Source organism: Schistocerca piceifrons, chromosome 1, assembly GCF_021461385.2.
Source record: "Schistocerca piceifrons isolate TAMUIC-IGC-003096 chromosome 1, iqSchPice1.1, whole genome shotgun sequence".
NCBI classification, from domain to species: domain Eukaryota; kingdom Metazoa; phylum Arthropoda; class Insecta; order Orthoptera; family Acrididae; genus Schistocerca; species Schistocerca piceifrons.
In genome coordinates, this window is record NC_060138.1 from 1,124,955,411 (window position 1) to 1,125,099,589 (window position 144,179).

Consider the following 144,179-nt stretch of genomic DNA (forward strand, 5'->3'; position numbering starts at 1 on the left):
ACGGGTGCAATCGATGTCGATGTGGCATTCTCAAAACCGACGTTTTTGAGATTCCCGTTTCTCGCGCAATTTGTCTGCTACTGATGTGCGGATTAGCCGCGACAGCAGCTAAAACACCTACTTGGGCATCATCATTTGTTGCAGGTCGTGGTTGACGTTTCACATGTGGCTGAACACTTCCTGTTTCCTTAAATAACATAACTATCCGGCGAACGGTCCGGTCACTTGGATGATGTGGTCCAGGATACCGAGCAACATACACAACGCACGCACGTTGGGCATTTTGATCACAATAGCCATACATCAACACGATATAGACCTTTTCCGCAATTGATAAACGGTCCATTTTAACGCGGGTAATGTATCACAAAGCAAATACCGTCCGCACTGACGGAATGTTACGTGATACCACGTACTTATACGATGGTGACTATTACAGCGCCATCTATCACAAAGCGAAAAAAGTGGTCCAACTAAAACATTCATATTTCTTTTCATACTGCAGGAATATGTAATAAAAAATGGGGGTTCCTATTTAAGAAAACGCAGTTGATATCCGTTTGATCTATGGCAGCGCCATCTAGCGGGCCGACCATAGCGCCATCTGGCTTCCCCCTTCAAGCTAGACGAGTTTCATTCTTTGTAGTTTTTTCGTTTGATGCTTATTTCGTGAGATATTTGGCCCGGTCACTATCAATGGACCACCCTGTATAATGAACTTCACTTATGAACTGATATAAAATTTTTCACAAATGTTCAGTATTCAAGCTCTCCTCTCCACACTCCTTATACATCACTGATCCTCTTCTCTCTGTTCATTTCGCTCTTCGTTGTCTGAGTCACAGCTTTGCTCTGAAGCAGTTTCATGTTCACTACTGTAAGAAGGGTCATTTTCATCTTCGAGATCATATTTTCCATCGCTATCTTCATCTTCTTCTTACGTCTACCTCATAAAGTCCAGAAAATTTGCATCAAGCACTGACATGCATGACGGGTAGCGGTCTAGTAGTCGTCGGCAGTTCAGACGTACGGCGAATGATGGTACCCCTTTGGGAAATGTCAGCAAGGGACTGTAAAGGATACCAAGTGCACTCGGCGTGTGCAGGGCCTCATTCAACATGTTCAAGAGGCTATTGTGGCAGCCATTGAGGGAACAGAGCCAACGAATAGCAGATTGTGGCGGACGTTGCAACAAATGATGCCTGTCGTCTGGACTCCTGAGATCATTCTTAGGTCATTCTAGCGACTGTCAGAGAAGGTTGAGAAGGCGAGCCTTGCTAGTGGAGGTCCAACGAAGCTCACAATTTACAGCACTGTCCTCAGAACTGATCGTGGCACTTTCGTTCCGAGTCGAGTGGAAGGACTGAACCAGAGACTTCGAAGTTTCTGTGACACGCTAGGCTGCGACTTACTGGACTTGCGCCAGAGGAATTGTAGTTTCCTCCTAAACAGGTCAGGTGCACACTACACATCAGAGACTACTCAGATATCTGACTGTGTGTGGGGTACACACAAGGTTTTTCTTAGATTAGGTGACTCTCCATCCAATCTAGATAACGATAGCTGTAGGAAACACAGAAGCATCAGTGTAAGGTCGAAAGAAATGCCTCCCACAGGTGAGAGTATCACAATCGTAATGGTAAACTGCTGAAGCATTCGCAACAAAATGCCAGAGTTTGAAGCGCTCATGAAATGCAGTGAAGCTCACACAACACTAGGTACAGAAAGCTGTTAGAAACCTGAAACTGTCAGCAGTGAGATTTTTGGGAAAAAATTTAAGTGGATATCGAAAGGATAGGCAAATGGGAAATGGAGGTGGTGTATTTATCGCAGTAGACAAGAATCTCAAATCAACCGAAACAGCAATTGGAGCTGCGTGTGAGATTGTTTGGACAAGACACAGTATCAGGGGTGGGCATAAAATGATAACTGGGCGTTTCTATTGCCCACGAAAACTTCAGAGAAAATCTCAGTTCACTTGTACATAAGTTCCCCAATCATACTATAATCGTCGGTGGAGACTTTAATTATCCAACAGTTAATTGGGAAATTACAGTTTTGTTTGTGATGGGTGTGATAAGATATCCTGTGAAACTTTAGTAAATGCCTTCTCTGAAAACAGTCTAGAAGAGATAGTTAGGAGCCACACTCATAATGAAAATATGTTGGATCTAATGGCAACAAATAGATCTGACGTCTTTGAGGATGTCCACACAGAAACTGCTCAAAAATGGTTCAAATGGCTCTAAGCACTATGGGACTTAACATCTGAGGTCATCAGTCCCCTAGAACTACTTAAACCTAACTAATCTAAAGACATCCCACACATCCATGCCCGAGGCAGGATTCGAACCTGCGACCATAGCAGCAGCGCGGTTCCGGACTGAAGCGCCTAGAACCGCTCGGCCACAACGGCCGGCCAGAAACTGCAATCAGTGACCATGACGCAGTTGTGGCAACAGTAATCACCAAAGTACAAAGGACAACTAAAACAAGCGGAAAGATATATATGTTCAGTAAAATAGATACAAAATCGGTAGTGTCATATCTCAGTGAGGAACCTGAAACTTTCAGCACAGGTCAAAAACATGTAGAGGAACTCTGGCTGAAGTTTAAAAGAATAGTTGACCACGCTCTAGATAGATATGTACCCAGTAGAACACTTCATAAAGGGAGGGAACCTCTTTGGTACATAGTCACTGTAAAGAAACTTCTAAAGAAACAGAGATTACATATTAGGTGTAAAACAAAGATAGAGAGACGTGGGATGCAACGCGTTTGGCTGTCAAGGGAATATTGCGTTATGCTTCAGTGACTACCGTGGCAGAATATTGTCAAGTGATCTTTCACAGAACCCAAAGAAATTCCCGTCGTATATAAAGACTGTTAGTGGCACCAAAGTTAGTGTTCTATCTCTAGCGAATGAGACAGTAACTGAGATTGAGGGTAGTAAAGCAAAAGCTGAAATGCTTAACTCCGTTTTCACATGTTTCTTTACAAAGAAAACCCAGGCGAAGTGCCCCAATTTAATCCCCCTGCCGCTGAAAAGATGAATGAAGCAAATACTAGTGTCAGTGGTGTTGAGAAACAGATGAAATTGTTAAAATTGAATAAAGCTCCAGTGCCCGATGGAATCCCTGTCAGATTCTATACTGAATTTGAGGCTGAGTTAGCCCCTCTTCTGACTATAATCTATCGTATATCCCTCGAACAAAAACCCGTGCCCAGTTTTTGGAAAAAGGAAAAGGTCATACCCGTCTACGAGAAGGGTAGTAGAAGTGATCCACGAAACTACCTTCGAATATCCTTGACATCGATTTGTTGTAGAATCTTAGATTGTATTCTGAGCTCAAACATAATAAGGTATCTTGAATAGAATGACTTCGTCAGTGCCAACTAGCATGGATTTCGAAAACATCGATTAAGTGAAACCCAGTTCACACTTTTCTCACATGATGTATTGAAAGTTTTGGATCAAGGCGACCCTGTAGATGCAGTGTTTCTAGATTTCCGAAAAGCAGTTGACTCTATACTGCACCTACTACGCTTATTGTCAAAAGTACGATCATATGGGGTATCAAGTGAAATCTGTGACTAGATTGAGGACTTTTTGGTAGGAAGGACACGACATGTTATCTTAGATGGAGAATCATCTTCAGATGTAGAAGTAGATTCGAGATTCGGGTGTGCCCCAGGGAAGTGTTTTGGGACCCACGTTGTATATTAATGACCATGCAGACAAGATAAATAGTAAAAGCACACTGTTTGAAGATGATGTAGTTATCTGTAATGAAGTACTATCTGAAGGAAGCTGCATAAATATTCAGTCAGATCTTAATAAGACTTCAGCGTAGTGCAAAGAATGGCAACTAGCTCTAAATGTTCAGAAATGTAAAATTTTGCGTTTCACAAAACGAAAAAAACCTAGTATCCTATGACTGTAAAGTCAGTGAGTCACTGTTGCAATCGGCCAACTCATACAGATACCTGGATGTAACACGTCGTAGAGATATGAATTGGAACGATCACATAGGTTCAGTCGTGTGTAAAGCAGCCGATAGACTTTGGTTTCTTGGTAGGATACTGAGGAAGTTCAATCAATCTACAAAAGTGACTGCTTACAAATCACCCGTGCGACCGGTTCTAGCATATTGCTCAAGTGTATGGGACCTATACCTAATAGGACTAACGGGGGATATTGAACGTATAGAGAGAAGGGCAGCACGAATGGTTACAGGTTTGTTTAATCCTTGAGAGTAAGTCACAGAGATACTGAAGGAAGTGAACTGTCCCGAGAAAGTCTATTAACAAAGTGTCAAGAACCGGCTTTAAGTGATTACTCTAGGGATATACACTCCTGGAAATTGAAATAAGAACACCGTGAATTCATTGTCCCAGGAAGGGGAAACTTTATTGACACATTCCTGGGGTCAGATACATCACATGATCACACTGACAGAACCACAGGCACATAGACACAGGCAACAGAGCATGCACAATGTCGGCACTAGTACAGTGTATATCCACCTTTCGCAGCAATGCAGGCTGCTATTCTCCCATGGAGACGATCGTAGAGATGCTGGATGTAGTCCTGTGGAACGGCTTGCCATGCCATTTCCACCTGGCGCCTCAGTTGGACCAGCGTTCGTGCTGGACGTGCAGACCGCGTGAGACGACGCTTCATCCAGTCCCAAACATGCTCAATGGGGGACAGATCCGGAGATCTTGCTGGCCAGGGTAGTTGACTTACACCTTCTAGAGCACGTTGGGTGGCACGGGATACATGCGGACGTGCATTGTCCTGTTGGAACAGCAAGTTCCCTTGCCGGTCTAGGAATGGTAGAACGATGGGTTCGATGACGGTTTGGATGTACCGTGCACTATTCAGTGTCCCCTCGACGATCACCAGTGGTGTACGGCCAGTGTAGGAGATCGCTCCCCACACCATGATGCCCGGTGTTGGCCCTGTGTGCCTCGGTCGTATGCAGTTCTGATTGTGGCGCTCACCTGCACGGCGCCAAACACGCATACGACCATCATTGGCACCAAGGCAGAAGCGACTCTCATCGCTGAAGACGTCACGTCTCAATTCGTCCCTCCATTCACGCCTGTCGCGACACCACTGGAGGCGGGCTGCACGATGTTGGGGCGTGAGCGGAAGACGGCCTAACGGTGTGCGGGACCGTAACCCAGCTTCATGGAGACGGTTGCGAATGGTCCTCGCCGATACCCCAGGAGCAACAGTGTCCCTAATTTGCTGGGAAGTGGCGGTGCGGTCCCCTACGGCACTGCGTAGGATCCTACGGTCTTGGCGTGCATCCGTGCGTCGCTGCGGTCCGGTCCCAGGTCGACGGGCACGTGCACCTTCCACCGACCACTGGCGACAACATCGATGTACTGTGGAGACCTCACGCCCCACGTGTTGAGCAATTCGGCGGTACGTCCACCCGGCCTCCCGCATGCCCACTATACGCCCTCGCTCAAAGTCCGTCAACTGCACATACGGTTCACGTCCACGCTGTCGCGGCATGCTACCAGTGTTAAAGACTGCGATGGAGCTCCGTATGCCACGGCAAACTGGCTGACACTGACGGCGGCGGTGCACAAATGCTGCGCAGCTAGCGCCATTCGACGGCCAACACCGCGGTTCCTGGTGTGTCCGCTGTGCCGTGCGTGTGATCATTGCTTGTACAGCCCTCTCGCAGTGTCCGGAGCAAGTATGGTGGGTCTGACACACCGGTGTCAATGTGTTCTTTTTTCCATTTCCAGGAGTGTAGTACAACCCTCTAGGAATCGCTCACATAGGGAACGCGATGATAAGATTAAAATAATTACAGAGGCAAACAACCATCCTTCTGCAACTTGCACGAAAATGCTGTGAGGCGACGCGTGCATTTGTTTGCACTTATAATAACAGTTCTTACGTCTTGACCAAACTTTTATTCCCAGAATGAAGCTATGGAGGAGAGCTTCTGCGAAGTTTGGAAGGAGACGAGGTACTGGCGGATTTAAAGCTGTGAGGACGGGTCGTGAGTCGTGTTTGGGTAGCTCAGCTCGTGGAGCACTTGACCGCGAAAGGCAAAGGTCCCGAGTTCGAGTTTCGGTCCGGCACACAGTTTTAATCTGCCAGGAAATTTCACACTTTTATTTTTCCAACACACTTGGCTTCCAAAATTTTCACTTGGTAGCAGTTTCCACTTGTCCCGTGATTGAGAATGTTGACGTGATACAGTGTATCTATTAGGTCTACAACTTCGCTTCCGCCGTTTTGCAATAGACGGCAGTAGCAGCAAGTGGGGTTCGGGTGGTTGGTCATAGGCGTAATACAAGAAGCTTAGGCAACTGTACCGAGCGAGGTGGCGCAGTGGTTAGCACACTGGACTCGCATTCGGGAGGACGACGGTTCAATCCCGTCTCCGGCCATCCTGATTTAGGTTTTCCGTGATTTCCCTAAATCGCTTCAGGCAAATGCCGGGATGGTTCCTTTGAAAGGGCACGGCCGATTTCCTTCCCCATCCTTCCCTCACCCGAGCTTGCGCTCTGTCTCTAATGACCTCGTTGTCGACGGGACGTTAAACACTAATCTCCTACTCCTCCTTAGGCAACTGTAAACATAATACCATAAAAATGTTAGTCGATTTGAGATTGCATCATAAGGTTATTCTCGATTAAGTACATCATGTACCCATTTCTCGCCATTTGCGGGAAGTTTTAATTTTATGCTTTAACATGAAGAAATCTGCGGCTGTGGCTCTTAAAATGCTGGGTAAGACCAATGGTGAGGGAACTATTAATGGAAGAACGTGCAGAGAATGTTTTCAACGCCTTAAGAACGGTGATTTTAGTCTCGTAGACCGACATGGCGGTGGAAGACAGAACGTTTTCGTAGCTACTAAAACAGATGAAGAAAGTCACAGGACATCATTATCGAAAGCAACTGATGCGTTCGAGCCCAGCACTGAAACACAAACGGCCACAATACAGCGATAGGTAAAGGTAATTTTGTAGCAGGTCAGTGCTCGACCCAATGTAGCAAACCCGTCAAAATATACATGGGAACGTTGAAATGAGAAGTCCTATCCCTCCCGCTGTATTCTCCATACGTTGCTCTCTCTGACTACCACCTTTTTCGATCAGTGGCATACAGCCTGGCTGACCAGCACTTCCGATCATATGAAAAAGTGCAAAATTGAATCGATTCATGGATCCCCACAAAAGACGCCCAGTCCTTCCACCACGGGAATCGTATGCTGTGCGAAAGATGGGAGAATGTAGTGGCCAACCACGGCAACAGTATGAATCATAATTTTCACAATAAAGCCCCGAACTTCGAGAAAAATGGCGGAAGCAAATTTGTAGACATAGTAATAAACAATTTTATATGACTGAGGTAACACTGGTAAGCTAGGAAGCCATATTCTAGTCGTTGTATTATGTCTGTTATCAGTAGTGAAATCTATCATACTTTCATATCTTCTGATACCAGTTTTGTGTTATATTTTGTAGTCTTTGAAAATGACGGAAAGTCGAGACGCCTAAGGTGTTGTTGGAAAAATAAAAGTGTGGCCAAGGCATAAGAAAAGTTATTAAAAATCATGCTTCCCGCGCCCCATATGTGAATGGAACACGAAGAAACCCTAGTAACTAGTGCGATAAGATGTACCCTCTGCCTTGCACCTCACGGTAGCTTACAGAGTATAGATGTAGATGTATAACGAGAGTCCGAAGCCATAGGAATACAGAAAAGAAATCAACTGCCGACAAGGTATGTGAAACCTCGAACACTAGAATGACCAACAGAGGAAATGGCAGGGGTGTACAGTTTCGGGCTGGTCTCGAAAAGGACCCCGTGTGAAGGTTTGCGGCCGCTTTCTCAGTCTAAGATGCTTCGCCAGAAGTCATACGTTTACTGACTACCATTTTAGCAGTTTATTTCCAGTTTATCTGTTCTCGAGAATGTCGTACTTGTTTTGAATTCTTCCGATTTCGGATTTATTCTCCAGAATTTGACGGAAACTTTCCGTAGCTCGTGTTTTCCAGTCGTCTCTTCTTCTTAACCAGGAGGCACGGATTCCAGCTGACATTGCAAGTACCGATATCCCATTAAAGCTGGCACGTCGTATCATGAAGTAATTGACGCTCAGTGCCGCCAGAGCTATTTAGCAACAAGTGGAAATCAAACTTTCTAACATGGTTCTTTACAGTTGACTAGAAAATGATACTCATATCCTTTCTTATCCACTTTTTTCTAGTACTGCTGATCCCTTTCCACTTCAGCAGTAGGTAGGTTTTTGTTTTATCTGGGGCGTTTCACATTGTAAGATAATTAGTTCTGCAAACTTTCGCCGGCCGAAGTGGCCGTGCGGTTAAAGGCGCTGCAGTCTGGAACCGCAAGACCGCTACGGTCGCAGGTTCGAATCCTGCCTCGGGCATGGATGTTTGTGATGTCCTTCGGTTAGTTAGGTTTAACTAGTTCTAAGTTCTAGGGGACTAATGACCTCAGCAGTTGAGTCCCATAGTGCTCAGAGCCATTTGAACCATTTTTTTGCAAACTTTAGCGGCCGGAATAGGATCCTGTAGTTCACTGCGTCGTATTTAAGTAGAAGACATTATTATAGATCATCAAAAGAATTACAAACGCGTCGGGAAATAATAACAGAAATATTATAATCGGCAAACAAGTAATGTCAGATGAGAGTTATCAGTTGCGTTGCGAGATTTATTGCCGAAGATAACAGGTTTCACTTTATTTTTCATCCAATTATATGGTTTGGTCTGTTTAAGTGCAAGATGTATATTTTAACATCTTACTAATCCAGTGACCTGCTGCTGAGTTGTTGTGTGTTTAAAGCTACAACAATTGCGGCTGTCGCTGCATTTTTCCCCTTCGAGTACCGGCGGAGTGCTAATGTATGGCAACAGCGCAGCCGGGGAAGAACCATTCGTTGTGCAACTGCAGGAGTGGGAAGGCTGACGGAGAGCTGGTAAGTAGTCAGTGTGTATGTTGCATTCGAAGCTTAGTTGAGCAGCGAGCTTTGTCAGTGGTGCAGGGTTTGTTGCGATTAAGTAATTGTAACCATAATGTCGCAGGTGGCTTATACAGCACTACCAATGATTGATAACTTTGTGAACATTTCAACAACATTAAATGTTAGTGATTACGAGTCTTCGGGTACGCATCTTAGGATTTGTTATCGTGTGCGCTAGTTGCAGCATATTGATGCTTGATGTGTTTAGTAATTTGGTATTTATTTATTTTTTGTAGCCACAACGAGCTCAATGTCGAGCCCGAACATGTTTTCTGCCAGTTCACCAGATACTCCTGAATCATTTTTGTCACCCATTTTCACTATAAATCAGGAAGACCTTGGTGAGTAACTGTGCTATTAAATATTAGAACTAATTATATTTGACTGACACTTGGGTATTAAGTATGTAGCCTTCTATTTTATAAAACTGTGAATAGGTTATGTGTCACAGCTGATCTGTGTCTTAGGTTAGCGGATTTATTGTGTATCCTCTGTTTGATATTCTGCTGTCGAAAACAGCTATATTCGAGATAGACAGTAAATAGCAGCAGATCTCTTCTACCAGACAAATTTCAGAACAACTAGTGCATCTAGATGCGAAACGTTTAAGTGTAGGAAGCGTCTGTCATATTCAAATAGAAATGTCTTGTGTAGAAGTGGTGGTATTTCTTTTATGAAGTGTCTTAAAAGTACGTGGAAGTCTTATTTGTTCTCTCTATTTGAGATGACTAGAATACGAAGGAATAGGTGAGACATCTTGAAGACTCGATTTAACGCCTCTCCCCGTGGCTTTGTTGTGGTACTTCCTAACACTTTGTGATTGTTACTCGAAATTAATTTTTTCCCCTAAATTTCTTTATGCTTACCCGGATTATTTAACGTGTTTGAATCATGCAAACACCTGCTAAAGGCTGTTTTATTTTCATGATCTAGCATAGAAAGTGTTAATTACGCATAAGGTGTATTTGTATTTATTTATTTATCCTGTGAATCACATATTGTACAAAGTACACATGATATAGGACAAGTCATTTTTCTTAACAAGTATGTAGTTTGGAGGAAAAAATAGGCAATGGACTGCCATTTAAAAAAATGTACATAAAATTGTTCGTTGATGAAACAAACAATTTACATGGGGAACTAAGAAACATGTAGGCAATGTAGTGCTACTTTAAATTTACACAAATAATCACTGAGATTACAGAATAGTGAAAATGTCAACTGGAAACACAACAGAAACATGTAGTCAATGTAGTGCTACTTTAAATTTACACAAATAATCACTGAGATTACGGAATAGTGAAAATGTCAACTGGAAACACAACAGAAGGACAATGTCATTTAAAAACTACATTAAACATGAAATTAACATTGAGATTTAACAGACAATTAAGTTTTAATACTAATAGAATGTGTACTTGTACATTCAAAAAGCGAGTTAAAAAATTTGGGGAAGTGAAACTGAAACATAGTTGTGTATAGTAGAAATTAGGTTATTATTTTGCCTACAGAATGTTTTACTCTAATCACAGTATTTTACAAAGGAACTTTATAATTTTTCATTTCCAGGAATTCTTGTACTGAATAGAAACAGTGCTTTGTCAGAAATGCCTTTAGTTTATTTTTAAATATTGGATCTGGAGCAGTTTTTATTTGTTCTGGAATTTTATTGTGTAATACAACACCCAGATGAGTTATATATTTTTGGTATGATGATGTCCTTTAAAAAATTTGATGGATATTAGATTGCCCTCTGGTATAATGAGCGTGTATATCATTGTTTTGGATTAATTTGCCTGTTCTTGAGAGGTATTCTCTGGTGAATAGGATTGTTTCTTGAATGAATAGGGATGGGATGCTTAGAACATAAAGTTTTATAAATTGATATTTACAGGATTCCAGCTTTTTGAGGCCACAGATTATCCCCAGTGCTCTTTTTTGTAGTTTAAATATATTTGTGCTGTGAGTTGAATTTCCCCAAAAGATGATTCCATAGCGGAGCAATGAGTGGAACTGTGCATGGTATGCTTGCATTAGTGTGGATTTACTTGTAGTAGATTTTAGTATTCTTAGTCCATAGCACAATGATGAGAGTTTCTTTGATAAGTTGTTTATATGTGTGTCGCATTTTAAATTTTGTTGCATTTACGTTTCCAATTTTATCATTATTTAACTTTACTTGGATTGTTTTTTGATTGGATGTGGGAATTAGATGGAAGTTGATACATTCAGTTTTCCCACTATTAACAATTAGGCCATTTTTGTTAAACCACTCAGAAAGATTTTTCATACAGTTATCAGATATTGTCTGAAGGGATTCAGGGCTAGATCCAGTCAACACTATGCTTGTATTATCAGCAAACAGGATAGTTTTTTGTGGGCTCATACGTTCAACAAGATCATCTATGTAAATGAGGAAAAGTAATGGCCCTAGAACAGAACCCTGGGGAACACCATATCTTATTGTTCTTTCCTCCGAGAGGAATACTGTGTTGTTTATTTTATTCTGTACATTAATATCGTATTGAAGTGATACCTTCTGTCTGCGGTTTTGTAGGTAAGGGCATAGCCAGTTGTGAGCCACACCTCTTACTCCTCTTCTTTCCAATTTAGCAAGCAGTATTTTATGATCTAGTACGTCAAAGGCTTTAGAGAGTTCTAAGAAGATACCTGCAGCTATATTATGTTGGTCAATTGATTTCAGTATGTGGTCCAACAGTTCAAAAATTGCTGTCTGGGTGGATAAAGATTTACTAAAACCATGTTGTTGAATGCTGATTGGTGCATGGTTTTTTATGAAATTTATAAGCCTGTCATAAAAAAGTTTTTCCAGGATTTTTGAAAAGATGCGTAATATGGATAATGGTCTATAATTTGATACTAAATCAGGGGAACCTTTCTTTAGTAATGGTCAGACTTTAGCTATTTTGAGAGCATCTGGAAAAATGTCAGTTTTTAATGATTGGTTGTAGATGGTTAATAATGGCTTTACTATATGGGGAGCACACACCTTTAATATGAGGTCAGATACTTCATCATAGCCACTAGAGATTTTATTGGGTAACAATTTTATTATGTTCCTAATTTCATCAGGGTTTGTTTCATAAACAAACATTAGTGCTGTTTGACGTATTGGTGGAATTGAAGAACGATACCTTGCAGTTTGCCTGAATGAGATCTTCTGCTAGTGAGGTGAAATATTCATTGAACTTGTTTACAACTGTGTATGGATCTGTGACCTTAGAGTCATTAAGTGTTAGAGAAATGTTTTCCTTTTTAGGTGTTGAACTACAAGTTTCTTTTTTAATAACTTTCCACATAGCTTTCATTTTGTTTGAAGAGTTTCTTATGAAATTGTCATTCCATAAAAGTTTTGCCTGTCTAATCACTCTAAGATAAGTTTTTTTTGTAGGCTTTACAATAGTCAGAAAATTCTTCAGTGACTATGTATTTTTTGGAGCAATATTGGAGAAATCTGTTTCTCTCACTAGAAATTTTGATTCCTTTTGTGACCCACGACTTTCTATTTTGATTGCTTGAAGTTTTTGTTTCAAAAGGAAATGCTGTATTAAAGTAATAGAGGAAGGTGTTATGGAAGCTTAAGAACATATTATCAACAGTTGTTTGCATGTAAACACTGTCGCAATTTTCCTTAGCTAATAGGAAGTTAAAAATCCTAATATTGTCATCTGAAAAGTTTCTTCTTTGAAATGCTTTTTTGGGGCTGATTTTACTATTTTCCATGTCAACGCTTAGTAGCTGAGCATCATGGTCACTGTATCCGATGCTCAGTACTTCGCCAGTGAATTTGTAACCAATATCAGTTATGAAGATTTGATCAATCAGTATGCTCTGTTGATCTTGTTGGAGAGTGTATTGTGGGGATCATATTAAAGGATTTGGTCATGTTTAACAAATCAAGTTCAGTATTACTGTTTTTTGATAAATCAATGTTTAAATCGCCACAAAGTATTATTCTCATATTTAATGAGCTGACACTATTCAGCAGAACTTCTAATTTGGTCATAAAATTTGGAATATTACTACTTGGTGCTCTGTATACATTTATAATTATATAGTTTAGTTCAGGCAGCTTAACCATAGAAAGCTCAAATTCCTTATCTTCAGATAATGCAATCTGTTCATTTAGGCCTACCTCACTGAATTTTATCTGGTCCTTTACAAATATAGCAGTACCGCCATGTGTGGAGAAATTCCTACAATAAAAGCTTATTAATGAGTACCTTGGAATAGAGGTTGACTGAATTTCTTCTTTAGACAGCCAGTGTTCGGTAATACATATTACATCTGGATTTATTTGAGACTGAAGTAACACTTCCAGCATTTGAATCTTATTTCTGAATGACTGGACATTATGGTGTAATACAAGAAATGATGGACTTTGTGACTTTTCAGTTAAGGGTTTAATTAATTTCTTTTCTAAAGGTATTTCTGACACAGCACTTGCCCTAAAAAATTGGCCGAGATTTTATTTTTGTGTGTGGCTTCTTGCACGCAATTTTCAGTAGCAGAGATGGTTTTGAGTGGTTGACACAGTTCTGTTTCTATCAAAGCTTCTGTTTTTGGCCTAAACCATTTTGTAATTTGTGGTTGCTTGGCAATCTTGATACTTGGGGCTGATTTCTTCAGGATATGATTTCGGAGTTTTTCTACTATTTGGTCTTTTCCTAACATATTTAAATGTAGTCCATGAGCTGTATGAAATCTTCTTCCTAAATTGTATGTATCAATTATCTCTATGTTATGAAATGTAAAACATATTTCTGATATCAGTTTGTTTGCAATGTAAATTTCTTGGTTGACACAGAACCAGGAAGGCAAATCATAACGAAGAGGAATGTTAACAACGAGTACATTTGTATGTAATAGGTTGTTTAAGCATTCCTTCATTTCTTTTGCAAACCCTTTTGTTTCATTCCTATATATATCGTTTGAACCACCTAGAAGCACGACAAAATCACAATTACTTAAGTGAGATACATCAGTAGAGTTTGTTAGTTTATTTACCTCACAAATCTGCGCTCCTGGCTTCACAAAACCTGTTACCATTAAATTACATTTATCTTTCAATAGTGCTGAAATTCCACGTCCATGACTGTCATCAAGCACACAAATTTTTTTGTTTATCACAGTTTTGGGGCTAGAAGGTTTTGAAACGTGTTTTTGCTGTGTAGATATAGTCTGTTTTTGCACATTCGGTAACCTTTTTTGATAACTATGAACCTGTGTTAATTTTGCGGTCTTGGGAGCAAATTTATTGTATGCAGCAGAAGTTTGTTTTTCACAATGACCATCGTTTTGTAGTAGGATATCGAATTTGTTTTTTTGAGCTATTACTGACGAAGAAACACTATTTACGATATCTGCACACTTTATTTTACACAGACTCTGTTGTGTAGGTTCCACATTTTGCTTAATAACAGGCTTTTCTTTCAAATGGTGCACGATTTGATCTTTTGTAGATAGGCCTACCGTTTTTTGGAGCACGGCAGGAGAATTTATTACTAAAGACGACGAAATGATTGCGCTATGGTTTGCGTTACTTGTACACCCAGAATGTGTTGGAAAACTTGAAATGGCGACGGAATCATCGGTTACTGTGTACACTTTATTTCTGTCGAATTCACTTACGCCCTGCTCAGCGATTTTTAGTTTTCCATGATCATTTTCAAGACATTTGAGTCTATCAGCTAACACTCTGTTTTCTGCCAAGGATCTGCGCACAATTTCTTGCAACGAATTAATAGTTTCAACTAGTTTTGCTTTGTCAGGATGGACTTCACATGTTACACACTTACATTTTGATTTGCATGATTTTTCACTGCAGGTTTTTTGCGTGGCACTAGACTTGAAACTTTGCGAAGCACTTTTGTTGATCATCTTCTTGCTGTTGATGCCAGATAACATTTGAAAATTCGAAATAACTGGAGGCACAAATTCACTAAACTTCTCAATCGCCGCCATCTTGCTCTACAGTTGGAGGAAAACAGAAATTCACTATAACACCATAATATAGGAAGCACTTTTCACGTTGCCCGCGTATAGCCTACCTTGATTTGATTAAGATATTTTGTAATGTATAAGCTGCAGAAAACTCCAAACATATGAGACAGTATAAATGTAGCCTTCGTCAGGTATTTGAGTAGATGTCTTTGTTTGTTTGAATGCCTGTGTAAGTAGTAGCGTTTTCCTCCATATTACATTCCATACACAAGATTAAAATTGTAATGTTTACAAATGAGGCAGTATTTAATACCATAAGATAACCAGCAGCCCTGCCCCAAAATACAGCCAGGCTACTGTAGGCAGTTGCATACCTTGATGTACTTAACCTGTGTAACATCAGTAATATTTGATTAGTAGCAATGATCAGTGTATGTAATGAGCAGAAAGTTTATTCAAGTTTGGTTTTTCGATATATCTTTTTGATACCTCGACACATTATGGAATGCAGTATCTTCCGTCTCAAGTAAAGTTGTTGAACTTGGGCTGGTGGATTCTGCAGGATCTATTACATTACATTAATACTTGTTACATACATTAATAATACGACATTCCATAATGATGTGGAAAGTGTCAGTTTAACGTAAGTTATCATTGCACAACTTAACATCTAAAAATTATTGAGTAGGAGTAGTTGTCATACAGAAATCCTTTTACTTTGTTTTTAAATGTTGGTTGGCTATCTGTTGGACTTTTAATGCAGTTTGACAAATGACCAATGATTTGTGTGGTAGCATAATCCACCCCTTTCTGTGCCAAAGTCAGATTTAACCCTGAATACTGAAGATCATCCTTTTTTTGTTAGTTTTATTTTTGAATCAGGATGGGCTATTGATGACGAATTTCTTAAGCGAAAATACGTATTGCGAAGGTACTGCGAGGATCCCGAGTTCCTTAAATGAATATCTGCAAGGTGATTTTGGGTTGGCTGCAGCTATTATTCTGATTACTTGTTTTTGTGCAACGAACATTTTCTCTCTTAATGATGAATTACCCCGCAATATGATGCCATATTAAAGCAGTAAATGAAAACAGGAATAGTAGGCTAATTTAGTGATAAGTTTATCACTGAAATTTGCAACAATCCTGATAGCATAAGTAACTGAATCTAACCATTTTAGCAGATCCTCAATGTGTGTCTTCCAATTCAATTTCTCATCAATGTACACGCCCAGAGATTTTGAATACTCTGCGTTAATGGTGTTCCACCATTCACTGTACAGAGTTGTGTATACTGTGTTTTCTCAAAATTTAGTGAGAGTCCATTTGCAGAGAACCGCATGTTAATTTTCTGAAAGAGATTATTTACAAATTCATCAGCTAATTCTTGTTTATGGAGTGTGATTACTTTACTTCTGTTGTCAGCAAAAAGAACTACCTTTGCATTTTTATGAATTTAGAATGGCAGGTCATTAACATATATATTGAGAACAATGTGGGACACCATTCATGATACCTCCCCAGTTAGAGGCCTGCTGATTTTTGCAGTCTGTCTGTACCATTAATTACAACCTACTACATTCTTCCAGTTAACATGAAGTAAACCATTTGTGCATTGTCCCACTCATACTACAACACTTAAGGTTGTCTAAAAGAATTTTATGACACACACAGTCAAAAGCCATTGAGAGCTCGCAAAATATCCCAACGGGTGACGTTCGGTTACTCAGGGCATTTAATATTTAATCAGTGAAAGCATATATAGCATTTTTTTGTTGAAGAGCCTTTCTGAAAACCAAATTTACATTTTGTTAGCACATTTTTACAAATAGTGTATGTTAAGCTACTCTTGAATACATTAGTGTAAAAGTGTATGCCATATTTTCCTGCTCTGCTCAACTTGTACGAACATATATATACCGTTCAGTCAAAAATTAGTAATTAATTTAGACACCAGCATCAAGAGTAGCTTTGTGGGTTTCAAATATGTTTGGTGATGGTTATCTTAACAGTTCCACTCTTAATAAACTTACCAGTAAGGTAACAGTATCTCCACTTGATTAAATCTTGGCACTCCTAGTTTTAAGTTTTCCCCCTTTTAAGATGTTGTTGGGGCGTGGGGGAGACAAATCTGTTCTAATGTGGCTACTGTTACGCCATCCACCAGCAGGTTTGTGAGTGCATTTGTGTTTTTGTTGCATCCTACGCAGATGAACCTGTGACAGATTGGATGTCTCATTGCTCAGCCCATCTAAAAACAAAGGTCCTCTTCCTTTACAGTGTGCTCCCTACAGAACACAGATCATTTCAATTGTACTTTCATCAAATATGCCCTGTAATGAAATCAACACTACTGTAAATCTTACAACAACTCCCTGGAGTATAAAACGTGCACTGAGGCTGTTGCACTTTACTTATTAAGAACACTTATTGTCCCTTAGAAGGATTCCTTGTCCTGGTTCTTACACAGTGTTAAATGTTTAACAATGTTCTATAACTACACCACTTACTGTAGTTCCATGCCTGGAAAAAACATGGACGCACAGTGTAAACTGACACTTGCGCGGTGACTGGGGGGAGCGACTTCCAAGCAATTCTAGTAAAGTTGCTCCCATCTTCACTTTCATTCGAAAATTGTTACGGAAGGAATGTCAGTTTAAATTGCTGGCGGCTGTGGGACCCCTCATGACCCTTATGTGAGTACCATACATTGGAGGGTGTAGTATATTCCTAGGTTCACCATTTGAAGCCAGACTTGACTTGGGATATTTCTGTTGATCCATTGTGGATAAGGGACAGTAGCCGGGCAAATGTTTGCCAAGGAAAATCACCAAACATCCGTATGTTTTGAGAAGTATTTTATATAGATAGCCAGTTCTGTCATCTCAGTAATGCCATATTCAGGCCCCTATGCACTCCATGTATAGACAACCTGATATTGCAGTACTTCCATAAATGGAGCCAGTCACCAGCTATGCAAGTATCAGAGGAAATAATATGTTCTCTGTCTCCTTTTGTAATGTATACACACTGAATTTTACCAGTAAGCTTCTCATTGATGCACACTGCCTGGTTTTTGTGAATTACTTGTGTGGCTGAGCTACATCAGTTATCTTTGGACAGGTACAGTACTTCTACTTTCAGGTAGGCCTATTCCAGAGTTGTGATTGTTTACAGTGTTTTGTTGGCTGTAGTTTCATTGAACATTAATGAGTTTTTGTACACATTTATGCTCAATGTGTTAATGGTTGTTTCTGTTGAGGGTTAACTGGTAAACTCTTCACCAAGTTTGTATCCTCTGAAGATCTCTATGCATTTTGCTATATTTTCTTGTGTTGCAACTATCCAATATAATGTATTATCTTGCACAAACATTGTCACTCAGTTTTTGACATTATCTGCCAGAACATAGATAATAAGACTGGATGTATTTAGCTTTATTGAGGATCTCCTAAATTTACTGTCACATATGATGAGTAATCAGCTGTTAACTTTGTTCTTTTGATGTTATCCAGCATTTGAAGTCACCCTCTTCCTTTCCCTCTATTACATGCAATATTTGCAACTCTTTATTGCAGACAGTTTCTTTGAAGCATGTTTCTCAGCCAAGCTGCCTACCGCATTCTCATCATTTCTGCTAGCTATTTTTCCCTCTTAGAAGTACAAACATATCAGTTACCAGCCTCTCTTTTTGTCATGAGAAACTCGTCATATATCCTGCTTATAAACTATCTTGGATATGCTTTTGATGACTTTTGCTTTATGATCATTAGGCCTTCGGCCGAGGCATATATCTTCACTTGGTGTCTCATCATCCAATGCTGGAAATGTGTCGTGTGGGTCCCCTGTGATTGACGTTTCACAGAAGCTGTGCTATTGATGTCTAATATCTTGTTATAATTTGGATTGATGACAAATTGGAAATGATTGACGCAGTGCTGTATCAGCTTGACACTTTTCCTTATTTATTGGGGCAGATAGTATTATGATGATCAGTTTGTCAAGGATAATTTATACAGGTAATTCACCAAATGATAGTTCAAAACTACACTGTACTTGATAGTGGTCAAAATTTTTTCTGCACGGTTCTAATGCCTACACAACATTAAAAAAAATTGTTGAACTGTTCACTACATGGTGAAGGACAGAAAATTAATCTCTGACGGACTTTTAATATGGAGATTTTCATGTGTAGGCACTGTATTGTAAATAATTTTCTATACCACCACAAGGATACCCAGTTCCCGCCAAAAATGACTAATATATGTAATTTTGTAGACAGAATGATCAGCAGACAAGCATTTTTGTGTAGTGCAAGTGCGTATTTTTGTGATAAGAAGAATTAGCCTACGTAGGCCTAACTGAATTTGGAAATAAGCTCTAGTTACAGACGGAAGAATATAGAAGACAAGAACTTTCATTATAAATAACATTCGAAAGAAATGTTTACTGAAGTGAGTAATCAAGGGCTTTCAGGTGAGTTTGCTGCTGCATTCAGAATTATGTGTCAGCTCACTTCAAATTGTGTGTCCATGTATTTGTCCAGCATCTTAAACAGCATATATAGCAACAAAAATAATAAATTTTTAAAAATAAAATTGGATAGATAAAGAATCTATTTGCAACTGTTTATAAATAGTTTTTAATGTTTGTAAACAGTTTGAATGCTAAGCCTGTATGAGCTGTTAGAGAAATATGCCTTGGACCACAGTCTATTTCCATAAAATAAATAAATTATCAAGAATATAAATACTGATGGTGTAAACCTGCATTGTGTGATTATCTTGGTTTTATTGTTGCACCTTCGCTGATCACTGATGTCCAGTGGTGCAAAAATGAAATAAATTGTTCTCAGTGGTGTATTTACTTGCTCCCTTTTCCTGTCACTCACTAAAGAACAGCATACTACCTGAAAGTGTCTTCTACCTGTGATGAACATTAGTGAATGTATCAGTTTTGCGAGATTTTTAATTGTACAGCAAATTTTGGTAATACTTCTGCTCTGTCTGTCGCTATGTTGAAGCGTGCCTCACATACTGATGTTTTATCTATTTGCAGGTTTTAATTTGCCATGTCTGGGCCAACCTCATTTGGAAATAGTGGAACAACCGGTTGATAAATTCAGATTTCGATATAAGTCAGAAATGATGGGAACTCACGGGAGCATCTTAGCGAAAAGCTCTGACAAATCCAGGAAAAGAGTTTATCCTACTGTTAGGGTAAGTGAGTAGTATTTAATTTAACATCAGTGAAATTGTGCTTTTGGAAATCTCATAATTGAAATATTTTTTTCAGCTTGGTGTCTTACAGAAACTGAAGTTCGTATTTCTGTTTGTTCCCCTCTGACAGTTTGTATATCTTTGGTTTTCTGATACAGCAACATCGGTCCAAATCTGTGACTATATCCAGTTTAGGGTAAATGGTATATATTGGACCCCACTGGCACTTTCCAGTATAATGTGGACATAGACAGTAGGCTTCACTACCGATCAGTTTGTTACCACAACCTTTATTGGCTTTCATATTTTTTGGCTTTGCCAGCTCACAACCGGATTGTCAACTTTAAGCCTGACTAAGATCTCAGGCTGCGATACAGATCAGTGTATCACCTCAATAAAGATGAGTGCATCACCACAACAAAGATGTGGGGCAGAGAGGGGGGGGGGGGGGTCGCCTCCAGTACCAAACTTTGGGGAGGGGGCCACTCCAGTACCAAACTTTAACCGTTGCTGAATGCATGATGAATGTACATACATCAAGTGTCGGTGAAGAAAGTCAATGGATCAGCTACATGTACTCGTGATTTTCCAAGAGTTTGTGTGTTCTATGGCATGAAAAAGTGCAGTAGCACAGGAGGATCAAGATTTTTTTATACTTATTGCTAAGCATATTTCATTAGTATATATAAAACATTTAATTTTATATTACTACTTTGAATATACATTGAAGCACCAAAGAAACTGGTATAGGCATGAATATTCAAATACAGAGATATGTAAACAGGCAGAGTGTGGCACTGCGGTTGGCAACTCCTGTATAAGACAACAAATGTCTGTTGCAGTTCTTAGATCAGTTACTGCTGCTACAATGGCAGATTTAAGTGAGTTTGAATGTGGTGTTAATAGTTGGTGCATGCACAAGCAATAGGACACAGGATCTCTCAGGTAGCGATGAAGTGGAGATTTTTCCGAATGACCATTTCACAAGTGTGCCGTGAATATCAGGAATCTGGTAAAGCATGAAAGCTCCAATATCGCTGCGGACAAAAAAAATCCTGCAAGAACGGGACCAACGATGACTGAAGAGAATACATAAGTGCAACCCTTCTGCAAATTGCTGCAGATTTCAATGCTGGGCCATCAATAAGTGTCAGCATGTGAACCATTCAACAAAACATTATTGACAATTGCTTTCTGAACCGAAGTCCCACTTGTGTGCCCATGATGGCTGCACAACACAAAGCTTCACACATCGGCTGGCCTGTTGAAACTGACATTGTACTGTTGACGACTGGAAACATGTTGCCTGGTCGGACAAGTCTCATTTCAAATTCTTTTGAGCAGATGGAGATTGTTGAATGGATGTGGAGACAACCTCAGAATCCATGGACCCTGCATGCCAGCAGGTGACTGTTCAAGCTGGTGGAGGCTCTGTAATGATGTGGGGTGTGGGCAGTAAGTAAGCATCCTGTCTAATGACCTGCACCCATTCATGTAGGGTCTGAATCAGAGGCTCAGGTGGTTCTGTGACCGTGTAGGCTGCAGATTCCTTTACTTGCGCCATGGGGTGGTGGGTTTCTGGGTTCTGCTTAATAGGTCAGGAGTCCACTATACACAGGAGGTGGCTACACGGGTAGCGGGGCCTGTGTGGAAGGGACTGGGCGGTTTTTTTAGGTTAGAGGGTCTCAGGGAACCACAGAAGGGGCGTCCATCAGAAAGTGGGCAGGTAAAACACAGTAAGGTAGTTGTAGAAACGATTGGTATTGTCGTTGTAAATTGTCGTAGCTGTGTTGGGAAAGAACCAGAGCTCCAAGTCCTAATAGAAAGCACTGAAGCTGAAATAGTTGTAAGTACAGAGAGCTGGCTAAAGCCGGAAATAAGTTCAGCCGAAATTTTTTCAAACGATCTAACAGTGTTCAGAAAGGATAGATTAAATACAGTTGGTGGAGGAGTATTTATTGCTGTCAGAGGTAGTTTGCCTTGTAGCGAAATTGAAGTAGATAGTTCATATGAAATAGTGTGGGTAGAGGTTATACCTGACAATTGGACTAAACTATTAATTGGATCTTTTTACCGACCCCCCGACCCAGAAGACATAGTCGCTGAAGAGTTCAAAGAAAACCTGAGTCTCATTTCAAATAAGTACCCCGCTCATACAATTATAGTCGGTGGTGACTTCAATCTACCCTCGATCTGCTGGAAACATTCTACATTTAAGGCCGGTGGCAGGCATAAAACATCATCCGAAATTGTACTGAATGCTTTCTCAGGAAATTATTTTGAACAGTTAGTTCATGAGCTCACTCAAAGTGTAAATGATTGCTAAAGCGTACTTGACCTTTTAGCAACAAATAATCGTGGACAAATAGTGAGTGTTGTGACGAATACAGGGATTAGCGACCACAAGGCAGTTGCTGCTAGGCTGAATACCGTAACACCTACAACCATCAGAAAGAAACACAAAGTATATCTGTTTAAAAAAGCTGATAAAAATGCTCTTAACGCCTTTTTAAGAGGCAGTCTTCACTCCTTCCAATCTGATGATGTAAGTGTAGAAAAGTTGTGGAATGTTTTCAAAGAGATAGTATCAACAGCAATTGAGAGATTGTGCGTCACAGGCCGCCACCCCAAAGTCATCTTTGTCGACGTGGCCTTTGCCTGAGAAGCCCTGGGAGCGTATTCATGCTGACTTTGCAGGACCGTTTTTAAGTACTTATTGGCTTCTCGTTATTGACGCCTACTCTAACTTTCCTTTCATTGTCCGTTGCACGTCGCCTACCACCGCGGCAACCACCAATGCTCTAGCTCGCATTTTCTCTTTGGAAGGCCTTCCCTCTACTCTTGTTACTGATAATGGTCTGCAATTTGCCTCTTCCAATTTTGCGGATTTTTGTGCCCGTCACGGCGTCATACATGTCACGGCCCCTCCGTTCCATCCAAAGTCAAACGGTGAGGCTGAACGACTGGGCTGCACATTTAAGGCTCAGATGAGAAAACTCCTGTCTACTTCTGCTGCTGATGATGCGATTCTCCAATTTCTGGCTTCTTACCGTTTCACCCCCATGGGCGACCACAGCCCGGCTGAGCTCTTACATGGCTGACAGCCCCGCACGCTACTTCATCTTCTGCAACCTTCCACCTCAGGGCCGCAGGTGCCTTCACTTGGCCGATTCACCACCGGCGACCTTCTATGGGTCAGGGGATATGGCAGGTGGCCAAAATGGAGTCCTGGCCGCATCTTACAACACCGTGGCCGACGCCTGTATGAAATCCAGACGGACACGGGTGTTGCAGTGCGTCATTCGGACCAGCTATGGCCTTGTGTGGTGGGAACGCCTGTTCCGGATGCCGCTACCCCACCTTCGGCGCTCCCTGACGCTCACGATCCTCGAATCTCTCATTACTCACAACGCAATCCTCTCCCCATCATATCGGTGCCAGCACAAGAACTGACACGAACAGGGGACTTGCCCATGCAGGAACCAGTCGACCATCATCTGTCGAAGCAACTCTACTTGCCTCCTTCTCCTACGGACGCGGACTCATCGCCCATGTCTCCTGTTATAACAACCTGACTTGCCGCAACGTGCGGATTGGTGTACGGGGCCCCAGAAGATTCGACCCCCACGTCTGCTGTCATCTCGACCTGTTATCATCGGGGACACTCCCGTCCGTATGGGAAACTTCCTCCTCAAGACTTTACGGCCAGTCAAACAACACCTATGGACATTAGCAATCTACAGGCCACCTCCATCAAGACCTGTGCAAAAACTTCAAAGGGGGGAAAAGTGTTGTGACGCGCCGATTTTTCAAAATGCTGCTGCGCTGTTACGCGCATCCTCTACATGCGGCGCTGTCTGCCAGCCATGTAGCAGCAGCCAGCCAGCCAGCCAGCGGCCGCTAGACTCGGACTCAGTTGTGATTTGACTGTTAAAGTGACACATGTCTTACTCTGTTAACTTGATCTGTGACTTTCAGGTATTGCGTCGCCCTTGAAATATATTTGTTCAACTTGAAGTCATAACACCATTTTCAATAAGCTACCACAAGAATTAAAAAATCTTAGCAGTAATCAAAGTGTTTTCAAATCGAAGCTGAAGAGTTTCCTTATGTTTTATTGTTGATTGTAGTTACATCAAGTTGTGGCTTGTCTTTTTTTGGGTTTGTAAACATTTTATTTTATCTGTTAATACTCTTCTGTTGTAATATCATGTACAGACATGTTCCATGACCTCGGAGATTTGCTCTTCAATTTGGTCTTATGGAACTTGCATCAGTGCTCCCTGCTACAGAAGTGGTTTGTTATTTGTTTTTTCATAGTAGTGACTTTCATAAATTAATAAGTAGGCCTAAGCATGCTTGCCCTGTGAGCGTTCATTTTTGGACAAGGCTTATGTACGTTGGTAAATTACAAAATCAGCTTAATAACCGATTAATGACTTTACAGCTCTTTTCTGTTTTCTTTAAAATGAATGAAAAATTTATGTCCAATATGATATAACCTTGTTAAAATATGGAGAGCTAGTTTAATTCCAGGATATTTTATTTTTTATTTTCTTGCATTGTCAGTTAATATGTCGGAAAAAGCTTATTTGAGGTGTCCAGAAGAAAAATGCAGTGAGTGAATTAGAACATTTTTTTTTCCCAGGGAATTCCAAAAACTTCTTACCTCCTTCGTATGACAGATTCTAGAAATTCCTTTTCTTCCCTGAAATATTTGGCTTTTCTTTTACTAGTTGTACCTTATGATAATTTGGATTTGCCGAGTTTTCCTCCGTTTCTATGCATCTACAGAGTTTTGCTTCTTTAGAGGTGGATATACATCTGTTTATCATGATGTAACAATAAAAACGCACTTCAAGCTTACCCGGCAGAAGATTTGTAATTAATCTCCACAGGTTTGGCACCGGTTGACGTGCAAATTCTGTGATAGTTTTCCGGAACAGCTGTCTTGACATTTTCATATGGTTCAACCTTGCTGGTGGCTAGGTACTTCTTATAACCCGTTAAGACTATTTACTACAATAAAAAGACACATTAGTACTGGTACAAAGGAGAAAAGAAAACATTTTGATGACTACAGTAGACTGTAATAACAAAGTATGTAACATTAAACAAAAGTTTGAAAGCTGTTAAAGTGTACGAGGCTTAAGAGTCCTTTCCTTTCCTGTCCCGTCCCTTCGAAAGTACACTGACAACTTATTATCCTCCAGGTGAATTTTAGAGCCTGTGTCCTCTCGTGCGTTGTTCACAACAATAACTTAATATTATTGTAGAAAGCTGGAGTTTTGTTTTGTTTCCAAGTCTGCCCGAAATGCGTTTCGAGCAGGAAATCAGTGTCCCTCACTTCTGATTCCTTTAAGGCCATTTCAATTCTGGTAACACTTGGCTTCCAGATCAAGTAGGCTCTGCCTTGTCTGCACATTCCTCTTCCTTAACCAGTATTCATTCTGTAGGCCACTTCACATGTTCCAGTGCGTTTCCCTGTTAACGTCTGGTGATCACATGGGGCAAATCTGAAGTGCCCAACATAGATTGTAGACAGCTATTCCTAATTGGAAAACTGTTCTATGATCCTTGAACACTTCATTTTACTTGCTTGATGAGGTAATTGTGGGCGTAGACATGAGAACCTTTTCTATTTGACCAAAAATTCTGGCCACAGAAGCAGCAGCTGTCACGCCATTCGCCAGCTGGCATCAGCCACTGCCGACGAAACAGAGGCAGGCCTTATGAATGGCCAAAAATTAACCCACAGAAGGTGTGTCCAGCTCAAGTCTGGCACACACTGTGGGTGGTGGGAGCAGGACCTACAAATATAGTCGGCTGTGCAGATGATGAGAACCAGCAGAATGCAAATGAAGCCAGCTCCTGTCCAGCACTCCCTCCCAGGCAGTCGGAACATTGGCTTCCACCCTTCATCGTGGAGGTAGAGGAGGACTACAAAGGATTATTGCAGCACCCCAAACGATTGATGACAGCAGTCTTGACTGTAAGGGCTGCAGGCGATGACAATGTGAAAGTCCAAATCTCAGATATTCAAAGACTTAAGGAAGGTCACAAGCAAGAAGTTAGAGCTCTCGTTTCCTTTGTACACATACGCTGTTTGCCAGACAATTGCATTGAGTAGTTCTTGAAGGGTTTCTCAAAGTGCACAGACACTGACCACCTAAAAGAAGCCCTGGAGGCCATAGGGTGTGGTGTGCACACAGTGACGCATATCAAATCCAATCAGAGAGAGTGATAGAGAGCCACCTTCATTTGTGGTGATCCAACAGAAACCAGGGGAACAAGAAGCTCTTTTCGGTAAAGAGGGTAGCCGACACTCGGGTCACTGTTGAACATCTACAGAACACGAAAGGCTCAGCCCTACCGTGCTTCTGCTGCTGTGGGGTGGGACATATGCCACGCCATTGTACCCTCCCAAGACATGCGTGAAAAGTGCGGGTGTACACGCATGCATAATGGGCTTGTAACCCGTGAAGCGTCCTCCCAAGTGCAAAAATTCCATTAACCTGCGCATTGTGAGCTACCGTGACCTTGAAGTATTTAAGGTCACGGTAGCCCTGCAGCGCCTAGTCCCACTCAAAAAGAATGCTGACATTCCCATCGGACAACTGTGCACAGACACCGCCCAGGCCAACTGACTCATGAAGAACCTTACATGTTAACAGCATTAATTACTGATGATCCAAGAAACCTTCATCAATAGTTTACGCCGGGAAAGCCTACAGTCACATATAGCATTAATTACTGTTTACAATTTTACTGATATTGAAGTTCTTGTTATTTCCATCCAGAAAAAAAGCATAAAAAGACATGATGATTGAATCTTACCTCATGCACATTGCTTTGTTCATCTTCCAGTCAGAAGAATAGGCTGATCTTTTATGGCCTTTATCTTTTGGAACTCATTGTACACATATTCCATCATCAACGTCCTTGATTATGGAGGAAATTATAAAGCATTCTCAATATTCTATCCAACAGAAGCACCACAAACATTCTCCATGCTGTCATGAGATAACCCAGCCAAGGTAGATACACCAATATGACTAGATAACAGTGTGGTACTGTCTTTTGTTTCACTGTAGAGTGCAGTAGGGACAACTTGGCAAAACTGGCACACACAAACTCAAAACTAATGTTAGTGGAGTAGTAAGCTACAAAAGCAGCACTAATTTGGCAAAATACAGAATTAATTCAGAGCAGTTTTTTTGCTTGGACAATGACATTTGCTAAGGTTACACAAAGTTCTGCTACTTCTTCATGCAGTGGATTCACTCAGTTTCGCTTTGCAACCAGAAGTTTGTAATGGCTCTAAGCACTATGGGACTTAACATCTGAGGTCATCAGTCCCCTAGACTTTGAACTACTTGAACCTAACTAACCTAAGGACATCACACACATTAATACCTGAGGCAGGATTCGAACCTGCGACCCTAGCAGCAGCACGGTTCCCAACCAGAAGTGGAAACACCAGTTTTTGCAGTTTCACAAGTTGTTTTGCTTGTATTTTAAAAAAGTTATTAATGGTCAGTAGCATGGAGAATAAAGTGGTGGCAACATCATTTTTTAGAAAAAGTGGATTTACTGCAGTTTGCTTCTGGATGCCTTTAGAGGATAAACATAAAATTGTACAACCGATGGCCCAAATGTGCTTTCTTCATATTATTTAACAGCTGTAGAAAATTACTTACAAAAAAGCTGTATCAATTAATACGGTTAGTAGTAAATATGTACGTCATTATTTTCAGTTGCAGAACTACAGTGGGGAGGCAATTGTTCGATGCTCGTTGTACACTGCGCACCCTACTGAATATATGCGCACTCCACATACGCACAGGCTTGTTGTGCGTGTTGGAAATGATGACAAGGATGATCCGCATGAACTGAAAGTTAATGCTGCAAATAAATATACAGCAGTGTAAGTATACAAAAATTGTATGTTAATGGATTTCAGTGACGTAGGAATTTCTTACTCTTTTCCTGGTTCATTCTGAATCTAATCAGTACATAAATGGATGGTCAACAGAAAGCAGACTGGGACACTTCTACTGACAGTTTAAAAGTGTGACTCTCTCTCTCTCTATTAGAGAAATTGGCTGATCTAATTATGCCATTATTCCAAACTATTGCGCTGTATTTATGAACTATTTGTAATGCCAGTTACCCCGAGTTTGAATCGGAGAAATTCTGTAATTCCTTAACTAGAGTTACTACAATGCCATGTGTAGACGAGAAGGTGGAGATTATACGAGACACTTGGATTTTGTTAATATTACACTTTACTTATGGTTTATGTTACGTAACATGTGCTGGAAAAATGGACACCACCCACAGTCAAACATTCTCCACACACAGAGGATCCAGGCCCTGACAATTGTCAGCCAACTCAACCATTGAACTGAAGAGAGAGTTCTCAGCTTTGATAAAATATTTGCCACTGCAAATCGCTGACGCACAAACAGTCTCACCTTTGTTTTTGGCTCCCTTTTCCTTTCTTTGTTTCCCTTCTCCTCTCGTTCCTCCATTTCGGTGTTTGAGTTTCCTCTTCTTCCACCCTGTGCGCTCCTGAAGTCTGGCCCATGCATCTGACGCATAACAACTGGGTAACGTGTAATTTCCAGCCCTGGGTCGTCAGGTGGGGTTCGCACGTACCTCCTGGTACAGGCCAGGCACAGGGAGGGGTGATTTCCTGAGCTACAACCTTCCCAAATTGCCGATTGGTCGCTCTGTCAGATGTTCGGGAGGTGTGACCAATCGCCTAAGACGGGGGCTCAAAGGAGTCCGCTAAAGGCAACTTAAAGATCCTGTTTGACGGCGTCGCCGCGTGGTACCTTAGCCCGGCCAGCCTCTTTTCTCACCAGTGTGCACCACCAACTGTTTTTCAGTGTTGGACTCCACGGACCAACTGCACGAGTAAGCCGATGCTGCTGTGGACCACATGGAGCAGAATCCTCCTGCTTATGTGCCCTTGTAGTAGCAACTCCACACCGGCTGTCACTCAGTGGCCACCGAGTTAACACCCCTACATCTCTTCATCCTCATGAGTGTCCTCCAATGGAACATTCTCGGTCTTTGGTGCCACTAAGAGGATTTACGGCTGCTTTTAGCATCGCTGCATCGCTTTGTACGCTGCCTTCAGGAAACGAAATTGCGCCCTCTGGACCACTTTGAGCTTTCACATTACTTACCGATTCGTTTTGACCTTACCCCCTGAGGTTGGAATTCCATCTAGTGGTGCGTCATGCTGCTCGTACGGGATCACCTTCATAGTCAACACATTTCCGTGACTACCCCTCTTCAAGCTGTTGCAGTTCACTTTTACCTACCCCACCTGACTTTTTCCCTCTGTACCATTTATGTACCTCTGTCATTCGATGTCATCAGAGCAGGCTTCCTTCAACTTATTGGCAGCTACCTCCCCCATTTTTGCTACTCGGAGACTTCAATGTGACATTAATGCACATAATCCCCTTTGGGGTTCTCCCAGGACCTGTTAGAGAGATGCCCTCTTGGCTGACATCTTTTCAGACTCCTCGCACACGTATTCCCATTTGGATGTATCCTTTTGCACTGCCCAGCTTTCTCATCGTCTTGAGTGGTCCGTTCTTTTTGACACCTACTCAAGCGACCATTTCCCATGTGCTATCCATTTGTTAACTCCTAACTTACATGCGTGCACACCCAAATAGCAGCTTACTAAGGCTGACTGGCAGCTTTACTCCTCCCTGACGACCTTCAAAGAACAAGATTTCCCCAGTTGTGATGACCAAGTGGACTATCTCACCGTTATCCTTACTGCTGCATAACGTTCCATTCCTCACACTTCCTCTTTGCCACATCGTGTCCCAGCCCCTTGACGGACTGAGCCATGCTGCAATGCAATTCACTTACGTCGACGAGCTCTCCTCAATTTTAACCGCCACGCTACGCTGGCCAACTGCATTCATTATAAACAGAAAGTGTCCAAAGTGTTGTCGCATTTTTCGGAATAGCAAAACAGATAGCTGGCTTTCATTCACTAGTTATTTTAACAGTTCCACACCTTCCTCTGTGTTGTGGGCCAACCTCTGACGGATTTCTGGCACCAAGATCCATTTTCCAATTTCCAGCCTGACAGTCGCTGACAATGCCATTGCTTGCTATCTCCAACACCTTGGGCCGCCACTATCACCCTGCTTTCCTGTATTTGAAACGAGCGGAGGAGGCTCGGGCGATACCCTTCTCTTGTCCGCATCACGAGTGTGACAATGCCGCCTTTACTATGAAGGAGGTAGATCATGCTCTCAGTTCATCCTCATCCTCCTCCCCAGGACCAGACGCCATCCACGTTCAGATGTTGCAGTTCTTTCTCATGCTGGTAAGCACTTTCTGCTCATCACGTACAACCGCATCTGGATGGAGGGCACATTTCCTCGATGCTGGCGTGAAGCCACCGTCATACCCATACCTAAACCCGGTAAGGACAAAAACCCTCCTTCTAGCTACCGGCCCATCTCTCTTATCAGCTGTGTTTGCAAGGTGAAGGATCGTATAATTCATGCCCGGCTGATGTGGTGGCTCTAGTCTCCCCATTTACTAATGAATCACAGTGTGGCTTTCATGCGTGGCGTTCTGCAGTTTACCATCTCGTTACTTTGTCCACCCATTTGATGAATGGTTTTCTGCGGAAATCCCAGACTGTGGCTATGTTTTTTGATTTAGAGAAGGTCTACGACAACTGCTGGAGAACTGGTATCTTCTGTACTCTTTACACATGGGGCTTCCATGGGTGCCTGCCCCATTTTCTTCAGGCTGTTTTACAAGACCGAGTTTCCAGGGTGTGTATGGGTTCTGCCTTGTCAGACACCTTTATCCAGGAAATGGTGTGTCCCAGGGTCGTCCTATTTCCTACCACCCTTAACCATATAATGACCTGTCTCCCGCCAGGCATCTCTGGCTCACTTTTTATTAATGATTTTACCATCTATTGCAGTTCTCCATGGACCTGTCTCACTGAGCAGTGTCTTCAGCGCTGTCGTGATCATCTTTACTCCTGAAGCATCGACAATGGCTTTCGCTTTTCCACTGTCAAAACCGTCTGTATGAATTTCTGCAGTGCAAATGGTTATTCCCACCATCTCTACATCTTGGGCCTGTCGCCCTTCCATTCGTTGAAACTATGACTTTTCTGGGGCTCGTGCTGGATAGGAAACTCTTTTGGTCCTCCCATGTGTGTTACCTGGCAGCCCGCTATACATGGTCCCTCCTGGGGTGCCGATCAAACCACCCTCCTTCATTTGTACCGGTCCCTTGTATGTTCGAAATTCGACTATGGGTGCTTTGCTTATGCGTCTGCATGCCCATCCCTTTTACACTGTCTCAACACTATTTGCCATCATGGCATCCATTTGGCCCCAAGCGCCTTTTACACCAGCCGGGTTGAGAGTCTGTATGCTGAAGCTGCTGAACTACCACTGTCCTACTGCCGTGACTTTCTCCTCAGCAGGTATGCATGCCATTTGTCTGCCATGCCGCCTCCTTTGATCATCAGTATGGTGCTCCTCTCTCTTCTCTGTTACCTCCCGGAGTCCACTTTTTCCTCTTACTGTGGTGGCTTAACTTCACACTACCTGCAACTTTCCCACTTGGTGTGAACCCTCACCACCTTAGCTTCGTGAAGCAGCCCATGTTAACCTTGGCCTTCATTCGCTTTCTAAGGACACTACTCCAGCCTCGGTCTATCTCCTCCAGTTTCACAATCTTCGCATGGAACTTTGCGATAGTACCTTTGTATACACGGGTCCGCCGCTCGTGGTCTTGCGGTAGCGTTCTCGCTTCCCGAGCACGGGGTCCCGGGTTCGATTCCCGGCGGGGTCAGGGATTTTCACCTGCCTCGAGGTGACTGGGTGTTTGTGTTGTCCTCATCATTTCATCATCATCCAGGAAAGTGGCGAAATTGGACTGAGCAAAGATTGGATACTTGTACGGGCGCTGATAACCATGCAGTTGAGCGCCCCACAAACCAAACATCATCATCATCATCTTTGTATACACGGATGGCTCTTGGACTGACCATGGGGTCGGGTGTGCCTTCATATTATCACCCGTGTCTGTCGATATCTGCTTCCGGCACACTCCCTTTAAAGTCTGTGTGCTGTACACAGCCCCTCCCTTAGTGCAGCGGATCCAGGAGAATTGTCACTTGCTCACTGTTGATGGAGCCAGTGTCATGTTTCTGTGGGTCCCTGGTCATGGCGGCCTGCCAGGAAATGAGGCTGCTGGCACTGCTGCCAAGGCTGCAGTCCTCGTACAACAGCCCACGAGTACCTAGATTCCCTCCGATGATCTCAGCGTTGCTGTGTCAGGAGGTGGTGTCCCTTTGGCATTGCCAATGGTCCTCCCTTCGCGGGAGTAAGCTTCGGCTTATTTAGCCTCTCCCACCGCCTTGGACGACGTCCTCTTGGCCCTCCCACTGGGAGGAGATATTTTAACTCTGCTGCATATTGGGCACTGTTTTTTTAGCCGTCGTCATTTGCTCAGTGGCATACCCCATCCCTTTCTCCACATTGGGCACAAATTTTAACTGTTCAACACTTCCTGCTGGAATGCCCCCCCCCCCTTTTTTTTTTTTTTTTTTTTTTTCTAACCATTAACATTCAGCTTGGGTTTGCCACCTGATTTATCAGCCTTTTAGCGTATGATGCTCGGGCTGTCGACTGCGTTTCTTTTTATCTGCCGCAGCAATATGGCGAAGGCAGTTTTATTTTTTATTTTTGGGCCTCCATTACTATATGATGTTTTTTTAGCCCTTTTTCCACCTGGTTGTTTTTAGCTGTCTCCTATTCTGTCCATTGGGACTGATGCATAGTCGTTTTAACTCCATTCTGTGTTCGTGTTCTCTAGTTTTGACTTGGGCTCATATGACCCCAGCTGTTTGTTGCGCCCTAAAGCAAAACAAAACAAGCTTACCAGAGATGTAGTATTTCAGTGTGAGCATAATTTGGTGTGAAAGCCCAAGTACATATTACAGACATGACCTGTTAAGGAATATGATAGAATACTGGCATCAATAATGGGAGGAATCAACAAGATGCAAAGGAGAAGACTGGCCACTGCTATGGGAGTGGTCAACAAGATGCAAATGCAAAATCTATAATCTAAGAAATAACCCAATCAGCAGTTGCTTTCCAATAGCTAGACTCATCTATAATTTGTATCTACATGTTCTTCTTCAGCTCACAATTAAGTGCCTGGCAGTGGGTACATCGAACCACTTTCAACCTACTTCTCTACAGTTCCATTCTCAAACAGTGTGCAGGAAAAACGAACACTTAAATATCTTTCCATGCAAACTCTGATTTTTCTTATTGTATTACAATGATCAGTTCTCCTTATGTAGGTTGCACCAACAAAATATTTTGACACTGTGAGGAGAAAGTTTGTGACTGAAATTCCACGAGAGGGCCTTGCTGCAGCGAAAACAACTTTCTATTTTATTTTTTTATGGTATTCTCTCCCTTATTTTACAATAATCCAAAATCAACTGGCCTTTTTTCAACTTTTTCAATGTACTTTGTGAATCCTATCGGAAGTGGATCCCATACTGCACAGCAATACTCCAGAAGGAGGGAGAATAAGTGTGGTTTAAGCAGTCTGTTTAGTAGAGCTTTTACATTTTCTATGTGTTCTGATAATAAATCAGTCTTTGTTTTGCTTTCCCCACAACATTGTAGATGTGATCCTTCCATTTAAGTTGTGTGTGATAGTAATCCACAAATTTTTAGTTGAGTTTCCAGGCTTTAGGTTTGTGTGATTTATAATGTAACTGAAATTAGCAGATTCTTTTTAGTGATTATGTGGATGAGTTCACAATTTTCATTATTTAGCCACTTTTTGCACTGTACAGAAATCTTGTGTAAATCATTTTCTACTCGATTTGGTCATCCGATGACATAACATGATAGTAAATGACAGCATCATCTGCAAACAATCAGGGAGGGGTGCTGAGATTGTCTCCTAAATCATTTATGTAGATCAAAGAACAACAGAGGGCCTATAACATCTCATTGTGCGATGCCAGATATTACTTCTGTTTTATTTGATGACCTTCCATGAATTACGTCAGTAGCACTTATTATCTTGTGGGAATAAAGAGCTAGTTGTATTTCCACAAGAATGATATTTTATGAATGTGTGTTGTCTTATTTGTCAATAAATCGTTCTCTTCGAGGTGATTCACAATATTAGAGCACATTGTGTGTTCCAAAATACTACTGCAAATAGATGTTAAGATATGGGTCTGTAATTCAGCAGATGGCTCCTATTTCCGTTCTAGAGTATTTGTGTGACTTGTGCAATTTTAGAGTCTTTGCATACTTACCTTTATATGAGCAAGGGATTGTATGGGATTGCTAAGTATGGAGCCATTGTATCAGAATTTTGTGAAAGGAATCTGACTGGTGTACAATCTGGGGTGGAAGTCTTGCTTTTCTTAAGTGAGAAGCTGCGTCACTACACTGAGGATATTTGCTTCTAAGTTATTTATGTTGACAGTTGTTCTCTTAAGAGCTGCTTGGTTGCCAAACACTGAAGATGAGGAATAAAATAAGATGTTTAAAAGGATCCTAAGCTTACTGATGGAGGGACTGTTTATCGCTGCATAGGCTGTGACCACGGGTGACTGGCCCCTCTTGGAGAGACTTTTAGGGTGGAAAGTGTGGCAGATGTCAATATAGAGTTGTTACTGGTAGGTTTGATGTGAACAGCATTTTGTGTAGAGCCATCAGTGGAATGAAGGTCCACATGCAGGAAAGTGGATCATTGATGTAAACTGATAAGAAACAGATGGACATCAGTGAGCTTGTACCAGGCTAGAGGTTCGGTATTCTGAATGGGTAGAAAACTCCTTGAACATCATGCCATTAGTGTTCCAGGACAGTGCACAATATTGTTTGCGGATGGTAAGGGGAAGTAATTGTGTGTTAGAATATAGTAAGTAAGTTAGTTGTTACTACCAGGAATGAGGTCATGGGTTTAGTTGCCTGGGATGTTGGGAAAGGTGATGTACAGTGATGCCAAGACAATGATCGTCGGAGATGTTTGTGTAGAGAAATATGGCTGTCAAAGTTGTGAAGCAGAACTATTGGAAGTCGACAAAGACCTTTGTTTGGAAAGCTGGGAAGAGTGTCATTTTTAGGTTCTACATGTGTGTCTTGACAGTGCTACAGTTTTTTTGCTTCTTGGTACTGCCTCCCCTCTCCCCCTGCCTCTCTCTCTCACACACATGCGTACACACATACACTTTTGTCGTCTTCTTCATGCCTCAGAGTGTATAAAGAAGGACAAGTATAATAACTGATAATTAATAGTGCAAAAATTTTTTTCAGATTCCAAGGTATGGGCATCATACACACAGCTAAAAAGCACATTGCAGAAGAACTGCTAAAAAAGAAACGAGCATTAAAATTGGAGCAGTTACGGCAGCATAACATGAATATTTCATCCTTGCCAACAAAGGATGAAACAGAAGTAAGTATTATTATTAATAGCTAAATAGGTGTTCTTTTGTACACTTTTAATCATTGATGACAGAGTAACAGAGTCTTGAAAGCTTATGTGTGATACACAGTTTATTAAATTTAATGATTTAATCTAAAGAAAGATAATTAAAATCTGTCTCCGATCACAGAGTAAAGGAGTATTAGAATGATACTGTTGCATACTGTTCTTATTTTATTAATTGTAATGGTATAACTTGAAGTAAAATAATAATAATAATAATAATAATAATAATCTTCCTCCCTCATTCTGTGCATCTGTTGTCTACTTATGCAAATGTAAATTGGTGCCAGCAGAATCATTCAGCAATCAGCAGCAAATGTGAATTCTCTAAATTTTCTCAGAAGTGTTCCGCAAAAAGAATGTTTGTTTTCCCTCCAGGGATTGCCATTTGAGATCACAAAGCATCGCTGTAATAATCATGTGTTGATCGAACCCAACAGTGATAAATCTAGTTGCAAACCTGTGAATAACAATACTTAAGAATGGGTCACGCTGGTGTTCTGTATATGGTCTCATTTATAGATGAGCTACACTTTCCTAAAATTTTCCCTCAAAGCCTGTCTACCATTCACTTTACCTAGTCTACTACCCTATTATTATGCATAGATACTTGATGTGACTCTGTCAAACAGCACGCCACAAACACTGTGTTCGAACATTACAGGATTGTTTTTTCCTATTCATCTGTGTCAACTAACATTATTCAGTATTTATGGCAAGTGGACATTCATCAAGCCAAATAATAATTGTGTCCAAGATATCCTGTATCCTTCTAGAGTCACTTGATGAAGATACTTACACCATCATCAGGAAACAGTCATAGGTAGCTGCTCACCATGTCCGCCAGTCATTTATTTTCCTGTCACACTTCCGTAGAGCACTCCTGATGATACCCTTGTCTTTGCTTAACACATCCTATCGAGAGCAGCATAGTGGATTCTCTTACTTAGTTTGTAAACTTTTCTATATCCTCAGACCTTTGCTTACAGTCTGCAGTGGGAGATATATATTCTGGGAATGCTGAATCTGCATGTTGTCCTTTGTTCTTTCCTCATCTGAGGAAAGGGCGAGCCAAGTTTTGAACATGTAACACTATCTAAAACAATGCTAATTTGTGCACAATTGCTGTCCTGTCTTGTAGAAATTTATTGTATTTGAACTCACAATAAGTGCTAGAGTTTTGCAGCAAACCAATGTTAAGGTTATTGGTCTGCAACTTTGCAGTTCCGTTCTTTTACCCTTCTTGTATGCAATAGTCACCTGCACTTTTTTTCCAGTTGCTTGGGACTCGTGGGACGATAGCTTCGTGATAAATGAAACCTAAGTAAGGGACCAGCATTGCAGAGTACTCCTTCTAAAAACGAAACTGAGGTTCCATCTCGACCTGGCAGCTTACTTGTATTCAAATTTTCCAGTGGCTTGTCTATGCCAGGGATGCCTATTTCTCTGTCCTCCATGCTCGAGTCTGTGCGACAGTCAGATGGCGGCATGTTTGTACGATTCGCCTGTGTTAATGATTTCTTAAATGTGAAATTTTAAACTGCAGCTTTACTTTTGCTGTCTTCTATTGCCACCTCCGAGACTAGTTGACAAGTGAATCTACAGAAGCCTTTGACCCGCTTAGCGATTTTAAGTAGTACCAGAATTTTCTCGTTTCTCAGCAAGATCTTTTGCTGAGGTATGGCAGTGGAAGTTATATGTTTCATGCATTGATCTGTTTGTAGATATATGAATTTCACCTTTTCCCTGTTGGTATTTCTGCATTGCTTTTCGATCTGAGAGTGGAACAGTCTATCTCCTAAGCATTTTCCTAAATTTTGTTATGAAACTGTTAAACAATGTGTGATCAGTTGACTGTAAGTTTAGATGGCTCTTGCATGGTGGACCAGTACACACAGACACAAACAGACATGAAAACAGAATCCTTGTATTGACTCGCTCATCCATCTCTCATCATCCTCCTGTGTGTAATTTTCGATTGTGCTGTGATGTACCTATAGGTATGTGTTGCAATTTTCTTCAGTCCTCTTTTACCATATATATTCATTCCCAAGTGCGGTCTTGATTTCTGGGACTGTGGTGTCAAATTATACACAGCTGGTTTTCTCAGAATAGTTGGGTCATATGTCCCTTTGGAGTGTTCAGAATGGCTTGTGGATCAGTATTTGGGTCGTTTTCTCGGCTACAGTGTTGAAATACATTTTTGTTCAGCAGGAACGGTGTGTATCATGAACTGCACTTTTAGAACAAACAGCTGAAGTGTTATCAGTCACATTGGTAAGAACAAGGCAAAGTAAATAATGAAATATATGTGATTGTTATCGCACATAAGAATTTAATCAGTGGATGTAGCACATTCATGTTTGCACAATGCATTAAAAGTTCTTAATGGAACACCAAAATCACAAATGAGGTGCATTTGACATTGAGCCATTACAAATTACACACATTTTACACTGTTCATGGCAGTGGACCTTGCATTTTTTTCCTACACCGAAGGGGCAGCTGATACAAGGTTTTGCCACAACAAAGAACACAAAGAGTGAAACTCATTGCTGCATGTAAGTCAGCATTGTCATTTTTGCACATTTGTGGTTTCTGCATAGGAGGGAAGAAATGTTCTTATCTTGATAAACATAATTGTTCATTTTATTATGATAGTCAAAATATCATTTTATAATTGGGATTATCCTTTAGTTTTTAGTGCTATCAGTGAATTTATACATTTAATAAATGTTTAACTTTGTGCATACCAGTTCCTTAGTTCAGTATGGATATTGTCTTGCATTTTATTATTTATATATTTGATTTGCAGAGCAACAGGGTGTACATACAATAAGGAAAAGAAATTCACAGGTTTTCCCTGGATTTCCCAGTGAAAATAACACTTTTTCCAGGGAGAAAATACATGTCTTCAGTGTTAATTGACAATATACTTTCTTTCAGAGCTGTAAAACTTATTAGTCCATTGAATGGTAAAGGTTTTATACACCAGCGTAGAATTTCACAGCAATTTAGGAAAGGAAACACACTGAAAAAGCAATGTATTTTGCAAAGATCTTCCATGCACAGCAGAATATACATAGCGTATTTTCTTGTTACATAAGTATAAATACGAATTCCACCAAATACAGCATGCCAGTTCCGAAGCACTGAAATTGTGATAGCGATGCGCTTTTATGGCCGGTCTTAGCCGTTGTCACATGATCTCGCCAACCAGTGACAGTAGATACTCGGAGCATAGGACAAGTGATGTAATCAGCCAACAGCAACACCACTTTATGTAATGCGAACACACAAATAGGCAAAGGAAATGATTAATGTACATATATTATAGTTACAAGCAAAGCCAAGCTTTCAAATGTAATATTTGTTCTTTTTTACCTGAGTCACCCTTTAAGACAGAGATCTACTAAGGAGACTGCCTACACTACACTTGTCCATACTCTTTCAGAATACTGCTGTGCGGTGTGGGATCCTTACCAGATACAGTTGACGGAGTACATCGAAAAAGTTCAACGAAGGGCAGCATGTTTTTTATTATTTCGAAATATGAGAGAGAGATATAGAATTTGGGCTGGACATCATTAAAAGGTGTTTTTTGTTGCAACAGAATCTTCTCACGAAATTCCAATCACCAACTTTCTCGTCTAAATGCGAAAATATTTTGTTGACACCAACCTACATAGGGAGAAATAATCACCACGATAAAAGAAGGGAAATTAGAGCTCTTACGGAAAGATACAGGAAGTCGTTCTTTCTGCACATTATGAGAGATTGGAATAATAGAGTATTGTGAAGGTGGTTTGAGGAACCTCTGCGAGGCACTAAAATGTGATTTGCAGAGTGTCGCCATGCAGATGAAGAATTTTGTAAACCGTACTAAAATGCATAATTCGGCTTAAAGTGCACATTTGTATGTCCACGTTCATACTAAAGTAGTCCCCTACCTGGTATTAAGCTTTTTAGCATGGTTTCTGGGATGCGAATTTTCTTGGAGTACAAGTATGTATTATCTCGTGTTTGTTTTGTTATTCTGGCATTACGTCGTAGGTGCCAGAAGATGAAAATAACTGCTTCAACCAGCAAGACAATTAATCCTTGGTTGTCAGTATTGTGCAAATAAAATCAGAAAACTGAAACTAATAACATATTTTAGCCTACTTTGTTTATGTTTCAATTCACTTAATAGCTCCCGGTCAGAGAAATTTGTTTTGTTTTTGTTTGATACAAGTGCTGTAAATGAAGAAAAAACGGCAAAAAGCACAAAACAAAAACACAGGTCACTTAGAGGCTGCTCCACCTCCTTCCCCCCTCTGACTTGAACTGCTCTGTGTGTATCCAGCAACTGTGGCACGATAGAAAAAATTTTCCTGCCAGCATCACGCGACTTGAGCTCTGCACATGAGCGTGTGCCCGTGGCAGCTGCTCAAATGAAACTCATGTAAACAGTTGTGATGTCATGCTCATCAAAAGCAATCTTTTGTTATGAAGTATTGCATAGTTTTCATCCTAAAGCCTTTAGTTGTCAGTAGACGCTTGTTTGTGCACTGTCTTCTGTTGTAAATAGTGCAGTTTCTTTGTAATTTAAATTTCATTTTTGTGTTTTTCTCTCATTTACGTTCTATTTCTGCAGTTTTAGTCTGCAGTAGCAGGCTAAAGTTACTCTTTGTTATAGTATCAGTTTCTATCAGTCAAAATTACAAAAATTTAACTGAAAACTAAAACAATAAAAAAATTCCCAGATTTTTCCCGGTTTTCTCTGGGATGAAAAAATTCTGGGTTTTTTTCCTGGATTTCCCAGTTGTCATGAGGTGTATACACCCTGTCTTAAATGAATATTTAAATTCTTGCTGCAGACATTCTTCTCACTCTTCGCCCACATTCATTTCATACGTTCTGATCTCTGATTTTGGAACTGTTAAACATTGTGAGGCTGCCCCCCATCCTGGAAGGTCAGTTTCTGGATTTTGTTTCTGAATAAATGATTGTTAATTATCCTTATGTTGATGTTTTCAATATGTTGATATTGCTTCTTTGAGGTCATTTAGTGTCTGTGTAAACCATGCTGGTTGTCCTTTCATCTTCATAGTTTTACTAAATATTTGTTTTGTCAGGCCGTCATCATGAACTCTAGCCAAATGTCTGAAGAATGACATCCTTCTTTTTTTGCATCCTGTGTAAATGTTCTCTGTATGTTTGTAAATTTTAAACAAGTTCTTAAAGTTACTATTTTTACTGAGAATTTAATTTGCAAGCATATGATTCAATAAAAGAGTCTTTACATTTCTTAAGTAAGGAGTTGCAATAAAGGGTGTGTTAAATATGACACAGTTATCTTATAACAGATACCATTGACCTTTCCTAAGTAGTCATTTTTATGTTGAAACAGTTTAGTGACACTGTTTTTATGCTAACCCCCTAATATGTGAATAATTCACTCCTCTTGAACATATTTTTTTTTTCTATAAACATTTTGCTTATTTGCTTTCAGATAAGAGCTGAGGCAGAGTCCGAAGCCAAAAGAATGAATCTCAACAGTGTGACATTATGCTTTGAAGCATTTATAGAAGGTCCTGGTGGGGTCATAAAACCTATATGCCAACCAGTTTTCTCGACACCTATAAATAACATGAGTGAGTATCATTCAGTACTCCTATGATTTTTTTATATTGTTTTCTGTTTACAACAGGTTTAATTAAGCATTTGTATGATATCAAAAGATACATAGCAGTTGCATCAAAAGCAAAAACACTAATAAAGCCACAGGCAGAATTATTTCTATAAGAAACTGGGGTGAAGAGTGTGAGGAAATGGAAATAGGCTAATGAATGGAGCAATTGTAACAATTTAAACTGTATGCAGGGACATGTCTGTTTGATATTTATGAAAACAGTGCCTGATTTCCTTTGGGAATAAACCACTCTCCAGCTATATCTTTTCTCCGACTTGGTCTCTAGGACAAATTCCCTATTGACAACCTAACTTAGCTCGTTTGTAGGATGTCAATTACGACTTTCCAAATTTTATTTATTTCACACCAGTTACTTCAGTGAAAAGAATCAATTATTTAATTGGATAGATAAAAAATGTACTCGTCAAGTGGCGGCAGAAAACACACACACACACACACACACACACACACACACACACACACACACACACGTGTGTTCTGCCTCTGCTTGGTGAGTAGATTTTTTATCTGCCCAATTACACCATTTATTTCAGTTGACTCGTGTAATGCCCCACTTCCAGGATTGACCCCTCCCTTTTCAAATTGCCTACAAAAGTGTAGGCCATATGGGGAGGGTCGCCCGGTGCCCAGTGTTGAACCCAGTCCCTGTGGAAGGTTGTCAGATAACCATACGGTGATAGCCCCCGAGGCAGAGAAAGGAATACTCTGTCAATGATAAATGCTGTTACCTGTTTGCTTGTGCCAGGAAATGGGTGGCTACCTGTTTGGGGCCACTGGGACATCGGGCAGTGACTGTGAAGCCAGGTGGCCACTGCTGTGTGGCTAGGTGGCACCCCTGGGGAGAGCCCTAATTCAGAGTAGGCAACATGGTGGCAGATATTCTTGGTGCAGCTAAAAAACCTGGGTTGCCACCTGGTGGCTGCGAGCTTCTGGCAGTCTCTTCAGACTCGCTGAAATTCTTAAATGCAGATTGTTATGACCCTAGCAGCTTTCTCTGTCTGGGCATGCTGTGGGAGGAAAGCAAAATAGGGCCAACTGTGGAAACTTATCCCCTCCGATACTGGTTTGTACTCGACTGATGAAAGGTCCTTTCTATCTGTTGAGTCGGTGCTTAAGTTTGTAGGATTTTTCTGTTTGGTTTAATAAACACAACAGACACATATGACAGAGACTTGAGTCATCAATAATATATTCTCCTTCACTGTTTCACAGTCTGCCCATGCTGAGGTAACTTTTCGATTCCATGACTGTAGAAATACTTGGCTTTGAAGTGAAGAATTCATTGACCCATGTTCAGAGCACATTTTCATATGGAAAGGAAGTTCCTTAAATGTTGTTCGATAGAGAGCAGGTGAGGTGAAAATCTGAGGGCGCAATGTAAGGTGAATAAGGTGGCTGCGGAATGACTTCCCAACCCAACTCCTGTGTAGTGTTTCTTATCAGTGCAGCAGAATGCGCTCGAGCATTATTGTGGAGTAGCATTGCTTCACGCAGTCTTTCTGGTTGTCGTTCTTGGACTGCGTCTGTGAGATGTCTCAGTTGTTGGCAGTAAACGTCAGAAGTGACGGTTATACCTTTGGGAAGCAATTTGTGGTACAAAAAACTCGCAGTTTCGCCAGATGCATAACATTATCTTTTGTGGATGTGCACAGGTCTTTGTACAGGGAGTTGCTCCTTTGTTGGGACTCAACTGTCCCTTTCTTTAGCTTATGTTCACATAAAGACACCATTTTTCATCACCAGTAAAGATACAGAATAATGGTGGTCGGTGGTGTTCATGAGCCAATTGATGATGAGCAAGCAGAGATTGCACATATGGCCATCCGCTAATTTTTGCGATTTTGTTTTACAGCATGCAGTACTAGACTGTGGTGCATTGAAGATCGAACCTACAGCAGGTGTTTGTCATATCAGCTTGTAGACTAAGGGACGAAACCACAAACGCATGACAGAAAGTCAATTTAGTATTCATGTATTGACCATTTAACCAAAGGAAAATAGAAGATTGTCTTCACAGCACAGGATGACAACTGTCTACTATGTAAGATTGTTGTTTATCCAGTCCTCCACAGCAGTCAGAAGATAAGGGATAAATTATGAAACAAGAAATAAATGTTGGTGCAGCCCTTTAGGTGTGTGTCCACTTACAAGTAAACTTCTGCAAGTCACTTGGAGAAGCTGCTACTGCAAGTTCTTTAAAGTGGAAACGCCCCCAGCAGGTTGACGACCATAAGGTTTGTCAGCTTGCAGAAGCAGCTTCCGCAAGTTAGTGGAAACATTTCCTAGCATCTTGCTGCAGGCACTTGCAATCTTCTGGGAGTTTCGTGTGTTGAATGCCGATACGAAAATGTCAGTGTCAGTAATTAGAATGGCGTAAAGATGGTTGGACAGAAATTTAATAAAAGTAATAAACATTTGCGAAAATTAAGAGTTATTAAAAGGCTATCTCATGGTGACACAGCTTGCAGCTCTTTTTGGTCCTGTTTTCGAATATTTTATTATACAATAGACGAGATTTTTGAAACTTTCATACAAAATTCTCGTGAAGTTTTTAATCTGACTGGAGTTCTCTGATTTTTGTTCATTGAAAAGTGTTTCGCAATAACTGAAATAGATATGCCTGTTTTCCCATTTCTTCACTCACATTTTTCTGTTGCTCAGATTTTTTTCTTCAGTACAAATAATAATAATAATAATAATAATACAACAATGGGGGCAGCTCTGTTTTGTTGCTCAGGTTTTTTTCTTCATTACAAATAATGCAACAACGATGGGGGCTGCTCTGGGTTTTAACTACAACAGTGTAACAACCACTTCCCTATCTCACCTCGAGAGACTAGCGCAAACACTTCTGAGGGAGCTTGCAGAAAGTTCCAGAAATTAACTTGCCCAAGCGACTAGCAGAAGTTACCTTGCCCAACCTTTTTTTTTTTTTTTCTAATGTAAACACTTCAGCAAGTGCTTGCAGAAGTTCCTTGTGAAAGTTACTTGCTAGTGAACATGTGCCTTCAGAGAATCCTAACTAGTAAAACGTGGGAAACCATCTTGAGAGGAAGGTGAGAGTATAGTTGATAATGAGAGATCAGAGGGCAGTGAGCACGGCGACTCCTATGTGCAGCATCAGTGAGAGGCATGCAGTCTGTTCACAGAGAACTGGGAGCAAAATTAGGTCCAGAGAGCGAGTCTCCATGGCTTTATTGCCTTGGTAGATACACAGTGGGATGTCCTCACAAGTAAAAAAAGTTCCTGAAGGCATCGTAAGAGGGGAGGTTGTGCCTGTGCCGACCTGTCATGTGGATATTTAGGCAGAGCGGCATAGGAAGCTCCCCCGGCACCTAGGTTAGCTACTCCACTGTGCTACCAGTCGGGTACCACTTGGGGTGGCTGATAGTGGAGGAGGGGGGGGGGGGACTTTTTTCCTAACGATATACACCATTGTGTGACTCCCTTAATCGGTATGATTGCTGCCTGTTGAATTTATTTTGACATCACCATCCAGTGGTCCTGTATCTCGGCAACACATTGACAAGTCTTGAGTACTGACAGAAATTAATATTTTATTAGAAATTTTGTGTATAAAGTAACCAACTTATTAAATATTCACGCAATCTACCTATGATAGTGGCCATCAGATCTATAATTTTCCCTTCTCCAAGAGAGTGTGATTGGAAATATTATTATTATTATTATTATTATTAAAACTGAAGTGCCAAAGAAACTGGTATAGGCGCGTGTATTCAAATACAGAGATACGTAAACGGTCAGAATACAGAGCTGTGGTTGCCAACACCTATATACGACAAGAGTTGTCTGGTGGAGTTGTTAGATCATTTACTGCTTCTGTAATGGCAGGTTATCAAGATTTAAGTGAGTTTGAATGTGGTGTGATAGTCAGTTTACGAGGGATGGGATGCAGTGTCTGAGTTGTAGTGGGAATTTACTGTTTGACAAATTCACGAATATCAGGAATCTGGTAAAACATCAAATCTCCAACAGCTGGAAAAAGATCCTGCAAGAACAGGACCGACAACGACTGAAGAGAATCGTTCCAATGTTACAGAAGTGCAGCCCTTCCGCAAATTTCTGCAGATTCCAAAGCTGGGCCATCAACAAGTGTGAGTGTGCGAACCATTCATCGAAACATCATCAATATGGGCTTTCGGAGCTGAAGGCCCACTCGTGTACCCATGATGACTGCACGACACAAAGCTTTACGCCTGCGTTGATCACTGGAAACATGTTGCCTGGTTAGATAAGTCTAGTTTCAAGCAGATGGACATGTATGGATATGGAGAGAAGCTCATGAATCCATGAACCCTCCGTGTCAGCAGGGAACTGTTCAAGCTGGTGGAGGCTCTGTAATAGTGAGGAGTGTGTGCAGTTGGAGTGATATGGATCCCCTGATAGGTCTAGATATGACTCACAGGTGACACGTATATAAGAATACCGTGTGATGACCTGCTTCCATTCATGTCCATTGTGCATTCCGGCGGACTTGGGCATTTCCAGCAGGATGATGCAACACCCCACACACCCACAATTGCTACAGAGTGGCTACAGGAATACTGCCACGGGCCACCAAACTCCCCAGACACAAACATTATTGAGCATATCTGGGATGCCTTGCAACATGCTGTTCTGAAGAGATATTGACCCTTATCGCCATCATCATCATAATTATGAATTGAATAATTAGGTACATTTCCTTTGTAAGGGCTCAACGATGTAGTCACTGAGACGTGTGTGTGTGTGTGTGTGTGTGTGTGTGTGTGTAATACCATGGAAAAGTTTCAAGTCTACACTCATGTGTTAAAAACTTTGTGATGTACTGGTTACTCCATTAAAGGCTGAACACAGTAATGGGTTTAAGAGGGACAATTCTTCTGGAAAATGTGGGATTCTTAGGGAATTGCATTTTACGAGAAGCAGTCTGGAAACTTTCACAAATTAACCAAGGGAATAGTTCGTTTTTACCCAGTGTTGAAAATGAATTTTATTGAGTTTATAAATCACAAATTTTAAAATCCTTAGCATCTTGAAGTGTGTTAATTACATGAAAATCATTCTATATAAATTATTGATGTTTTAAAAGCTGTGGTTAAGCTACTACGTATTGGCTGGAATATAGGTCAGTGATCAGTGAAGAGGAAAGAAAAATTATTGTGATATATTGTTCCACTCCCCACTCATCACCATTAATTTATCAGGAACTTCTTGACACCATCTTCCACACTACACACCTGTAATTCTCTCTCTCTCTCTCTCTCTCTCTCTCTCTCTCTCTCTCTCTCTCTCTCTTTTTGTCCAAGTTTGAGTAGCCACCCTGGGTTTACTTTTTGCCTGGTGGGTCTTAACAGAGTGGATGGATGAGGAATTTCACGAAAAGTTGGCAAAGCAAAGTGTCTGCTTTGTACAAGGCCCACAGGACACTTCATCAAAGTCCCAGTAGACCATGACGTTGACAACTACCTACTGCCAATGCAGTGGTTTACATACCATGTCTTCCTGCTGTTTGAACAACCAAATTTGTGGAGACTGGTTAGCCTCTTTACGAATACTCACCTTATGAGCCTCCATCTTTCTGAGGTTGCCAGGCATATACGGCTCAGCTACACCTTTGGCTTTGAAATTATTGGACCCAGTACACCATCTATAAAATATCTATTAGCAACCATTCGGAGCAAACTTAAGTGGAATGATCACATAAACCAAGTTTCAGGAAAAGCAGATGTTGGCCTGAGATTTGTAGGAAGAATCTGTAGAAAATGATAGTGATCCACAAAAGAAGTAGCTTACAAAACAGTTAGAAAGCAATAGAGAGGACCTAACAAAGAGTAGCGTGTTTCGTGACATGGTCACTCAGCTGGTGTGAGAGTGTTGAAGATATGCCCAACAAACTCCAGTGCCAAACTATACAAGAGGGGTGTTGAATATCACAGAGTGGTTTAATATCGAAATTCTTAGAGAATATAGTCCGGGAAGAATAAGACGACACATGTCTCACAAAATGAGAAAATTCGAGAAATTAGAGCTAGTCTAGTACAGAGGTTTACCAACAATCATTCTTCACACAGGCCATTCGTGAATGGAACGGGGAAGAAGGGATCAGATAGGGGTACCAGAAGTACTACCTATTCAATCCTGATGGTTCCAACTCTTGCTCATCTATACAATCACTATACAACAATTTCCTAATCATCAGACTCACCAAATTCTGTCTTCATGCTGCTTGTTCCTGACACCCTCGAGCAGGTTTCCCAGTTGGACTGCGCCTGAAGACCCTTGCTGGAACTTCTGCCTACTCTTTGTAGAACATGCTCCCTGTACGAGGTGTGGGTAGAAAAAAACCGGACTAGTACTAGTGAAACAATAAAACGAATGCAATAAGGCTGAAAGTCGCGTGGCCTGTCACGTGACTCTCGCTCCGCCTACTGATCGAGTTTCATCTCCTCCTGCACTCAGTCTGCCCGTGGCATCTGTTTTAAGTAGTTGACGTTTTGTCTGTGCGTCGGAAAATGTTGAGTGTACAGAAAGAACAGCGTGTTAACATCAAATTTTGTTTCAAACTAGGAAAATCTGCAAGTGAAACGTTTGTAATGTTACAACAAGTGTATGGCGATGATTGTTTATCGCGAACACAAGTGTTTGAGTGGTTTAAACGATTTAAAGATGGCCGCGAAGACACCAGTGATGACACTTGCACTGGCAGACCATTGTCAGCAAAAACTGATGCAAACATTGAAAAAATCGGTAAACTTGTTCGACAAGATCGCTGTTTAACAATCAGAGCAGTGACCGAGTTAACAGGAGTTGACAAGGAAAGTGTTAGGCAGATTCTTCATGAAAGTTTCAACATGAACAAAGTGTGTTCAAAAATGGTTCCAAAGTGTCTCACAATTGAACAGAAGGAACGCCGAAGAATGATTTGTTCTGACATCCTGGAAAACATTGAAAGTGATCCCACCTTCTTACAAAATGTTATTACTTTCGATGAATCGTGGTTTTTTACTTACGATCCCAAAACTAAACGCCAATCGATGCATTGGAAAACTCCTGGTTCTCCACGACAAAAAAAAGCACGAATGTCAAAATCGAAATTCAAGGCAATGATGATTGTTTTTTTTTTTTTTTGACATCAAAGGGATTGTGCACATTGATTGGGTACCAGAGGGACAAACAGTGAATCAGCATTACTACATTAGCGTCCTGGCTACCCTACGTGAGCGAGTACGGAGAAAACGGAACGATTTGTGGAGAAAAAAGTCATGGATCCTTCACCAAGACAATGCCCCAGCTCACAGTGCGTTGTCAGTGAAGACGTTTTTGGCAAAACACAACATTCCCATCTTAGATCATTCACCCTACTCACCTGATTTGGTCCCCTGTGACTTTTTTCTTTTCCCTAAAGTCAAGTCAGCTTTGAAAGGAACTAGATTTGAGACTGTTGAAGCAGTAAAAGAAAAAGCGGCGGAAGTAATGTATGGACTTACCGAAAATGATCTGCGGCATTGCTATGAACAGTGGAAAATTCGTATGGAGCGGTGTAGAGACCGAGGAGGAGAGTACATTGAAGGAGATAACATGAAATTGTAAATAAATGTTTTTTCCAGCATCAGTCCGGTTTTTTTCTAGCCGCACCTCGTATATTTGCACGAATTACTCCTTGGTTTGTACACAGGCCACAAGTTAGGACTGATCTATTTCCAGGACCTAAAGTTTGTCATTCCATGACATTTCAGCAACTTCTATCATATCTTCAGAAGTATTAGAGTGCTTCTATCATCTACACTGCCAGCTCTAGAACTATGGCTAGAACAAGATATGATTTTATGCCCCATGTGGGTCAGGAACAACATTCAGCGCCATGAACATGTAGTGTTTCCTCAGGAGAGCTGTTAGCCATTACCAGAGCCATGTGATGGACTTACCTCAACCTCATTTTCATTTATAGTGACTCAGTGAATATTCTCCTGGCTACCGATTGATATCTGCTGCACATGACGGCCTCCCTCACCTTGGTCATACTACCTCCACACTCTTTCTCTGGGTCACAAGTTGTGGGTGCCCCGGGGAAAGAAGTGGCAGACTTGTTGACTAGAGAAGCAATTACTTGCTCAGCATTCACTTTGATGACTGTAGGTGTGGATTTGTTGGTGCATGGTTCATATAAGATCTATACTTGGGATTTGTTTGTGCGACTTCTTCTCACACCGAGGTGGTACACTGTCTGCTGAGCTAGTGTCCTCTGTAATTAACTCCTCACTATTGAGGAGACTAGAGTGTGTTTAAAATTAGTTGCGACTTTTGAGAGTACTGCAAAGGGCGAGTAGGGGAAGCATAGTTGCCAGTGTGTGCCAAATGCATCACCGGCTGACAATAAAGCCGTGCCTTCCGTACATTGCAAATGTTACCATACATTGCACATGTTACCATACATTGCACATGTTACCGTACATGCTGTGCAATCTGTCCACCCCTTTGTCAGCTTGTGATGTGCATTAATCCACGTCTTGTCCAACTACACAATATCTTCGAATGAAATGCTCCTCACTGCATGCAGATATCGGCCTCACTATGCCACTTCTCTCGATAATAAATATCAGAGATGAAAACTTTTCGTGCTGGAAACCAAGCTCGTGCAAATAGTTTAGAAGTGATGGACCTACTCCCCTCAAACGTCTCTGCTTCTTTGAGGCTGAAAAGAAGTTTGTTTAAAGTAGGATATGCCTTGCACTGATAATAAGCATACATGTCTCGAATTGCATCCTGCTGGAATGCGTCAATCTTAGAGTTACAGGTATGTCATACCATATTTTTGTGCCTGGAGTTTCTAATAAAGAATGAGCTGGTGTTGCTCCTTCAATCACGCCTTCCTTTCTTTCCTCCCTCTTGCCAATTCTCAGCACTGTAGATCGCTGGATGTTCAATGCAGCAGCTGTTCTGTCCATCCCTCTCATAACATCTAAAATGTGCTGCTGCATTGCACTCCAGTTCAGAATAACTGTGCGTAGAGCACACAAATTTGTAACCTCGGCCACGGATTGGAATTCCCTTTCCACAGCTCTTTATCTTCACAGCTGGTGAACGTGTTCTCGGATGACCTCTTTTACTGCTAATCTTATGTTCAGACATGCTGCACTGCTACTATCAACGCAACGCCGACACAAAAACACTCATGCACAACACTTGAGCACTGAAGAACACTTCAGTGACACAAAATAACACTTCACAAAGAGAGCTAACTAATGCAGAAGCACATTAAGCACGACAGCACGTGGTATTTTAATGTCTGGCACGGCAACAGGGTTGGTTTACCAACCAAACTGCTGGCAGCATTGTAGGGGAAAGCTGGCTCGCTGTTGTGTTAACTGGGCAACAGCGTCATGTCCCATCTGTTGAGCCAAATGTCAAAAGTTGCAACTAATTTTAAATGCGCTATATTGGCTGTGTGGCGGTCCTCATACCATTCCTCTCCTGGAAGAAACCCACTGCCCCTTGTCATGGCCTCATTGATCATACCGGATTAACTCATAACCTTATGTAATGAACCATCTACCATTTGTGGCTGCGAAGCCTTGTAGACTGTGGCTGAAATTCTGGGGGGTTGCCCGCCTTCTCTTCCACGACAAGTGTTGTCTTCCAGATTTTTTGCTTCTGATGTTGGGGGATAATGTGACAGTCAGTTAACTGGTTCATTGTTTCCTCCAAGAAAGTTATTTTTATTGTGAAATCTGGGCAGGGGCAGAATGGTTGGGGTTGCAGTTGGATTTATGGTGTCAGGCCTGTCCACCACTCCTGTACTCTTTCTCTTTTTATTATTATTATTATTAACTGATAGGTGCCATCAACTGTTGTGTTCCTGCTACGTCCTGGTTTTCTTTTTTAGAAGTGCCCCTTCACACAGTACTCTGAAGGGGACAAGATATTCAAGATCCTTTATCCTTGACACAAGGTGACGACAGAGATTATGTGAACATATTTTTACGCTTCTTCTGAGAGTCTGTGCTATTCCCACCTGTATTGTCGAATCTACTAGTGTTCATTACATTTTTAACCTTCTCACTTTTACTGTTACATACCTCCTGGTTAGAATAAATTATTTATTCTATTACTCTCTCAGCTTCACATTGGGTTGGGGGGGGGGGGGCAGATGTGATGAAGTTTCTCTTGCTGCAGATAGGCACGGGGGGGGGGGGGGGGGGGTTGCAATGTGACCTTCAGATTGGCCCTACCCCTATACTTTCTCTTTAAATTATTTCGTGTGGTAAGCATCAATATTTTGTGTCCTACGTACTACCACAATTTCATCAAATTTCTGGCTAAGTCACTTTAACTCCAGGTGGACTGCCCTATTAATGAAGACTGATGACCTCACTGCTCAGTCCATTTACCACTGCCTCCACCTGCTGAACCAACCAATATCAACCACCCAAAACATAATTCTATTCATGACTGCAAAGTACTCAGTTTGGATGGCACGCAGTGTTGTTTAACGTGTATCAACGTGATAGAAACAAAGCTTTGTACTAAGCACTGTCTGCCTCAATTTCCCAAAATTTCGCCTTTTCTTTTGTACACCCTCTGTCTTTGCTGTGGAAGACTGAAATTCAGTCATCATTCTTTGTTTTTTTGCTTGTTGGTGTCATCCATGTGTCTATGTTCACTTTTACATCTTAATTTGACTGAAGTTATGCTGTGGGTTATTCTTTCCTTTGCAGATTTCAAAAAAGTTTTTTTGAGTAGTTGACTGATATCCATGTGGATTGATTTTGTATGTGTGCAGGTGATGATTTGTGTTGAAGTACCCATTAATAGACATGCAGTGTATCTTGCACATAAACTGTTGTGGCGTAACAAGCTAGCTACGCCACACTGAGAAGGGAGCCGAAAGGCACGCGTACACACACGCCGACTGGCGTCAAGTCTGGAACAGGATACGTTATGACTGCTATCAAGAAAATACGTAGCTTTGGAATATACTTAACTTTGTTCTTTGTTGGTTTACAACGTTCTTCTTGAGACATTTATACGATAACTCTCAAACTAGGTAAGGCTAATGGCGCCTTGCTAGGTCGTAGCCATGGACTTAGCAGAAGGCTATTCTAACTGTCTCTCGGCAAATGAGAGGAAGGCTTCGTCCGTATTGTCACTAGCAATGTCGTCCGTACAACTGGGATCGAGTGCTAGTCCGTATCTCGAGGCCTGCCTTGTGGTGGCGCAGCAAAGACATCAAGGTTCGATGAGGACGACCGTGGAGCAACTCAGCCGGCGAGCGACCATCTCGGGGCTGAGAGCGATACGATGACAAAAAGAGCAACAACGCGTCCTCCCGAGAATGCGACTCTTTCAGCTTCAACATCTGGGACTTGAAAGTCCGGACCAATCGTTCAGCGGCACCGTTTGACTGAGGCGAAAACGGCACGGATGTCAGATGTTGAATACCATTGGCCTTGCAGAATGACTCAAATTCTGCGGACATGAATTGTGGGCCATTGTCGGAAACAATAGTCTGCGGAAGACCTTCAATGCAAAAGATAGCAGACAACGCTTGGATGGTGGCAGATGACGTCGTGGAAGACATCCGGACAACAAAAGGAAAATTACTGAAGGTATCTACCAGAACCAACCATCGAGCATTCCAGAACGGACCAGCAAAATCAATGTGCAAGCGTTGCCAAGGGGAAGTGGCTTTTGGCCATGCAAAGACTTTCCGCGGCGGTGCGGATTGTTGTTCGGCACACGCCATGCAAGTAGAACACATAGTCGTAATCGCAGCATCGATTCCGAACCAAGTACAGTGCTGACGAGCAAGTTGTTTCGTTCGCACTATACCCCAATGTCCTTGGTGAAGAAGCCGTAAAACAGAGGACTGTAACGAACGTGGGACCACGACTCTGGACTGATCATTATCAGAACGCAACAACAAAACACCATGTCGAACAAAAAGTCTCTCCTTGTGAGCAAAAAATCGGCGAACCAACGGATCCTCGATCCGAGACTTTGACAAAGGCCATTGCGTAGCAACAAAACGCAAAACGGTAGCAAGGACCGGGTCAGCAGCTGTGGCTGTAGCGACACGACGAAAATCAATCGGAAACGATTCGGCCACTTCATCGGTTTCCGAATCAATGAACAGGCAAGCAAGTTCGGAAGAATTGAATGCTTTATCCTCAGCAACAGGCAAACGTGACAACGCATCGGCGTTTCCGTGCTTAGCAGTGGACTGATACAAGATATCGTAGCGGTACTGCGAGAGGAAAATAGACCAGCGAATGAATTTCTGCGCTGTACGTGGAGGTACAGGCTTGTTCGGATGAAAAAGCGACGTCAAAGGTTTGTGGTCTGTGATGATGGTAAAGTGACGACCATACAAGAAATCATGGAACTTAGTAACACCAAACACGAGAGCCAAAGCTTCTTTCTCTATCTGTGAATAATTTCGTTGCGCAGACGAGAGCAAGTTTGACGCAAAGGCAATAGGGCGATCAAGCGAGCCAACTTTGTGCGCAAGCACAGCACTGATCCCGAAATCCGATGCATCTACCATCAACAAAAGGGGTTTCCGGGGATCAAATGGCGTAAGGCATGTATGAGAAAGCAACGCCGATTTCAACTGGCGAAAGGCGCATTCGCATTCCTTCGTCCAGACGAACGGAACACCTGTACGGCGTATGCGATGAAGCGGAGCTGAAAGAGAAGAGGCATTGCGCACATTCAATTACACCCTGTGATTCTAGATCGTTTAATGTTCTTGCAACCACATCACGCAATGCGTGGGGAACATTGCGTGCTCTGAAAAATTTCGGTTGCGCGTTTACTTTCAGTTCCAAGTGTGCTTCATAGTTCTTAGCACAACCAAGGCCCGGTGCAAAAATGTCTGCAAATTCATCACATAGCCGAGAAACTCTGTCTGAAGGCACAGTCTGATTCACTGATAGGACCTGATTTACAATAGACATGTTAAACAACTGAAATAAATCTAAACCAAACAAGTTCACTGCAGAAGAAGAACGAAGAACGTAAAATGACACAAGTTTTGTTTGTCCCTTGTATGTGGCAAGAAGGCTGCACTGTCCTAACACAGGTATATTCTGTCCTGAATAACTATGTAACTTAACATTTGCGGCACGCAACGGAGGTGCGCCCAGTTGTTTGTACGTGTTGTGATTGAGCAATGAAACTGCAGCTCCGGTATCGAGCTGGAATGGTATGACCTTGCCATGAAAGTCCAAATCTACAAAAAGTTTATTGTCCTGCTGACGACAAGAGCGACTGTCTCGTGCAATTTGAACTGATACAGGTACAGCATCACTTGCTAATTGACATGATTTCCGGCAACGTCGACGCACAGTTCTTGTGGGACGAACACAGTCACTGTTAGAGAAAGTGGCACTGGACGAAGTGGAATTAACGACATGAATGTCCATGGGCGAAGGTCCACGAGCCTGAGTGTCCTTGGTTCGATTCCGGCGCGAAGCAAAGGGCCTGGAATGGTTGTGATTGTCTGATCTGAGCTTTTTCTGGCAAACACTTTGAACATGTCTTTTCCTATTGCAGAAAAAGCAAATAGCTTGGTGTGATGGGCAATGTTCACGCGAATGTCTAGTTGCACACCGCGGGCATGATTTCACTGCATTTGTGTGCTGGCGCGGCACACCTGGTTTAGAGCGCGGCGGCAGCTGCGTCGAAGTGCGCGAGGGCAGGTTACCGGGCCGCGCAGCGCGTCCAGCGGGCCAGTTACACACGGCTGGCGAAGTTTCAAAAGATTCCTGAGCACAGTCAAGTGTGTCTTCCCTATCCAATATGTCTATCACTTGTTGAAGGGAGGGATTAACTAGTTTCAAAATTTGTTCCCGTATGCGAACATCAGAAGCGTTCTGTGCAATTGCATCACGTACCATTGTATCTGAATAAGAAAGGCCATAGTCACAGTCAAAGGCACAGTCCCTAGTAAGTCCTTGCAATGTTGCTACCCACTCCCTATTAGTTTGACCGGCCGTACGTTTTGTACGAAAAAACGTATACCGTTTTGCAACCACATTAACTGTTTCTTTGAAATAGGCATCTAAAGTGGACAAAATTTCATCGTAGGACAGAGTTGCTACGTCGCGTCGGGGAAACAATTTCACTATCACACGGTAGGTGGACACACCTACACACGAAAGCAAAAACGGCTGCCGCTCATTACCTTGAATTCTGTAGGCGGCTAGATGAAAGCCAAACTGTCAGGACCATTCAGTCCAAGATTCTTGCGCTAGGATCATAGTGCTTAAAAGGCGGTGCAACTGCGAGTTGTGGCTGCGGTAGCGGTGAAGCGGCGGCTGCCGCATCGGTGTGAATGGCACGTTGACCCTGGACGAGCTGTCCGAGGGCATCCAATAACGCCTGCGTCTGCTGATTCTGCAAGCGATAAAATTCGGACAGTACATCTGGCGAAGCCATGACACAAGTAAATGTAAGCAATCAGAAAGAACACTTTTCCTTCGTCGCCAATCTGTTGTGGCGTAACAAGCTAGCTACGCCACACTGAGAAGGGAGCCGAAAGGCACGCGTGCACACACGCCGACTGGCGTCAAGTCTGGAACAGGATACGTTATGACTGCTATCAAGAAATTGGAATATACTTAACTTTATTCTTTGTTGGTTTACAACGTTCTTCTTGAGACATTTATACGATAACTCTCAAACTAGGTAAGGCTAATGGCGCCTTGATAGGTCGTAGCCATGGACTTAGCAGAAGGCTATTCTAACTGTCTCTCGGCAAATGAGAGGAAGGCTTCGTCCGTATTGTCGCTAGCAATGTCGTCCGTACAACTGGGCTCGAGTGCTAGTCCGTATCTCGAGACCTGCCTTGTGGTGGCGCTCGGTCTGCGATCACACAGTGGCGACACGCGGGTCCGACATGTACTAAATGGACCGCGGCCGATTTAAGCTACCATCTAGCAAGTGTGGTGTCTGGCGGTGACACCACATAAACCTTGTAAAGTTCTCTGCAATGAAATGCACAAAGCCACCTCAGTAATCGTAGCTAGCAATGAAATAAGTATGCTGTGATAAAAATCATTGTTGACTCTATTATTGGAGGTGTAACTTTCATTTTTCACTCCTGGAATTAAAAAATGATTCATAAACAGCTCAATGCAGGTAATTGCAGGTATTTTTGGCAGTTGTTATGAGACATTCTCAATTTATGAGCATAGGCTTTGATGACCAGAGACAGTGTCAATTCTTCTGTGCACGTGATGATGTCATGATGTGATAAAATGATCATTAGTTTGGCTTCTTTAGGGTGATTTAATTCTTAATTTCATTCATTTGTGCACATAATTGAAAATGAGAAGTTATTGTTTGGTTGAACAGTTAAATATTTCATATTTATAGGTGTCAGCATAGTCTAGAAGATAATTTCTTCATTTCAGCTTTGATTACCATTCTGATATCTCAGAAGTGTGATAAGCTAACACACAGTTTGTCAGCTGTGTTGCTGGAGGTTCACAATGCTAGTTGAATGAACTGTGAAACTAGGTAATGAGAGAGAAATGAACCACTGTCAAAATAGGAGAGACTGCTGTGTTAAAACGTGATAATGTATTGAATACTGCTGTAAAAGACTGGTGATGTCTTTGAGTTGTTAACTGCTGTATTTAATCGTCAGTGGAATTTCTAGTTTTCTCTTACAATATTTGATGTTCTAAAACACTTCCTCTTTTTGTAGTTATGTATAATTACAAAATATCATATCATTGTACATTTCCCAGTTCTTACCATATGTTAGTGTATGTTATTTTGTACTGTTATTGGAATCATTCAATTCTTTTGCTGTGTGAGAAAATTTATTGTGATGTCATAGGATGTTCAGGTCATGGGTAAGTCACATTCGCCACTGAATCCATTCTGAGAGATGCTAGTGCCGCTGCATCACGGAATGGCAGTTATGGAATTTGAGGCAAGTAAAAGTTGAAACAATGTGTAGATCTGTGTATCCAGACATTGAAACTGCTGAGTGAAGCAGTTGATACGATTAATTGGAAGTGTGTCCTTTTTCCACGTCACACCTGAGCATAATGATAATAGTTCAGCTGTTGTAAGTAGGCAGTATATGGTAGGATTGAACCTTCACATTTCACTTGGAAGGACGAATAAGGAAATAGGGTTGGTTCCTCATAAAACTTTCACTATACACAATTTGTAAAGTAGAATGTGCCTTAAAGCATAAGCACCAAGTGACTTCACTATTACAGGGTGTACATGATCCGGGAGAAACCCGGGAATTTTTTCATCCAGTAGAAAACCGGGAAAAACCCGGGAATTGTTGTGAATTCCGGGATTTTTTTCATTGTTTTAGTTTTCAGTTAAAGTTTTGTGATTTTGACTGGTAAGAACAAATACTCTAACAAAGGATACTACTGTATCCCGCTATTGCAGAAAAATACTGCAGCAACAAAACATGAACAAGAGGGGGAAAAACAACGAAAATAAAACAAGTTGAAAAGGAAATGCGCCATATACAACAATAAAACACAGTGCTCATACAAGCGTCTGCCAACAGCAAAGTGTGTCAAAGCCTTTAGGAAGACTATGCAATGCTTCATAACAACAAATTGCCTCCAATGAGGGTGATGTGGTAACTGTTTAAATTAGATTTGTTTGAGCAGTTGTGGGCGGGCTCTTGCGCAGTTGAGTTTCGTATCAGTAGTACCTTCTTTCGCTTCTGGTTACGGAAGTATGGCTGGGCGCCACTACTTAATAGTGCACCAGTTCGGAAATATAGTAAATCTGGCGCTGATGCCCAGAGCAGTCTGAGTTGTGGTGGGGAGATGGGTCGCCTCCATGTGACCTGTGTTTACGTTCAGTGATTTTGTTGTTTCCTCATCATTTATTGTTCTCACGTTAAATGATGACAAATGGATGACAGGAGTTATCAAATGAATTAAAATACATTCACATAATTACGGAAGGCTAAAATATGTTATTAGTTTTAGATTTTATTTCCACCTTCCTGACAGTCGAGCATTAATTGCCTTACAGAACAATGAAGTTATTTTTGTTGATTTGCTAAAGAGATTTGGCTTTCATTAATCTTTCCTGCTTTATTTGAAACAAAATGTTTAATTTCACACTGTTGCTAGTTTCAACTGTTCGCTGCATTTCAAGTGCACTTATGTCATTATACCATAATAAAGAACCAAACATGATATAATACAGTACTGGTAGTCCTAGAAAATTTACATACGAATCTGGACATACGAAGTGCATTTTAAGCCGAATTATGCATTTTAGTGTGTTCACGAAATTCCTATGCTCTTGGAGTATGCTCTCTTGTCTTGTTTCTTTTATGACACAGTGTAAGATCTTTTAATGATTTACACGTATGAACGTATGGGTTTCCTGCGTCATCGTAGCTACGCAAGCGCGTTGACGCCTATTATCTGGCGCTCTCTTCCAACTGCTGAAACGAACTTATTTCTAAGAGGTCGCAGGAAAATATTGTGAATGATGGTTTGAAAAGCGTTACATTCAAAACAAATTTCCTTTTACGCAAGATGAACTATGTGCAAGAATGTACTATGAATTTCTTAAATCACAAAGTGTTCGACTCTCATTTAAAAATCAACTCTTTGAGGACAACCATTTAGAAGAATTTCGAGCCCAGAAAATCAGACATTTACGTCATTATTAAAAATTTTATTGGCACATTTGTGTGATGTATCTTGAAATGTAACACGCGCAAAAAAAAAAAAAATTTATATGTGGAAGCTTAGCTTCTCTTCCAGCTTATTAATCTCAGACACCAATATTATATGTGAATGCTATGTATAGTAATTTAAACCATTTAACTTTTCTACTTTTCTTATTTGTGTGTTTGCGCTACTGAAGAGTGATCTTGCTATTGGGTGACTACATCATGTGTCCTGTCATCAGCTGGTGAGATCACGTGACATGAGCTACGATTGCCTTGCAAAAGCGCTTTGCAATCTCGATTTCAGTGCTTCGGAAAGTGACATGCGGTGTAGGGTGGAATTCAAATTTATACCTTCGTAATACGGAAATATGCAGCGTACTTGTTGCTGCACATGAAAGGCCTTTCAAAACGTTTTTTTCCCCCCTGAGTTTCGTTTTCTAAAGTGCTGGGAAATTGTACATCAGTATATAAAACCATAAACATTCAAAGAATTGATGAGTTTTACAGTGCCAAGGAAGAGTATACTGGCACTTAACATGGAAAAAGTGTATTTTTAACCGGGAAATCTGGGAATTTTTTTTTCCTTGTCCACGTATACACCCTGTATTGCAATCAGTTAAAACTGCACAATGCCAGAGAAGGAAAGTTGCTACTCACCATATAGCAGAGATGCTGAGTCGCAATAGGCACAACAAAAAGATTCACACAATTGTAACTTTCGGCCATTAAGGCCTTTGTCAGCAGTAGACACACACACACACACACACAAACGCAACTTGCACACACGTCTGCAGTCTCAGAGAGCTGAAACCACACTGCCACACTTCTTGTTGTGCCTGTCGCGACTCGGCATCTCCGCTATATGGTGCGTAGCAACTTTCCATTGTTTTAAATAAAAGTTGAACTTTTTATACAAGGACTGTTAGCTTATTTTATGTTGCAGTCCATCCCCTTTATGTAAGAATCTTGTTTATAGTATTACATATGTTCAGTCATGTTGCAGTTTCAGTAGTAAGCAAAGGTGAATTCACATTTGCACTTTGGAATTACTGATAAACTGATATTCTGTGTTACAGAGAGTGCCCTAACTGGAGAGCTAAAAATATGTCGCATTGATAAGAACTCCAGCAGTTGTTTAGGAGGAGAAGAAGTGTTTATTCTTGTTGAAAAAGTTGGGAAAAGTGAGTCGTGCTAACCATTTTAATGATTTACAAATATTTAATGTTATACTTTGAATGTAGACATAAATTTGATTGGCATTATCCATTTGTTTCCACAGAAAACATTAAAATAAAGTTCTTTGAACTTGATGAAGAAGATAATGAAATTTGGTGTGACTTTGGAAAGTTCTCAGAATTGGATGTGCATCACCAGTATGCAATCGTGTTTCGTACCCCACCATATAGGGATACAGAAATTACGGATAATGTTAATGTGTATTTGCAATTGTATCGTCCGACAGATGGCGATTGTAGTGAACCAATACAGTTCTCGTACAAGCCATCGGATAGAATAGGTGAGTTTTGTAGCATAGGGGAAAAAATTAATTGGGCCACCTAGATTAGATTAGATTAGATTAATACTAGTTCCATGGATCATGAATACGATATTTCGTAATGATGTGGAACGAGTCGAATTTTCCAATGCATGACATAATTAGGTTAATTTAACAACATACTTAAGTTAATATAACAACTTTATTTTTTTGTGTTTTTTTGTTTTTCTTTATTTTTTATTTTTATTTTTTATTTTATTTTTTATTTTTTTAATATTTTTTTTCTTAATTTATATCTAAAAATTCCTCTATGTAGTAGAAGGAGTTGTCATTCAGAAATTCTTTTAATTTCTTCTTAAATACTTGTTGGTTATCTGTCAGACTTTTGATACTATTTGGTAAGTGACCAAAGACTTTAGTGCCAGTATAATTCACCCCTTTCTGTGCCAAAGTTAGATTTAATCTTGAATAGTGAAGATCGTCCTTTCTCCTAGTATTGTAGTTATGCACACTGCTATTACTTTTGAATTGGGTTTGGTTGTTAATAACAAATTTCATAAGAGAGTATATATACTGAGAAGCTACTGTGAATATCCCTAGATCCTTAAATAAATGTCTGCAGGAAGATCTTGGGTGGACTCCAGCTATTATTCTGATTACACGCTTTTGTGCAATAAATACTTTATTCCTCAGTGATGAATTACCCCAAAATATGATGCCATATGAAAGCAATGAGTGAAAATAGGGGAGAACTCTTGTCATATAAAGTTTCAGCTGAAGCTCTCAAGTGTCTCCCATTATTATTATTATTATTATTATTATTATTATTATTATTATAACAAAATATTTACACAGATAATGAGTGACTGATTTGTTATGTGGGCGCTAGTACATTATTTCTGATCCAGTTGCATGGAAAAGTTACCACAAATTATCCCAGCTGTGATAAAAGAAAAGTTGCTTTTATGGGGCAAATCATCAACTGTTTTTAATTTCTTCTGCCCACCCATCCTGTTGTCTCTCTCTCTCTCTCTCTCTCTCTCTCTCTCTCTCTCTCTCTCTCTCTCTCTGTGTGTGTGTGTGTGTGTGTGTGTGTGTGTGTGTGTGTGTTTGTTTGTTTGTTTGTTTCAAAACACACAGACCCAACAGAGTTACATTGTTACAGTGCTGTAGCACTTCCCTTTCAGTGGTGGCAGTGCTTTATTGTTACTTTATTCCTTGCTACATAATATTTAGAAAATTTTTACTGTGCCTTTTCTGCATCAAGGTAGATAAAAGCTGTGCATGTGCACATATGCAGTTGCAGGTGCTCATAAAAGAGAAAGTAGGGTTTGTTAATGAAAGCCAGAGCAGTAGAATAAATGAATAGGCTGTTCTCATTAAACAAACTATTTTGTAAATGTTCTTGTAAAGAAGTTTAGCTTTCATAGCGCTTTAGGTAGTGCTTAAGATAAAACAGTAGTTAAATCAATCGCGGATACAGGGGGTAGGGGTGGTAAACACAATGATTGGAAATAAAACGGTGAGATAATAAGTAACTAACATGTTGGTAAGCATTTCTTTATGTCAGGTGGATGTAAGTCATCGATAGTGATGGGTTTACATGGAATTGAACTTAATTGCCAATCAAAATTTGGGTCTGTTCATTGATTTTTACTGGCAAGTGACAGTCTATTCTTTCTCTGTGCTTTTACCATGCTCCGAAATTGCCTGTTTCTAAATGAAGATCTGTGATCTCTCACATAACTTTTTTTTTATCTTCTTTAGGCAGGAAAAGACAAAGGATGTCAGTAAATGACTCCTACAACAGACACATTTCACAGGAGAATGAACTGGCTCGGAATTTGTTGAACCTGGAAGTATCAGGCAACAATCCATCTTTTAGTGGTATAGCAACCACGTCAACTAGCCTGGATGCGTATTTGTGTGACCCTCGCAGCAATTCAGCCGAATTTCAAGAGTTCTTCGGTAGACTGTCAGGTAGTGAAATTCTTCAAGGTGAGTTACATTTATTGGCATATCGCCTGTTGTAATAGAAAAAAATCATTTCTTCATTTTTTGTGAGGGAAGTATATTTAGCAATCTGTTTCTTACTTAAATATTTGCAATGTTTACAGAATATCTCGGCGCGTTGCCCCAAGGACCGCAGAATCTGACAGTCAGGCAGGCCTACGGAGGAGACCTTGTTACGGATTCTGCAAGTAACAGGACCCAGCAGTCCACTGGTAAGAAATTCTGTGTTCATGTATTTCTTGTGTAAAGTTCTTGGCTTTGCTACATTATTAATTTTATGAAGAGAAATCAGAATACCATAATCCAGGATGTTTCAAAATGAACATATCGGTTTTAAGGCGTTGTAGCATTTATTACCGTATTTACTCGAATCTAAGCCGCACTTTTTTCCCGGTTTTTGTAATCCAAAAAACCGCCTGCGGCTTAGAATTGAGTGCAAAGCAAACAGAAGTTCTGAAAAATGTTGGTAGGTGCCGCCACAACTAACTTCTGCCGTCAAATATATGTAGCGCTACACAGGCATGCTTTGCAGGCACAAAGATAAATACTGGTGCCAAAACCTCTGTGTCAGTAAGTAAATGTAAAAAAAAAAAAAATGGAAGACGAGCTTTTTCCTCCGCCCCGAGTTTCGACCACTGCATTTTCATTCATTATCCAACGAAGTAAATACAAAGTCCGTATTGTTCATCTTCGAATGTAGCAGCGTTTCAATGTACTACGAAAATCCGACTGGCAAGACTGTTTGGGATGTTTGTCAATATGGCCAACTCTACGTTCTGAATTTTTTCCTACCTGTTAGAAGAGATTGTTGCTAAAAGAAACTTTTATGAATTGTGAATCACTTGCAGTATTCTCTTAACCATAAGAATAATATGAATATAAACATTTTGTCATGTATTGTTTCGTGTTTGTTGCTATCTCATTTAAATCCTGTCTGCCTAATAAACTACGAAACTAGAGTGAGACAAAGGCAAACGCGGAAGAATATACATATCATGTCACGTTTATATTCGTATTATTCTTATGCCTAATAGTGATACAGTCGGAAATGAAGCACGGCAATTGCCTAGATTTTTAAATCTGAGATAACTCTAATTTCTGTGCAGAATGTAATGTACTAAAGAGGCGCCTGCAAAGATTTTCAAAGATCATTATCAAAGAAAGCAGCAGTGTAAATAACAACAAATAGCAGGGTAGCGCGCACAAAAAGCAAGCCATGCTGCGAGCGGTGACAGGCCGTAAACACTCATTATGAGAATGTGACAAACAATGCATGACACAGTACAGTAATGCATTTTCAGCTTAGAGTGATGTAAACACCTATAACAAAGAGAACGGCACTTATCAGATCAAAGAAAAATAAGCAATCAATTCAAACGAGACGGAGCACGTGAAAAAGGAAGGGTACCCGTATAAATACGGATGGAGCGCCTGACACATAGCAATGGCTACCTGGTAAAGCTTAACTGCTAAGCTTATGACTCGAACCAAACTACTGTAGCTGTATCATCATTCATTCGACCTAAATTGTGTCTCATATTATAATGGATCAACTTTGTTTCGATTTGGAGGTGTGGCCTTAAGCTTTTCTCTCCTCTTGAATTTCGAGTCTCAAATTTCAAGTGCGGCTTCGATTCGGGAAAAATTTTTTTCCTTGATTACACCAAATGAAAGAGCAACTCAGTTTTGTTTGTCTACCTGTGTGCAATGGGAAGAGTACGGAATGACGAAGAGTGACTGAAAAATGTGTTGAACGAGTGCGAGTCTTTTACGTTTCGTCCCTTAGCCCCAAGAAATATCCCCACGGAAAGTTTATGGGCCTTTCTATTTCAGTGAATCAACTGTAACTCATTTTTCTTATCTTGATGTGCTACAGCTATGGCCCGTGCCTCAATGGGAAGAAGCTGAATTACACATCTTTATTTGGGAGCAAGATGGTGCGCCGCCTTGCGACTGGTTAAACGACATTGTACCCAACCTGTGGATTGGGAGCAACGGGCTGGTTGACACTGCATTTTATGCATGACCTCCACGTTCACATACAATCTTACGCGATCATGTGTGTGTGCACCACCGATACCAGCTGATCTATCGGACTTTAGAAACAGTGTTATTGCAACAGTTACTCCTGACACATTGTTTTGGAGCAACTCGCCTATCGACTCGATGTGTGATCGGTGTTCACACTGAATAATTGTAAGAAAAACTGTTTGTGTTTCTCTTTCATTTGGTGTATTATTTATAATTGTAGGTGTATGTAATATGTGCTACAAAGCCTTAAAACGTGTATATTCATTTTGAAACACCCTGTATATGCGGAGTGGGGGAAAGAGGTGGCATTGCTTTCTGAACAGCTAAAGGGCAGTCTTTGTATTAAATCAAGGATGACTGCCCAGGAAGGGAAATGTTTTGTATGTTTCCAAAATATCTAAGGACTGATTGTGGGTCAATATATAGACTGTATATTGATGGTGTAGTGTTTTCTTGTATGAATTGTGTTGTCTGAGACTGTATTAGTTATTTGATGTCAGTGTTGTGTGCATGTTACCTACATCTGTATCTGCATCAACATCGATACTCGACAATCCACTGTATGGTGCATGGCAGAGGGTACTCTGTACAACTAAAAAGCATTTCCTCTCCTGTTCCACTAGCAAATAGAGTGACTGTCTATATGCCTCCATGTGACCCCTAATTTTTCATATCTTTGTGGTCCGTATGCACATTGGATGTTGGAGGCAGTAGAATCGTTCTGCAGTCAGCTTCAAATGCCGGTTCTCTTAAATTTTCTCAGTAGTGTTCCTCGAAAAGAATGTCGCCCTCCCTCCAGGGATTCCCATGTCATATTCTGAAGCATGTCTGTAACACTAATGTGTTGTTCAAACCTACCAGTAACAAATGTAGCAGCCCACTTCTGAATTGCTTCAGTGTCTTTCTTTAATCCAACCTGGTACAGACACTAAACACTCCAGCAGTATTCAAGAATAGGTCACACTAGCATCCTATATGCAGTCTTGTTTACAGATGAACCACATTTACCTAAAATTCTCCCAGTAAACGGAAGTTGATAAGTTTGCTTCCCTACCACAGTCCTCACATGCTCGTTCCACTTCAAATCGCTTAGCAGCGTTTTGCCCAGATATTTAAACAATGTGACTGTGTCAGGCAGGACACTACTAATACTGTATCTGAACACTGCTCAGTTATGGTAAATGTAATACAGTGGAAATTCACTGAAACAATTATTGTGAGAATCACGTTTTGTACGTATTTTCAGTTTCTGTCTTCTTGCATTTGCTTTGTTTCTTGTGCTATCTGTTTTGATCACTTATGCTTCATTACTGTGCAGCGATTGTCCTTAGTGCATCTACCTTTATATTTTCAAGAATGAATTTTCTTTAATTTATGTGATTATTCTGCTGTTGATATAGTTATTTTGAGGCATTGTTGGGTTTGGGTGATTATACAGTGACTAGATGTTGATTACATTTTTTATTATTTCAGGCAAAACACCTGTTGGTCCTTCAAAATTTTACCATACAACAGACTCGGTAAATGTAAAGGACTGTCCAGTAAGTACTAAAATTAATCACACATATAAAGATATACATGTAGACAGGTGCATATAAAAGAAACTGAAAGTCCTACAAATCATGCCTTTACTTCCTAGAGTAGCATAAATACAAGTGGCTAGTGACCCATTTTCCAACCACAGTGTCCAGTTTCGTAGTATCTCAGAATTTCTTCATAAATGTCGCATGATCTAAACATACATTGTATCTTTCCAATTGTGTGTACCCATTGACACCTTCTTCCACAACTGGCAATGATTTTTTATGTGGAATACACAAAGTTACACCATGGTTTGGAGAACACATTAAACATAAGTCTCCTTACAATTGGCTGTAAAACTTGGTCCTAAAGCAAGACAAAGCCCAAGTGCATGGTAATTCCAAAGTACCGTACCTAGTAAAACACAGTAGTGTTTAACAAACATTTATGTAATGGGCAACTTTATTTTGTGGACAGTAAATGTTCTGCTGGATATTACGTGCAGTGTAAACATATTGATTATCCTGTTGTCTCATTACTTAAAACAAAAGATTAGTATACATATATGTTCTTTGCATTTTATGAATACATGATTTAATTAATGATTTACATTGTGTTGAAAAAATTAATATTTTCCCATGGCATTTGATAACCCTGTGTTTCCAAAGTATGCACTGAGATAAATGCATTGCATTGGAAACTCTTAAATGATAAAATGCATCTTACGTAAGTTTTGCATCAACTGTGCCGTGTAGATCTGCTCATAAACAACTAAATCAGTGCTTACTCTGACAAGCTTATGGAATCCTGAAAGCATTGACTTCCCGGGTCAGACGTGACCCTCAGTCTGCTTGTGATGAAACTCACATCATTCCAGTGAGATATTTCAGCAATGTAGTTCATCAACTTGGACAACATTAAATGTAGTTACGTAGTGACTGCACATGAGGAGCAATGGGTACGGAAGTAGAAGACATCCTATCTTCACCCCACACCACCGAAAAATACACACCTATCAAGCACATGCTTGTCGCAGTCTGAAGTCGAACAATTTGATCGGTTGCTCTGCACTGAAGAACTCCGCAACTACAGACGATCCGAGCTACCCCTTCACCTTAGCATGCTGGCAGGAAACACAGTTAGCTAGTGCCAAAACATTACCTTAGTCTGATTATATGGGGACACAAGACGCAGCTAATCTTCCATCACCACAGCCTGTGCCTCCAACTAAACGCCCACTCGCCACTCATTCTGGGTGTTACGCATGCTTCAGCCCACATACTGTTGACACTTTGGGAGGAAGCATGTGCTAAACGAGATGTTCCTGAACTTGTGTGTATTTGATGAATTGCAGTGGATGTGATGAGTATTACATAGGTTAGACAGTATTTTCATTTGAAACACATTTTAAAGAGCATACATATTCCGAGAATAAAAAGCCTTTGGTACACACATTGCTGAATATAAGCATTGCACAACAAGTTAACTTAGACTGAGGTTTTTTAATGCTTTTGAGGATCTACTTTAGTGATATGATATTTTAATGTTCGGTCAATCCATACCAAGTGGTCCTGCACTGGTTGCTTGACCATCTCAAAAATTATACTTCCTGGGTGAATTTCCCAATTTTTAGTAGCCACAAATTTTTTTTTTTGAAATGGCATCCATATTTGTTCCAGGCTGCATGCGTTTTTTCGTATTTACAAGCATCTACATTTTTTACAATTATTCAGTAGTGGATTGTCCTAAGCCTTTCAGATAAAATGTATTTAGTTCAACACTCTCTGGGCTACAAATTAACATCATTATTACTTAGCTGAATGTATTCTTTAGTATATTTTTCATAGTTCAAAGTTATCAGCCACAAATTAAAAATCAATTTTTGAATAGTAGTTTTCCAAAGAAAGGTTAATTTCTCAGCTTTCTTTTCTGCTGTTACACTCTATGGTGTACTTCCTTTTTGTAGAGTATCAATGGTGAGCAGCATACACTTAAATAATACACTGTTTTAAAAAATGGAGATTTTTAATTTTTCCATTTTGTGGCCTGCAATATCTTTGTTACGTTGTTGTTGTTGTTGTTGTTGTGGTCTTAAGTCCTGAGTCTGGTTTGATGCAGCTCTCCATGCTACTCTATCCTGTGAAAGCTTCTTCATCTCCCAGTACCTACTGCAGCCTACATCCTTCTGAATCTGCTTAGTGTATTCATCTCTTGGTCTCCCTCTACGATTTTTACCTTCCACGCTGCCCTCCAATACTAAATTGGTGATCCCTCGATGTCTCAGAACATATCCTACCAACCGATCCCTTCTTCTAGTAAAGTTGTGCCACAAGCTCCTCTTCTCCCCAATTCTATTCAATACCTCCTCATTAGTTATGTGATCTACCCATCGAATCTTCACCGTTCTTCTGTAGCACCACATTTCGAAAGCTTCTATTCTCTTCTTGTCTAAACTATTTATCGTCCACGTTTAACTTCCATACATGGCTACACTCCATACAAATACTTTCAGAAACGACTTCCTGACATTTAAATCTATACTCGGACGTTAACAAATTTCTCTTCTTCAGAAACGCTTTCCTTGCCATTGCCAGTCTACATTTTATATCCTCTCTACTTCTACCTTCATCAGTTATTTTGCTCCCCAAATAGCAGAACTCCTTTACTACTTTAAGTGTCTCATTTCCTAATCTAATTCCCTCAGCATCACTCAACTTAATTCGACTACATTCCATTATCCTTGTTTTGCTTTTGTTGATGTTCATCTTATACCCTCCTTTCAAGACACTGTCCATTCCGTTCAAACGCTCTTTCAAGTCCTTTGCTGTCTCTGACAGAATTACTGCTTGCTCAATATACAGATTGAATAACATTGGTGACAGGCTACAACCCTGTCTCATTCCCTTCCCAACCGCTGCTTCCCTTTCATACCCCTCGACTCATATAACTGTCATCTGGTTTCTGTACAAATTGTAAATAGCTTTTCGCTCCCTGTATTTTACCCCTGCCACCTTTAGAATTTGAAAGAGAGTATTCCAATCCACATTGTCAAAAGCTTTCTCTAAGTCTACAAATGCTAGAAACGTAGGTTTGCCTTTCCTTAAACTAGCTTCTAAGATAAGTCGTAGGGTCAGTATTGCCTCATGTGTTCCAACATTTCTACGGAATCCAAAATGATCTTCCCCGAGGTCGGCTTCTATCAGTTTTTCCATTCGTTCGTAAAGAATTCGCGTTAGTATTTTGCAGCTGTGACTTACTAAACTGATAGTTCAGTAATTTTCACATCTGTCAACACCTGCTTTCTTTGGGATTGGAATTATTATATTCTTCTTGAAGTCTGAGGGTACTTCACCTGTCTCATACATCTTGCTCACCAGGTGGTAGAGTTTTGTCAGGACTGACTCTCCCAAGGCTGTCAGTAGTTCTAATGGAATGGTGTCTACTCCGGGGGCCTTTTTTCGACTTGGGTCTTTGAGTGCTCTGTCAAATTCTTCACGCAGTATCATATCTCCCATTTCATCTTCATCTAAATCCTCTTCCATTTCCATAATATTGTCCTCAAGAACATCGCCCTTGTATAACATCTCTATATACTCCTTTCACCTTTCTGTTTTCCCTTCTTTGCTTAGAACTGGGTTTCCATCAAAGCTCTTGATATTCTTGCAAGTAGTTCTCTTTTTTCCAAAGGTCTCTTTAATTTTCCTGTAGGCAGTGTCTATCGTACCACTATTGATATATGCCTCTACATTCTTACATTTGTCCTCTAACCATCCCTGCTTAGCCATTTTGCACTTCCTGTCGATCTCATTTTTGAGACGTTTGTATTCCTTTCTGCCTGCTTCACTTACTGCATTTTTGCATATTCTCCTTTCATCAATTATATTCAGTATTTCTTCTGTTACCCAAGGGTTTCTACTAGCCCTCGTCTTTGTACCTATTTGATCCTCTGCTGCCTTCACTATTTCATCCCTCAAAGCTACCCATTCTTCTTCTACTGTATTTCTTTCCCCATTCCTGTCTATTGTGCCTTTATGCTCTCCCTGAAACTCTGTACAACCTCTGGTTCTTTCAGTCTATTCAGGTCTCATCTCCTTAAATTCCCACCTTTTTGCAGTTTCTTCAGTTTTAATCTACAGTTCATAACCAATAGGTTGTTTGTCGCCCCTGGAAATGTCTACAATTTAAAACCTGGTTCCTAAATCTCTGTCTTACCATTACATAATCTGTCTGATACCTTTTAGTATCTCCAGTGTTCTTCCATGTATACAACCTTCTTTCATGATTATTGAACCAAGTGTTGGCTATGATTAAGTTATGCTCTGCGCAAAATTCTACCAGGCAGCTTCCTCTTTCATTTCTTAGCCTCAGTCCATATTCACCTACTATTTTTCCTTCTCTCCCTTTTCCTAGTCTCGAATTCCAGTGTCCCATGACTATTAAATTTACGTCTCCCTTCATTATCTGAATAATTTCTTTTATCTCATCATACATTTCATCAATTTCTTCGTCATCTGCAGAGGTAGTAGGCATATAAACTTGTACTGCTGTGGTAAGCGTGGGCTTCGTGTCTATCTTGGCCACAATAATGCTTTCACTATGCTGTTTGTAGTAGCTTACCTGCACTCCTATTTTTTTATTCATTATTAAACCTACTCCTGCATTACCCCTATTTGATTTGGTATTTATAACCCTGTATTCACCTGACCAAAAGTCTTGTTCGTTCTGCCACCGAACTTCACTAATTCCCACTATATTTAACTTTAACCTATCCATTTCCCATTTTAAATTTTCTAACCTACCTGCCCGATTAAGGGATCTGACATTCCACACTCCGATCCGTAGAACGCCAGTATTCTTTCTCCTGATAACGACGTCCTCCTGAGTAGTCCCCACCCGGAGATCCGAATGGGGGACTATTTTACCTCCGGAATATTGTACCCAAGAGGACATCATCATCATTTAATTATACAGTAAAGCTGCATGCCCTCGGGAAAAATTACGACTGTAGTTTCCCCTTGCTTTCAGCCGTTCGCAATACCAGAACAGCAAGGCCATTTTGGCTAGTGTTACAAGGCCAGATCAGTCAATCATCCAGACTGTTGCCCCTGCAACTACTGAAAAGGCTGCTGCCCCTCTTCAGGAACCACACGTTTGTCTGGCCTCTCAACAGATACCCCTCCGTTGTGGTTGCACCTACGGTACGGCTATCTGCATTGTTGAGGCACGCAAGCCTCCCCACCAACAGCAAGGTCCATGTGATGGGGGGGGGGGGGGGGGTCTTTGTTAGGGGACCAAATAAGAATCTGAAAATTTCACAGTTGATAGACCTTTATGATATCAAACTTCAGTATAAATTTCAATGTTGAGATTCAATTGGAAGTTATGGAAAAAAGATTACTAACACAAATCAAAAATACCTGTGATACCTGGTAGGCTAATCAAATAAAGTATACCAATTGCATAATGCAACACACCACATTACACTAGCTAATAATTATTTGTTGAAACAGTGCTGTGGCAATTGTTTCAGCAGGCTAACAATTGCATCTGCAAGCCTATACAAGTCTGATTGTTGTCCTCCTCCTTACACCAACAATTGTCTACTCACACTTATTTAGCTAGAAGTTCTTGAAGTGTGCAGTTGATAACTGGTGTCTCAGGGTTCTGTTGGTGTTGTTATTAATGAAACTTGTCATAAAAATGTGTATGGAGTGTATCTGAAAGAAATTACTTTAATTGAATATTACAGTGAAGAAACAAATTGTTGCTTTACTTAAGAATCGGCCCAGAGGTCAAATCAACATGCAAGTACCGTGAAATGAAATACTTAAAAAAATTTTGTCACCTTTTTGGTCAGTCTTGCATGGATCCTTCTGAGATACATAAGAAACCTATAACAAAAGGTCTGCAAGAAATGACATTTGATCATTATCCTAAAAATAAAAGCCCTTTTGCGAATCTCTTACCAGGAAAATCATTGTGTCCAACATGTTATTCTAAGATATTTGTAATTCACAAGAGAGAGGATAGTGAAACCTCAGATACAGCATTTTGTGATTTATCAGCAACCATTAAAAAAGTAGATACAGCTTATGAAATCCTGGGTATATTGCCTGCTAGTAAAATTAGAAAACTAAGTCAAGATACAAGACCAAGTGCCTTGAATACAAAAAGTGAGAAAGTGACAGCTACAGTCAAAAAGAATTTGGAAGATTCATCTCAAAATCCAATTTGCACTAAAACAGATGGAAGCTCTAAAACTTCACCAACTGAATTTGATGATTTGATAGAAAAACTAAAAACTAAATGCAGTACTTCAAACAAAGAGAATAAAATTAAGATATCTGTTTACTGCCAAATTCTTGGAATCGAGCAAAAGTTAGTGATGAATTTAATGTGTCAGAACATCTTCTTAAGTTATCATGGCAATTAGTAAAAGAACAGGGAATTTTACCAGGATTACAAAAGAAAAGTGCATCTAATTTGGTAGTGAAAACACAATCAATAAAGTTATTAAGTATTATGACGATGACAATAACAGCTGTTTGATGTCTGCCAAAATAAGACTTGCTTCTGTGAGAGAAAATGGTTCTAAGATTCAAAGACAAAAAAGTCTGATATTGTGTAATTTAAAGGAACTATTCACTGAATTTAAAAAAAAAAAAAATCCCGGCATTAAAATTGGTAGATCGAAGTTTTGCGAGTTGAGGCCAAGATGGTGTATCGTTGCAGGGGCATCTTGCACCCATAATGTTTGTGTTTGTTTGTTTGTATCATCAGAACGTAAAGTTGATGATAGATGGGGGCCAATTGAGTTGACCTTTTGGAAGTTATGGTATGCAGTGTTGACAGTTACAATTGTATGATCAGGGGAAAACGTGAAGATTGTCCAGGCAAACAAGGCTTACTTGACGTTTGAAGAATCCGAGGAAGACAATTTGATGCCTGACAATATAAAATACAAACAATGGGTGACACAAGACAGAACTGAAATGGTGACAGTCATAAAATCACGAGAAGAGTTTCTTGAAGTGTTGGTGGCTAACCTTGAAAATCTGAAAATGCATCATTTTATTGCAAAAGCTCAAAGTAAATGTTTGAAAGACAAAAAGCAAACCTTGGCAGCTGATGAATGCTTAGTTCTTGCTGACTTTTCGGAAAATTTTTCCTTTGTTGTTCAAGATGAAGTACAAGGGCACCATTGGGTAAATAAACAGGCCACAGTTCATTCAATTGTATTCTATTATAAAAATAAAGATAAACTAATGAGCCACAGCTTTTGTGTCAAAAGTGACTGCCTTGAACACAACACTACAGTAGTGCACATTTTTCAACTAAAATTAACAAACTGCGTTAAACAGCACTACCCTTCCTTAAAAAGCTGATTTACTTTTTGGATAGGGTAGCAAGTCAGTATAAAAACAGAAACAAGAAATTAGAAACATGTCCTTTCATAAAGATGATTTTGGGTTTGATGTAGAATGGCACTTTTTCGCTTCATGCCATGGGAAGAATGCTTGTGATGGTGTCGGGGATACAACAAAGCATGCCGTCACGAAAGCAAGTCTGCAGGGGACCGATGACAATCTTAACACCTCAAGAAATGTTTGAAATCTGTAAAAAACATATCAAAGCAATTACCTATGTTTTCGTACAATGTGAGGAAATGCAAGAAGTCTATGACAGTGTCTTGAAGGAAAGGTACAACACTTTCCAGAAGGTTAAAGGCACTCAATCTTTTCATTGTTTTGTAGCCCATTCACAGTGTAAGATCACACCAACTTCACCTGATAGTGAACTTCATCAGTGTGGAAAACTTGTACAACTGGTTGTTCAAAATAAAGACATAGTGGCTTGTGTTTACGATGAACAGTGGTGGATTGGCGAAGTCTTCTGTCAGTATTATTACATAAGAAAATGCTGCATTCAACAATTACAGGTAACTGTGCTTACATTTTGAAATTGTTCAAAGCCAAAAGTTAGATATACCAGACATTATCTGTCGTTTATGGTTTCTAATGCCTGGAAATTAATTTATAAACTGTAGTCTTGGATTGGATAGCCTCTGTCATTAGTACAGGATGGCCAGTAACAGTTTGAAAAGCTTTTAATGCTGTTGCAGGGTAGTTTGTGTGGAGAAATAATCAATGGTTGAAATTAGCCCATAAGGTGGTGATGTGTGCAAATCCAACCAGCCTGCCAGAGGCATTGTTGCCGTGTGTGTTCCTCATTCGGCTAGCTGAAACTGAGTGCAGTTTTTGTGTCACCATCTTTTTCAGTTTGAGGAAACTAAACGAGGAACATGTTTGGCAACATCATCTCTGGTAGGCTGCTTGAATTCGTGTGTGCAATGACCTGATTGGCTAACTTCAGTGCAAATTAAATTAGAAATGGTGCAATGTATCCAATTTTTTTCTTAACAATTATTTCTCGGGCATCCTAATATGCAACACCCTTACAAGCTTTCCAGACTGTTTCTGAGCCGATAAAGAAACAAACTGGTAGTGTTTCCATCACAAATTCCTTGTGACAGAATAACTTTGCAGTTTGTAAAGTTACATAATGACAATGCTTGCTTACCTTCAGGAGTTGAAATTTCAAGTACTGCTATTACATGTATTTAAAAGTAGAGGAAACTATTACTTAGCATTCTGAATTGTTCATTCTTCCTTGAGGAGGAAAGATGTCAGCTTTGTAAAGGAAGAGGTGTTTTTTTTTTTTTTTTTTTTTTTTTTTTTTTTTTTTTACCCTACATTGAGGGGGGACTATACTCTTGTAAGGACAAGGGGAAAGCAAAAATCTCCTTCAGAAAATATAATTTCTTTTGTTTCTGTTTTTTGTTGTTCTGAATAATTATTCTTACATGCACTAAGTGTTCAGCACTACCTAACAAATGAATTTAAATTTTCAGGACGAACCCCTGCTTGCTCGACAAATAGTGGATGAAATGAAGCGAAATGCTTCATTGAGAAAGCCTGTATTTACAGAAAGAGTTCTTAAAATGTTCAGTCAGAAATCGCATGATGGCAATACGTAAGTACAGTAGCTTTTTGTTCCTTAGTTTTCTAAATCTGGTAAATTGAAGCATTGACTCTTAATTTGATTGGTGTTGATGAACTGAAATAAAATGTAAAGTCATCAGCAGAAAAGTAATGCAAATAGAAAGAAAGTTAACAGACCACAACCAGCCACAAATTATTTGAGAAACTATTGCTTTACTGCCAGGTATGCCCCTTATGGGATGGCTGCATTTATATTTATTGCATAGTCTGTATCTTAAGAAACAGTTTTATTGTGCTGTGTGACAATATTTCCATTACATTATGTAAGAAATATCCAGTATAATTTGTCTTCTGACTAATGTTAGTGTTGGGTCACACATGTCATGAACACCATCTAGGATAGCTGGAAGACTAGGAATCATCCCATGCATTGCCTTCAGATATTTAGGGAGGAAATGGTAATAGCTGGGTGGGTACATGAACTCTGTTCTCCTGTTGGGGAGTCCAGAGTGCTAACTGCCCCACTTAACTCGGAGAACAAAAGAGGAAAACTTCAGAGTTGGTCAGAGCTTTAGGTCTCATGAACCGTGTAAAAACCATTTAGGATTGGACTAATCATTTTTTATATATTTTCTTTATGTTGATTGTTACCCAGATATTCAGATTTTGAGAGCTACTACATATCTGGTTTATCATCTCCTTGTAAATAATGTATGCACAGTGCATGATATGATTGAGAAGACATTACTACTATTATTTTTATTTGTGCTACGGAATTTTTTGGAAAAATAATCTTTCAATATTGGATTTTCAGTGCACTTCATGCTGCAATACTCCATAAGCAAGAAGTCTTACTAAGACACATGTTGGATGTATTGGCCAGGGAACCACAGCATTATTTGCTAAATTGCCCAAATGATAGCCAGCAGGTAAGCTATTTTTATTTATTGAAACTTCAGTTATCAAGTATTCTATTTAATTTTTATTATTGGATATGTGTTACACAGGTCCCTACAGCAATTTACTAGCACTAGATCTAGGATGTGCCAGGATTTAGTTAGATACCAGCATTCATAATATACATCCATATAAGACGCCATTGCAATTTCCTTCAAAGTCCGACATATTCAAAAAATCGTTTTGCTTTATCTTGTAACTGCGACCGGAACGGTCGTGGGGATGACGTGACGGAAAATGCGGCGGTACCCACGAACAACACAAACAGGAGAAGATGGACACGACCGACGAAGGACCTTATGACGGCAACAACAAGAAGAATGAAACAACCGAGTCACAAGAAAACCTAACTAGACAACCATATCCACTCGTGAACAGAACATGAAAGTAAATACACTGTCTAAGGTGAGGCGATATGTACTGAGACATATGCATGATTAGACTGACTGGCTGAATGAAAGGCAAGCGCTTAAATCCATGATTGGGGGCTATTGCTCACTGGGACCACATGTCGCACTGTGGCGCCCTCACACTAAATATGTGCCAGGAGACGCGCGCCGCCACGGCTTATAGCGCAATGGTGCAGAGACCTCTAGGGGTCTTCGATGTCCATATCGTCTGGCGCAGATTCAAATTCCATGGCCCGCTGTACCAGATCCCTCCCCCCCTGAAACTTGCGCATAGGGGCAGAACGCCCCAGACGATGCTGAGGTGGGTGGCAGTGGGAAGAAGAGCCAGGCTCGTCGGCCGCTGTTGGCGATGAGGAAAGGATGCCCGCTGTATCACTGATGGCCGACCCAGAGTCCAGGGCAGGGTAGGGAGCTGCCAATCACTCTGGAGGCTGGGAGGGCCAACGGCAGGCCCGCGGGGAGATGGCAACCGGGGGCAGGGGCGGCGACTCGAGGACCATGTCTGTACCCAAAGGAGGTAGGGGATGAGGCTAGAGTTCCGCAGGGGCATGCGGGTGGAGCTGATTATGATGACTGCGCTCCAATCCTTTTGACGTCTGCACCGACGTCACATGTCGCTCATTGGTCACGACGACTGTGGCAGGCGTCCAACCTGCCTTGTGCCCATACTCGTGGGCCCACAGGGCCGTGCCGGGGGCGTAACGCTGCAAGGGCTGGTGAGGCCCACCGTGGTTGGAGATGTGTCGACCGCCTTTGTCAACTTGTTTCAAAGTTCGGACAAGCCTCTCCGCCACGCCATTGGATGAAAGGCGGAAAGGGGGCTACGAATATGTTTGATACCGTTGGCCTGACAAAAGTTGTGAGAGGATGACGCCGTGAGTTGGGGGCCATTATTGGAGACCAAGTGAGTGGCGGTCTCTCAGTGGCGAGAACCTGGGCCTGGGTTGTGAGTGTAGCCTCCGTGCTGGTGGACGCCGTGCGAACAACATATGGGTGTTTTGAGTAGGCATCAGCGATAAGTAACCACATGGACCCCAAAAACGGGCCCGCAAAATCAATACGGATGCGATCCCAGGGCCAGCGAGGCACAGGCCAGGGTGCAAAGGACTGAGGGAGGCGGCTTGCCTGGTGACGCGCGCACACACACACACATGGTGCACCCAAGGATCAGGCGGTCAATATCGCCATTGATGGCTGAGACCCTGTATAAGTCCATGACCCAGGAAAGATAGGATTGACCAGGCTGTTTATGGTACTGGTGGAACTCCAGCCGAGAGGCGACCACATTGTAGCATTGGGAATAATAGTTTGTCAGCAAAAGGCATATCTCCTGGAAAGAGAGAGCCACAGGATCGAACAACAGTGCCAACTTGCAGAGAAGAAAGAACGTGTCTGGGGAGGCCCAAGACATAAACAACGACTGCTGCAAGGAGTTGTCTGTGACTTGAAAAGCTGTGAAATGTTGTTTCAGTCAATGTAAGTACGTCTTCCAGTCTTCTTTAGCGTCATTAAGTGGTGGGAACGACGTCGGACGTGGGAACGCATCTGACATCCCGAGGACTCGGGAGCTGTTTTGGTAATGCGCCCCGGGCACCGACTTTGTTCGTTTGCAATCACAGCAGCCACTGCAAGATATCTAACTGGAGCTGCTGCCGCTGCATGAGCTGCTGCTGTTGCTCCAGCAGACAGACCAACTTCGCCTCCATGCCAACAATGACCACCTCGTCGCCAAAATGTTGTAACTGCGACCGGAACGGTCACGGGGTCGACGTGACGGAAAGCACGGCGTGGTCCGCGAACAACTCATACGGGAGAAGACATACACTACCGATGAAGGACCTTAGGACAACATCAAGAACGAAACAACTGAGTCACAAGAAAACCTAACCAGACAACCATGTCCACTCGTAAACAGAACACGAAAGTAAGTTTATTGTCTTAAGGCGAGGCGATATGTCCAAAGATGTACGCAAGGTTAGACTGACTGGCTGAGCAAAAGGCAGGCACTTAAATCCATGATCGCGGACGCCGCAATTGGCCACTGGGACCATGTGTCCCACTGTGGACTCTCACACTAAATGCATGCCAGGAAGCGCCTGCCGCCACGGCTTACGGCGTGATGGTGTAGAGACCTCTAGGGGTCTTTGACGTCCATATCGTCTGGCACCAATTGAAATTGCGCGGCGTTCGGTACTAGACTTTAGATATGAAAAGGTATCTGCAATTTCTTAAGTTTTTGTGTTATTTGATGAGAACTTCGAAGACTGGTGTCACAATACTAAAATGCGAAAAATTTAGGACAAACACTGCTCATTGATAAAAGTATTGTGAAGCTATGTGATACCCATGAGAAGAAGTTATTTGTTTCCATATGTAAATATGCCTTTTTTCTTATAGTGCTTCAACAGAGTAATGCCAATGTTGTCTCTTCTCTAGACACCTCTGCACACGGCTGCAGCTGGGAATCCTGTATCAGTGAAATGGCTGCTAAACGCAGGTGCGGATCCTGACAGGCAAGATGAAAATGGCGATACACCACTTCATGTTGCGGTGAAACATCATGCCAATTTGTGTGTTGAGGAGCTGCTGACACCGTCAAATTATAAATCGGAAATGAAACCTGATGTAAACAAGAAAAACTCAACAGGTATGTTATTGGTTCTGTTGTTATCTTCATTCAGTAAGACATAAGGGAGTGTTTAGTATTGAGAGCTACAATATTTTGTCGTCAAAACGCAGCAGAATAAGTTTACATATAACTCCACTGTGCTTTCCAATGCAAGAGAAAATTTATTTACGGCGTGTATCAGAAATACTTTGACTTCTTGGATTCCCTTCTCACACGACAAGAAAGAAAACACAGGGTTAGAAGTGTTAGAATATTTTTATTAGCTCCCCCTCCCCTGCTGGAAAAAAAACCTACATTTGATAGAATGCTTGGACAGTTATCTGTTCTCTTTTAAGTATTTTACATGGTGTCCACGATTGGGAAAACTTTCTTCAACCATGCGCAAAAAGTCTGTGCAAGCATTGCTCTCTCTTCAGGGGTGGCTTGAGTTTGATGCCTCCTGAACATGTGGCCTCGAGATGGCTGTGTGTTTGTGTTGTCCTCATCATTTCATCACCATTCATGTAAGTGGCGATATTGGACTGAACAAAGGTTGGGAATTTGTACGGGCACTGATAACCGCACAGTTGAGCACCCCACAAACCAAACCAATCGTCATCATCATCCTGAACGTGTGCAATAAGCTGGTGTGTGTCGCATGGATGAGGCTCTTCGAAAACTGCATGTTATAGCCCTATCCACAAGTGCTGTAAAGCGTTTAGGTTAAACTGTTTCCAGGCCAGTCAATTTGAGCAATTTTGGTGTTGAGACATTTCACACCATGGAGGCATTGAACCTGCCAGTGAACATTTCACATTCAGCTCCCATTTTGTACGGCACCTATACAAATTACGAAAAACACATATAACCACAGAGCAGTTTACAGAAAAAGTTTAAAGTTAATTTAAGTGAGGAATGTGTAAATGTATTAAATTGAAATAAATTAAGCTTTTAGAATATGGTCCTTTTTTATCTCCTTAAATGTAATTTAGGGATAACATTGTTTTCTTTCATTAAGTGAAAAAAAAAATGAATGGCATTAACTTACCAAGTAAAGGTGTGTTAAATTTATGAAATTTGTCTGCTTAGAAATATTGCACCACAACACAACCATTTGGCAGCAGCAGATAACAACGTAATGGAATGTGTTCACTATGATTTGTCAAGTAACATAGACTAGTATAAAGTTCATACAGCCAGCACCATCTGTTGGTGTAAAATAATAGTATTCTACAAAGCATCAAACCTAGGTGGCTCTGACCCCCTCTCCCTGGAGCTCAAATTTCTCTTTTCCTGCTGCAGTTTTACATTCCAACTATATCTTGTCTGCAACTTACTCTTTCTAGAACAGACTGCCTGCTGACAACCAAGCTCACTCATAGAATGTCGATTCTATATACTCCTACTTTGTTCCTTTATTTTGCACTACGTATATTGGTTTACTACCCCCCACTCAGCCTCTACCCTATTAATAAAGTTTTAGATTGTGTAGGCAAGCTCGCCCTCTACCCAGCAAAGTAGCCAGCCTGTGAGAGGCATCGTCTGGTACCCGTATGGTGGTAACTCCCTGACCACACAGGGTCTCACTATTGGTTCTCAAGCTGTAATGCATGCTGTGGAGTAGGTGGCCATCTGGAGTCTCCAGGCACTGGCCATCTCACCAGGTAGCCTTTGTTCCAGCTGGGTTACACCCATGGTGAGAGCCCTCGTTCTGAGTAGGTGGCATTATGGAATGTCCAGAGTTATCATCTAGTGGCATGGAGGACCCATCAGTCTTCAGTCAGACAGGCCACAGTTCAGTGTGAATCTTTGTGACTGCAGAAACTTTCCCTCTTTTGCTATGCCATCGAAGGAAAAGAAACCAACAAACTTCTCGACGGTTACTGAGAGTTCCTTGTTCGCATCCGAAAAGGTGGAAGTCCTTTCTTGAAGTGAAACTGATGGTATACAAAGGCGGATCAAATATAAGCAGGAATTTATTTTTTATTTAAATTCATTTACTGAAAAACTTAGGCAATTATAATTTGTTCTTCCACATAGACTCCTGCTTTGGAATAGCATTTGTCCCAGTGTATAGGCAGCTTTTTGATGCCCTCATCATAAAAAGAACTGGGTTGTATCCGCAGCCAGTTGCGCACGAAGTCTTCCACACTATCATCATATTCTAATCGTCGCCCTCCTGCAGCTTCGTTAAGCAGTCCGAATAAATGGAAATCGCAGGGCAGGACGATAAGCCCGGACTGTCAGGAGGATGATAAAGTGTAGTCCAGTGCTTTTCCTGTAGCCTGGAAACTAACTGAAGTATGGGGCTCATGCATTGTCGTGGAGGATCGATTGGTCGTCTTTTGTGGTGATATGTAACTCTGGCCTTGTTCAACAGTTTGCAGTTGTAAGCAGAATTGATTGTGCATCGCTCATTCAAAAAATCAATAAGCAAAATGCCTCAGTGGTCTTTCCTCTGCCACTCCTTGCTGGCTTGTTTCGATTCTGGAGTGTGTTTGTGAACCCATGTTTCGTCCCAGGTGACAATCTGACTCAAAAATGCATTACCTTCTTCTGCAAACCTTGCTGTAAGCCCCTTTCAGGCCTCCAAATGTCTCAACTTCAGATTTTCAGTCAAAAGTTTAGGGACCCATCTGGAACACATTTTTCTTAACTGTAGGTCGTCTGTAATGATTGCTTGACAGCTCCCATAACTGATTCAAACTTATTGTACAATATCTGATACTATTGCCAGTCGATCATCGTCAATAATCTCTTTAACCGCATGAATGTTTTTGTCTGTAATGCATGTCCAAGGAAGGCAATCATGTTTCTGATTTTCCACATGTTCTTGTCCTTCCTTGAACTTCGTATGCCAGGCAAACATACGCGTCCTTGATAATGATTAATCACCGAACTGTGTAGTCAATCTTTGGCAAATTTCCGCTGCAGTAATTCCTCCACGACCAAGAAATTTGATGATTATGGTTTTCGCAATGTAGGGGTGCACCTATTGCTCAGGCATCGTGATGTTACAAAACGGCGGGAAATATCTAGCAGCATGCTGTCCTCACTTCTAATGGTCCCGTCTAAGCAGAGCAGAAGTGTGGGGCCAGTTCAACCAACTGTTGATGTTCAGGAACAAAAATCCCATTTATAATTGATCCCCCCCCCGTCAAATATGTATTCGAACATGTCTGAAAGAACAGGTAACATTTTGATCCTGCAGCAACTGTGAATCAAGACACACAGGAATTGATGTTAGCTTCCAATAGACATTGATTAAATCAATGGGAAAAGCTGAAAATTTGTGACAGACCGGGATTTGAACATGAGCCTTCTGCTTACTAGGCAGATGCACTGTCCACTGTGCCATCTGGACAAAGTGCTCATCACAATTGCGTGGACTACCCTAACACGCCTCCCAAAGGACCCAAATTCCCAACATATCCAGACATTACAAGTGTAGGCCCTCGTGCCCATTATCCTGATGGATCAGTGGTCAAAGCATCTGCCTACTAAGCAGGAGACTGGGTTCGAATCCTGGTCCAGCATAAACTCAGCTTTCCCCATTTATTTAATCAGTTGCCCACTATTAGTTGATGTCATTAGTTCGTTTGTGTCTTAAAACCAATTTTTTTATGTATTCAACAATTTCTCTTCCCTTAGCATATTGCAAAAACGATTCCGTCTTAATCACGGTGGCAAATTCTTTCTAGTCCCAGGCATTACTCTCTTTTAAACGCCTTGATGGTGTACCTTCACATTCCAGAAGTACCTCAGCAAGTTATAGCAATTAAATTTTCACTTATGCTGTAAATGAACGAAGATTTGTGTGAACATGTGAAGAGGTGAGGGATGATCTTCATACATTGTGTACGTTGAGAGGCGTGTCAGACAACAAGGTAAACACTGGCCTCGATTTTTAGGCAGATTTACTTCCAGGAAAGGTCAAAATTGTGTTGAACACTACAATGTGAAGCCTTTTTTTTTTACATCCAGTGTGGTGGTTTAAATGCCACTGCTTTGGGATATGTCTTCCCAGTGTATACATGACCCCATAGGTGGCGACTGTTGCTGGCCACTTCATGAAAATTCAACACTTGTGCTACCACTGGTCTGGAGTCAATTGTGTGAGAGACCACCCTCTTTGATCCCAGAAGTGTGTCAACCTACTCAGGGAATGCAAAATCAGGAACTCTTTGAAACTCAGAAAAAAAAGACGATTTGTACCGAGTCCCAGTGGGTACATTGCGTTTACTTTGGCAAGGTCGTCAGCAGTATATGATGTGTTTATGGCCTGGATGTCTACTTCCAGTAGTCAGTGCAATTAAACTTGACCGTGGGGAGTGATAGCCCCCTCCTCCCCGCCTCGTTGTTCCTACAGCATTATCTTCGGGAACCAACCACCTCACTTGCAGACAGGTCACCATCTCGGAAACCCTGTCCCCGGAAATCTAGAGATCAGATGCCCAACACTAGCCAGTGGCTGAAGGGACCACAGACTGAGGATCCCAGGCTGCCTGCTCTTCTTCAGTTCCTACACTCACTGACCAAGCAGTTAAACCCTCACAAGAATGTCGAGTGCCAAAAGTTGCGAAAGAGAAGAGAGTGTAGACTTTGTCATGTGTACATATTTGAATGACTTGTTCCTCAGCATTTGATAAATGTGGCTGATATTATGAAAAGGATAGTTACTGTTCATCATATAGTGGAAGTGTTAGTCACAGAAAGGTACGACAAAAAGACTGTGACAAAATAAGCTTTTGGCCAACAAGGCCTTTGTCATAATTAACCCCCCCCCCCCCCCCCCCCCCGCGCGCACACACACACACACACACACACACACACACACACACACACACACACACACACACAGAGGGAGGGAGAAGTGCATCTCACACACACACATGACCATAGTCTCTCACAGCCTTTTGACAAAGGCCTTGTTGACTGAAAGCTTATTTTGTGACAGTCTTTTTGTTGTGGCTATCTGCGACTTGGCATCTTCACTATATGGTGAGTAGCAACTATCCTTTTCATAGTAGTGTTACATTCCGTCCTGTATTTTCCATTGTTTGATAAATATGGCTGACATTGTTACGACCGCAGCTTGTGCAGTGATGACAATGGATAGTGAAAGAAATCGAAAGAGCTCTTCGGTACGCGACATGTTGTTGTTGTTGTCTTCAGTCCTGAGACTGGTTTGATGCAGCTCTCCATGCTACTCTATCTTGTGCAAGCGTCTTCATCTCCCAGTACTTACTGCAACCTACATCCTTCTGAATCTGCTTAGTGTATTCATCTCTTGGTCTCCCTCTACGATTTTTACCCTCCACGCTGCCCTCCAATGCTAAATTTGTGATCCCTTGATGCCTCCGAACATGTCCTACCAACTGGTCCCTTCTTCCTGTCAAGTTGTGCCACAAACATTTTTACCCTCCACGCTGCCCTCCAATGCTAAATTTGTGATCCCTTGATGCCTCAGAACATGTCCTACCAACTGGTCCCTTCTTCCTGTCAAGTTGTGCCACAAACTCCTGTTCTCCCCAATTCTATTCAATACCTCCTCATTAGTTATGTGGTCTACCCATCTAATCTTCAGCATTCTTCTGTAGCACCACATTTCGAAAGCTTCTATTCTCTTCTTGTCCAAACTACACTCCTGGAAATTGAAATAAGAACACCGTGAATTCATTGTCCCAGGAAGGGGAAACTTTATTGACACATTCCTGGGGTCAGATACATCACATGATCACACTGACAGAACCACAGGCACATAGACACAGGCAACAGAGCATGCACAATGTCGGCACTAGTACAGTGTATATCCACCTTTCGCAGCAATGCAGGCTGCTATTCTCCCATGGAGACGATCGTAGAGATGCTGGATGTAGTCCTGTGGAACGGCTTGCCATGCCATTTCCACCTGGCGCCACAGTTGGACCAGCGTTCGTGCTGGACGTGCAGACCGCGTGAGACGCCGCTTCATCCAGTCCCAAACATGATCAATGGGGGACAGATCCGGAGATCTTGCTGGCCAGGGTAGTTGACTTACGCCTTCTAGAGCACGTTGGGTGGCACGGGATACATGCGGACGTGCATTGTCCTGTTGGAACAGCAAGTTCCCTTTCCGGTCTAGGAATGGTAGAACGATGGGTTCGATGACGGTTTGGATGTACCGTGCACTATTCAGTGTCCCCTCGACGATCACCAGTGGTGTACGGCCAGTGTAGGAGATCGCTCCCCACACCATGATTCCGGGTGTTGGCCCTGTGTGCCTCGGTCGTATGCAGTCCTGATTGTGGTGCTCACCTGCACGGCGCCAAACACGCATACGACCATCATTGGCACCAAGGCAGAAGCGACTCTCATCGCTGAAGACTACACGTCTCCATTCGTCCCTCCATTCACGCCTGTCGCGACACCACTGGTGGCGGGCTGCACGATGTTGGGCGTGAGCGGAAGACGGCCTAACGGTGTGCGGGACCGTAGCCCAGCTTCATGGAGACGGTTGCGAATGGTCCTCGCCGATACCCCAGGAGCAACAGTGTCCCTAATTTGCTGGGAAGTGGCGGTGTTGTCCCCTACGGCACTGCGTAGGATCCTACGGTCTTGGCGTGCATCCGTGCGTCGCTGTGGTCCGGTCCCAGGTCGACGGGCACGTGCACCTTCCGCCGACCACTGGCGACAACATCGATGTACTGTGGAGACCTCACACCCCACGTGTTGAGCAATTCGGCGGTACGTCCACCCGGCCTCCCGCATGCCCACTATACGCCCTCGCTCAAAGTCCGTCAACTGCACATACGGTTCACGTCCACGCTGTCGCGGCATGCTACCAGTGTTAAAGACTGCGATGGAGCTCCGTATGCCACGGCAAACTGGCTGACACTGACGGCGGCGGTGCACAAATGCTGCGCAGCTAGCACCATTCGACGGCCAACACCGCGGTTCCTGGTGTGTCCGCTGTGCCGTGCGTGTGATCATTGCTTGTACAGCCCTCTCGCAGTGTCCGGAGCAAGTATGGTGGGTCTGACACACCGGTGTCAATGTGTTCTTTTTTCCATTTCCAGGAGTGTATTTATCGTCCCATGTTTCACTTCCATACATGGCTACATTCCATACAAATACTTTCAGAAACAACTTCCTGACTATTAAATCTATACTCGATGTTAACAAATTTCTCTTCTTCATAAACACTTTCCTTGCCATTGCCAGTCTACATTTTATATCCTCTCTACTTCTACCATCATCAGTTATTTTGCTCCCCAAATAGCAAAACTCCTTTACTGCTTTAATTGTCTCATTTCCTAATCTAATTCCCTCAGCATCACCCGACTTAATTCGACTACATTCCATTATCCTCGTTTTGCTTTTGTTGATGTTCATCTTATATCCTCCTTTCAAGGCACTGTCCGTTCCGTTCAACTGCTTTTCCAAGGCCTTTGTTGTCTCTGACAGAATTACAATGTCATCGGTGAATCTCAACGTTTTTATTTCTTCTCCATGGATTTTAATACCTACTCCGAATTTTTCTTTTGTTTCCTTTACCGCTTGCTCAATATACAGATTGAATAACATCGGGGGCAGGCTACAACTCCCTTCCCAACCGCTGCTTCCCTTTCATGCCCCTCGACTCTTATAACTGCCATCTGGTTTCTGTACAAATTGTAAATAGCCTTTTGCTCCCTGTATTTTACCCCTGCCAACTTTAGAATTTGAAAGAGAGTATTACAGTCAACATTGTCAAAAGCTTTCTCTAAGTCTACAAATGCTAGAAATGTAGGCTTGCCTTTCCTTAATCTATTTTCTAAGATAAGTCGTAGGGTCAGTATTGCCTCACGTGTTCCAACATGTCTGCGGAATCCAAACTGATCTACGTCGAGGTCGGTTTCTACCAGTTTTTCCATTCGTCTGTAAAGAATTCGCATTAGTATTTTGCAGCTATGACTTATTAAACTGATAGTTCGGTAATTTTCACATCTGTCAACACCTGCTTTCTTTGGGATTAGAATTATTATATTCTTCTTGAAGTCTGAGGGTATTTCGCCTGTCTCATACATCTTGCTCACCAGATGGTAGAGTTTTGTCAGGACTGGTTCTCCCAAGGCCGTCAGTAGTTCCAATGGAATGTTGTCTACTCCCAGGGCCTTGTTTCGACTCAGGTCTTTGAGTGCTCTGTCAAACTCTTCACGCAGTATCGTATCTACCATTTCATCTTCCATTTCCATAATACTGTCCTCAAGTACATCCCCCTTGTATAGACCCTCTATATACTCTTTCCACCTTTCTGTTTTCCCTTCTTTGAAGGTATCAGATAGATTATATAATGGTAAGACAGAGATTTAGGAACCAGGTTTTAAATTGTAAGACATTTCCAGGGGCAGATGTGGTCTCTGACCACAATCTATTGATTATGAACTGTAGATTAAAACTGAAGAAACTGCAAAAAGGTGGGAATTTAAGGAGATGGGACCTGGATAAACTGACTAAACCAGAGGTTGTACAGAGTTTCAGGGAGAGCATAAGGGAACAATTAACAGGAATGGGGGAAAGAAATACAGTAGAAGAAGAATGGGTAGCTGTGAGAGATGAAGTAGTGAAGGCAGCAGAGGATCAAGTAGGTAAAAATGTGAGGGCTAGTAGAAATCCTTGGGTAACAGGAGAAATATTGAATTTAATTGATGAAAGGGGAAAATATAAAAAGGCAGTAAATGAAGCAGGCAAAAAGGAATACAAACGTCTCAAAAATGAGATCAACAGGAAGTGCAAAATGGCTAAGCAGGGATGGCTAGAGGAAAAATGTAAGGATGTTGAGGTTTATCTCACTAGGGGTAAGATAGATACTGCCTACAGGAAAATTAGAGAGACCTTTGGAGAAAAGAGAGCCACTTGTATGAATATCAAGAGCTCAGATGGAAACCCAGTTCTAAGCAAAGAAGTGAAAGCAGAAAGGTGGAAAGAGTATGTAGAGGGTCTATACAAGGGCGATGTACTTGAGGACTTCTTGTTATGATATTAATATTCAGAATTACTGTCTTCCCACAAACATGATACTACATGAAAAATCTCCAATCTGCAGCGACACTTTCTGCATTGGCCACATTGTGTTAAGTGTTGTTCAACAATAAGAAATACAAAAATAATAAAGACCAACATATACATCCACACTAAAAAATGTCATGCAACATTGTCGTTAGAATTGTCTCACGTCACTAATTTCAAATAAGAGTCAAAAGTGCCGCAATTTTGTTGCAGAAGCATAAGCATATCTATAGGCAAGAAATTTCTCTCGATTGCCTATGTACAAAATCGCTTGGTTGCCTCTAGACACTGTCTAGAAACAAAAGTTTGCTCGACTTTGTACTGCTGTGTACAGGACCTAGAATGCTGGCCAAAACTAACATGCATTACTATGGAAAACAAACTGTAACTATTGCCCATAATTGTATACTGTCACAACTCCTACCTGCAAACTGCCAGTCTGTCTGCGTTAAAAGTAATCAGTATTATGTTGCTGCTTATATTCTGAAACATTTGGGCTGTAGACGTATTCCACTTTAGGCCAAGTATATCTCTGCAGCCACAATGTACCGCCTTGAGAAAGGTCTTTATTTTTGTGGGCAGGTCCGATGAATAAAATGCACAGCACTTGCGAAATTTCAATGTGTTTTGCTATTGCCCTACTGTAGCTTGTCCATGTATCTTCAGTTTTTCGTTTCTGCTCGTTTCCAGTACGTTCACTGTTGAAGTGCTCGTCATTCAAACTTATCATGACCTGTTCGCTTTTTAGTGAAATGACATGAGATGCATTTGGTGGACTATCTGTTGCCGAGTAATTCATTCAAACATCATATTCCACCAGCCCCATTATGATGGAGAACTGTCGGGGTTGCCCATGAAGATTTTCCAACTGATCCTAGTGTGAAAATACTTGGATGTATCAGTGGATAACAGAAAAGAACTAATAGCTTGTATTGGGGCATATGGTTACTTGATAATGTATTAACAGACAGAAATTTCCCATATTTATTAACTTCTCATATATTTTCTGTTTAACGTTCGAGAGGGTAATCTCTGCTTTTGAAAATCAACATAAATTCAGTTATGAGTGAGGTCAGGCCTTCTTACTATAAGCAGTCTCAATAATACATCTGATCTATTCCCAAAGCAAAGAAGCCACTATTCAGATGATGAACAAATCATCATTTTTGACAAGGAAAAGAAAAGGTTCGGAAAACAACAAATTAGCTACGAAGCATGAACTGCTTAAATTCAGACTTTATACTACAAAAAAAAAGGCCTCGCTGGGAATACTAAGAACATCCGTTACAAAACAAATTTGCTTAGTAACCATGTGTAATTGTACAGAACGCAGGATTGTTTGGACAGTGTCTGTACTCATACCTTGTATCAGTATGCTTTCCCTTGTTCAGCTTAATTTTTGTCTCTCTTCCTCATGACTTGCTTTTTCCCTTCAGTTGGTTCCCACTTGCACACAAATCAAGTTTTCGTAAGAGCTTTCTTTTTTATATTTCTTGGAATTTCCATTGGAGATACAGTACATTGCAAAGCAGCATGTAAATTATCTGGAGTATAACGATATGGAGAGGGTAGATAGCTACTCATCACATGAAGGAGGAGGCATCAAGTCACAGACAGGCACAATGAAAAATACTGCCAAAACATTGAAGCTCTCAGGCAAATTCCGTTTTCGGAAATAGAAACCATGGACTTCCCATTATGTGGAAAAATAGTATTGATGCCAGTGGTCAGCCTTCTTTTCACAGTAATAAGAAAGCATGTGTGATACTGTATTGGAGAATTGGCAATGCTTTTGAGATTACTTGATGGCGTGAATTCTACTGTTGTATGATGAAACTTTGTGAAGATGCAACTAATTTCTCATTTGTCCCATTTTTCGGTCATCACACCATGTTAATACTGAGAAATTGTGTTTTTTTCCCCCCAGTTCTGCAGATACAACTTTATGGATGTTCCTCCTTATACACATTTGTGCTCCAGCGCAATGTGTTGTCAAATTTGATAGGGTTACAGCTATCACAAAGCTAACGCAATGATTGATCATGTAAATACGGTGACCAACACACAGCTTCTCCTCCACCAAATGTAAAATGGCCTTTCTTGCAGGATATTTTCCATCTAATATTACTGGTGCACTTTATTGTGAAACTGTCCAGGTTCTTCTGCGGGTATGTTTTTATGTCATATGTTTAATGTCTTTTACTCATCGCTATTCCTCTATTTTGGGCCAGGCAACCTTTTGAGTAACCACATAAACAAACGGATGTCATAGTACTCATCAACTTAATGCTCAAGTATGTCATCAGTAATTGTAAGTCCAAAAGAAATACTTCTGGACCCTGTGTTTTTTGTGTAAACACAGATAGCAGCAAAACAAGACTGGAGATATGTTTGTGGAAGTGAATGCTTACAGTTTTTCTCTGACATTCATTGCAAAAAGAAAGGAAAAAATGTATCACTTACTGCATTATTTGCAACATATTTTACAGACAGGATCCACATAGACCACTGAACATACCTACAAAATTGTATCATTGTATGATAAGTAGTTCAGGAGATACGGTGTCATAAACATTGAGATGCTTGAAAAAACTAGCATTCGCTTATAGTTTGATAATGATAATTTAGTGACCCAACAAAAACTTCAAATTTAATTAATCCAAACTTTCTTTCACTTACTTGTTTAACATCAAATAGGTCAAACATTAAATCTTTTGTAAAGTAATCAGAAGTTTGAAGCACGTATAAAACATACATGGGAGTTGATTCTTTAAAAAATTGGGGATTTAATGGTAACTTATAGTACTATATGTTCATTCTGTGCTTCGCAGTTGAACACTAATGTGACAATTAACCACTTGTGTTTCTTTTCTTTGTAGGTTGGACACCACTTCATGTTGGAGTCCTCCACAAAAATCTTGGTGCAATAGAGAGACTCATCACTGCTGGTGCGGATGTAAATGAAGAAGATACAAATGGTCGAACAGTGCTGCACTTTGCTGCAGATGGAGACGATGAAAAAATTGCAGAATATTTAGTTAAACATGTATGTTGTGGAACTTGAAGTTGTGTTTTTTGTTTTTGCTAGCTGAATTCTTGAACTATTTTCAGATTAGCAACATACCTAATCAATAGATTGCCACTGTATTTTGGCAGTATTGTCATCATCAAGTGGCAGAGTTACAAGGATCCACTCAATACTCAGATGGTAGTAGATGAGCAAGAGTTCAAATACAGCACTACGAAAGCTATGGAATAAATACTCCATTTCTTTTACTTTTTGAGAAAACAGCATTTGGAGCATTTATCCATCCTAAGAAACCAGTCATCAACTTTTCACTGACTATTTTGCATCATTTGGTACTCTTGAATCAGTCAAGTTACTCATTGTAATTTTTTCTCCTATGTGTTGTGGCTTTATCCCTCCTTGATAAATGTGTCTGTTTCACAACTCCTTTTACAATGAAGAAGACTACTGCCATCATTCTCTTCTTTTGACACATCATAATTATATATTTTCCAGGCAGCAACAAGTGCACACCAACTCCCTCCCCCCCCCTCCCCTTTTTTTAATAATATTATTTTGATGATGATGACATTTCACCACATATATCATTCCTCCGCTATTCCTCTTTCAAAGAGTGTAGTGCCCATAAGATACAAATCTTTGCTTTCATGTCATCTTGTTTAGTTGCAAGAATTGCGTGTGCAGAGAAACAAGCTTACCTGTCTGACAGAACAAAACTAAGCTTTCTCCCTATGTTGGGTCCATATTGCAGCAACATTTTCTTTCACAATCAACAAAGGATGTCAATATTACTTGGGAACAATTTCAGGTCACCATTTGCAAATGATACAGCAATGTGGGTAATTTTCTACTTGCATAGGAGATACTGCCTTAAAGCACTTTCCCATTGATTGTTCTTGATATAAACTGTGACCACAACCTCCTTTGTCCCACTACAAATAGGTAATATTTTTCCAATTTTCTTGCAAAGTAAATTCCACAGTTTGGTCACTCCAACACCCATATGAGGATAAGTGAGCACAAAAACACAAAAAGTGTTGTAATATGTATTTCTAATTGTAACATCATTGAAATTAGTGTAGAATTGGTAAAAAAATGAAACACGTCGTATTGTTCTGATGATCATAGGAGAGAACAGGTTGATGTTTTAGTAAAGTCTCATTTACCAAAGCAGCATAAAGGATAGCTTCCATAGTGGTCAGCCATCATCAGTTTTGTACACCTCTTGTGAGCTAATACACTTTAGTTTTCAAGGGTCAGTATTGTGGTATTGTGGTAAACAGCCAGTTTTATTCACCTAAGAAGCTTACAACTTGAGCATAAATTAAACATCATGAACAGTTTTGACACAGCCTTCATTCATATTTAAATTGTCAATTTTAGTGACAGACGACTTATTTTCTTTAATAATAAATGTGTTGAACAAACAGCATTATTTATTAATAAATGCATTACATTAGGCAGAATAAACATCTTCTACATAGCACGTCAGGGATGGTGTTACATGAAGATCAGAACTCTGTCAGTTTTTTAGTGTATCATTTTCTGCGTGGGAGGTTAAATAGTTCCCATTCTGACAAATACTAAGGGTCTGGTGTGATTGTCTAGTCACCTAATCAATACATTTAGTCCAGTCATTGTCCAACATTTTACTAAGCTCCATATTGGGAGACTGGGCACCTGTGAAAAATAAATTGTTCAAGCTTCAACAATACTTTATATTTGAGGACAAACTTAATCACCAGAGCTAATTGCAGAGGTGAAAGCTTTTTGAAGTGATTCTCTAGCTTTTTGAAGTGAATCTCTTTCAATTTTGCACCTACAGTATGAGGAGTACAGGAAGGCAAACATTACCCTGATAAGAAAAAAACTTTTTATCTGTGTAGATTTTTATATAACATAGTCTCTCTTAATTGCTGCAGGAGTAATGCATCGTAAAGAACATCTACATGCATACTACACAAGGCCACTGTATGATGCATATGGTGCCTTGTACACCTACCAGTAATTTCCTTTCCTGCTCCACTCACAAATGAAGCAAGGGAAAAACAACAGTGTATATCCCTCTGTGCAAGCCAAGTTTCTCTGATCTTCATGGTCGTTACACAAAACATACTTTAGCAGCAGTAGAATTGTTCTACGATCAGAGCTTCAAGTGCCAGTTCTCTCTAAATTTTCTCAATAGTTTGAAAAGAATGTCATCTTCTCTCCAAGGATTCAAATTTGAGTTCAGAAAACTTCTCTAATGCTCATATACTGATTGAACCTACTGTTTAACAAATTGAGCAGCACACCTCTGAATTGCTTAATGTCTTCCTTCAATCTGACCTGGTGAGGATCCCAAAAACTCAGTACTCGAGAATGGATTGCAATAGTCTCCATAAGCAGCATCTTTTTATAGGTGAGCTACACTTTCCTAAAATTCTCCTAATAAACCGAAGTTGGCCCGTTGCCTTCTCTACTACCGTCCCTCTCTGCTTGTTCCAGTTCATGTCTCTTTGGAACTTTATGCCTATATATTATAGCATACTACTAATGCCATACTTGAATATTACAGGATTGCTTTTCCTACTGTGCATTAACGTACATTTTTCTGTTTTTAGGGCAAGCTACCATATTTCACACCAACTAGATATTCTTCGTCATCTTACAGTCATTTAAAGAGCTCTTCCTGTATGCCATAGTATCATCAGGAGAAGGCTGCAGATTGCTGCTCAGCCTGTCCATCAAATCATTTATGTGTATAGAGAACAAAGGTGGTCCTGTCACACATCCCTGGGGCAGTCCTCGTAATACTTGAAGAATCATAATTTCCAAATACGGGGGGGATTTAAGGCACATCCATGCCATAGCTGATTTAGACCGAGAAGTTTTTAAGTGCATCCAGTCACTTTTATCCCCTTCCTCCATGATGTTGGGATCACCTAAAATCTGAAGAGTAATTTGATACCGCTCTCTCCGTGCTAATCTATACTGTGCTAGCCTCTTCATCTCTGCAGGAACCTACATCCATTTGATCCTGCTTACTGTAATCACGCCTTCTAGAGCTATTGGACTCCCCACACCACTACCCTCCATTATCAAACAAGTGGTGTGTATTCCTTGATGCCTTGTTCTCCTGATCAGTCCCTTCTTTAGCCAAATCATGCCAGAAATACCTTTTCCCCCAGTCCAGTTCAGCACCACCTCATTAGTTATTCGGCCTGATCATCAGTACTTCAGCATTCCCTTGTAGCACCGTATTTCAAAAGCTTATATTGTGCTCCTGCCTGAGAGGCCAATCATCCTTGTTTTGCTTCCATTTAGAGCTGTGTTCCAAATACCTTCTGAAAAGAATTCCTAACACTTTATATTTGATGTTAACAACTTTGTTGTATACAGGAACATATTTCTTACTAGTGCAAGTCTGCATTTTATATCTCCAGTACTTCAGCCTTTAAACAATGGAAAATCCAGGATGAAATGACAATATTATGAAAAAGATAGACCTATAACAACAAAAACAATCAGTTATTGATAAAAATATTTAATTGGCTAGATAAAAAAAAATCTACTCACCAAAGGGCGGTAGAACACACACATAAAACACTGTTGTGATTGGCAAGCTTTTGGAACCAGTGGCTCTTCTTCAGACAGAAGGGTTGAGGGGGAAGGAAGAAGAGTGAAGGAAAAGGACTGCAGAGGTTTAGGAAAAGGGATAGATTTTGGGAAAGTCACCCAGAACCATGAGTCAGGGGAGACCGTACAGGATGAGAAGGAAGAGTCCTTTCTCTTACGGTAAGTCTCCCCTAACCTGTGGTTCTGGGTGACTTAACCAAATTCTATCCCTTTTCCTAAACCTCTGCAGTCCTTTTCCTTCACCCTTCTGTCTGAAGAAGAAACCACTGGCTCCAAAAGCTTGCCAATCACAAGTCTTTTTATGTGTGTGTTCTGCCACCCGTTGGTGGGTAGATTTTTATCTATCCAATTAAATAAGAAAAAGGTGTCGGACTGCGAGCATCAGCACATGATGGAAGAAGCAATCTTGAGTGTTGGGGATAAGGAGGAGGCTGGGGCAGGGAAGGGGAGAGAGCAAGGTAGGGGTAGGGGATGGCAAAGTGCTTTTCGTGGGAGCATACGGGGACAATGTAGAGAGGGTAGACCAGCTAGAGTCGGGTAAGTTAGACGGAACGTGGTAGAAAGGGGGCAACGAAAAGCAGAGGAGTAAAAAGACTGTGTAGCACTGACGTGGGAACAGGGAAGGGGGATAGGTGAGTGTAGAACAGTGACTAACGAAGGTTGAGGTGAGGAGGGTTACGGGAATGTAGAATATGCTTCAGGGAGAGTTCCCACCTGCGCAGTTCAGAAAAGCTCGTGTTGGTTGTAAGGATCCAGATGGCACAGGCTGTGAAGCAGTCATTAAAATGAAAAACGTTGTGTCAGCAGTGCGCTCAGCAACTGGGTGCTTCAGCTGTTCCTTGGCAGCAGTTTGTCGGTGGCTATTCAAGCGGACACACAGCTTGTTGGTTGTCATGCCCATGTAGAATGCAGCACAGTGGTTAGCTTAGCTTGCACATCACAACTGGTTTGACAGGTAGTCCTGCCTTTGATGGGATAGGTGATGCTTGTGACTGGACTGATGGGGTGGGAGGATGTATGGGACAGGTCTTGCATCTGTAGGTCTATTACAGGGATATGGGCCATGATGCAAGGGATTGGTGCGGGGGTTGCCTCATGGCTCATACCCCTGTAACACACTTTGATGCAAGACCTGTCCCATACACTCTCCCACCACCATCTACACCAGTCCGGTCACAAACATCACCTATCCCATCAAAGGCAGAGCTACCTGTCAAACCAACCATGTGATCTACATGCTAAGCTGCAACCACTGTGCTGCATTCTGCATGGGCACGACAACTAACAAGCTGTCCGTCTGCACGAATGGTCACTGCCAATCTGTGGCCAAGAAGCAGCTGGACCACCCAGTAGCTGAGCACACTGCCCAACACAACAAGCTTCATTTTAATGACTGCTTCACAGCCTGTGCCATCCGGATCCTTGCAACCAACACCAGTTTTCTGTATTGCGCAGGTGGGAGAACGCTCCCTGCAGTACAACCTATGTTTCCATAACCCTACTGACCTCAGTTGTTGTTAGTCGTCGGTCTACACCCAGTTACCCTTTCCCTGTTCTCATTTCAGCAGTACACAATCCTCTGTTCCACCAAATCATCTTTCTCCTTGTCTCCTTTTCCACTGCCCTCACCGCCACCCTCTGTCTAATCTGCTGGCTGCACATAGCTATGCTACCATCTCTCCACCTCGTCCCTGTATGCTTCCACGAGCAGTACTCCTTGCCTCAACCTACTCCTTACCCCCACAACCAAGATTGCTTCTCCCATAATGCACTGCTGCTCACAGTCTCGCCTCAGAAGCTAGACTGTGATTTTGTGTGTGTGTGTGTGTGTGTGTGTGTGTGTGTGTGTGTGTGTGTGTGTGTGTGTGTGTGTCAGTCATTGAGATGAATGCATTTTTTGCTGAAAGCTTACTTTGTGACAGTCTTTTTGTTGTTCCTATCTGCGACTCAGCATCTCCGGTATACGGTGATTAGCGGTCTATGATCTTCATAATAATATCACTACTTCAGCCATTGTCAGTTATTATACTGGGCACACAGCAGATGCCTTCTACTGTTTTTAGCCTCTCATGTTCTACTCTTGGTTCCCTCAACATTACCCAATTTAATTACACTACACTCCATTGCTCTCGTTTTTCTTTTGTCAATATTCATCTTATGTCTTTTTGAGACGCTATCCATTCTGATTGTACTTTCTGTGGTCATACTAATTACATTGTCATTTGCAAACATTGAATTTTGTATTATTATAGACTTCTATGAACTTTTTCCAAATATCTCCTACCTTTCCTTCACTGCTTGGTCACTCTCCAGGGCGAATAATACACCTCTCATTCATGTCCTTCCCTCCTATACCTGTTGTCTGGTTTCTGTACAAGTTGCAAGTAACTTTTCATTTCCTGTGCTTTATCCCTGATATTTTCAAAAGCTCAAGTATTCCAGTTAACACAGTAGCTATCTGTTATCTATATTTCTATAAATGTAGGTTTGTCTTTCTTCAATATTTCAGACAAGCCACAGAGTCAGTAGTGTGCCTAGCATGTTCATATGCAACTCTAGAACCAAAACTGATCTTTTATGAGATATTGAACGATGGAAAAACCCGGATGGATTGTAACAATATTATAAAAATGAAAGTTGCTACTCAACATACAGCAGAGATGCTGAGTTGCAGATAGGCTTAACAAAAAACCTGTCACAAATAAGCTTTCTGCCAGTAAGGCCTTCGTCAAAAATAGATGACAGAGACAACAGAAACGCAGCTCACACACGACTGCAGTGTAGCAACACTATGAGCAGCAGCACACTTATTCTAGTGGCGACTAGTTGGGCGTAAGGAGGAGGCTGGGGCAGGGAGGGGAGGGGCAGAGATAGTATGATAGGAGTGGAGGCAGTGAAGTGCTGCTGGGGAGCATGCAGGGACGATGCGGAAAGAGGGTAGGGCAGCTCGTGCTGTCGGGAGGTTAGACGGAGGACAGGACAGGAAGGGGGGGGGGGGGGGGGTAGAGGAAAAGGAAGAGTCAAAAGACTGGGTGTAATAGTGGAATGAGGGCTGTTTAGTGCTGAATGGGTGAGAAAAATGACTAACAGAGGTTGAGGCCAGGTATGTTATGTGAATATAGGATATATTGCAGGGTGAGTTCCCACCTGCACAGGTCAGAAAAGCTTGTTGTGGTGGGAAGGATCCGTGTGGCGTAGGCAGTGAAGCAGTCGTTAAAATGAAGAAGTTGTGTTGGGCACTGTGCTCTGCAACAGGGCGGTCCACTTGTTTCTTAGCCACAGTTTGTCACTGGCCATTCATGCAGCTTGTTGGTTGTCATGCCCACATAGAATGCAGCACAGTTGTTGCAGCTTAAGATTTTAGATCGCACAACTGGTTTCACAGGTAGCCTTGCCTTCGATGGGATGGCTGATGTTTGTGACCGGACAGGAATAGGTGGTGGTGGGAGGATGTATGGGAAAGGTTTTGACATCTTATGTTTATTACAAGGATATGAGCCATGAGGTAAGGGGTTGGAAGCAGTACAGGACAGGAGAGGTGGGGGGAGGGGGGGGGGGGGGTAGAGGAAAAGGAAGAGTCAAAAGACTGATATATATTATTTAGGTTTGGTGGACAACGAAATACCACTTTGGGAGGGGTGGGAAGGATAGTGAGCAGAACATTTCTCATTTCAGCGCACGATGAGAGGTAGTCGAAACTCTGGCGGAGAATGCAATTCAGATGCTCTGCTCCTTGGTGGGACTGAGTTATAAGGGGAATGCTCCTCTGTGGCTGGACAGTGGGACTTACTGAGATGGTGGGAGACTGGAAAGCTAAGGTATGGGAGATTTGTTTTTGTACAAGGTAGGGAGGTTAATTACGGTCTGTGAAGGCTTCAGTGAGACCCTCAGTGCATTTCGAGAGGGACAGCTCGTCACTGCAGATGTGATGACCGTGGGTGGCTAGGCTGTGTGGACGGGACTTCTTGGTATGGAATGGGCAGCAGCTGTCGAAGTGGAGGTATTACTGGTGGTTAGTAGGTTTGATATGGACAGAGGTACTGTTGTAGCCATCTTAAAGGTGGAGGTCAACATCGAGGAAGGGTGCTTGTTGGGTTGAGTAGGACCAGGTGAAGCAAATGGGGAAGAAGCTGTTGAGGTTCTGGAGGAATGTGGATAGGGTGTCCTCACTGTCAAAACATATTACAGATATGTCATCAATGAATCTGAAACAGGTGAGGGGTTTAGGATTCTGGTTGTTTATGAAGGATTCCACAAGATGGTCCATAAGTAGGTTGGTACCATGCCCATACCCCGGATTGGTTTGTAGGTGATGCCTTCAGAGGAGAAGTGAGTGGGTGAGGGTATGATTGATCGTAGCGACTAGAAAGGACGTTGTTGATTTGCAATCTGTTGGTCATTGGGAAAGGTAATGTTCACCAGTGGCAAGGCCATGGGCATTAGGGGTGTTTAATGTAAAGGGTAGTAGCATCAACAATGATGAGCAGGACACTGTGTAGTAAAGGAACAGGAACTGTGGAGAGTCGGTTGAGGAAGTGATTTGTATCTCTTATGTAGGAGGGTAGGTTCCAGGTAATAGGCTGAAGGTGTTTGTCTACAACAGCAGAGATTCTCTCAGTGGGAGCACAGTAACCGGCCACAATGGGGTGTCCTGGGTGGTTGGGTTTGTGGACTTAGGAAGCATGTAGGAGGTAAGAGTGTAGGGAGTGGTGTGGGTGAGAAGAGAGATGAACTCTGAGAGAGGTTCTGGGATGGGCCTAAGGATTTGAGGAGTGACTGGAGATCCTACTGGATTTCTGGAGTGGGGTCATTGTGGCAAGGTTTGTAGGTGGATGTATTTGACAGCTGCGGAGTCCTTCTGCCAGGTAATCCTTGTGGTTCAAAACAAAAGTAGTAGAGCCTTTGTCCAAAGATAAGATTATACCTACCTATAATCCTACTTGCAGACGAAGGATCCACTACTGTTGTTTTGAACCGCAAGGATTACCTGGCACAAGGACTTCACCAACTGTGTGACACATCCACCTACAAACCTTGCCACAGTGACCCCATTCCAGAAATCTAGCAGGACCTCCTCTCCTCATACCCTTAGGCCCATCCCAAAACCTCTCCAAGAGTCCACCTCTCTCCTCGCCCATACCACTCCCTACACTCCTACCTTCTACATGCTTCCTAAGTCCGTAGAAGAATCTTTTTACCCATTCGCCAAGTGTACAAGTTAGGTGGGTCGACAACATATTCCTGTCATGTGACGCACGTGCCGTCACCAGTGTCATATAGAATATATCAGACATGTTTTCCTGTGGAGGAATCGTTTGACCTATGACCTTGCAATCAAATGTTTTTGGTTCCCATTGGAGAGGCACGTCCTTTCGTTTACTAATCGCACGGTTTTGCGGTACGGTCGCAAAACACAGACACTAAACTTATTACAGTGAACAGAGACGTCAATGAACGAACGACAGGTCATATCTTTGTGAAAATAAAATTTACACTCGGGGGGAAGACTTGAACCAAGGACCTCTCGTTCCGTAGCTGCTCATGCTAACCACGGCACTCCTGAGTGCATATCATCCTTGATGTTGCCTATCTTGGATATGGACTACTCAGTTTGTCTAATCCCCCCCCCCCCCCACACACACACACACACACACACACACACGACTTCTTCCTGTTTTGTGTGTTCAGTTTTTCAAGGCCTATCCACCGTGTCAACTTATAACTAAATCTGAGGGGGGTGCGATGGGGAGGTTCCCTTGTCAGTAGCACCTAGGAAGGGAGCATCTGAATTGCATTCTCCGCCAGAGTTTAGACTACCTCTCGTCGTGTGCTGAAATGAGCTCACTAACCTTCCCACCCCTCCCACAGTGGTATTTCGCTGTCCACCGAATCTAAATAATATATATCCTTACATAGCCCTTGCTTCCAACCCTTTACCTCATGACTCAAATCCTGGTAATAAACATAATATATTAAGACCTGTCCCATACATCCTCCCACCACCACCACCACCACCACCACCTGTTCCAGTCCAGTCACAAACATCGGCCATCCCATCGAAGGCAAGGCTGCCTGTGAAACCTGTCATGTGATTTACAATATACAATATTAACCTGCAACCACTGTGCTGCATTCTATGTGGGCATGACAACCAACAAACTGCCTGTCCGTATGAATGGCCACTGACAAACTGTGGGCAAGAAACAAGTGGATCACCCTGTTGCTGAGCACGCTGCCAAACTTGACATCCTTCTTTTCAATGACTACCTACTATAGCCTGTGCTATATGGAGCCTTGCCACTGACACCAGCTTTCCTGAATTGCGCAGGTAGGAACTTTCCCTGCATTATATCCAATCTTCCTGTAAACCTCTTGGCCTCAACCTTCATTAGTCGTCATCCTCACCCATCCAGCTCCTTCTCTGTTCCAGCTGCAGCACTACACAGCTCTCATTCCACCATCACACCCAGTCTTCTCTTTTTCCACAAACCATCCCCCCCCCCCTACACTGCCCTCTGTCTTAACTTCTCGATTGCTCCCCAGCAGCATTTCACTCTCTGCCACCCCTACCCTACTATCCCTCCCCCTCCCTGCCCCAGCCTCTTCCTTATCCCCATCCAGTCACCACTCCCATCATGCACTGGTGCTGCTTTGTGCAGTGTGGCTTCAGTTGCCAGACACTGCAGTCGTGTGTGGTGGGGTGTCTATTTTTGAAGAAGTCCGCCCTGGCCGAAAGCTTATTTGCGACTGTCTTTTTGTTTTGTGTATCTCAGTTGCCAGACACTGCAGAGGTGGGGGGAGGGTGTCTATTTTTGAAGAAGGCCGCCCTGCCCAAAAGCTTATTTGTGACTCATTTTGTTTTGCCTACCTGCAACTCAGCACATCGGCTATATGGTGAGCAGCAGCTTTCCCTGATCACTTAGCCTCTGTTGTGGTGGTAGACTTCGGTTTATTGGTAGAATACTAGGGAAGTGCAATCAGTCTACAAAGGAGATTGCTTACGAGTCACTCATTCAGCCAGTTCTAGAATATTGCTCAAGCCTGTGGGACCTGTACCAAATAGGACTAACGGGGGATATTGGAACGTATACAGAGAAGGGCAGCACAAATGGTCACAGATTTTGTTTGACCTGTGAAAACATGTCACTGAGATGCTGAAAGAACTGAACTTGCAGACCCTTGAAGGTAGTAAACTATCCTGAGAAAGTTTCAAGAACCAGCTTTAAATGGTTACTCAAGGAATATACTAAAACCCCCATATGTATTGTTCACATAGGGTCATGAGGATAGATAAGAATAATTATAGCACACAGACACAGAGGCATTCAAACAATCATTCTTCCCGCACTTGATATGTGAATGAAATGTCGAGAAACACTTGTAACTGGGACTATGGAATGTACCCTCTGGCATGCACTTCACGGTGACTTGCAGAATGGAGATGTAAATGTGTTATCCAAGGATTCTTACTTGTACATTTGTCTTTTTTCAAATTTTATCCTCTGTTGACTTCAGTATTACATATTGTAAAGGTATCTATTTGACTGTTTCAGTCAGTTTTTAACTAATGGTCCCTTTTGACAGTGTAATCAGGTCACATCGCCATAGTTCCCTACCTTTCTGCAATTTCTCAGCTTTAACTGGTAAACTATAATGAACAAGTCATGGTTAACAATCCAAATCTGTGAAAGTGTTTCACAGTTCTAAATCTGGTTTCTGTATCTCTGCTTTATTGTTACACAATGTAAAAATAGCTTGTGCTGTGTCTAGGATTCTTTATCCATGCATACAACCTTCCTTCATCATCATTAAACAAGTTGTTTTGTTATGATTAAATGGTGATGTGTGCATAAATCCATCAAGTCATTCAAGAACATTAGCACTGGTTCTTGTATGCTGAGCACCTCCCATCATTTTCTTTCACTTCTTTTGTTGTTTCTTTGGTGCACAAGTCGAATTTCATTGATGCAAAAGTTGAAAAACAGTGGTAATCCTACTTTACATCCTGCACTTGTAAAAGTTCATACTTTCGTTTCTTAATTATTACTAAGGTTAAGGCATATACTCAACTTTCAACTATTATCATCCTGTTCTTTTTTACTGGGAGAACATTGCATTAAAAGAGTTTTGTTGTTGTTATTCCAATATAAACAAATTATTCTCTACTGCTTTTGCTGTATTGTGGCTTTAAGTGTACACACATTCCCTTAGGTTATTCTTTGTCTTCATTCAGCTTACAAAGTTTGTGCGTGCGTGTGTGTGTGTGTGTGTGGGGGGGGGGGGGGGGGGTGTATCTGAGGCATCCTCAGTGCTAAAGACTGGTGATTGTTGCCCATATGCCATCGTGTAGGAAAAGACAATGGTGATTTCAGTTTGGTAGACATTTGCTGTTTTTGCTGCATTGTTAATCTTTGATCTTAAGACAATCATTTACTAGAGGAGGATTGTGCCAAATGTTTTGCATGTCAACCAAGGTCATGGTTCAAATGATAGGTAAACCATTGTGGTCTTCATTTATCATAATTGGTTTAGACTTCTAAAGTAACACAGACATTTTATTCCTCATACTTTGCAAGCTTGAAATACTTCGGACAGCAAATTGCACAGTAGAAATGTTATTACATTTTGCTATGAAAACATCTTTCTTCCCTTACTTACACTAAGGAAACATAAATTTGTGTAAAAATTTGAATTCTAACAGTTTGGTAATGACAGATTTCAGTGATAGCCATTTTATTTTTAGGACTGCATCCTTATTTGCAGGTCTGTGGTCAGCTGACAGAATAATTCAAAATGGTGCTGAAGATATTCAGTTCATTATCCCTAGTTGTAGGTAACACACTGTGCTTGGCTTATACACATAAAGAACAGGTTACATAAACTTAATGGGAATAGAAACAACCTTTCCCAACTTCTTACAGCACCTGAACATGATTATAAATCAGGATGCATGATTATAAATCAGGATGCATTAAGATACATAGAACACTGCTAGCCAAATAGTGATGTGCTTATAGGTCTACAAATTCTCACACCATTCTTCATTGTGAAGATGTTACACTTTGATATGGGGTTACTCAAGGAAATACAAGAAGTGAAACAAAGATGCTCAGAGGTTTAGGATCTACCAGCAAATTCCTTAGAGAACATAGTAATACTCAAATTGGGAAGGTGAGTGGGAGTAGATGGAAGTTCAGGAAATTCATGGTTGCTGGTAGTCAGACATTTGAAATTATCAAGTTTTCATGGCTTGTTACGTGATACATTTCTTTGTGCTCAATGCAAAAGTCTCGCTGGATACACTCAAGTGACAGACACCATTCTGTATAAAATTGTCTATTCTCAGTGAACTTGAAACACTAAGAATCACAGCTTGATGTCCATTCTACTTCCTTGATCAGTCTCTCTCATTAGTAGTATGTATTACTTCTAATGACAGAGTTTATTGAAGATAGTATCATAAAATATTTTATTAGCCAAACCAGGAGGAGCCAAGCACATGCACCTAATTTGACTCAGCCTTAGGCCAAAAATTTAATGGTCTATTTAGGTTATTGATAGAAGGTGATCTGGCTAAAAATACTTTATTCAGAGTTATTGACTGCAAGAACCATTTATTATGAAATATGCCAGTAACATAAACAGTATTTCTTAGTTTTATAGTTCCGCAGAGGCAGATCCAATACATATGTTTCCCTTACTTTATGTACATAAGTTCTGTTAGTGCCATATGCTCCTGCATTCTCTCTAGGACAGCTCTTGTAGAAAATTTGTGTCTAGGGAAAACCATTACTTACCTATTTATATAGTTAACTGCTGTCACACATGAATCCATATTACATTTGTTTTAACCAGTCATAATTATCTGCCATTGGGGTGGTCTCATGCTATCAGTAAATCAGAATTCGTATGTTTCATTTCCTTTGTCTGACTCTTGAGTGCTCAGATGAATGTATTGATATTACCAGCTGCCTGTATACTGTCAAAACCTTAATTCTAATTCTAGTTGCTATTATCCTTGCCTTGCAATCTTTCATTTACATTTGCTACTACTGTAGTTTCTGTTCTTACAAAATGTTCTTTTAATTCATTTCAGACAAACATTGATGTAAATAAAAAGGATAAGGTGGGATACACAGCATTTGACCGAGCGCGTGCAAGAGGAGGACGCGCTGCTAAAGTACTGTGTCAGATTTTGGATCATACCAAGGTACAGTTAAGTCATTGTTCTCCACCTTAAAAATAGTTTTGACAGATATTAAGGCATGAAATAGTTTTCTGTGTGTGATTCTTCCTTACATTTGTCTTTTTTTAAAGTAAATGTGGAAGATAAATGATCATTTCGTTTACTTGTACAGATGTCAGAGATTCATACAATTCCATTGCAGCCATATTTTTGTACTGACAAATAAGAAAAGGTGCATCTTCAATTGCAGTTTCCTTCCATAAAGAGAAAGATCCTTTTGGTGGAACTGTTTTACAGTTTGAAATGTCACATAGGTGCTTGCAAACAATGAAAATCCATAAGCTAGCATAGTTTAGATTGTTTTTCATGTAACAAAACATGCTATTCCCACTGTTGGCTGTGAAACATCCCTTTAAGTAAAGGAATGGGTAATAGCAGAACTTTCGATTTTAATTGTCACATACGACACTTTCCTGAGAAAGTACAACTTCCACTTGTTGGTATTTTTCACACATCTGCAAATTATCACTATCTCACTGTGAAGTGTCTCAGTTGGCAAATTAGCCAGTAGTTTTTGCGTTAAAGTAGATTGTAAGATATACCATCACTGATCGCTCATTCTGAATCTTTAATAAAATTTCTGTTATTTATAATGATAAGTAATTTGATAATAATTCCCTATGTATATAAAGCTGTGAAGCTTATACCTACCTAATTTTGGGTAGCAGAGTTTTTGGCACATACAGAGGGCCGTACACTACCTTGCCTGCCTTAGTTAATTGTATAAATAAAACAATTTATACGTGTGTGTGTGTGTGTGTGTGTGTGTGTGTGTGTGTGTGTGTGTGTGTGAGAGAGAGAGAGAGAGAGAGCACATGGAAAAGTGAAAATGCAATTGACCACGTATCTGGCCTTAATTGTATGTTACAGTGGGCAAATTTGGAAAGTGTGGAAGGACAGATGGAAGGCGACTGTAACATCGGGTTAGATTTATCAAGAGTAAAGGAAGAGCCAGAGGATAGTGATGACGAGCTTCACATTGATGAGGATGATGATGAAGATGACGATGAGGAGGAAGAGGACGACGACGACGACAACACAGATAAGGAAAGCAACAGTACTGAAATGAAAAGCCCTGTGCCAGACGAAGTTGAAAATAAACATGTTAGTATGATGTCATAAATGTGTACATGAAGTGTGTAATTTAGGGATGAATATGCTATCAAATAAAATGCCAGTTTTCCAGCTACACTCCTTCACCTTTTTTTATAGACAAGGGAGCACTTTATGAAGTTAATTTCCGATGTGATACAGAAATAAAACATGTTAATTTTTTTCAGATTATGTCTCTCCTGCAAGGAGTGGCTAAGTCACCAGAAAGACGTACACAGTCTCCTGAAATTACTGAAGTTAAGGAGGAGATGTTTCCGAGCCCAGTATCCGAATGTACAATTCCAGATGGTATGTATGGTGTTAAGACTCCTGCCTACAGTTTCCTGTTAAAGAAATTAATTATTCATTTCTGGCTTGGTTCAAATTAATCACTTTAAGATAAAAATCTTTTCTTGCTACAGAAAATGGGCTCTTCAATGCCGAAACTTTATCTCAGCTATGTGACATCCTGGATTCATCAGGAAGTTGGCAAGATCTGGCCGAGCTCTTGGGTTATACATTCCTGATTGCTAGTATTAAGGACAACACAAGCCCATCAAGACTACTATTCAACTACGCTGATGTAAGGAAATCAACTACATTTATTATATATAGTTTCAGTAGCTATATTGTCATCTTCTTTATCATCTTAGTCTTTGGAAAGTTGGGGGGAAAAATTGGCAATCAAAAGAGGACACAAAGAGGGAAATGAATACAGCATAATATGTTCTTTGGAGATGAAGCTCTTGGTAAAGTTGTCTTTGGCAGTATCTTACATTTCATGGCTGTTGACAGTGCAAGAAAGATTGAGATCAGGAGACATACACTGAAATATGTCCTATGGGATGACTAACTGATCAAGTATTCTTACAATGGCATTGACACTGTTACATGTGTGATGGGAATATTATGCCTTTACCTTCACATTGTTTTTGTAATTGCACTCTCAAGTGTAACATTTTAAGTAATAACTAACTACAAATTGCTTCTGTTCTATAGAATTATTTTAATTTATCTTTTGACCATCCGTTAAAGTGGCTTTGATCAATTATGCCAACTGAAAATAATTGTCTTTGGAGTATTTGTTCTGTGCTTTCATTTTCTAGTTTTGTTCTGTTTTGGATTAAAAATACTGACCAGCTGTTCAGAAATAGGTACAACTGTTACCATGAATTTATACTCTAGATGCCCTGGAGAGACATTCTCTCACTACCGACCTCCACCACTTTCTTCTTGCTCTTCTGTTTATTCACTTGTATTGTACAGTGTAATATTTCTGTTGTTACAATGATTTTGTAGTATGCTCATATAAGGAATCACCATTAGACTAAATCAGTTTGACAGTTTTTTGGTAGTTCTATGTTCTCAAAATGAGACAATTTCTCAAATTGGATACATGTTCAAGTACACAAGGTATATTAGGATAGAAGTTCTAGTGCATTTTAGGCTTGCTTATTCCATGTGAATAAAAACAAGAATTTCCATTAGTTAACATCAGTCCTCTTAAATGCTTCACTTCTTCTTAATCTCGGATCACATGCAAACTACCAAGATCGATAACTTATTCTGCAATGTACAATAGTAATTTATTATAAATAATTCTTACCAGTTTAACTATTTTTCTAGGTTGATGGGAATGCGACAGTGAGGGAGATTCGAAATTTTTTGGATGTCTTGGATGAACACAAGGCAGTGGAGCTGGTTGATCTCATGCTTGCCAGCCAGGAATCTTGAGATCACTGTTTTTTTGTATAAGCTGTTATTCCACCATAAGTGTGCCATTGTTTTTAGTCTTAGTTTTACAAAAAAATGTTATTGTATGTTTTAATACAATACCTACCATATGTAAATATATTTTGTTTGTGGTTGATTTTATGACAGTTTTATATGTAAAATAGAACTGATGAATTTATGTAAGTTATGTCTTTATTTCACAAGATGCAGTTTGACCATTCCTTTTTCCCGCATATCAAGTTCAGTGAATTCAAAAGATGTACTAAACATTTTCTCTTAATGGGTGAAATTTATCTAATGAGCTTCGAGGCAAGTTCTTCAGTATTAATTTGCAGTTGTAACTTTAAAAGCTCAAATTATTCCAGCTTTAATTTGTTGCCATATGTGTATCATTATGGTTTCATGTAGAGCTTTCTGGCAAAGGCACCTTATGGTTAAGCATATAAACAAGAACTTGACCACACAACGAAAAATTTAACCGGGGGGGGGGGGGGGGGGGGGGGGGAGGCAGCAGTTATTTTTGATGAAATGGAGTAAACATGAAAAAGAGGTGAAGGGAAAAGAGCGATAAGCATTGCTCGTGCTCCCCCCCCCCCCCCACACACACACACACACACACACACACACACACACACACACACACCTCTGTGTGGGTAGGTGTGGGACATGAACCACCAACAGATACTGAGGCCAGGGGTATTGTGGGTTCAAAGGATATGTTGGAGCAAGATTCCTACTTGCAGAATTCATAGTGCTGGTGTTAGTGAAGACGACCGTAAGAAATGTACTCCCCAATTTCAAATGTCTATATGCATCAAACTCCCCAGATACCAAGTTATGTTACATCAGACTATGCATCTGATGTATTAACGAGTGTATGCATGATGGTTCTAGTAAGAGTACAGCTAAGATCACTATTCCCAAACACGCTGTGATATGGCTCAAATTAGTTTTTAAGACTTCCTTGTCAATTATTCCATAGTCCTGAGGAAGTGAGACAAGTTAGCGACATAATGATGTCAGGGTTGAACAGAACTCATTTTTCATGCTTATGCTGCTGCCCAGAATATACTGATAGCGGGAACCAGTCTGTAGGTAACCTTAGTTAGGAAACAATACATTGTGCCATAGCAACAGGCCATTGTAATAAGCATTGTGAAAGCAATGTAGATTCCAGTGTGCTAGGGAGTGGTCGCATGTTAACTCTGCAAACTCACACTTTTAAGTGCCTGGCAGAGGGTTTATTGAACCACCTTCACACCAGTGCTCTATTATTCCAGTCTCAAACAGCATGCAGAGAAAAAGAACACCTATGTCTTTCTGTGTGAGCTTTGATTTCCATTCATTTTATTATGATGATTGTTTCTCTCTATGCAGGTTGAAGTCATCAAAATATTTTTTGCATTCAGAGACAAAAGATTCGGGAGGACGACGGTTCAATCCCGTCTCCAACCATCCTGATTTAGGTTTTCCGTGATTTCCCTGAATCGTTTCAGGCAAATGCCGTGATGGTTCCTTTGAAAGGGCACGGCCGATTACCTTCCTGATCCTTCCCTAACCCGAGCTTGCCGAGTTGGCTAACACAACTGCGCCACACGTGGCCCGCACCTGCATAATTCTGCTAATGCTGCGTTCTGATGGCTGCCATGCACGTACACACATACCCACGCTCGTTGCAAAACTGTGTCACCTGCATTTTGCGCCAGCCAGCCTTCGTCCGCTGTCTGCCATGAGGCTGCTGCATCGCGCACTGAAACACACTAAATCACAATTTCGCCCCATATTTCCTAAAAATAACCCCTTGTCTTCTACACTGACAGGAAATCACGAATCCAGCTGCATGACTGAGACGACCATATCGTAGCCGGCAATCTGCATGGCTGGAACTGGGCGCATTGCGTCCAACCATTTATTGGTTGTAAAACCCAATAATTTGAAAAGAAAATATCATTCTGCTCTCAATTTAAATAAAATTTCGATACCTACATTTCATTCACTACAATGTATGAGCAAAAATCAATCATAGGCAAAATTTACGCAATGCATTATCATCTCGGCAGACTCTTTCAAATTTTGTACAGTGTTTTATTTAATTTGCTGCTGTTCAATAATGATGGATAACAAGAAGAAACTCTGTTCTCTATCGAGTGAAGATATTACACAAACGCAAATGCAACTCACACACACACACATGACTGCACTCTCAAGCAACTGAAGCCAAACTGTGAGCAGCAGCACCAGTGCATGATGGGAGTGGCAACTGGGTGAGGGTAAGGAGGATGGATAGTAGGGTAGGTGTAGGGGACAGTTAAGTGCTGCTGTGGAGTGCGCAGGGACGAGCTGGAGAGAGGGCAGAGCAGCTATGTGAAGTTGGGAGGTTAGACAATGGGCAGGGGGAGGTTGGGGAAGGGGATAGTGGTAAAGAGTAGCAATTTTCCTTTTCATAATAGTATTAGATTTCATTCTGGATTTTCCATTGTTTGGTTTAATATTTTCATCTAATAAGTTTTTGAAAAATCGGATGATAAGTATTTCATTTTGGCCAGAACTCCATCTCTCAGCACAAACTTAAAGCTGCCCTCAGCACGCAATGCAAAGAGCATGTCTGTAGCAGCGAAAGGGGTGAAGTCGGTCATTATTTATGTAAAAGATGGAGTGATTGAAGCCCAATGGCTTCTGTGGCAGAAAAGGTAATATGTGGATCTCGGATTAGATTCAAAGAAGGCTGAATTGCTCAGAATTGTGACACAAAAGAAACTACAATTTCCAACATATATTACGCATACAAATACCACTTGCATGTTCTCGCGGTTTCTGTTTGTGCCACATGAGAATGGGAGTAGCAGTGATGGCGAATGATGTGCCATAAGTCAATTCTGACAACATTGCCATCTGTCCATGTGAACTGTCAGTACCAACCATTCATCTTGTATACTTGTAGTCAGAAACCTCACCCAAAAACTAAACAGCACAATAGCAGCAGAAGGAAGTCATTGATGTTGTTAGTTAAATGACTGGCATCTTTGGGTTGGATAGCAATGATGTCTTGGCGACATTTGGTAACAGTACAATTATAGTTTAAGTTTAAAAATAGTGACAATATTGCTGGACAACCAAATGTACATTATAAGTACTAGCAACCTGTTCATATATTATTTGTTGATACACAAACCTTCCTCACTGATCAGTCTTTTAATGGAGACAGTATCAAAATTTCGTCAGACGTTCCTGACAGTAGGGCTCCACATTCCGACCACAAAAAGTGGCACGTCCTGGCCGAGCTTTGCCGCTCTCTGCAGCTGCGGCTGCTGTTAATGCTTTTCGCACCAGATACCACCTCCTCTTCAGTTGAGCAGTTTGTATCTCTCATCACTGCCACAAGATGTCACTCCAGATGCTAATTGCATATGGAACAGATAACAATACATATGTTTTAGATAATAAATTATATACACAATTCTGCTTGAGAATCTGTTAGTGAAACCCATATCAAAATCCCTACAATTATTAATGTGTTAGTGAAACACGTATCAAAATCCCTACAATTATTCCTGATATTAGCCTAACACACAGACACGAAAAACACAATGGGACATTAATTTATAATATGTATACTGAACAATCCTGTAGTCGGTGAAAGTGTGGGGGAGCAGAGGTAGGAATCTTGCACCACCACTTTGGCAATGTGCTAGTGGAGGTGGTTTGCTGTTGGCTTCTCCGACCTATTATGAAGTGAAGTGTGTAACTCAGTTCAAACCAGCTTACCTCAGAGTCGACCAGCACTGCACGGACCCGTGTTTTTGACCTTAGCTATGGAGGCAAGTATAGTGTGTGTTGATACTGTATATTAGTGACTGGAATTTGCTGGTGACCTAATGAATTTGTTTATATCAGATGAAAGTGCCTCAGAAATGCACGTCCAAAAACATGGCATGAAATGTCACTACTAAGGTGACTGTCTTAAAACTTGTGTATGAGTTGTGATATATTGTGTATTTTTTTACAATGTTCCATGGAAAAACTTATTTTGTAATCAACATTAGTGCTTTATACAATTCCAGTAGTAGTATCCTCATTCAAAAAATTGTTCACACAAAATTTCACCGTATACCAATGTGAAAAAAAGTACATTTTTGGGAATTTTCTGAAGTCACGAGTGTCGTTTTTGGACACTGGCAGATGTACATTTCGGAGAATATTCATTAGTTACAGCTGTTGTACAAACCTATTCCATAGTGAACTGGCATTTGTAATTTACAGTTACTGTAAATAATTAACATATAGTGTCACATTAGTCTTACCTTTTAACAGCAGTGTACTTTTTGTGCATTCACTGTAAATTAACACTATTGTAAAATTAGTGAAGTGTCCGTAATGTGAAAAATGTTTAAGAGAAACTAATTTTTTTTTTACCAAGTTTTCTGTTCTAAATGACTACTAGTAGTATCTGTGAAATATCAAACCCATAAATTAAAAGAGAAACAGCAAACTTAATTTAAAATTATCTCTTTATTGTTCTGTAAAATACTGCATCGGCTGCAGAGTAGCCCTACTGTGCGTGCTGTTATCAGGCATGGGATACACTGCTCTTAGTTGCTGTTCATAAACAGGTGGAAATCGCCGGATTGCTGTCAAGAACTGCAAACTGCCGTGAAATGGCTAGGGAGGGCTGCTGAGTATCATGTACCAGAGATACCAAAGTACCTCAAGTGATATTACATCTACATTTACACTCTGCAAACCACTGTGATGCGCACAGCAGAGGGTACGTGCCACTGTACCAGTTAGGGTTTCTTTCCATTTGATTCATGTATGGAGCATGGGAAGAATGATCCTTACAGTCCCTAGGTGAGCAATACATAGGGGTTTTTGATATATTCCTAGAGTCGTCATAATTGATGAGCTGGTTCCAGAAACGTTGTAAGCAAGCTTTCTCAGGATACTTTACATCTATATTCAAGAGTCTGCCCGATCAGTTTCTTCAGCATCTCTGTGACACTCTTCCAAGGGTCAAACAAACCTTTGACTATTTGTGCTGCCTTTCTCTGTATGCACTCAATATCCCCTGTTTGTCCTATTTGGTATTTGTCCCACCCACTTGCCTCTCCTTTGTAGACTGACAGCATATAATTATTCCATTTCGTATCTGCACAAAGTGTTGCACACAGGTGTTTGTAGGAGTTGGCTGGTTCCAACTGTGACTCTGATACTATAGTCATAAGACACTACTTTTTATCCTTTTGTGATGTGCACAGTTTTACATTTCTGAACATTTAAAGCAAACTGCCAGTCTTTCCACCACTTTGAAACCTTAACAATACCTGTCTGAACATCTGTGTAGCTTCTTTCAGACTGAGAACTTCATCATCTGCAAAAAGTCTGTTGTTACTATTAATATACAATGTGAACAGCAAGGGTTCCAACACATTTCCCTGGAGCACACCTGAAGTTCCATATGATCGTACTTTTGACAGTAATCGTAGATGTTGTACCGAGTTGAATGCTTTTCGGAAATCTGGAAATACTGCATCTACCTGACTGCGTTGATCCAAAGCTTTCAGTACTTCATGTTAGAAACATGTGAGTTGGGTTTCAATTGATATTTTTGGAATCTTTGCTGGTAAGTATGGAGAAGGTCACTGTGTTTGAGATGCCTGATTGTGTTTGAGCTCAGAATATGTGAACAGATCCTACAACAAACTGACGTCAAGAACATTGGGCGGTAGTTTTATGGATTAGTTCTACTAAGCTTCTTATAAAAGGATGTGACCTGTGCTTTCTTCCAACTACTGGGCACAGCTTTTTGTTTAAGGGATTTGTGATAGACTATAGTTAGAAGAAAGGCTAACTCAACTGCAAATTCAGTACAGTCTCTGAGGGGATTCCATCATGTCCTAGAGGTTTGTTCAGTTTTAATAATTTCAGCGGTTTCCCAACATCACCTACAGTATCACTTACTTCACTCATCTTTTCGTTGGTATAAGGAGTAATCTGGACATTTCTCCTGGGTTTTCCTTTGTAGAGGAACTTTTCAGAATGGAATTGAGCATTTCAGCTTTTGTTTTGCTACTCTACTTGTCTCGTTGGTGACTGACTGTTGACTAACTTTGGTACAACTAACAGCCTTTACGTACTGCTATGGGTTTGGTGAATGATCACTTAACAATATTCTGCTACAATGGTCATGAAGGCATCACACATTGTCTTGACAGACAGCCAAATGGGTTTCATTTAACATCTCTCCATCTGTGGTCTTATATTTGGTTTCATATCTGTTACAGAAGGTAATAATTTATGTGTGTGTTATGCTGCCACTTGGTGAGTAGGTTTTTCTCTGTCCAATTAAATTACTTTGTCAAAAATTGATTGTTTTTGTTATTATATATGTTAAAAGAGTACGGTCTGTTTCATTAGAAGTTTCTTGACAGTGACAGTGTATCATGGAAGGTACCTCCAATTATGGATTGTTCTACTGAGTAGATACCTATCCAGTGCATGGTCAACTATCCTTTTACACTTGAGCTATAATTTCTCCTGTGGATGTTCACCAGGTGCATGTATGCCTAGAGGCCTCTCATACAGCGTGTTGAAGAGGCTGTTCTAGCAGCCACTGATGGAACACAATGCAAACAATTGCAGATTGTGGTGCATGTTGGAACAAGTGATGTCTGTCATATGGACTCTGAGGTCAAGCTTGGATCATTCCAGCAACTGCTAGAGAAGGTTGAGAATACCAGTCTTGCTCACAAAGCTTCAACAAAACTCACAATCTGCAGCATTGTCCCCAGAACAGATCGTGACCACCTGGTTCTGAGTCAAGTGGAAGGCTTGGGCCAGAGACTTGATTCTTTGATGAGCTAGACTATAAGTAGAGGTCTGCACAGATAAGAAAAGTGCAATCCACATCCGCAAGGTACTAATCTGCATCCACAGCAATTAATCCGCATCCGCAAGTTCCTTATCCGCATCCGCATATATTTAAGTTTTGAATGAGCAATTAATAGTAATAGACAGTAGTACTTAGAATTATGATATGTAATGACATAGTTATTGTTAGGGTGCCATTTCTGCGACAACTTAACTACTTTCGACTTCTTAAATCACAGGAAATGCTCTATACCTACTCTAAAACAGACCATTCCAAACAGGAAAGCATTGGCGCTCTGGAGCACACACAGTAACGGCTCGGATCTCGTGAGATTGGAAACGCTATTTAAAAAAATAAAATTCAATGTAACAGTATTAAATGATGAAAATACAAGTATAAAAACAATTATATTTCGCTGCTCTTGTGCCAAGGCAGCTGAAAATGACAATGGTTTTAAACTGTTACTAGCACATTGCATCATTTACTGACAGTTTTTTTGTACTCACTGGTTGGATGTGTCAAATTTTGAAGCCATGCCGTCTCGAGAAACCCAGATCCACACACAACTTCGAATGGTAAAATGTCTTTGCTGACAATATTGATAAGTTTTTCTGTCGCGGCTGTCTTCAAATTTGGCGGAACATCAGGGAATTTCACGTGTCTCTTGGTATTTAAATAAGTAATTATGCTACTTTGTCCAGCCTCACACGAACGTTTTAGCAAATTTGAAGTTCCACTTTTGTGTCCAGTGTAGGAATATACTTTTTTACATGCAAAACAAGCCACTATATCTTTTATCTTTTCGTTGCCATCAAATATGTATCCGAATTTTTTCCAAATTGGCGATTTCAATTTGTTTTCCTTTGCTAATGTAAAATCAACTTTTTTCACCTTACACGAAATTGTATCCATCGATATGGTGTTCATTTGAAGAAAGAACTCTTACTGATATTTGCTACGATGCACGTTGTCACTCGGTCATTACAAAGCGCTAACTGAAGGCAGCGGAAAATTGCAACGCGCACCTGTCTGGCAGACAGTGGTCAGGTTTGCCACCCAGAGAGCACTTCACAGGCCACACAAAAGACACGGTTGCGGAAACGGATTAGGCGCTGTTCTCTTGGGTACAGCTACGTCGGTCGTAGCCAGGGGCTGAGGACAACAGACACCCGCTCTACCCAGGCCCTGCAAGATTCCAAGAATGTCAACAGACTTGAAGTTTTCAACTAACATGCAACATACGCACTGGGCAGATGCCTTGCTCATTATCCGCAGATGACCTGCGGATATCCACGCCGGTCGCGATTTTATCCGCCAAGTAACAAATACCGCGGATATCCGCATCCGTGCAGACCTCTAGCTATAACTTCCTAGACATGCGCTGTAGGGTTGAGAACTGCAGGGCCACATAAACAGGTCATGTGTGTGCTACATGTCAGTAGCTGCCATCCAGGTAAAAAGAGGGTCCACACAAGGGTTTATTATGTAAGGTGACTCTCCATCCAGTACAGATGGCGACAGCTGTAGGAGACTTGGAAGTATAAGTGTAAGATCCAAAAGAATGCCCCTCACAGGTGAGGTTTTGGTCCTCTACCATCATCCAGGAAGAAAGAAAAACTCCGTAAAGGCTTCACATCTCGTACAGCATGCAACATGAGAATACTGTCCTTCCTGCAGTCACATCATTCTGTTATAAGTGACAGCTTCAGTACAGTGCTGGCTATATACAAATGAGATAAGGTGGTTGGTAGAGGTAGCACCTTTGCTTGGGGTTGACTCAGTACTGGTCCTCACCACCCCAGGGATGAGCTGAGGAGGTATGCAAGACCTTTGCCTCTGAGGAAGCTACGTCCAAGACTGTCCGTGCGTGGTGAAGAGCCACATCCTACACGAGGTGACCCTGTTAACGCAGAACACGGCGGATCTATAGGAGAAAACCTTGAAAAAAAATCTCACATTCCAAATCCTCAATGCGTCTGTACTTGAGTCGAGCGGCAGCGAGGTCAGCGTCTGTCCATCTAGTAGGTGCGGCTGTATTATATGCTCCAGGAACTGACAATCCCTGGTTCTAAACACCCAGTGGAAACACTGGACCAAAACTTACAAGCTATCATGATTCGTGAGAGTAATGACAGAATTACCCCAGGTGGTAACCAATCCACTCGTCGACAGACGACAACTGGGTTTTCGGATTCTGGGGAACCCGGGCCATCACGATCAGAGTTCTCAAGCAAACTTCGTCCCAAGGTTCCCATGTACATTGGTACCTTTAACATTCAGACCCTAATTCAACCTGGAAAATTACACAACTTAGTAACAGAGATAGAACAACAAAAAATTAAGATCTTAGCGTTACAAGACACTAGATTCACGGATGAAAATACAATAGACTATGGAAACTATCGCATCTTCAAGAGCAAGACTGACAAACGAATTGCCAATGGTACGCCACTCCTGGGCATGGCATTTGCGGTGCACAGAAATATATTAGGCTCAATTAGAGAGGTCTCTTCCATAAATAATCGCCTCATGACCATGCGTATCCAGTGCGCCAACAAGAAATACACATTGATAAATGTTCATGCACCCACAAACATAGACAACAAAAAACGCCAACTACAAACTGAAAAATTCTGGACTAAACTTGAAGATGTCATGGCCAAAATTTCCCGGGATGATATCAAAATCTTAATGGGAGATTTCAATGCACAAATTGGCAGAGAGAAAGAACACCAAAAAACTGTAGGAAAATATCCAGCACACAGATTCACCAACAGAAACGGACTGAGATTTATTGAACTATGCCAACAAAATAATCTGAAAATAATGTCTACATCTTTGAGAAAAAAACCTAGAAAACAAAAGACCTGGAGGTCCCCCATACAAGAGATCGGCGAATATCAGATTGACCACATTGCCATCTCCTATTTCGTACAGAAAGAGATCCATGATGTCCAAGTCCGCAGAGGGGGCGAACATTGACTCAGACCACTACTTAACACGCACTAAAGTGAAATTCACCCCAAAAAAATTCTATCCGAAGAAAACACACATGATGAAATTTGACACACGAACAATCAAAGAAACCAATCTGAAGGAGGAGTGGGAAAAGGAACCAGCTGACTCTTGGGAAAAATTTCGAACAAAAATTACAAAGAAGGCAAAAGAACTGATCCCATTGAAAAAGAACACAAAACACCCCTGGTGGGACTCTGGATGTGAAAAAGCGCTGCAAGAAAGAAAGAAAGCCTTTCTGAAGTATAACAGTAAAAAATCCCCAGAAAATCTAGATCAGTTCCACAACACCAGAAGACAAGTGGCAAAAACAATCAGACAAGTCAAGAGGAAGTACCTCAAGGAACAGTGGGAGTCTATTGAAGAAAATTTCCGTAACTATAATGTACGAGACTTCTATAAGACCTTTGCTGGGAGAATCAATGGATACGGCTCACGAAATCTATGTTTCAGAAAACCAGATGGAAAACTAGCGCTCACAAATCGGGAAAATTGTGAGGAGCTGGCAAGATACTTTTCCGGACTCCTCAATTGCCCTGAACCATCTTCAAGATTCCCTCAAGAAACTGCTATCTACACAAATCCAGAATCCCCACCACCTACACTAGAGGAGATCCAAAGACATATTCATAGATTGAAAAACAACAAGGCATCTGGAGAAGATAATATCACTGCAGAACTACTTAAAAATCTTGGACCAAATTCCCTCAAAGAACTCACTCAAATCATCACAGACATTTGGCAGACAGAAAAACTACCAGAAGATTGGAAATGCGCCCTAATTCATCCACTGCATAAAAAGGGAGACATGGCAAATATAAACAACTATCGAGGAATCTCCCTTCTCCAAGTCATTTATAAAATCCTCTCAGCTTGTCTTCTTCAACGAACACAAGAACAACTCGAACACAGTATTGGTGAATACCAAGCTGGCTTTCGCCCTCACCGATCCTGTGCAGAACAAATTTTCAATTTGAAGACAACACTAAAATACAAAGCAGTCAGAAACAGTCCGATCATTTGTTCCTTTGTTGATTTCGCAAAGGCTTATGATTCAATCGATAGGCAATCTCTCTTTATTATCCTTGAGGAGCTAGGACTCGATCCGAAAACCCTAAACCTTATCAAAGAAACGCTCACAAACACAACTTCTAAGATAAAATTCCTGGGTGACATATCAGAGCCCTTCCTGATCAAAACCGGCGTCAGACAAGGTGACGGCTTGTCTCTACTCCTCTTCAACCTTGTCTTAGACAAAGTCATCCGAGAATGGGAAAAAGAACTGAAGAATCAAAATTACTGGAAGCCTATACAACTAGGAAGATCTAAAGATGGTATTAAAATTTCATGCTTGGCATTTGCAGATGACGTGGCCATTCTAGCAGAAAACGAGACCACAGCAATTAAACAGATAGACATTCTCAAAGAATGCGCCGAAAAAGTTGGGCTACAAATTTCCTTCCAAAAAACCAAATTCATCTGCTCAAAATTTGAAACTCAAAAACTGACCACAAAATATGGACAAATTGAGAGAGTTCCATTCTTTAAATACTTAGGCGAGGTCCTAGAACCCACAGGGGGAGCGAAAACTGCACAAAAAGATCGACTGCAAAAATTGAAAAGAGCATACTGGAAAACCCACAACATCTACAATAAAAAGTGTCTCTCCATTCACTCAAAAATACGACACTACAATACAGTAATCAAGCCCGAAGCACTATATGCCAGCAAAACACTCACACTCTATAGAAAAGGCGACCTGGAAGGCATCCTGAAAGAGGAACGCAAAATTATCAGAAAGATTCTGGGCCCAAAAAGAACGGAAGATGGATACAGGTTACAGTCTCGGAAAACTACAGAAAAATTATCTAACCTCGCCGCAGATATCCGGAAAAGAAGACTAAAATTTTACGGTCATATCCACAGACTCCCAACACCCAGACTCTCCCACAAAATTTTAAAATACATGGAAAAATTGAAAACCATACCCTGGATACAAGAAACCAAAACAGATCTAGCAAATGCACAAATAAATTCTTCAGAAGTTGTAAACAGAAATGTATACAGGCAAAAAATCAATAGTTGGAAAGTACAACCAGAGAATGAAGTTTGCAAGAGACAGGGGACAAAATGGACGGAGGAAAGAAAGAGAATTCATGGGGAAAGAATGAGAGAAGTTTGGAGAGTTAAAAAATTGAATCGGAAAAGCTTTGCGTGATCCGTATGGGTCCAATCGCACATAATAATAAATAATGAGATAAACATTTATTGAAGTTGCCTCTTATGTCAGAATGGTATATCTTTGATGCTTTCATGTTTATTGTGTCCCTATTTTTGTAACAGCATAAAATTGAATCTGTTTTACGTTCATCTGACAGCTGCTTTTTCTTTCTTACATACTATCAAGATACACTGATGAATCTGCCTAACCTCACAGTATACATTGTCAAAATGTTTTTACCATGACTGATATGTCGTTACTTTTGTACATTACTTTACCTTGAAATATGTATATTGCTGAAAATCATTTAAGTAATTTTATCTAAAGCAATGTTCTGTTTGAGTTTGTTATATCGGATCTGAGGATGGTTGTGTGAACAACTGAAATTAGTTGTCAAAATTTACTGTTGTACATTGATTGCAATCTAGCCAATTAATGCTTTTGTATAATTTTTTAATGTTCTGAAAGTACTTAAGATCACCCCATTCTTGATAATGTCAGGTATTTCTCACAAAATGAATTTGTTTTACTACCAACAAAAATTATCAGATTTTGGTGTTTGCTAAAGCTTACAGGAAAGAAATGAGAGAATATCAGCAAGGCAGACTCATTAATAGTTTTCACAGTGAAATCTGTTTTCACATAGGTTGCAAAAGTGACAGGGTTAGCATGGTGGAAATGTAGTCAATTTGTCCTGAATCTGTTTTTATAGCTATTTCTGAGAGGAGAAAATTAAAAAGATTGAACAATTGTTTGGATTCATACCACTGTTTGTTGTGCAGCACAAACGCGTGGTTCCGGTATGTGCTTATGCCTTTGTGTTTCTTGTTTTCTCCCAAAATAATCACCTTAACCTGAAACTTAAAACTTGCTTAACAATTACGATTCTTAAGCAAATGTTTACCTTACAATATAAATATATATAATGCAAATTCCATTTATACAACAGACAAAACACAAATGAAAGGATTATTGAACATGCTACTAAGGAGCAGTAAATCAAGCAGTTAATAAACACTAAATAACTTATTAGATTTATGTAGTTTCATTACATTTGAAATACCTTGCACATTAAGACAAAGTTCTTACTTATCTTCTAGGAACACGAGTATTGGGAAAAGTTTTGTTACAGTGCTCTTTGGATGTATTTGTCTAGCATAACTCCTTAAAAAAATGAATTTGAACTAAAAAAAGAATGAAATAATCGGAAGGAAACACTGACAAACTGATAATGCTTTGATACTTTTACACTGAATCCCACCAGAAGACCACACACCTGCACTGGCCAGCATCTTAAATAAAAGCTAACAGGAAAATATGAGAATGAAAATTGTAGTTACTGTGATACAAGTGAGTAATTTCCTTCAAAAGAGTAAGTCAGATCATCACAGGAGCCAATGCATTTGAACAATAACTTTGTGGACGTTGCAAGTATCAACATGCGCTGCCCAAAAGTGCGTAGCATCCCTCAAGTTCTAGAGAGGAAAACGAGGCAACCTGACTAAAGCTTTCGTTTGTGGTTACTGTTGGTGAACTTAAGACAGTCTTGTTACTGACATTGGTGACATAAGTTACCTTGAAAATGCTACACTCATGCAAGAATATCTTAAATGTGCTTATGGCCATTACAGAACCATTTTGTAACAACATTATGGTGGTTAAAATCTATGATCAAGTGGACTGTCAGTAATGTTAAAGAAAGGAACGTGTGCATTTAACAGTTATCTTTGTGGTAAATTCTCCTATTCATCTCAGCATGACATAATGTCACAGCAAAAATATCATTTCTCCTACCTCGGAAGCTATACCGTATCTGACAGACCAACTACCTGGAATATTGTTGCAGCTCCATGTAGAAGACTTATCTTAAGGACTGGATATAATGCAAGCTTTTACTGGTATTTTTCACAAAATGGAGATGTGTGAATTGCTGACAGACAGTATTTGCAATGTGCCAATCACTTTTATGTGCTGCAAACAACAGAACAGTTGTGGTGCTGTGTTTTAACAGTGTTCTATAATTTGTCTGCTGCGACCATATGAACACGACATTGTGCATCCAGAAATTTTAAAGACATTGCAGAGTTCAAAACTGACTGAGTAAACGACATTTAATGATCTTTCATTTGTTAAAAGTGGTAAACTTCACTTGTAAACTATATGAAAATCGATAACACAGGCTATAACGTATACATTATACGTAGCTAAGTGTCAGGGTGGCGATTCTACTGGAAAACTTGGAATTCTCAGAGGATTATATTTTACCTGGAAAAAAAATAAAGGAATTTTAGGAATTTCAGCAAATCTGAGGGAATTCTGTGTTTTTAATCAGGCTTTGAAGTTGAATTTTATTGAGTTTTACAAATCACAAATTTTAAAATACTTAATATTAAGAGTGTGTTAATTACATTAATATTATTACATATAAAGTACCAATGTTTAAAAACTGTGGTTAAACTACTGCTTTGGCTGGAATATAGCTCACCTTAGAGGAAACAAAAGTCATTATTGTGGTATGCCCCTCCCCTCTTCTCACCATTATCAGGAGCTTTTTGCATCTGGAGTTCTCAGGGAATTTTTTTTCCAAGTCTGAGTAGCCACCCTCATTGTGACAATGCACTAAAGCTGAACTAGTGCAGTTCTCCCCACTAGACTATTCTGCACAAGTTTCTCTTCATCTCTGCATAAATGCCACAACCTACAACCTATTAAACCTGCTTTGTGTAGTCAAGCCTTGGTCTTTGGCGTCTTGTGACAGGTTACAGAGTGATTATGCAATATTCAATTTGGCAACCCCAATCACATACATTTCTGCAAGAACCAGTGACGTGTATAATGCAAAACACTCGGTGATGCAACAACCATTAGATGCAAACGTTCTGTGATGTTGTTGTTGTTGTTGTCGTTAGGTGTCATTTGCAGAGTTTAAAACCAGCCCCCTTTTCAATCAGAGCACTTCCCTCTCTTGGACTTACGCATCTGTGGTTCCCGGAGGTTCTTCTATATGTCTTTACTATCCATCTTTCCCTACAGTCTAGGGTTTATTTTTCCTGGACTTTCAAACACCTATTTGATACCGCTTCTAAAATTCTGAAAAAATCTTTTATACGAATAGACTTTGATGCAAAAGTCAATGGTTTTGACACAAAATTTGCTGATTTCAACCCAAAATTGACAGATTTTTGACATAAAATTGGTTGCTTTTGGTAAAAATCAATTATTTCTGCGCAAAATTGACTGATTTTGGCAGGTTTTAAAAAGAATTACATGATCTTGGTGTAGTTTTAAATTATAGGGGCCAAGTTATTGAAACTACACCAAACAAACTAAAGAAAGAGTTTTTTCTGTGCATAAATGTATATGCATACCCTAATAAAGATTCTGTACCAGAATATTTGTTTTCGATTCATTAACTCTTATCAGAAATCCTAAAAGAATTTTTTTTTGCATGTCTTTCGAATGGTGACCTTGCAAAAGTAGCCAAAAGCGGGTAGCTGCATGACTTCGTAACGTAGTTGAAACTAGGTTGCCGATAGCTCAGCAATCCTCATTTCTTAAATGTATGAAACATCTGCCCCCTCCCCATGAACCATGGTCCTACCCATTGGTGGACTGGACTGCATGCCTCAGCGATACAGATAGCCGTACCGTAGGTGCAACCACAACAGAGGGGTATCTTTTGAGAGGCCAGATGATTTGTGGTTCTTGAAGAGGGACAGCAGCCTTTCCAGTAGTAGCAACGGCAACAGTCTGGATGACTGACTGGTCTGGCCTTGTACCATCAACCAAAACGGCCTTGCTGCGCTGGTACTGTAACTGATGAAAGCAAGGGCGAAACTACAGCTGTAATTTTTCCTGAAGATATGCAGCTCTACTGTGTGGTTAAATGATGATGGTGCCCTCTTGTGTAAAATATTCCGAAGATAAAATAGTCCCCCATTTGGATCTTCAGGCGGGGACTACTCAGGAGGGTGCTTCATCAGGAGAAACAAACCTGGCATATTACATATCGGAACTCGGAATGTTACATTCCTTAATCTGGCTGGTAGATTAGAAAATTTGAAAAGGGATATATATATATATATATATATATATATATATATATATATATATTAGTGAAGTTTAGTGGCAGGAGGAACAGGACTTCTTGTCACGTGAACAGAGGGCTAAAAATACAAAGTCAAACAGGGGTAATGCAAGAGTGGGTTTAATAATGGATAAGAAAATAGGAATGCGGGTAAACTAATATGAACAGCGTAACAAGCATTTTATTGTAGCCATGATAGCCATGAACCCCATACCTACCACAATAGTACAAGTTTACATGCCAATGAGCTCTGCAAATGATGATGCGATTGAAGAAATGTATGATGAGTTAAAGGAAATTATGCAGAAAGTTAAGGGAAATGAAAATTCAATTGTGACTAGGGAAAGAACTGAAAGAGGAAGCTGCCTGGTAGAATTTTGCACAGAACATGATTTAATCATTGCTAACATTTGGGTTAGGAATCGTGAAAGAAGGTTGTGTACCTGGAAGAGACATGGAAACACCAGACAGTTATAGGTTGATTATATGATGGTAAGACAGAGATGTCGGAACTAGATTTTACAATGTAAGACATTTCCAGGTGCAGATGTTGACTCAGACTGCTATCTGTGGGTTAAGAACTATAGAGTAAAACTGAAGAAATTGCAAAAAGGTAGAAATTGAAGGAGATGGGTCCTGGATAATTTGAAATAACCAGAGGTTGTCAAGAGATTCAGAGGGAGCATTAGGCAACAGTTGACTAGAACAGGGGAAAGGAATATAGTAGAAGAGGAATGGATAGCTTTAAGACATGAAATAGTGAAGGAAGTAGAGGATCAAATAGATAAAAAGAGAAGGCCTAATAGAAATCCTCGGATAATACAGGATAATGAAATTTAATTGACGCAAGGAGAAAATTTAAAAATGAAGCCGATGAAAGGGAATATAAATGTCAGAAAAATGAGATTGACAGCAAGTGCAGAATAGCTAAGCTGGAATGGCTAAAGGAGAAACTTAAGTATTAGGAGCATATTTCACTAGGGGAAAGAGAGATACTGCCTACAGGAAAATTAAAGGGACCATTGGAGAAAGAGAAGCACCTGTATGAAAATAAAGAGCTCAGACAGAAAACCAGTCCTAAGCAGAGAAGGGAAAGTTGAAATATGGAAGGAGATGATGACATGAGAGAGACAATACTACAGGAATAATTTGACAGAGCACTAAATCTCTTCATCTGGTGTGCAAGACATATGAGGCAGGTGAAACATACTCAGACTTCAAGAAGAATGTAATAATTCCAAAGAAAGCATTTGCTGACAGGTGTGAAAATTACTGATGTATCAGTTTAGTAAGTGGTGGTATTATGCTATTACTAATTGATTACTTCGTGTGGCCTTCATTTGAGAAAGACACTCACACGTGGGCTTGCATGCATATTCAATGCCTGAAATGTAAAGTGCACACTGACACTGGACATTTTCAAGATTCTCCGGCGAGATTCCCTCACTTACACAATGGCCTCGTTGGTGCCCAACAATGACTGCAGACAGGTGTCACGCCATGTCAACAACAATTTATTTCAACAGTGCCACGCCATGTCAACAACAATCTATTTCAACAAGGACAGGAATTGCTGCTGTCAGTGAATGCATATGCATCTCAACATTTCCAAGGTGTTGCATTACAAATAACAGAGTGATGAGTAAAATTAAGACATCTGCCACAGCTTATGCAACAGCCAGCACAAGTGCATCAGAGCAGAGTTGATTGAGTATTATTACATCAGGGTTTGCTTGCTCACGTGGATCTGCGATTGAAATGTCACGAACTCAGCAATATGGTGGGATTAGTGGCCCAGGTACTGTAGATCCGAGCCATGGAGTTGTGGCGTACATGATCGGAATGGATGCCGTAGCAATACAAGAACAGGCTAGGACTGTAAATACTCGTCATTTTTAGTGAAAGGTATTGTGCTCGGTCAGCAGGTAGACCCGAGGAGGGACCTAGGTTGGTCTACGCAATTGCATAGCTCGACTGGTCAGCCTCTACAGACTGTGACCTCCCTGCTGTTAGTGCCAAGTCGGATGCTGTGGATTTACGGCCCTCCAAAAGCGGGCCACCTGGGGGCCTACTTCAGCTGCTGCCGATCTTCTACCCCAGGGGACTACAGTTTGAGCCTCGTTTGCCTGCCATTGCCTGTGCAGACAAACTTGCTGATGCCTGCCTCTTCTCATGTGGACAGCCACCACTGCCGCTGGGAGCCATCTCGTCTGCCTCAGGGCCACAGTGTGATTCTGCATGCCTCTGACCACTGTGTCCCATAGACTTCCGGGCAGTCTCCAGTCTGTATTACGAGCCACGCTGCTGCGGTAAGTGGCTTCCCAGAACTGTTACTATCTTAAACAGTTGCCAGCTGTGCTGCCAGACACCTCCTCGGAGGCTGACTCCTTGCAGGCTGTACACAGCTTAAATCCTAGGAGGGGGTTTGACTTCTCTGAGTATCATCGCAAGGAAAGTTGTAGTTGCTATGACAACACATTAGATGACTACCAGGTATCCACCCAGCTGCTACCCCACTGAGGGTGGTGGACTGTCAACATTCTGACCTCCAACTAACCCTTCCACCACCCACCGTAGAGGCGCACTGCCACAGCCTCTGTAAGTGGTGACAGTAGTAATAACTGAATTCTGTAACAGCATCCAGGATGCCTACAGCCACGGAGTGCAGTTCAACAGTGGCCTTTTCATTTTCTTTTGTTAAAGGTCATGGTAAATAGACAGGATGTACTCAGAAATATGAAGGTGCAACTAATGAAACCAGAGAAAGCTTCGGACTTGTCACAATTTAATACTTTCGCAGGCACGTTTCAACAAAGCTAATTTCTTTGACGTCTTATTAGAACTGTGATTTTTTTTATTATTGTGTTTTTTATTTTTGTGATTTAGGACTAAAAACTATAGTGGTACATATACCACCATGCCACGTTTGTGAACTGTTAAACTATGGTGGTAAATGGATCTTGTACTTCCTTATTGAGAGCCATTATATGCTGCCCTTGCATGTAAAAAAATAAAAACCATTGTTTTGCATTTTCATTTTATTGTATTTCAAAAATATTTACATTTCACTTTTACAAGTGGTTTACATTCAACATTACCAATTTAGTGCCTATAAACAAATAATACTTCTTTCCCAAACAAATGTTCCAATGATTGTCACAGATTTTTAAATTTTCCACGAAAGTGGTGGAAGTATGGTTTGATACACAAGGGCAGTCTGCAGTAGTGGCATATGTATTTTGTTCTCCCACAATACTTTCAGCATTGACGATAAGTTCTTTTCCAAAATAGGCATACGATCTCCAACTTTTGCCAACTAACAGTGATCTTGTACAGAGTTCTTCTTGGTTAGAATGGTTCTGGACAGCCTTTTGATGTTGTTTTATGAGTTGTAATTTAAACTCCAACTGATATTGGTATCCCTGTTGTCCTTTATTCATTTTGTACAATAAAAATGCATTTACAATTGCCACGCCTAATAGGAAGTAAGAAAATCCACTTGTGAGAACATCAGCCTTCTGCATAACATTATCTAAGTTTATCAAAGCAATCTATGCCTCCTACCATTGTATTACTGCTTGTTGCTAAAGCTGTTGGACAGGTAAGTACCATCCTTATTCTTCATTAAGAAATTTATTGTGTGTCTATGTTTGCCTGAAATTGTCAAATCTGCATTTCAATAACATAAGAAGGGATCACTGTTACCGTCACAGATTACTGAGTTGACACAGAATAAAGAGGCGAATAAAATTATCTGCAAGAGGTAGAACACAGAGAGTTAGATGTATTTTTGAGGGGACTCAATATGTAGAGGAGAGTATGGATGGAAAAATCCAAAGGGTTTGGCAAATGTCATCATGGTTGCTACACAGTTTGAGGAGGAGGTTGTTGCAGTTTGGATGCAGGACAAGCAGAGTATTTTTATTTCAGAGCTAAAATGCTACACGTGCGGGCTTACGGGCCACATTCAGAAACAGTGCTGCCAACTGTAGTGTTATGAATCCGAGGTGGTGGGGCTTCGGAAGTGAGACCATCAAGATAGAAAGCAAAGCGAGCAGCACGAAGACAAGAGTTCATTCCTCAACTGCTGGATGGCCTTCCCAGTAAAACAGCATGCTGCGAATGTGCAGGCAAAAGCGGAGTGCTGCTTGGTGGACATGGTAAACGGAACAGAACTTAGCTTCTTAGGGGACACATGCACTTATGTGCCAGTACCTAGTCTGGATCTCCTGGATACAAGGAGATTAAAGTCCCACGATATGGGCTAGATAGAGCAAGGGCAATGATATGGCGTTACTGGTGTCAGCATTGCTAGTTACTGTACTGGAGTATGGGATTTCCAGGAGTATATGGAGGTGTTGCTCCATGTCAGCGGAATGTGCTGCACTATTCTAGAGCTGGATTTTCTGAATGAACATCATGCAAAAATTGATGTTTTGCAGCACACTATTCGACTCAGTGGGACATTGTTTCTGGCAGACATGACAGCTGTAAGTGATACATTGTTGTAAAGTTTCCCAATTGTGAAGGTGGAACTGCGTAAACTGCTTACATATTCATTAAAGCTCAATTTGCATGATAAAAAAAAGACACAGTACCCTAAGTGTGGGTACTGACCTACTGACTGATGTTTAGTGTGTTATGGTGCCGTTGGAACACACTGACAAACTGGATACTTTGCATTGTTTCGTGCATAGAAGAGTTGCACATGTGCAGAAAATAGAAGGAAGTTACTTAGTTCCAGTGAGTGTAGATTATTTTGGCTATGATGTAGTAGATCTGCAAAATGATTAAAAGATTATTGATTGCCAACTAGGATGTCCTAGATGAGAGCATCTGGACAGGCTGAATGGAGACCTGTGCCACACGCAAACTGCAACTGCATCTGCATTTTGCTAGAAGGTGAAGCATTCAGAAGGGGAAAATAAGTCAGGTATGGAAACTTGATTAATCTGATTAACAGATTTGTTCAATCCAAGCTGATTATTACCAGTGACACCTGTGACTCACCACAGAATCCCAACGGGGAATAAACAGAAAGAGCAGTACCGAATACCCAGGCACTTGCAAATGGAAGAATTCATCTATCAGCAGTTAGCTGGTGGCATTACAGAGGAAAGTGATAGTCCATGGGGAGCAGCCATCATCACTGATCCACAGAAACCCTAAGATAGAACGAAGAAATGTAGGTCTTGTTTGTGATTACCAGTACTTAAACGCAAGAGAGTTTGGGCAACCTAGGTGAATGTAAATATTTCTCCTCAATGGATTTGAAGAGTGGATACCACAAATTGGCAATAGTTCCAGAAGACTGGATGAAGTCCAAGTTTATCATTCTGTGGGATCACTATCAATATCAACGGATGCCAATTGGGCTTAAGTTACGCCAGTCACATTCCAGAGGTTATTGGATGAAGTGTCAATGGGATCAAAATCATGGCTGTGTATGGTCTATTTAGATAATATGACTGTGTTTCTAAAGATCTAGAGGATGCAGAATTACCGGAGGAATTGCCAAGAGGTTGCGCTCTGCACATTTAATATCGAGTATTGAAAAGTGTCACTTGGCATCGACAGAGGTGAACTATTTAGGTCATGGGATTAGCCATGATGGTATGAAGACTGACCCAGGGTTGATATGTGCTGTCTTGATTTCTTACGCCCACAAACAACAAAAGAACTTCAATCATTTTTAGAAGTGTGTAGTTATTATAGAAAATTTATCAAAGGGTTTGCTGAAACTCCTAGGCTGTTAACTCATTTGTTGAAAGAAGGTGTTCAGTTTTCAGGTCACTGGAGTGTCAGACTGCATTTGAGAAGTTGAAAGAGGCATTAACAACTAGCATAGTATTAATATTTCCACACTGCAAGAAGGAATTTATCTTATCGCATGACGCATGACATTGGGCGATTGTGCATATTCTGAGTTCGGGCGTAGATGGCAATGAACAGGTGAATAAAGATGACCAGAATTTCTCGCCCACGAAGAACGAGATGTTGAGAGTTACAATGAACTGAACACCCTTAGCTGCTTACAGGCGTTGACATACGTCAATGGGGACAGATGAAAATGTGTGCCCCAACCGGGACTCGAACCCGGGATCTCCTGCTTACATGGCAGATGCTCTATCCATCTGAGCCACCAAGGACACAGAGGATAGCGCGACTGCAGTGATTTATCTCTGGCACGCCTCCTGCGAAACCCACATTCTCAACGTATTGTCCCGCATTACATTCGTAGGGCCCCCGCCCATTATACTCATTACTCGCGGCACATTGCCGATTCCTGTAAGAGTTCGGGCACTGTTTGTGCATTCACACAGAATAAGAAGATGGTCAAGTGGCCAGTGAGCAGCCTTAACTATATATTTGCTAACATGGTATCTGTTCTTTCGGACATGTCCGAAAGAACAGATACCATCGGTGACCAAGCAGCTCGTTAGAATGAAATTACAATGAAATGAACACCCCTAGCTGCTTACAGGCATTGACATACGTCAACGGGGACAGATGAAAATGTGTGCCCTGACCGGGACTTGAACCCGGGATCTCCTGCTTACATGGCAGACGCTCTATCCATCTGAGCCACCGAGAACACAGAGGATAGTGTGATTGCAGGGATTTATCTCTGGCACGCCTCCCGCAAAACCCACATTCTCAACATATTGGCCCACACTACATGTAAGCAGGAGATGCCGGGTTTGAGTCCCAGTCAGGGCACACATTTTCATCTGTCCCCGTTGACCTATGTCAACGCCTGTAAGCAGCTAAGGGTGTTCATTTCATTGTAATTTCATTCTAACGAGCTGCTTGGACATGTCAGACATGTCCGAAAGGCTCACCGGCCACTTAACCATCTTCTTCTTCTGTGCGAATGCACAAACAGTGCCCTAACTCTTACGGGAATCGGCAACGCGCCACGAGTAATGAGTATAATGGGCAGGGGCACTACGAATGTAATGCGGGACAATACGTTGAGAACGTGAGATTCGCGGGAGGCGTGCCAGAGATTAATCCCTGCAGTCGCGCTATCCTCTGTGTCCTCGGTGGCTCAGATGGATAGAGCGTCTGCCATGTAAGCAGGAGATCCCGGGTTCGAGTCCTGGTCGGGGCACACATTTTCATCTGTCCCCGTTGACATATGTCAACGCCTGTAAGCAGCTAAGGGTGTTCATTTCATTGTAATTTCATTCTAATGAGCTGCTTGGTCACCGATGGTATCTGTCCTTTCAGACATGTCTGAAAGAACAGATACCATCTTAGTAAATATATGTTGAGAGTTATATATGGTATTACCTATTTCCACTGTTACCTGTATGGTAGAAAATTCAAAGTTATAACAGACGATGCTGAACTAAAGTGATCACTAGGACTGACAGATCCTTTGAGTGGATTAACTTGTTGGGCATTAACAGTCCAGTGAATTTGATCCAGTCAGTCAGGCAGCAGTAGCCGGCTGAGGCACAAGCAGCAACAGGGAAGTAACCGATTTTGTGACTTTTACGAGTTCCTAACCAGAAGCGAATTTTATATCATCATCTGTGTGCTTTAATAGTTTAGTTTCTTGAGTTTCTGCGTGTTTATTTAATATCTAATAGCCACAGTTCTCGCGTTTTCGTTTGCGCAGGGAAGTAAACCGATTTTGTGACAATATTACAAGTTCCTAATGAGGGCGAATTATTTAGTTTCACCCGAGTGCTTCGGTAGTTAGGTTTTTGAATCTCTGCCTATTAATATAACTTATTAGACACAGTTCCTGCCGGCCACAGTGGCCGTGCGGTTCTAGGCACTTCAGTCCGGAACCGCGTGACTGCTACGGTCGCAGGTTCGAATCCTGCCTCGAGCATGGATGTGTGTGATGTCCTTAGGTTAGTTAGGTTTAAGTAGTTCTAAGTTCTAGGGGACTGATGACCTGAGGTATTGAGTCCCATAGTGCTCAGAGTCATTTGAACCATTTTTTGAACACAGTTCCTGTGCTTTCGTCAGGGTCTTCAGTAGAGTTGCGCAGTACATGCCAATAGTCCGTTTATCTGCCTAGTTTAGTTTTCTACGGTCTTTAGTATGGACAGGGACTGCGATTGTTGTGTGCGGGCGTGAGCCGAGTTGGTGACACTTCGCTCTCAGCTTCATGCTGTGACGGCTTCGGTTACACAGCTTGAGGCTGCACTGGACGGGCACCACTGTTGTGGGCCGACCGTGGGGATCCAAAGGACGTCCAGCACGTCCGACTCCTCCGATCGGTCCTCGCTGGTGGTCAACCCAGTTACTGCTCGCACTGAGGCTGACCCCTCACCTGTGGTCGAGTGGGAGGTCGCCCCCGAGCGAAGCAGGCGGCGAAAGACTTCCCAGGCAGCCGCACGTAATGTCTCCCCTGTTTGTCCGACAAACAGGTTCTATGAGCTGTCTGTTGCTGACACTCGCTGAGCCAGATACTGTCGCCTGACCTGTTTCAGAGGAAACCACTCAGCCTGCAAGATGTAGGCAAACACACAGGGTGGGATTATTGGTAGTTGGGAGCTCCACGTTAGGCGCGTTATGGGGCCCCTTAGGGACTTGGCTGACAAGATGGGTGAGAAAACCAATGGGCATTCCGTGTGCATACCAGGTGGAGTCATTCCAGATGTGGAAAGGGTCCTCCCGGATGCCATGAAGAGCACAGGGTGCAGCCAACTACAGGTAGTTGCTCACGTCGGTACCAATGATGTGTGTCACTTTGAATCAGAAGAGATTCTCTCTGGTTTCGAGCGGCTAACAGAAGTGGTAAAGGCTGCCAGTCTTGCTTGCAAGATGAAAGCAGAGCTGACCATTTGCAGCATAGTCGACAGGACCGATTGCTCAACTTCTATGCGAGATGCTTAAAATAGTTTCCACAACGAAACTTTGTTTTGAAACCTAGCAGAAATTCCAAAGGGATTATGGTCTTAGGTGAAAAATGTTAGCGGCAAGAAACAATCACTGCCTTCTCTGCGCAATAGCAATGGAGATACTATCGAAGAATGTATTGCCAAAGCAGAGTTACTAAAAACAGCCTTCCGAAATGCCTTCAAAAAAGAAGAAGAAGCAGATATTCCAGAATTCGAATCAAGAACAGCTGCCAACATGAGTAACATAGAAGTAAATATCCTCGGAGTAGTGAAGCAACTTAAGTCACTTAATAAAAGCAAGTCTTCTGATCCAGACTGTATAACAAATAGGTTCCTGTCAGAGTATGCTGATGCATTAGCTCCATACTTAACAATCGTATACAACCGTTCGTTCGACGAAAGATCCGTACCCAAAGACTGGAAAGTTGCACAGGTCACACCAATATTCAAGAAAGGTGGTAGGAGTAATCCACTTAATTACAGGCCCACATCATTAACGCAGACATGCAGCAGGATTTTGGAACTTATATTGTGTTCGAACATTATGAGTCACCTCGAAGAAAACGGTCTGTTGACACACGGTCAACATGGGCTTTAGAAAACAATACAACTAGCTCTTTATTTGCATGAAGTGTTCAGTGCTATTGACAATAGATTCCAAACTGATACCGTATTTCTAGATTTCCAAAAAGACTTTTGAGACTGTAGCCCACAAGCAGCTTGTAGTGAAATTGCATGCTTATGGAATATCGTCTCAGTTATGTGTCTGGATTCGTGACTTCCATCAGAGAGGTCACAGTTCGTAGTAATTGACAGAAGGTCATCGAGTAAAACATAAGTGATTTCTGGCGTTCCCCAAGGTAGTGTCACAGGCCCTCTGCTGTTCCTCATCTACACTACTGGCCATTAAAATTGCTACACCATGAAGATGACGTGCTACAGACGCGAAATTTAACCGACAGGAAGAAGATGCTGTGATATGCAAATGATTAGCTTTTCAGAGCATTCACACAAGGTTGGCGCCGGTGGCGACACCTACAACGTGCTGACATGAGGAAAGTTTCCAACCGATTTCTCATACACGAACAGCAGTTGACCGGCGTTGCCTGGTATAACGTTGTTGTGATGGCTCGTGTAAGGAGGAGAAATGCGTACCATCACGTTTCCGACTTTGATACAGGTCAGATTGTAGCCTATCGCGATTGCGGTTTATCTTATCGCGACAGTGCTACTCGCCTTGGTCGAGATCCAATGACTGTTAGCAGAATATGGAATCGGTGGGTTAAGGAGGGTAATACGGAACGCCGTGCTGGATCCCAACGGCCTCGTAACACTAGCAGTCGAGATGACAGGCATCTTATCCGCCTGGCTGTAACGGATCGTGCAACCACGTCTCGATCCCTGAGTCAACAGATGGGGACGTTTGCAAGACAACTACCACCTGCACGAACAGTTCGACGACGTTTGCAGCAGCATGCACTATCAGCTCGCAGACCATGGCTGCGGTTACCCTTGACGCTGCGTCACAGGCAGGAGCGCCTGCGATGGTGTACTCAACGACGAACCTGGGTACACGAATGGCAAAACGTCATTTTTTCGGATGAATCCACGTTCTGTTTACAGCATCGTGATGGTCGTATCCGTGTTTGGCGACATCGCGGTGAACGCACATTGGAAGCGTGTATCCGTCATTGCCATAATGGCGTATTACCCGGCGAGATGGTATGGGGTGCCATTGGTTACACGTCTCGGTCACGTCTTATTCGCATTGACGGCACTCTGAACAGTGGACGTTACATTTCAGATGTGTTACGACCCGTGGCTCTACCCTTCATTCGATCCCTGCGAAACCCTACATTTCAACAGAATAATGCACGAACGCATGTTGCAGGTCCTGTACGGGCCTTTCTGGATACAGAAAATGTTCGACTGCTGCCCTGGCCAGCGCATTCTCCAGATCTCTCACCAACTGAAAACGTCCGGTCAATGATGGCCGAGCAACTGGCTCGTCACAATACGCCAGTCACTACTCTTGATAAACTGTGGTATCGTGTTGAAGCTGCATTGGCAGCTGTACCTGTACACGCCATCCAAGCTCTATTTGACTCAATGCCTAGGCGTATCAAGGCCGTTATTACGGCCAGAGGTGGTTGTTCTAGGTACTGATTTCTCAGGATTTATGCACCCAAATAGCATGAAAATGTAATCACATGTCAGTTCTAGCATAATATATTTGTCCAATGAATACCCGCCTATCATCTGCATTTCTTCTTGGTGTATCAATTTAATGACCAGTAGTGTAATTTTATATGCAATGAGCTTTCACTAAAATTGCAGAGCCTATACGCTTCCTGTCTTGAGCATGCAGTGATGGTGTTAACTCGGTTCATCGAAATTACTTCGCACGAAAAATCATAGAACAATTGAGAGGAGAAACGTCTTGAAACGCGCTGCGTCATGATCACATCGTGGTTCGGCGGCTGGCGTCAAAGCACCCGGTAGCGAGTGTGCAATGGCCGCTGTACGGTGTGGAACTCCTGGGCATAACTGTTCCGACGAGGCATCCATGAGCTCTTTTCACTGATAGTTTTGCTATTACTGGTGGCTCAGAATGTGAATCAATTTATCTTTGAGGTTCCATCCTTTAGTGGGCAGCTGAAATGTCGTTAAAAATAAGTAAATAGATGAGTGAACACGAACTAACTACTTCACATAGACCATTAGCAAACACAGTACTGGAACACCTCTAGTGGAACAACATTTCCTCCAGACATACAGTACTGGAACACCTCTAGTGGAACAACATTTCCTCCAGACATTTCCGCGTGCTACAGCATTGCCATACTGTGCAGATGGCGGGACGTATAGAGTTGGGGCAGCCAGTTTTACTGGCTTCTTAACTAAACGACACAGACTTGCTCTCTGCGACGGCGGCCAGATTTAACGGCTATAAGACTGTACCTTTAATTGCGTGTAGCAACCAGAACGTAGACCGCGTCTGTTGTGCTTAATGGTGAGGAACATGTTCCGCTTGAGAACGACGTTAGCGTCACCACCGCACACCTGAGTCTAAGTAAAGCCCATCCTCCCCGAGTGCAGATGTAGGTGGTCTGCGAGGATGCACGTACCCGCTAAGCGTCTGCACTGATGCGGATGTCGGCGACGGTATCGGCAACCACTCTCTGCTGTAAATTCCAGGTGCGCATCAGAAAAACGGCATTTGGTCGTGTTCGGTGCGCATTCGCTTGTGTTCGCTCTTGTACGCTTGTTGTCGTTCTTGTAGCAAACCATCGAAGGAAATTCGCGTCCACTTCACTCCGGCGGTATCACTATACAAAGATTTCGTTTGCTATCTTCTCTACTTTTGTTGTTGTTATCATGAATTGCATCAGCGACGGAGTGGTCCGAAGAGAGTGTACTGTTGCTGATAGAATTTAGATATCATATGCGCTTCTGGGATCCAAGAGATCAACAGCACAAATACTGAAAAAAATAAGTATGGTACGCAGAAAGTTTCTGAAGCACTCAAAGATCCTAGTGAGGACGTGAGAAAGACATCAAGTCATTTGGTGGATGCATCAGGTGAGAGCGGAGTGAATGCGCACAAGCTATGTAATTCTTGAAATTAAATAGGAAAAGTATAATAAATTTCGTAATGTGTATGTGTCTTAGGATAGGTTTCAACTGGAGGTTCTCAATCGTGTTCTGTTCTGAGCATCTTCTTTCATCTATTTGTACGCTAGTCCTCCTCTAATGTCATCCATCATTCCAATTCTCTTTCTGCCTCTTCCTCTCATTCCTCCCACTTTCCCCTCTATAATTCTTCGTTGCAGACAATTCCGACACAGTATATGCCCTAGTCGACGTTTTATCTTTTACTGCTGAAAATTAAAAATATGCAAAAGATCCGATGATTCTCGTTGCTTATGTTCATGGCATCTATAATTACCCCCCCCCCCACCCCCCACATGAACCATGCATGGACCTTGCCGTTGGTGGGGAGGCTTGCGTGCTTCAGCGATACAGACAGCCGTACCGTAGGTGCAACCACAACGGAGGGATATCTGTTGGGAGGCCAGACAAACGTGTCGTTCCTGAAGAGGGGCAGCAGCCTTTTGAGCATTTGCAGGGGAACAGTCTGGATGAGGGCATGCAGCTTTACTGTATGGGTAAATGATGATGGCGTCCTCTTGGGTAAAATATTCCGGAGGTAAAATAGTGTCCAATTCGGATCTCCGGGCGAGGACTACTCAGGAGGACGCCGTTATCAGGAGAAAGAAAACTGGCGTTCTACGGATCGGAGCGTGTAATGTCAGATCCCTTAATCGGGCAAGTAGGCTAGAAAATTTAAAAAGGGAAATGGATAGGTTAAAGTTGGATATACTGGGAATCAGTGAAGTTCGGTGGCAGGAGGAAGAAGACTTTTGGTCAGGTGAATACCGGGTTATAAATACAAAATCAGATAGGGGTAATGCAGGAGTAGGCTTAATAATGAATAAAAAAAATAGGAATGTGGGTAAGCTACTACAAACAGCATAGTGAACGCATTATTGTAGCCAAGATAGATACAAAGCACGCCTACCACAGTAGTACAAGTTTATATGCCAACTAGCTCCGCAGATGACGAAGAGATTGATGGAAATATATGATGAGATAAAAGAAATTATTGGTATAGTGAAGAGAGACGAAAATTTAATAGTCATGGGTGACTGGAATTCGAGGAAGAGAAGGAAACGTAGTCGGTGAATATGGAATGGGGGAAAGGAATGAAAGAGGAAGCCGCCTGGTAGAATTTTGCACAGAGCATAACTTACTCATAGTTAACACTTGGTTCAAGAATCACCAAGAAGGTTGTATACATGGAGGAAGTTTGGAGATACTGGAAGGTTTCAATATGTTATGGTAAGACAGAGATTTAGGAACTAGATTTTAAATTGTAAGACATTTTCAGGGGCACATGTGGACTCTGACCACAATCTATAGGTTATAGCTGTAGATTAAAACTGAAGAAACTGCAAAAAGGTGGGAATTTAAGGAGATGGGACCTGGATAAACTGAAAGAACCAGAGGCTGTAGAGAGTTTCAGGGAGAGCATTAGGGAACGATTGACAAGAATGGGGGAAAGAAATACAGGAGAAGAAAAATAGGTTGCTTTGAGAGATGAAATAGTGAAAGCAGCATAGGATCAAGTAGGTAAAAAGTCGAGGGCCAATAGAAATCCTTGGGTAACAGAAGAGATATTGAATTTAATTGATGAAACGAGAAAATACAAAAATGCAGTAAATGAAGCAGGCAAACAGGAATACAAACGTCTCAAAAACGAGATCGACAGTACGTGCAAAATGACTAAGCACGGATGGCTAGAGGGCAAATGTAAGGATATAGAGGCGTATATCACTAGGGGTAAGATAGATACTGCCTACAGGAAAATTAAAGAGACCTTTGGAGAAAAGAGAACCACTTGCATGAATATCAAGAGCTCAGATGGAAACCCAGTTCTAAGCAAAGAAGGGAAAGCAGAAACGTGGAAGGAGTATATAGACGGACCATACAAGGGCGACGGAAGAGGAGGTAGATGAAGATGAAATTGGAGATATGATATTGCGTGAAGAGTTTGACAGAGCACTGAAAGACATTAAGTCGAAACAAGGCCCTGGGAGGAGACAAACATTCCATTATAACTATTGATAGCCTTGGAAGAGCCAGCCCTGACAAAACTCTACCATCTGGTGAGCAAGATGTATGAGACATGCGAAATACCCTCAGACTTCAAGAGGAATATAATAACTCCAATCCCAAAGAAAGCAGGTGTTGGCAGATGTGAAAATTACCGAACTATAAGCCACGGCTGCAAAATACTAACACGAATTCTTTACAGACGAATGGAAAAACTGGTAGAAGCCGACCTCGGGGAAGTTCAGTTTGGATTCCATAGAAATGTTGGAACTCGTCAGGCAGTACTGACCCTACGACTTATCTTAGAAAATAGATTACGGAAAGGTAAACCTACGTTTCTAGCACTTGTAGATTTAGAGAAAGCTTTTGAGAATGTTGACTGGAATACTCTCTTTCAAATTCTGTAGATGGCAGGGGTAAAATACAGGGAGCGAAAGACTATTTACAATTTGTACAGAAACCAGATGACAGTTATAAGAGTCGAGGAGCATGAAAGGGAAGCAGTGGTTGGGAAGGGAGTGAGGCAGGGTTGTAGCCTGTCCCCGATGTTATTCAATCTGCATATTGAGCAAGCAGTGAAGGAAACAAAAGAAAAATTCGGAGTAGGAATTAAAACCCATGGAGAAGAAATAAAAACTTTGAGCTTTATCGATGACATTAATTCTGTCGGAGGCAGCAATGGACCTGGAAGAGCAGTTAAACGGAATAGACAGTGTCTTGAAAGGAGGATATAAGATGAACATCAACAAAATCAAAACAAGGAGAATTGAATGTAGTCGAATTAAATCGGGTGATGCCGACGGACTTATATTAGGAGATGAGACGCTTAAAGTAATAAATGAGTTTTGCTATTTGGGGAGCAAAATGAGAAGAGAAATTTGTTAACATTGGGTATAGATTTAAGTGTCAGGAAGTCGTTTCTGAAAGTATTTGTATGGAATGTAGCCATGTATGGAAGTGAAACGTGGACGAGAAATAGTTTAGACAAGAAGAGAATAGAAGCTTTCGAAATGTGGTGCTACAGAAGAATGTTGATAATTTGATGGGTAGATCATATAATTAATGAGGAGGTATTGAACAGAATTAGGGAGAAGAGAAATTTGTGGCACAGCTTGACTAGAAGAAAGGATTGTTTGGTAGGACATGTTCTGAGGCATCAAAGGATCACCAATTTAGTATTGGAGGGCAGCGTGGAGGGTAAAAATCGTAGAGGGAGACCAAGAGATGAATACACTAAACAGATTCAGAAGGATGTAGGTTGCAGTAGGTACTGGGAGATGAAGAAGCTTGCACAGGATACAGTAGGATGGAGTGCTGCATCAAACCCGTCTCTGGACTGAAGACCACAACAACAACAACATCTATAATTACATGGCTGATGCATCATTGTTACGTTAGAGACCTTTTTTTATAAATTAATATGGTTTACCTGAGATCACGCTATTATATAGAACATAAGAACAAGTGCCCTATGTGACTGGTCGTTCGTATATTTCACATTTCATTGACCACATTTTTTGACATTATCTTCCTTATACGCACATCAGTAAAATCATTGAAGGGCTTCGTACGTGTCACTGGTGACATTAGGAACTAACTGAAACATAACAGCTACTGAAATGTGAACAATCATTAACGTAAATGCCTTCGGGTGCTAATAATCAGTCTTCAAGTTATGTTGGTCGTCGGTAATTAGGGATCTGCTTTTAAATTTTCTCTTCACTTGTAATGAGAAGCTAGCGAATTGTGTAAACCGACATCTGTGCAGACTTCCCTTCCTGAAACATTTTGCTTACTTCGTCAAAAACAGTGCGCTTGCCAAGTAAAATAATTCTATCTGATTATCGAAGTTGTGTATTGTAGCTCTAACAATAGAGTGCTGAACGTCTGATTACAAATGAGCTAATGTGTTAAACATATGGTGTTAAGCGCGTAAACGAGAAAAAGTTAGAGAAGCTTTGAAATTATGCTTAAAGTTACCTGGAAGTCGCTAAGTGCTCTCATTATAAACCATGGAGGGATATATATAGTCTTTGGTGATTTCCGTTCCATTTCAAGCAAATGCAAGTCCTTAGCGCATCTCAATGTTTGCGACGTCATATCTCCGTAACTATATGTCGTACAATGATATAATTTTGTACCTACTTTCAGTGAAATATGTGGATACTGTTTGAAAGCTGTGCTACGAATATAGTCAGTAGTAAAGAAGTAATTAATTAAAACGTTTTGCCTGATGCTAAAGTTTGACTGCACGAAGAGGCGAAGCTATAGCCAGCAATTAACTGTTTTCCTTTCATCACTTTTGGGGGGGGGGGGGTGTCAGCGGGAAGGAATATCGTAAAGGTTTGAAATTATGTGTGAAGCCGCTACGTGCTCTCATACTTAAATACTGGATGAATAAAGTAAGGCTATCTGCGCACCATCAGTTACGCTGCCTTAAGACAAAGTATCTACATCTACATAAATACCCCATACCATTAATAGTCATTTCCTTTCCTGTTCCACTCGCAAGCAGAGCACGAGGAAAACAAACAGTCTACCGTATGAGGCATAGTTTCAATTTTTTTTATCTTTGCGGTCCTCATACGCAATGTACGAGGGTCACTCCAAAAGAAATGCACACTATTTTTTTTAAATCCATCTTTTATTCTACATCTCTGAAAGTTTTACAGTGTGTAGATACATCCTTTGGGTGGTGGTGGTTAGTGTTTAACGTCCCGTCGACAACGAGGTCATTAGAGACGGAGCACAAGCTCGGGTGAGGGAAGGATGGGGAAGGAAATCGGCCGTGCCCTTTCAAAGGAACCATCCCGGCATTTGCCTGAAGCGATTTAGGGAAATCACGGAAAACCTAAATCAGGATGGCCGGAGACGGGATTGAACCGTCGTCCTCCCGAATGCGAGGCCAGTGTGCTAACCACTGCGCCACCTCGCTCGGTCCATCCTTTAGGAACAGTATTTTAATTTCTACACAATTTCCATCTCTCTCAACTGCCTTACGCCATCTTGGAACCAGCGCCTGTATACCCGCACGGCAAAGTTCTGGACCAACCTGTTGGAGCCGCTGTTTGGCAGCGTCCACAAGGGTGTCATCATCTTCAAACCTTGTTCCACGAAGAGAGTCTTTCAGTTTCTCAAAGAGATGATAGTCACATGGCGCCAGGTCAGGACTGTAAGGCGGGCGTTTCAGTGTTGTCCATCCGAGTTTTGTGATCGCTTCCATGGTTTTTTGACTGACATATGGCCGTGCATTGTCGTGCAACAGCAAAACATCCTGCTTTTGCCAATGTGATCGAACACGACTCAGTCGAGCTTGAAATTTCTTCAGTGTCGTCACATATGCATCAGAATTTATGGTGGTTCTACTTGGCATGAAGTCCACAAGCAAGAGTCCTTCGGAATCGAAAAACACCGTAGACATATCTTTTTCAGCAGAAGGTCTACTTTTTAATATTTTTTCTTGGGTGAATATGAATGATGCCACTTCATTGATTGCCTCTTCGTCTCTGGTGAAAAATGATGGAGCCATGTTTCATCACCTGTCACAATTCTTCCAAGAAATTCATCTCCACCATTCTCGTATTGTTCCAAAAGTTCGCTGCATGCCGTTTTTCTTGTTTCTTTGTGAGCCACTGTCAACATCCTGAGAACCCACCTGGCACAAACCTTTTTTAACGTCAACACTTTCAGTATTCTGCAAACACTTCCTTCCCCTATCCCAACGTAGTGTGACAATTCGTTCACTGTGATGCGTCTGTCAGCAGTTACCAATTCTTTAACTCTCTGCACATTGTCTGGAGTGTGTGCAGTACGATGCCTGCCGCTGTGAGGACAATCCTCAATATTACCATGCCTGCTTTCATCACATAACCTGCTTGCCTGACGACTAACTGTACTGCGATCGACAGCAGCATCTCCATACACCTTTTTCAACCTCTTGTGGATGTTTCCCACTGTCTCGTTTTCACAGCACTAGAATTCTATGACAGCACGTTGCTTCTGACGAACGTCAAGTGTAGCAGCCATCTTGAAGACATGCTGTGATGGCGCCACTCACGGGAACAGGTTGAACTAAGTTTGAAAACAGGCGGGAACGATGTATCTACACACTGTAAAACTTTCACACATGGAGAATGAAAACTCTGTTTTTACAAAAATAGTGTGCATTTCTTGTGGAGTGACCCTCATATGTTGGAGGCAGTAGAATTGTTCTGCAGTCAGCTTCAAATGCTGTTTCTCTAAATTTTCTCAACAGTAATCCTTGGGCTGGCTGGGGTGGACGAGCGGTTCTAGGCGCTACAGACTGGAACCGCGCAACCGCTACGGTCGCGGGTTCGAATCCTGCCTCGGGCATGGATGTATGTGATGTCCTTAGGTTAGTTAGGTTTAAGTAGTTCTAAGTTCTAGGGGACTGATGACCTCAGAAGTTAAGTCCCATAGTGCTCAGAACCATTTGAACCTTCTTTTTTTTAAAAGTAATCCTTGAAAAGATTGTCACCTTCTCTCCAGGGATTCCCATCTGAATTCCTGAAACATGTCCGTAACACTTGCGCTTTGTACTAACCTACTAGTAACAAATCTAGCAGCCCGCCACACTTGCGTGTTGTCTGAACGTACCAGTAACACATATAGCAGCCCTCCTCTGAATTGCTTCGATGTCCTCTAATCCGACCTGGTACGGATCCCAAACACTCGAGCAGAACTCAAGAACAGGTCGCACTAGCGTCCTACATGCGATCTCCTTTACAGGTGGACCATTCTTTCCTAAAATTCTCTCAATAACCCGAAGTCGACCATTCGGATTACCTACCACAATACTCACATGCTCGTCCCATTTCATGTAGCTTTGCAACGTTACACCCAGATATTTAAACGACGTGACTCTGTCAAACAGGACACTAGTAATGCTGTATCCGAACATTACGAGTTTCTTTTTCCTAACTTACATTTATCTACTTTTAGAGACAGCTGCCATCACACCAACTAGATATTTGGTCTAGGTCACCTTGTATCGTCTTCGACACCTTATCGTACACCACAGCGTCATCAGCAAACAACCGCAGACTGCTGCCCCGCCAAATCATTTATGTATACAGCGAATAATAGCGGTCTTGTCACACTTCCCTGGGGCACTGCTGACGATACCCTCGTATCTGATGAACACTCGCTGTCGAGGACAGCATTTTGGGTTGTGGCACTTAAGAAGTCTTCGAGGCAGTCATATATCTGAGAACCTATTCCTTATGCTCGAACTTTCTGTAACAGCCTGTAATTGGGCACCGTGTCAATTGCTTGCCGGAAATCTAGAAGTATGGAATATGTCTGTTGCTCTTCATCTATAGCTCGCAGTATATCACATAAAAAAGATGCTTTCTACATTGATGAGCCAAAGAAACTGGCACACCAGTGTAGGGACCCCCCGAGCACGCAGAAGTGCCGCAATAAGACGTGGCATGGAGTCATGTTTCACGTATTGCTGGAGCGAACTGACACCGTGAATCCTGCAGGGCTGTCCCTAAATCCG

At 41.3% G+C, this 144,179-nt stretch overlaps 1 protein-coding gene and 1 non-coding gene across 3 annotated transcripts; one reads left to right on the forward strand and one right to left on the reverse strand.

Moving 5' to 3' along the window:
- Nucleotides 1-8,940: 8,940 nt before the first annotated feature.
- Nucleotides 8,941-108,107, forward strand: LOC124779010 (nuclear factor NF-kappa-B p110 subunit). 2 transcript variants are annotated; one of them, XM_047253682.1, is made up of 20 exons: nucleotides 8,941-8,984; nucleotides 9,266-9,370; nucleotides 20,052-20,212; nucleotides 27,970-28,139; nucleotides 35,587-35,728; nucleotides 41,256-41,397; nucleotides 60,216-60,320; nucleotides 60,419-60,655; nucleotides 62,402-62,632; nucleotides 62,752-62,859; nucleotides 66,152-66,219; nucleotides 75,111-75,232; nucleotides 76,016-76,130; nucleotides 79,005-79,215; nucleotides 91,086-91,252; nucleotides 104,949-105,062; nucleotides 105,969-106,202; nucleotides 106,379-106,499; nucleotides 106,613-106,773; nucleotides 107,817-108,107. In XM_047253682.1, the coding sequence occupies exons 2-20, from the start codon at nucleotides 9,280-9,282 to the stop codon at nucleotides 107,922-107,924; spliced, it is 2,808 nt and encodes a 935-aa protein (XP_047109638.1). In that variant the 5' UTR covers nucleotides 8,941-8,984; nucleotides 9,266-9,279; the 3' UTR covers nucleotides 107,925-108,107. The 2 variants fall into 2 exon arrangements, with proteins under 2 accessions (XP_047109638.1, XP_047109637.1); XM_047253681.1 differs by lacking the exon at nucleotides 8,941-8,984 and adding an exon at nucleotides 8,994-9,172.
- Nucleotides 108,108-130,190: 22,083 nt separating this feature from the next.
- On the reverse strand, nucleotides 130,191-130,264 carry Trnat-ugu. The gene has a single exon. It is a non-coding gene; the product is annotated as a tRNA-Thr (tRNA).
- Nucleotides 130,265-144,179: the final 13,915 nt, after the last annotated feature.

What these genes read in the sequence shown, in the direction of transcription:
- LOC124779010 (XM_047253681.1), top strand. Translation starts at nt 9,082, where the DNA reads ATGTCGCAGGTGGCTTATACAGCACTACCAATGATTGATAACTTTGTG. An exon ending in CAAGCCATCGGATAGAATAG is followed by an intron (nt 60,656 to 62,401) that starts GTGAGTTTTGTA and finishes TATCTTCTTTAG; the next exon opens with GCAGGAAAAGACAAAGGATG. An exon ending in AGGTAGTGAAATTCTTCAAG is followed by an intron (nt 62,633 to 62,751) that starts GTGAGTTACATT and finishes CAATGTTTACAG; the next exon opens with AATATCTCGGCGCGTTGCCC.